Source organism: Rhea americana, unplaced genomic scaffold (assembly GCF_003343005.1).
Source record: "Rhea americana isolate MKP2758 unplaced genomic scaffold, rheAme1 scaffold_157, whole genome shotgun sequence".
NCBI classification, from domain to species: Eukaryota; Metazoa; Chordata; class Aves; order Rheiformes; family Rheidae; genus Rhea; species Rhea americana.
Genome location: NW_028185672.1, coordinates 311,604 through 455,782, shown reverse-complemented (window position 1 = coordinate 455,782; position 144,179 = coordinate 311,604). Strand labels below are relative to the sequence as shown.

The window sequence follows — 144,179 nt, the reverse complement described above, 5'->3', positions numbered from 1 at the left end:
CTGTCGAGGAACTGACCATGAACAAAAGTGAAATTGAGAAATCTGTTTTCCATACTGAATGGAATTTAAAAAATGGACAGTCTCTGAAAAGTGCATTTGACTTGAAATATAGTGTAGTAGGTGAAACATGTTATGGGATATGTTTTTAGCCCTGATAACAGCTGACTTGTTGACATGGCAGTATCAGGTGTGGGGAGTTAGAGTGTTTGGATTGTGAGGTTTTTTGCAGGATTCAGGGTCTTGACACTTTGTCCTGCCTGTTTCAAAATACAAATTCTACTGTCATCATTCATTTCCTTTTTTTGTATGTACAGCGCTGGAACCTTGGACTGTGAATGGCCTTTTTGTCCCATCCAAATTTTTATTTACTGTTGTGAGCAATTGCATGTCCTGCCCTGTCCTGCAACATTCATTAACAATTTCCACTTATCTAGCATTTCACCATTTTAGTATTAAAAAACTATCTTGTTTCRTACCAGATCAGCTCTTTCAGACCTTATTTCACAGAGCCCTCAAAATAATCAGAATTTCTCACAGATAGAATTTATATTTTGAAAAGATATCCATTAGTCTGGTTTCAGAATCATACAGTAAAACACATTTGAAAACCCAAACAAATTACTTTTTAAAAGGTCTTAAATCCAAGGTTTTACTTCTGGAATATAAATTTATTTTTCATCATCTAATTGCTTCAGAGTTCAAATTTTGTTAAACTCGTCCTGTTCTGGTTTACTGACACTATTTCKCAGGTGCCATTCAGTGGTACATGTTTTCACTGTTTTGTTACTCTACAGAAAAAGAGATTTCAATATGGATTGCAATATGGCAGAAATACTGACAACATCAGAAAAAAATCCCATCCCAATTCCAGGGGTGAATGTCACTCCTCTATTAATCACTGTTTATWGTGTTGTTTTGGGCAGCTTCTCTTTTCTTATTTAGCTTCATCAAATGGTTAAATTGCCTTGCCAGTTGCTTTGTACCTGGTTTGCCACTTACTCATGCAGAGCTGCATTTTTGCTCTGTCACTGATTGATTTCTTTGGGGCTCTTGAACAAAAAGAATCTGAGCAAAAGTCCATGAAATTCAAGGTGATTTTTCCCAGACCCTCCAGCAGACTTTTCTTCATCACCTATGGTGTTACTTACCAGAGGTGTAATACAGAATACATGCTTTYGTATTTAGCACTAGAAAAATTATCTTCTGAGTCCCTTGCATTTTTTAGTTAGCAACAMAAATAATGCCTTTAGAAAACATATGGGGACACCTTGCTGCTGTTCTTTTCTTTGCCACATTTATTCTAGGATTTGGAGTGTCAGTTTTCTAAAGTGTTAATTATATTCAGATTTGTGAGAATCCATATTCTGTGTGCAAATCTGAGCAGATGTTTCTGGTGTACCCTAAAGAAAATGCTGCAAATAGTTTAATGTTTGCAGTGGCCGAGAACTAAATCCTAACACTGTGTCCAGTTTGTTACTGTAATCCTAATCTATGCAATGGATGGAGAGMCGTTAACAAGAAAAGAAAACAGTCTGTTCTTAATCCTCGCTGCACCAACAAAGAGCAAGAGCAAAGATAAGCATAATAGTACTGCAGAAGTTAGTGTAATGAGAAGAATGAAAACCTTTATTATTTTCATTACAATTTTGTGGACTTAGAAAGGAAATTGTCATCATAGTGGTGCCTTACCTAAATCTGATCAGAGGAAAAGTAAATAATCAAACTGTGAAGAAGCTAGGAGGAAAGGTGCTGGAAGACTGGTAAGTACCTTGCTAGCATGTCAGAAGTGGTGTGGATGGAGATGTGTTCCTGCTTTTTTTTCCCCCTAGTGCTCTGTTTCCTGTGCTATTGGAAACAGTCTGTAATGACTCTGCAGAGCCATCATTGCTGAAAGGTTGAGTCTCAGAAAGCCAGGGCTTTGGATTTTGTTGTTTTCTGAWTTTTTTGTTTGGTTTTAGATACTATTATTATTTTCACCTGCATTTCGAAATTGTATGGGTATCTTTTTASCATTCTCTCCCTGAAAGATAAAAGATCCTAAGAATTGCTCTGWGACGCTGTGCAAGCTGTGTATGCCATCTCCTGCAGCGATTCCTTCAAAACTAGGTACCSGGATCATTTGTAATATGAACAGCATGTTGGAGCAAGTAGACCCTTAGTTCATTCTGTGCATGGGACATGAGTAGTGGGAAAGATTTCCCCAATGCCTATTAGGACTGATACAAATGAAACCTCTGTAAATAATACTGACYATATGCAGCTGTTGCCCCATACAAATATTGCTGTTCAGTGTGCTGTAGTACCTAATCTGTACAATGCAGCCTGGTTCTTTTGCTAGTTGATACCTGCGCTCTTAGTAGCCCATTAACTGTTTTACATTTGTGCTCTGCAGAAAAAGAGCTCCAATCTTTAAATATGTCCCTTAAAATTCTCTTTGGACACTTCAATCTTTTTATCACACTGCATACATCATTATAAAACTACACAGTTATGTCTTTTGCCCTTTTCATTCTGTAGATGAAGTATCAATAAAAATAGTGGGTACCAGTACCTAGCTGAATGATTTGCTTTGGTCTTTAGGACTGTCGTGGGAGTAACACTGTGTTTAGCTTATGTTCAGCACATTAAATTATGGGCTAGTAGCCAAACTTCAGAAGTACTTTCAAGAACCTGACACTGTTGGAAAAGAGGGAATCGTTGCACATGGTTGGAATACATTATTGGGAAGGCAAAACAAACTGCTTGTCAAAATTCTTCTGACACATAGCTACCAAAGCAATGTAGGTACTAGTATAACAGGTTCTTCCTTCCAGGTTCTAGTGAATATACCTAGTATGGAAGAAACCTATGCCATGCATCACTTTTATTTATTCTAAATACACAGCAATGCAAAATCTTCAGAAGTCCATTCAATAATTGTTCTCTYTGCTCCATTAAAAAGTGACATGATCAAAAGAGACTGTGAATCTGGAATTAATCAGGCAGTTAAATCAGGTTTCTCTGTCTTGTGCATTTGAACTATCTCCTGAGCTTAGCCATTGATTTTATTTTAACTATACATTAGAAATTCTACCAAGCTGATAAGGGCAGAAGCAATTTCCAAGGAGTAATCCAGAGGCCTGGTCATGAGAATGAAATATTTCAGCACTCACACAGCATGTTACAGCAAAGCAAATCTGTCCCTGGTGCTGAGATTATTAAATCCTTATGTACTTAATAAATAGTATCACCTCACCATTACCCAAGGTAATGGCAGGGGAAGTCCAGGAAGACCTTCAATGGATTCATGATAACCGGAAAATTTGGAATATGCTCATACTAARAGAGTAATGCTGAGCTATCCAATAATGTGGAGATTGTGTGGTTAATTTATAGCCTAAATAAATGCCTCATGGATTCAGGAAGTGCCTTGAATAGTAATTAATGAAATGGGGTTCAGAATGAAAGAATAAGTGTACCAGTCTCAGGACTTAGCCTCAGACTTGCTCCATAGTCCTACTGTTATTTAAGCTGCTTTATATGGTAAAATACTGCAATAGTTTTTTCTCTATAGATTGAAAAAATTGCTTATCTCACATTAAGTCGATTGAAAAGGATGTAGCATCAGTTTTCTTCTTAGATACCAAAGTGTACCACATCTAAATTTACTAAACTTTGAAAAAACTCAAGTCATGCTCTATCCCTGCTGCTGAGCCGCAGCTCTATTTTTCCAGCATTRCTCTAGCTCACACCTGCAAGCCCTTTGACAGAAACACCCTCTGGTTTAAAAGGCTAAACCTGTAAACCTGACTCTTACCCTCCAGGTGTAGTCAAGTAGTCAGCCATTATAGTGTAGTAGGATGGGGAAGCTTTTTTTTTTTTTTTTTTAGGAGTTGATATATTTAGATTTCTCAGAAGTAATGTATTTCCTTCTAAGGTCTACAAAAAATGAACCCAAATGGAAAATAACAAAAAAATCAAGCAGTACTCTAACTCACTCCTGCCTCAGGCTTCTCTGTAGATCTCTTATTCTGTTGGACATTCAGAAATTGGAAAGTAAGTACTATAAAGGAATAATTTTTCTATACACATAGTGAAACTTACTGTTCCAGGACTTTCTTTGGGGATTTAAAAAAATGTGATAAGGTATGAATCTAGGATATTGATATAGATAGCATGAAAATTTGGAGATGACAAACTAGAAATACTTTTTTTTTAAAAAAAAATGTAGATTTGTTTGTAGAAACATAATCCTTGTGTTTCAGAGCTCATCAGAATCATTACTGGCAGTGAAGAAAAGAGTTTTCTTCAGCTTGGGCCATCCCAGATTTCCTTACTATGAAACTTCCTATCCTTCTGAAGCCTTGGCTGCAGGCCCTCCCAGAAGAAGGGATACCTGACCAGAGAGATCACTCTTCTGAGATGGTTTGATAGTGTGTATGTTATGTTGCTGACAAATGAACATTAAAATGAATGTCTCACTTAAAGAATCTCTAAGTTAGGTACCTATTTGAATGTTAACTATAAAGCTCTTCTAACTTACTTAGAGAGCACTATGGCTCTCTCCTTCTGTTGCCCCTGCCCCCCCCCCCCCCCAAAAAAAAAAAAAAAAAAAGTCTCCTAGAACCTGAAAAGCCAACCTGAGTCAAGGTTTTAAAATACAGGCTTAATCTTTTGCAAAATTGGTTCTGTTTCACTAGGGAAAAAAAAAAACATCAATTTCTTCTGACAATTCCAATACTCAGCCTGTTTCTTCAGTATCAGTGAAGCGAAACAGAAAATTGTGAGGGCCCTGAGTGCAGTAATGGGCACTGACSTGCCTTCCCAGCTGGAACCTGGCCCTGCCCCATCACCACAGAGGCTCCTGGTCTTTTGGGGTCTGAGCTGCTGCTAGCCTGCCCTCCTCCCTCACTGGTGTTGGTGGGACGGACCCTGGCTGGTGCGGTAGTGCCCTGCCAGCACAGGGAGCCCCAACTCACCCCCAGCGCTCTATCCCTTAGAGAGCAGCCAGCCCTTGCTCTGCTCTGAAAAGATTGTTTAAAACCTCCAATTCAGTGTTTTAATTTCTTTTCTACCATAAGATAATGGGTAATTTTCCTTATCACTATATTTGAAAACTTGCTCTTCAATTCTGTGTGTTTTTAATTCAGTTTTTATACTGGTCTATAGCTTTGGAGCAGAGCCTCTTTCTAAGTAAAATTATTGCTAACAGTGAGTGAATGCAAATGACTTTAAAAAGTTAGAAAAAATATTTTTAAAATGAATATTTTTCAGATAGATTCTCTATTTATATTTCCAAATCACATTCTTATGATATCTTCTCATAAATTTTGCCAAAAAAGAATGAATTTTAGAAGGAGAACCAGAAGAACTTTTTTTAATCTAGTCCTAGTGTCCATGTGATATGTATATATAATATTGTCCTCAGATAATCTAGGATAGAGCTAAGTGAGGGAATTCTCATAGTAATTAAGCTAGCAAGGCACACAACCTATCTCAGGAGGAGGATATTTGGGTAATTAAGCTTGTACATCGGACACATATTTTACCTTGTGGGTTATTTGATAGCCCTGGAGACTGAGTTATTCTCTCCATCAAAGTACGTGTATTACTTTTTTWAAAATATATTTAAAAAGAAAAAAGAGCACATGCTTTCCTTTCTCTCCCTCTCATCTGTCCCTGAACTCTCTCTATTGTTCCTTCTATATGGAACCTTTTGATATCAGCATCTCTGCACATATGGTGGCACAATGGGTTGCTGTAAAGAATTAGAGTCATGCCATTCCTACAAGGTCACCAGAAAATTCAGGTTAAAATGCAGATTATAACCAAATGATTGTCTCAGTTCAAAGTAAAACCAAAAAGCAAATTGTGCTTCCAAATTTCCTCAGAAGTAGTATACTTCACAGCAACGAAATCTGCTATTGACTCATTCATACTAGCGTTTTCAGGCATTAAGTGAGTAAAGCTCAAAGAAAGCCATGTGTCTTTATGGGAAGTTTTACAGCATCTTTATTTGCAATAAAGATGCAAAATTAAAAACACCATGGAAATGGATTTAGTGTGTTGGCAATAACACTTGCACATAAATAAAACCACATGTGCTTTTATGCACAGTTTCTTGGCAGTAACTCTCCAGGTGTGTTGCAGTAGTGATCAATAACTTTAAGCACACTAGATGTGGCATTTTTTTCATGACTTTGCTGAAAAAGAATCACGTGAAACTTTATTACTCATCCAGGTCTAGTTCATAGAGAAAGGGAGACAGAACAGCAAAGTGACTTACTTGAGTTAGTCTAGGTCAATGGCAAAAGTGGAAGAACAGCTCAAGTCACCTTACATGACTTCAAAAGTACTTGTAAGCAGTAGGAAGACTAGAGCTGTAATGCACAAGAACTGCAGAAACTTGCGAGAGAGACGCTGTGCAGCCTAGCAGTTTGAGAAACAGTGTGGGGATTCAGTATTGCTTTATACTAGGGTTGCATGCTGCTATACATAACTAACTTCAGTATCTAATCCTAGCTTTATTTCTAACTTGCTACATGAACTTAAGCAAAATAYGACACTTAGGCATGTTGCATAGCAGGTTATTCCTTAACACTCATGAAACAAGGTGCTAAACAATACAAAATTATTTTGCTTCTCTGCAATCACAACTAAATCCTCCTGCAATAAGTAAAATTGCAATATTTATTCACTGAAGAAGTAGTCAGTGAATATTCACTGAAGACTATTTTTTCCCCCACTGTCTATATTTGTATCATATGTTCAAGGTAAAAACAATAYTTGCCAATTCATAGTTGTTCTGAAGACTAATTTCGCTAGAATACTCTCCATAGCAAAAGCTGAGAAAGCTGAAGACTCTAGGGTTAGACTTTCATTTAAATAGAGATGCAGTTGTAAAATCTCACAAATAAAGATAATCCATTTAATTTAAGTTACCTCAGATATCCAGCCAAACACTATGGCAAGGTGTTGTCAGAAATAACATTCATTTCCAAGTATTCCAGGAAACCTGTCTAAGTAAAGACAACTGCTTACTCTGTGGTATGTCTTTTATGCTGAGGCAAAAGACTTCTCTGTGGTGTCACTTTAAGCATGACTCAAAACACATTCGTTTCAAGGGGTATCTTTTCTTTGACTTGAAGGAGAATTAGTTAATACCCARACACAGCAACATAATTGTAGGAATATTTCTAGGGGAGGGTTTATTTGTGTGTGTGTGTGTGAGTGAATTGAAGAGGGGAAAAGAAAAAGAGTTTTCTTTAATTTTTGGGTGCTAGCATTTGGACAATTTGTATCAAAACAAGAAATCTACATTCTGAAAGCCCCCTAACTGTAAATATTATGGAAAAATACCAAAGCCTTGGGTCTTCCATTTTATATCAGTATCCAAATAGATGTCAATTAAGTGAACTTTGCAACATCTCCATGGTGAGTAAGTATTCACATCTCCACTTAAAGGTGAAGAYGTGGAAGCACAAAGAGGATAACTGACTATTCTAGAGCTGTAAAACTAGATAGGACAACTTGGTATTCCCTGTTAAGCACAGCTATTAAGTATCAAGTTATATAATTCTGAATGCACACCATCCTACAATGCCCCTTTTGATGATAATAGCATTTCTAATTGTCAGATATTGACATACTTTCTATTTAATAGGAATTTTACAAACACAATCATTTTTAATAGGTTCCAAATGAAATTGTGCATTTGCAGTTTCTTTTACCCACAAGAAAGAAAATAAAAGTTTACTGGGCATAAAACAGGAGGTATCTCTTCTAGTCCTTTCCTACTTACATGTGGTAATGACTCTCCCATTGACATTGAAATAACTACTGCGAGGAATTAAATATTTCAGCCTTTATTCTGTTACAGCTGTATAGTTTTGACTGAGTAAATACTGCAGGTTTGGTCCTTTGCTTGGTTTTTTTTTTGATGGTCTTTCTTAAGCGCAGAAACCAGTTTTACTGAAATTACTAGGAATTTTGCCAATTACGTAACTGGGACAAGAAAATTACCAATAGCCTTCCTATGCAGCATGTAAGAGATGAGAAAAAAATATGTAACTTTGCTTACTTTCCTCTGGTAGTTTCAAAGCCAGATGCTTTGAAGCTGGCATCCTGCTGGGTGCTGGTGTTATCAGTGCTGTGGGCTGACTGCTTGAGAGATCTGTTCCCTGTAGTTGAATCCTGGCTTTTAGTGACCTCTTGCAAGAGAGGGGCCTTACTAGGATTGCTCTGTAGAGATGTTCCATTCCTGCTAGATGAGATTCCGATCTTATCCTTGTCAGGGTCACTGTGTCCGTTTGACTGGCTTGTAGGAGTAGAGGTTTTCTTCCCTGCTTTCTGTCCCAGAGTCTTGTCCAAAGGTGCAAAAGTGGCTCCCTGTAATATACTTCCTTTGGCAGCTTGGATCTCAGGATGGGGAGACTCCACAATCGCCACTGGGTTTACAGAGCCATATATTGCAGTAGGAGATGGAGTCAAGTCTGAGGGACTTGTCTGGGTTTCACCACCCAGAGCTGTGGTCCAGAGCTTGTGTGGAATATCAGCTCCACCACTGCCGCTCTGTAAGTGTAATAGAAGCAGTACAATTACCTCCTTCATTCTGCTGGTTTGTAAAGGCTAAGATATCTCACATGTATTCCCTGAGCAAGGACCCTGCTGCTTCTTCCTTCTCCTGAGCTGCTGCTCATACAGTAAGTCTTCCCAGAGAATGCCCTGCCGGTTTTTATTTTTGTAGAAAGGAAACAGGKTTTGGTGTTTCAAAACTGAATGAGGAAGCCGGGTTTCCTGTTTCTGTGGATTTCTCTGCAACCTGTGACCCCTTGGAGAGCAGGAGCCTGGCAGCCTTCGTGGGAGGAAAAAAAGAGTTTTTGCAGAAGTCACAGGATAAAGATTAATAGCACAATAGAAATGTGGGAAAAATATGTAGAGTGGAGTAATCCTGAGGGATCAAAACTGAAATTACTAGGTAATTTTCCTTTCATATGTATATGCACAGGGAACAGAAGCGACTTGTCACGTGGCCTTTGGACAGTTCATGCTTATGACCTTGTTATTGAAAAAAGGACCTGACAGATCTAGTGTGCTACATAAAGTTCAAGATYTGCTGTGTCTCCTATTTCACTTTGACTTCTTAAGCACACTGCTGCCACAAGTGGGGAAATGTTGAGGAAGAGATTCTCGTATTCATCAGTATACTTCATGCTTTTTAACGTATTCAGTTATGTATATATTTTTATCTGTTTTTTATGCTGCAGCTYACACCTATAGCATTGCTCTGAAAGTTCATAACATTTTTAATGCTATTCCTTGAGAAATATTGGAATCAAGTCCTGAGCTAATTCTACATTCCAGTAGCATGTTCAGATCCTTCACTTCCTATTCAGCTAGTAATTTTACTCTCTTTTCACTGGAAGAGATAATTTCCTATTGTACAGTTAAAAAAAAAAAAAAAAAAATGTCTTTGGCAGAGGAAGTGTTTTACATGCAACTATCTATTTTTGATTGATAATCCTGTCAAAGAATCATGTGACATTGATTGTATTGCTAGCAGAACAAGGACCTTTACCACAAGGAAGGATAGTCCTGTGCTCAGCTGTCAGCATCTGTGTTGGCCCTAGACTTGCTGCAGATGCCTTTGGTAATTTTGCTGGATTGCTCTACAGCATGTGCACCCCATCCACACGTTATAATACTTGCTGTATTTATTGACTCTTCTGCCTAGATGAATTAGGTTGAGAAACCTTCACAGGTTGAGAAACTGTCATTTGCATGTCCATATGTAGGTGTATATATTTATAGTAGGTGTCTAAGCAACCCTAYATTCAACACAAACATGTTCAAGGGAGTCGGAGGGCTAGTCAGATGACTAAATGGAGATATCTGTTTTAGCATTATCCTAACAGCTCTTTAGACTCACTGGCTTATTGACTATCTTGACTAGGGGCTCAGTTCACTTGTGTCTAGTATCATCTGAGATCTCCAAGATATGAGATACATCTATATGGGCCTAGCAGAGATGGCATATGATTTATGAGAAACATGTGCCCTTGTGGAGGGACTGCTGGCAGGATGCTTGAGGGCATTTCAAGTGGTATTAGAAGCTTCTATAGCAGCAACTGAATCCCATCCTTGATTCTCATTTTCTGAAATGGGAGTTTAGACATCTAGATCACATGCAGACCTCTAAATCCAGATGTCTGAATCTGCTATCTGAATTCCATKTGTAGACAAGCATGGGAGGAATATCCTGAATCACTGAGTCCATCACTTCCCTTTTATTGCATACTCTAAACTCCTGCAATATCCTACATAAACCTTTCAAGCTTGATCTTAAAATTAAGGTTGTTTTGGGATTTTTTTTTCCTACTTCTGAGTTGTTTCAGTACCTCATAGGGCATGAAATTCTTTTCTCAAGAGGCTAGGTAATATAAGGTGCTGTTCTAAGATAGTATTAATTGCGGTCTAAACATTATATTGTGAGCTTTACATGCAAAAATGATTTAGGGGGGATGTATACTCAATGGAGGGAGTAAAGATAATATTTTTTCACCACAAGGGTAAACAAACATTATAGTAGGTTGGTCAGAGAGGCTGTGGGACCTCCATGCTTGGAGATATTYAAAAGTCACCTTGCAAGGCCCTGAGGAATATGATTTAAACTGGCCCTGCTTTGAGTGGAGAATTGGACTAAATGACTTTGGGATGTCCCTTCCAAATTTTATTTTCTAGGAAATTATGCTTAGCAGCTGCAAAGATAAATGGTGCAGTCAGGAAAGAGAAAAGGAATCTTTTCTCCTCTACTCACATCCCCCAGCTTTGTGAGATTAAGGAGAGCTAGTTTCTTGTAAGGGAAAGAGGAAAAAGGCCATTGCCCCAGGAATTGCATAGAGAAATGTAACATGAAGTTTTAAAGTGGTGACAAATCAGTGCCCTATATGTTACAGAACAGACCTGTCAGGAACTTCTGATCTGACAGAGTATTGTTGATCTCTTCAGAATGTCTCTAGCCACTGACACACGGGCTGCATTTAGGACTATGGACAATGCATGTATGAAAGCAAATATATGCACTTAGGAACTGAACAGCATCTCCTCGGCATGCTATGTGTTATTTGGGAAGCAACAAGGGAAGCAAAATCCTCATTCCAGGGAAGTCTGATAAATAACAGTGACACTATGGAAAAGCTGGTAAATGACTTGCCAAATAAGTGTTCCTGAGAAGATATTTTCAAGAAAAACAGTGAGGATAAAACATTGGTTCTTCTTGCAGTCAAGTAAATCAGTGTGATAGCTGTTCCTGTTTTGAGATGGTGGGATGATAGTATCTGCCTTTCAGTTCCCAGATGATAGTCTGGCCTTTTAGATGTGCTAGTGGGCTGGGTTTTCCATTTGTTACTACTTTATTTTTTCTGTTTTATTGTCTCTGTAATTTGTAGGATTTTTCTGTGTAAGTAAAACAGCTGCCATTTTGTGATATAACAGGATAGAGAAGAAATACAGCTGTATTTCCTTTAGGACACTTTATATCCCCTCTTCTCATTCATTCTGAAAATCTGTAAATGCACTTTATGTAGAAGGACATAGGGACAGTCTGATGAGCAATCTCATTTAAAGGCTAACATAAGCTATTTCATGAGAGTGCCTTCCTTTTTGGTCTCTATATTTGAGATTTTGAATTAATACTATTACCCGAATTAGCATTTGTCACCTAATGTTTTTAGAAATGTCAAGATAAAATGAGAGGTAAATTAGTTTTGACCATTTTTGTATATTAAATGTAAGATGGCTTTAAAACAAATTGCAATAGCTGCACTCTGAGCTTATTCATACAATGAGAGCACCTAATAACAAAAAAAGTTATATCCTCCTACTTTTTGCCAGTAGTGAAGCAGTTCCCAGTCATAAGCATAGTAGTTTGGATCTATCTGGAAGCCACAGGGGCCATGGAGCCTGGAACTATCCAGGCCGAGGACTGCGCAGCCATATCATTCTTTCTGGCTATACTGGCAGCTGAAACAACAGCTGTAAAAGCCGCTCAAACCATTAGGATAATAGGTAAGGTTGGAAGGGACCTCTGAGAGATCATCTAKTTCAACCCTCAGCGCAGCCCATATGAGGACTGAAACCACAAGCTTGGCATTAGCAGCACCGTGCTCTGACCAACTGAGCTAAACCTGCCATATGCCTGCCAAGCACCTAGTGTGGCAAGTATGGGTAAAAAATGCGAGTTTCTTCCCCTCATAACATATCCCCTGTAGTCTCTCAAAGTATACCCAAGGCTTCTGAGAAATTTTGAATCCCCATATTTAGCTTTATTTTTTGAATTTAACAGTCCATATCCAATGCATATGGCTGGTAAGTATGAATTAAAGGGGCTCGACAGAAGAGTCATGCTCATGCTGTCTTGTTCAAAGTGGCTGCATTTTACTGATTATAACTGCTGTGTAGTCAGACAATAATACTTCTTCATAAAAATTAATGTAATAAATTCAAATTGTACATCTAGAATAGGATTTGATGAATTAAATAATGTTTTCTTTGATTTTCATTGTTTTCTTTGTTTTCATTGAGTAAACACAGACCAGAACATCCCTCTCAAAAAATAATGCCTTTGAATCTTTACTTAGTAGTAAAAGCAAAAATCAGTACCTTGTGTATAGAGGACACTGTAGCATAAGGATTTTCTAATTAAAGGTCAGTGTGTTGTTTACATGACTACAGCATGAATTCTTAGCGCTCTTGACTCAGCTAAAATCTGGATCCAGCTAAAGCACAATCATATTCTATCTTCAGTATCACTCCTTGATCAAACTAAGCAAGAAAAATACCCTATAGAATTTGGGTATATCTTTACTATAGTATCATGTATTAGCTGTGATTTTAAAGTGTATGCCAATACATCCTTTTATTTATTTATTTATTTATTTTTGCTTTTGAGCAAGTTTTGTCTTTGAAGATATATTTATATAATGGGAACACGTATTTTGTGGGAAATCTGTCAGGAAATGAGGGAGACTTCTGTCTGCTTTGCTCTAACTTCAGTCAATTCTTAGGTAAAGCTGACATCAGGGAACTGGGCATGGTCTGTGGTCCGGGATGCTTTAAATAGGGATATGACCTGTTTCTAACATTTCCCTTCCTAGTGGTATTTAATTTATCAACATATATGAACCACTTCTGGATTTCCCTAGAACAAACGACTGGCAACACTAGTTGACGTTAAGCTCTAACCTTGACCATTACCCTCTGTGTACCACCTCCTAAATRTGATAGAGGTAGTGATCTTTGACCATCTTAACCTCTACTAGGAGATGTTGCTAAAAGACTTAGAGAATGCTTAATTAGGCTGGAGACCAAAAYATTCCCAAATGCCTTGAAACCAACAAAGACATAGGGAAGCAGTAGCAATTTATAAATCTTTTAAATCCAGCACTAAAAAGGCTTGGCAACACTCTACCTTACTTGCATTTAATTCAGGAGAGTGTGGCAAGCTGGGGAYTAACTAATCATTTCTGAAGGACAGAAACTTCCTGGATGGACTTTTCATCTGTCTGATAGCATGAATTTCCATGCATCCCTGCTAGTGACAAAGCTTTGTTTAGCAATGCTGTGGAAAACAAACAGGTGCTGCTAGAGATAAGCAAAGAAAAGCTGCCATGCTAACTCATTTCCTCATGTATTGATCAATAATACACTGTGGAAAGTAGAAGGAAGCAGAGCTGACAAAAGAAATATTCCTTCTTTGGTAGCATACATTCAAATCTGTGCTGAAGATGGCTCTGCAAGAGRGTAATCACTATGAACCCTCCTGAACAGCAGTGCTACAAATGGCTAGAAGAATGGCATTTATCTAACACTGGAAGCAGCCAAACCTCATAGCATATTTATTATAGGCAGGACATCAAATGCTGCTAATTTCTCCAGATTGTGAATCATCTCTGTTTTGCAGAGTCTGGTGCATTCAGCATGTGTTTGTCTTTCCTTTGGCAAAAATGGTTGCTTGATTTTGCTGTATTTTCACTCACATCAATAGGGAGAAGGGAGAGCAGGAAGCTGCCACTACAGCTTTGGTAGCAAAAAGAAGGGAATAATGAAGTGAGAGGGAGGTGACTGAAGAGGAGCAAGGCAAAGGAAATAGAAAGAGGCAAAGATCAGACAGATGATAATGATGAAGGGAGTAGTAACAGTTCTGGAAAGGGAACTCTGTGCTAAAATTTGGATTTGCAACCTGGATTAAGCTTCCTTAAAACCTAGAGGTGCTGTTGGTTTCAAGCTTTTCTTGACAGAGATGAAACAAAAACCTTCAAAAAGTAGAACACCAGAATAAGACCTACACTGCTTTGTCTCCTGGGAGTCTCCAAGGAATTCCTCTCTTTCTTCATAACGTATGCCTGTTTCAGGTTGGAAAGAAACAGGAAGATGAAGCTAGATAAATGAAACTATTCCTGGCCTTGCAAAAATGAGRTAGGTGAGAGGCCAGCATTAGGTGATAGCCTTTCTACCTTTGCCTTCTCCTTTTAATTTCATTCCTTATAGTTCCTTAATATAATGAAGTAAAGAATACCTACGACATTTCAAAAGTAACAGCAAGAAGCAACCCATAATTACCAAGCTAATAAAATTAGCTAGTCTATCAAACTACATAAGGAACAACCTACGGTTGGCTATGTCTGCGCGGTGGAATAATCAGACTGAAGAGAGAGTTGATATYCTTTCCATCACTGTTTCTTATAACTGCTGTTTCCATAGCAAATATGCAGACTTGGTGTTCTACAACCACCTCCCTTTATCACTTTTCATGTAGAAATATATTTCATGGAAAAATAGATTTATTTTTTCTCTCCCTGAGCAGCTTAGTCTAGTCCCAATTTCTTAAAGAGACTAGGAGAGGCCAAACCAAAGTTCTAAACAGTCAAATAAGGTTAAGCTGTGTGACTAGAGCTTTGTAAAGGAACATGAACTTAATGCTTTTATAAAAAAAATCATTCTCCAAATTTACTTTTTTAAGCAGAGGGAACATTGTGCAAGAGATGCGAAAAGCAAGTCTTAATGGATGTGATCAGATAAAAATTTGCTATAAAAAGCCTGCACATGATTTCCTAAGGCTGTAAGAGTTCTGATCTTTGTTTTGTTCATTTCTCTGCATTTAGCTCATCTGGGGCATCYTTGGGTCAATTTAGTTTTCTTTAGTTTATACACAGAATTGCTTTGTTTCAGTTTTTCAGCACTGAGGTCACAATAYTGCAATTGGAAGCACACAGACAAGTATTAAGGTCTTTCATTATATATTGGGATATGGCATAATGTCAAACACTGCTYGAGGCATTTGAAATGGCTTAGTGGGATGGAGGTCTAAAAGAGAAGATGGTAATACAGCTGTGGGCATTTCAATATACATAAATTTAAATTTATCCATAATTCTGTCTCCTTATTTTCACTGTTCTTGAAACTTATCCAAGTTTAACTGTATACATGACTAAAGCTTGTTACTATTTATAGGGTAGGCAGACGAATTGCACAGGAATAAATGTGTCGCCCTCTAGCTTTTGTAATGAGCTTCGATTTGATAATGACATTCCATTTCCCTAGGGAAAGAAACTTGATTTGACTGGTGTATCCCAACTGGAATCTCTGTGACTGGAAGTAAAAYTGGTCAAGGTATAGTACTATCTAAATTTCATTTAGATGTGACTTGGGGGCAAGCTGAGTATCACAGAACTGAACCAGCTAGCTGCATGTTGCAGTGGGATCTGTAAGAGCAGTCCTCTAGACTGGAGCAGATCTGTAGCAGAGAGATGTTTTGTCTGGCTATATCTGAAAAAAAGATTTTATACAAGTAGGGTTGGTAGAAGAACTGAGGGTTCTGAATGCCAACATGAGAGACTAATATCATTTGGAATGACTGGCTGGAGCCAACTTCCAGCACAGACTGATTTAGACTACTCAGTTTCTTTTATAGAATTTATCTTGTTGTTCTCTCTCCTTCTCTACTTACAAAGATACTTGGAGATCTATGTTCCTTAAAGATTCAGTGTTTGAAGATAGGGCAAATCACAGCCAGATGTGTCCTATAAGATCTGATTTTAATTTTCCACAGTCAGGAAAAAAGGTGCATAGCCATGGGGAAAGCCTAAAGTCACAGATTTTTTTGTCATAAAATAATTCTAAACAAGCTGAAACTGACTCTTCATTGTAGCTTGTGGCTTTTGACGGTGTTTCAAAAATATTCTTTGAAGCCTCTGAACTTGAAGATTTAAAACCTCATATTCTATCACTGAGTGAATTGCTAGGAGTACACAGGGTTGTGCTCTGTTTACCCAGAAACCTTGATAATATGTGAAGCTTTTGCAGAGTCTCATAGTCCTCTGCTCTTGCAGGGAGAAGGATGTAATTTCAAGCCCTGAGAGTGAACCTTCTGCTGTTTAGATTAGCTTTTCCAAACATAAGGAAAATAGATCTAAAAGACTTTTCTCTGGCCCATGCCATTAATTCTGTTCCTAGAAAATTATTTAGTGGTCTTGACGTGTCCTGGGAGAAAAAACAAAGGATCGCGAAAGGAATCTCTGTGTGTCATCCCAATTTGAACAATTGTAGATTTGTTGTAGTGACTAATTTTTTTTTCTTGAAATGAAAAAGAAAAGCAGGGTTGGCTAATGCACTGTGCAGTGATTGATGCAGCTGGGAGTTTAGAGTTGGATTGGAGCCTGAAGGAGCCTAATTTAGAAAATAATGAGCTCTGGGAGTGAGCACTATATCTAAATTTATGTAGCTCATATGTATTAGCCATGACACAAAGTGTCACATGAGTGTTTGGATTTGAAAGGTGTCTCTCCCCTAGTTGTATCAATAAGAGGAAAACTGGAGGTTAATACAGGGTCAAAGGAAGCATCAGCAAGCAGCAATGGCCACCAGCAACTGATTTCAGATGTATGAGCTGGAAAACCTTGTACCAAGGCTATAAACATGATCTCTTACTTCTCAACATGGGTTCTGTTTTGTTCACACATCACAGTGAATTCTAATAGCATACCAATAAATCTACAAAATAGGCTTATTTCTATTTAAAAAGGTAAAAATTGTAAGACCTATTTCATCAAAATGTTTGGAGRTTTCTTTTTTTAAAAAATAATTCTCACAATGTTTCTTTTTCAAATCTCCATGCCATTTACTAATGCTAAAAAGATGTAATAGGAAGAAAATGAAGAAAAACAAATTGAATAACTGAGAAAAATCTTTCAACTCCCTCCCCCACTAAACAAACAAAGCCCCCCAGTGAATATAAATTTGCTCTATCTAGTAAGCCAGGAATTTAAGTGTCAAAGCTTCTTGTGAAGCCCTTTTCCYCTCTTCTATCAGCTCTACTAGAGAAAGACTGGAGACAAACTGAACCTGATATGTTTTATTATGCATAGCTACAAGGTCATACCTGCAATCCTTTGTTTTAGCACTCAAATAATGTAAGACCGTATAATGACACCTAGCACAGTGTTTGTKCAGGAGGTTCAGCAATATGGGGAAAGAAGCACCTGTCTGATCTGTTTTCTAGGAATGCCCTTAAATGACTACAAAAAGATCAGGCAGCTGCCCAGATTTTTGCAGGAAGACAGTGTGATTTATTCAAGGCTGTTACATAACATTCAGACAATGATAAAGAAAAGAGAGAGACATTTTCCAAGCATTGAGCAACTGCCTTACTCAAACTTGGTGCAGGTATAGCAAAGGGGCTTTGGAAACACAGTCTGTTGGAGTGCCTAAGGTGAAGCAATTTTGGGCTGGATCACAGGAAGATTTAGAATGAAAAAGGCCTCACTTTCTCTTCCAGATTAAAGCTTAATCCATTTCCCTTTCCAGAGGGAACAGGGAGCCTCTCTTACAGAAGACTCTAGGGTTTCATTGAAAGTCATATTCTTTAGTCATAAGCAGCAGGATCTCTCAGACTCAGAAAAAACAAAGCAGCCACTATTTGACCACTCGCTTTTTGGCCTGGGAGGAGGATGCCCTGGGGCTTCATATACTGTGTCATAGTGAATATCACTTGTGAGAAAGGCCCTGTAACTCTTCTACATGATCTTAAGCTCTTCCCATCTGATTTTAATAGAGAGATATATCCTGTTCTTTCAAAATTTGCAGAATTTCTTTCTCCAGGTGATCCTACYGCATGTGCGAGAATGTCTTTGCTCCCGGGGAATACCAAAGCTCTCTGGGGACTGGTTATTTCTATTTCCCCTAGCTTTTTTCTATTCAGGAGGAGGAGGTTGGGGGGGGGGCAGACTAGGTTTTTCACTTCCTCTGTGTACCAAAAAACATTTCTTAAAGAGGGTTAGAGCTGGCTGAGATATTTTCTCTGTGCATAATGGTGCACATAGCTGTATCCTTGTAGCCCAGTAGATATGATTTTGCTATTGCTTGCAACTGCCTATAGGCCTTCAGCTAACACAGGCCTTGGGACTTGTCAGATTTTGAACTTGTCTTGGCCTCCCTAAATCTTTCTTTTGACTTGGTTGTAGCAGCAATTATATAATGATCAGGTAAAGATTTACTGACCTTGTTTTAGTTTTTGCTTAGCTTTGTACAAAGTTATTTGATGTAACACCTATTGTTATCTGTAACTAACCCATAGCAATAGCAAGCAGTTACTATGTGCAGAATGAATTATCTACAACCTTCAAATAAAAGACAAAGCACAAAAGAGCACAGGCATAGGATAAGAGCAGGGGCTTTGAAAGCAAAGGCACAGGATAATATCAGAGGCCAGAGGTCTAAGAACAAGACAGGAATGATCAATTACTGGTCATGAAAAGAAAGCAACCTTGGGAGTTGAGTAAAAACATTTCTACTGGTAAGGGAAGAGAACAAAATTAGTATGCAACATATGTGAAACAAACATAATTACAACATGACCCTCTTAGCAAACAGTAAATTGACCCCAACCGGATCCCAGAGTGAGAAGGAAGAATAAACATCATCCTCCTCCCAGAGGAGATATTGAGCATGCTGTAACTCCCTGCCTGCCAGTCTGAACCATCAACTTTCAGACCCAGAGGGGCAGTGCAAGGACCAGAGAAAGGGGCAGATATTAGGAAGTTTGTGTATACATCATTTTAACTGTATACAATTTGAATTGTATAAGCATCATTGTGACTGGGCTAAAAATAATTCTTTGATTAGACTGCTTAGACTTTAGTTAGACTGAAAACATTTTTTCTGCTATGCACATAAAGTGTGTTTCCCTTTTTCCTCATGAAAACATTCTGAGTATAACAAACTGATGGAGAATTCAGGCAATCTAGTCTGCAACTTGGATGCAACAAATTGGTAACATAGTGCAGAGCAGAGCCTGTACCCAGAATAGCAGACTGGAAATAGAGAAAAAAATCAGTTTTGTTCCAGCCCAGCACAAGCCTTGCTCATAACTGCAACCTTTTAAGGGTGTATCTAGCTCCTGGAAGGGAGTATTCAGTAGGCTCTTTCCTTGTAAAAGGACTCACTTTTAATGACATGCAGTGACAATGAAAATTCAAACAAAATGTAACAGAACAGAACATGCTACACTGTGCCTGGCTTCCCAAGAAGCTCTAGGGTTCTATAAAATGCATAGTCTGCTGGGAAACATGGGCTTGACAAATTAAGAGCCACAGTAAAATGAAATGATGAGGACTTATTAACTTTTCAATCTGCTTGAACTGAGCAGCACATTTTACAGTCATATGGCAGGCAGGACCTAAAATATTTACTTACAATTTTGCATGAATCCTGCAATAATAAAATTTTCCCTATGAGCCCAATTTTAATTTCTACATGTTCTGCTTCACTGTGGTTTCACCATTGCCAGCTACATTTGCTCCATCAGTCCTAACAGTGATAAATTTGTGAGACAGAGGAATATAAATAGATGGCTATACTTTGAGATGATTGCTGTTGCTGTGCAACAAAATATACATGTCTAAAGCGGCAGGCTATTGCCTTCCTAAAGCCATGTAGGTAGTCATTGTAGGGTACACAAGAGAATATAGGAACACCTAACTGAAGGGTCCACCTGCATTATCATGTTGAATCACCCACAGTGGCAGGCATGTAATAAATTTAGTTAATGCACAGGATCTGTGTAAACTGCCTGTGGCATGCCCAAGCATTCAATCTCATTGTTGTCTCAGCAAACTACATGGAAAAGCATATCCATGCTGTGAAGGAGAGGTCGGGAGATAGGTAAGGACCCCTAATTCAACCAGGTTACATTTCACCAGTTTCCCTCCTTTTGTACTGTGAACTCTATGTTAGCAGAAGGGGAATAAACTCTCTCTTTACCCAAACAGAGGTAAGGAGAGCCTCAGAAGTAGGAGCCACACCATTTTAGTAGCACATTTACATGGGGTTTTTGAACTTTGACATGCTTTGCCTTCCCTAACATGTAGAACACTATTAAGGCATAGGAGTGTCCTAGCAGATCTGGATGGAAAACAGAGGTACTGTAGACATGGGCATAAGGGAAGTATTCATTAAATATATTAAATACATTTTTATATTACATAAATTACAGTGATTGGCAGACTTATGTTACCATTATTTTCATTACTCATTCAATTTCATCACCAGAAAATCTGTTCAAAATTGCTTGTGTTTCCAGGATGTCCAGATCATGACTGCTCCCTCTTAATGCTAGCTTGCTCAAGCTGGCTCATGGCCAGTCTCCTATATGCACAACAAATGGGACATTTGGTTCAGGACAGYGATAATGTTAGTGACATAGTATCACTGACTCAAATGTAATTTTACTGTAAAGAAAGCCCCACGCTCCCTCTAACATGCAAGCGCTTCCTTTCTTTTCAGTCCTCTTATAAAAGGGACATCTTTTCACTACATTCACAGACTCCCGCCCCCCCCCAAAATTATCAAGTATACACACTGTATCATTACATTACAATGTCTTAAGTTCAAGGTCTATACCTCCCCGTTTGAATTTCAGTTGCCTTCAGTGGCATCAAGACAAGCTATGAAGCTGGATACAGTTTTAAACACACATAAAAGGGTGATGCTAAAAATCAAACTTTAGAAAAGTGTTTCTAATAATTGGTTAGTTGCTCTTGAGCTCTTTTTTCCCCACTGTGATTAGATCAGAAGGAAACAGCAATCTCTGACACTCATCACRAAGATAAAGTGTGTTCTGCACGTGATTTTTAGACAGCAGTAGTTAGTTGGAGAAATCTCCAGCTGAGCCCTTCTATTTACCAAGGTGCTAAGGGCACCAATGGCCTTCCCCAGCCTAAGCAGCCTTACCGGGCTCATATCAGGCACCAGCTGCTTGAGGATGCCAGAGGTCCTTTCCGTCCAGGCTGTGGCCAGGCCTTGCCTGAGCAGTGCCACTGGCTGTGCTCAGTCCCGGTCCTGACAGGCTGACCCAAGCCTGCCTCATCCCCTCGCCTTGCTCAGGTGGTCACCAGGCCAGGGGGAGCCAGGCTGCCAACAGCCTTGTCCTGCTCAGGATGGGGCCTGCCAGCAAGGTCCCTGCCCTGCCTGTGCTAGGGCCACCCTGGACCCTGGCTCAGCCCTACCATGCGGGGCAACCCCACATCTGCTGCTTCCTCACCGAGGACTGAGCTTAAATACGGCTTCTGGGCCCTTGCACAGAGGGCAGGGGTGATGGGCCCAGATGACAAGGCTAAAGGCAGTTTAGGCTATTTTTACCCTTAGGGCCCTGACACTATTTTCATCAGCCATGTAAATATTCATACAGACTCCTTAGGCTAGTCTGAGATTCAAAATATTTGATCATTTAAATACCACCCCCTTCAACTGATCAGACAGCACTTTATTCCAGAGAAGCACTGTGCCATGTGCATCCTTGAAATATTACAGAGCTCATGCACAAAACAGAAATCACACACTGAAGATGGTGAACAGCCTGAGCATACACAAAGAAAATTACATGTTATAGCATGGAACATCGAACCAAATGCAAATTGTGATGTCTATCTAAGCTGGTTTCCACTTTTTTTTTCATCTGCTATTGTGTTTATAGATTTTACAGACAGCCTGTTAATGACAGAGGCAACAAACAGAGCCATGGCTTCTTGAGAGAACAAGGCTGCTTGAGAGAGCAATGAATTTAGTACTCGTACTAGAAACAACAAAATAACATTACGTAACAGAAAAGCAGTATCCTGTTGCAGTATTCCATTGTAAGGACAGAGGTTTTTTTGTTTGTTTGTTTTTGTTTTTTTTTCCAATAAATTCCTATCAGTATAAGTCCACAAAGACAAGCTTAAGAGTAGCTGAGCATCTGCTGATCAAGTGTGTTTTTCTCAACAACATGTCTGCATCAGCATATGCAGAAAGACCTGCATCTGCTGGAGAGAGCAAGTTCAGTCTGGGAGGCTGTATAGCTGAACTGATACAGAACTCAGCCYTGCTCTGAGGCTCAGTGTGACGTACAGCTTCCAGATCTGAGCAAGCGTGCATACAAACAAATGGCCTGCTCTATCCAAAGGTATTCTACATTTGCAGGCTTAGCTAGGAGAAGACTGAGCTTCCCTGTATTGATGTAGCCTGTATGAGACTCTCACTGAATTTCAGTTATACCAGATTAGGTCAAGACTTCAGCTTGCTTGCTCCTGCACATTACTTTCTTCAGGCTTTGCCCTATTTATGGTAGAATCATCTTTCAGTCCAGTTTGTGACCTTCTAGGCTTCCTTCCAAACATGTGAACTGCGGTTAACATTAGAAGCTTGACTCTGCATCTGTTTCCCAGGGTTCAAGGTCCAAGCTGCTGTGCTGTGTCACTGCATCTCCTATCTTCTTGTTACACTTTGTCAGCACAATCTTCCTTCCCTCTTTTTAAAGCTAGCACAAGACTCTCATAATGGGACATGAAGAATATGTCATTATATTTCTAACTGTGGTAGTAAAATTGATTCAATAACTTGAGCAGACTCATCAAATTTTTTTCCAGTGAGTTAACACTTCTCTGTATTTGACCTATTAATATCTTCTTTCCGGTTTTTAGATACTGAACTCTCTAAGTCAGGCAGAATGCATCAAGATCAATGAGAATTTGGCTTAGATGAGAATTTCTACTGGTGCCACCTTCTGTTACCTTAACAACCAGTATGTTCCACAATCATTTCCACTCTTMATATTCACTGAAAAATGATACTGGAAATCAAATATTACATGAACACTTGCAGGTGCCTGTTTTCCAATAGGAATTCAAAATGTCAGATATCAAGCTGTTTTCCTCCAAGTTGTTTATTTCAATTTATCCAGGTCTAAAGAGAAAACCTCTCATTTAAGCAATTCTATATCAAAGATCAGATCACAAAACAGATGAAATCAATGGGAGCTTTTCTCCAGCAATGTTTGTATCAGGATAGACAAGTATTTGAAAACCAATTTCCTTGGGTAGCAACCAGTAATCAAAGCAGAATTAATTACTGATCCTAAATTCCTCCATAAGAAAAAATTTCTGCCATAATCTATATCATTAGTTCTAAGTTTGGAAGCTTTTGGTGGATGACTGCAGAGAGTAGATACTAATAATGATTTTTTTCAAACAGGGAATTTTCTAGGTTTTTTTAAAAAATGATTTACTCAAAAATCAGTCTAAACTATAAGATWCTCAACAATTATAGATGTGGAAGTGCCATCAAATATATATTAGCCTGTAAAGGRTAGTTCATAATATCCTGCAATATGGCAAGGGTTAAAAAATGTTACATTCCAAGAAATTTTGTCTGGTAATCTACCTATACAAGACAACCAGTAGTTCAGATTCCTCAATTCAACAGTGCACATCAGCATGTTCTTAAATTTAAAATACATACAGGAGCAACTCAGACTTCACATATGATTAATGCTTTGTTTATTGACATCAGTCTTGATACATGACCATTTTCTATTTTCTGTAGATGGATTCTCTAGGACTCCTAAACTGTTCTCAGTACTAAATTTCTTTAAATCCTATCATGAATAGATTTTGAGAATATAACTGTCTCACATTATTCTTGTGATTTTTTTCTTCTTCAAAATGGTGTGCAGCTTTTCAGTGCTACTAATCCTTTTCTGACAAATCAAAGACTCTTAAGTCACTACACTAAAATGTCTTCCAATTTCATTACATTTTAAAATTCTAGGTCAAACTTGTTAAGGCCTCGATCCAAAAAAGGACTTAACCTACACTCTATCAAGCCACAGAATAATGGATATATAATCTATTCTAAATGTGTCAGCAAGATTTAAAGTGGAGGGAAAAAACCTCAAATTAAAACACTTACTATTCCATTTATTCTGAAATGGTTATTATTCCATTTGATTTGATCATCAGCATAAATTATTCTCCTTAAAATCCATGGAAATTTTACTTGGGAAGTGCTTAGTGACAGCTAGATGCTGCTGGAAAACCCTTGGCTAAATGTACAATGCTTATTATAAAAATAGATGATTGCACTTGTAGCTCTTGCCCCGATTAGCTATTCTGTTGAAAGCAGGCAAGTAGGAAAGACAAGTTTCTTGCTTTCCCCTCTCCCTATTTCCCTTTATCTTGTTAAGTTTTGGATATGCTAATCATCTGGAATTTCTTTTTTCATCTCCAGAGTTGATCAAACTCTCTTTAGTTATCATACCAGAGGAGACAAAATTGAGAAACAGGTCAAAGCACTTATAGCTCTTCCATGTCTGTTTCCCAGCCTATCACATCCTACTCTGCTCCTAGTTCACCTCTAACTTCTTTTCTTCCCCCCCCCTTTTTAGCATTTCAAGTCTATGCTAGCATGACAGTAGACTAAAACTTTGTCTTCCATTTCTTTTCATAAATTTGTACTGGGATTACATTTGGTTCAGGAACTGTATCTAAAGATTACACAGTTCAAGTATGCACCTTTACCCATTGTTGCTCATTCAGCATAACTCCTTGCAGTTTTTTGAGCATCTTGCAGTAAGAAAAAGAGAAACACGTGAGAAAGGAAAAACAGAAAAAAAAGACCTCAATCTCCTCATTTGCCAAATAACTGAAATTACACTAGGATCACCAGATTTCCTACAACATCAGTGAAAGGTTCCGTTTTACAGGTTTTGGATTAACTGGTATGTGTTTTACACAATACCTGAAGCTATCAGTACCAATTATCTTTAAAACTAACCTCTCTTTCCTCTCTTAATAGTAATAACCTAGAGTAAGACATAGAAGAATAGGTTGTATTGGTGTATAACTGAAATACAACAGTTGCGTTTTCTGAAAATATTACAAATTCCACAATAAACATCTACCAAATTTATCACACAGTATCAGGACATAATCTTGTACAATCCCAATTCCAGACTTTTAACAACAAAATAGACCAAAAGTACATTCTATAACTAATATAAAAYGAATCTTTGCTCAGTTCCATGGCTATGCACATTTGTACAACTCAGAAGAAAACAGAAGCAAGTTGTACAAAATGCATTGATGGATCCATTGTTTCCTTTCTGCAGAACTGTGTTCAAAATTGGGTTAGGCCATAAGATAATATATTTTTTCTTTATTCACAGCTGTATTAGATGAGATTTGCATCAGTGAATCTACATAACTATTTTTTATTGGATTAGGGAGCACTTTTGAAGCAAACCTCCCACTCAGGCTGAGTTAGTGGTTTGCATCACAGAGCAGTCAGAGCATGCAAACTTTTCTTTTTGAAAGAAACTAAGCTGAAAGACACGTTCATTCCACCCACAAGTATTCTGTCCACAGGACCAAATTAGAGCTACCCTAGAACACCTTTGTTTCCTCCCAAATACATATATTTCAGACACTACACCCTTAGCACTGATTGCTTCTCTCTACAGATCTTTTCCTACTGTACCACAGTACTTGCAAGTGTGTACAGCCCAAAAGGAGCAGGTCAGGAGGACCTTCCAGGAGGAGGAGGAAGACTGCAACCTCTCTTGTGGAGCTACCAACTGTGCTCAGGCAGAAAAGATCCTACAGATGGTAGGGTCATGGAGCACTGCCTGGAGCTGGAAGCCAGCAGCTTATGCAGAGACAGCACTGAAGATGAGGGCCATGCAGGCCTCAGCTGGGGCTGAAAGAACTTCCTAAGGACCGGAGGAAAATGGGCAGGGTTTACTGCAACTCAAAAGGACATTGAGTTAATTTGAAAGCAAGCCTGGAGGYGAGTTGCTGCAATGACATGATGATCAGGGAGAAAGTTGGGTGTAAACCACTTTCTGCTTCCTTCTTTAATTGGTTGCGTTTCACTAGCAAATTGTTTTGTTCTAGCTTTTGCTCAAATCATAACTGGCTTCTTGAATCTTTTGGCCTTCTTTAGGGAGGTTCTATAGAGAAAAGAACTAGGCAGATCCACTTCAATGCTTTGGCTGACTTAGGGTCTCATAACAGGCCATGTGTAAAGTTAGTTCTGCGGTCCCTGCAAGGAATCAGTTTCCTGTGATGCTGAACTAACTGGTAGCCCCAGTCARAGTGCTAAAGTGAAATGGAGATCACTGAACTCAAACGCAGGCAAAGAAAGTTTGGCTAACTACATGCTAGATGTACCAAAATCAAAGTTGTATCATCATGTTTGTTGAGAAAGTCCTGAATGGAAACAAGATAGCTGACTCACAGGAAAAATTGAAGACACTARAAATGCTGTTCTCAGGCTGAGATGGATTAATGAAGTCTCAAAATCTCATTTGCTTATTAATGCTATTAGTACCTTACTGCACAAAGGTACCCACACAGAGTGAATGATATATTAACCAAATACAGCAATAACTGAAACACAATCTTTTAAAATCACTAAATGATAACACTTTTCATTGCTTCGAGGTGTTCAGCACTCTAATTTTAAGCACAGAATATTAGTCAAATTTTATTCAGCTTCCTAAATGAAATTAAGAGTATGTCATCTGATACAATTCAAATTAAAACACAAGCTTGCTAATTATGGGAACGCTTTCCTTTAGCAGAGAGTTAAGGCTAGTGATGGAATAAAAAAAGCTGTATTTGGCTCATGAATAACACATGTAAATTCTTTACTTAAAGGTTCTCTTTTATGCCTTTTTCAAGTACTTCAGAGAGAGTTTAATATTTGAAGGGAGTTAGGCATAAATACCTAGTAATACAGATGGTTATAAGGATATCAGCAGAAGGTAGTATATAGTTGCAAGTAATTCACTGCTTTGTTAGACATTAACAGTAAATAATAATTAACAATAAATTCAAATATTAAAAACACATTAGCCCTTTAAAATAACGAAAGCTTAGCACAGAGCATAGCCAAACATTTAAACAACGTTACTTAGGAGAGGRCCGGGTTCAACGCTGCAGTTAGTGTCTGCTGTCCCTAACAAGGACAGTCCTGACAGCAATGAAAGGACAAAGATGTTGAGTGGGTTTCTGTATAGCACATAGAAGACCAAGTTCAATGCATCTTGCCACAGACATTTTTGTGCAACTGTGTAACCAGGAATTTTGTAAATATATGTCAAATCAGATCAGTCTTTCAGAACAGCTTGCAATGACAGCAACAAAGACAGCACCTTGTGGTTTTAGCCACAGGTTGAACATGTGTGGACCTTGACTGCCAATAGCTGAGGAGATTGCTGCAGAAGCTCTAGAGAAAAAAGTCACTGAGAAAAGGAAAAAGCTACAGTGATGCTAAATTCTCATTTCACAGGACAGTTGGTACTGAGGCAGGCAGTGAGCTATGACTATTGGTTTGCCCTTTTTCACTCTCACTGCCCTTCTCATATCCTTCATCTATGCTTTWTTTGCCTATTTGTGTCTTGTCATGAAACCAAGATAGTAAGTTCTTCTCAGCATAGAATTTTGTTTGTTAATATTGTAAAGTACCAAGCACAATATGGAATTTAGTAGCACTTTGAGTTCTATGAGTAATAGGAAGTGAATACAAAAGTATATTGATAGGAAGACAAATTTAACTTTCAAAAGATTTTAAGTATCATGAAATAGGGAACATCAAGAGCAGGTGAACTGAGACACATTGATTCTGCACRGACTCTATAGAATCATGGTTTTGTATCTGTATTTCAAAGTACAGAAGAAACCTGTATTTTGTCCCAGGAAGAAATGCAGATGTCCAACGTGAAAGCTGAATAGTCTTTGAATAGAGTGTTTTCTGGAAATATTGAGGAACTGATTACTTGCTTTGAAAAAGGAAATTCAGCTGTTTCAGGCAAGATCAGATGGATTTCTTGCACAGCGTACATGGCAGGTAGTGACTACTGATGGGTCTGAGTCACAAGGATTGGTATTGAATGTAACATCAAGATAGTGTAAAGTGAATCACATTTAAGAACCATTTCTAATTTACAATTCCTGTGTCTGYGATAGCCCTGAACAAAATCTAAGGATCTGAAAAAACTTCGAACATTTGGAAAACACTGCTACAGATTTGATTTTTGTTTTTGTTATTTTAGAACAAAAGTTCATATTCCTGGCAATGATTGATTTCTATCATTGTTACTCCTTTTTCTCCTAAAATCCATAAACAAGTGAATAATTGTCTTCATAGCAAGTCAGGAGAAGAATGTTGAGGTTTAAATCTGAATCCTAACCTGGGTTGATTAAAAACAAACATACTGCTTCTGGCAGTTAGTAATGAAATCTGGAAGGAAAGGTGAAACTTGCATAAGCAGATTTCTCTAGAGGTGTGCCATACACATTATGAAAACTGGTTTGTTCTGAGTGAAATCTGAAATTTACTAATATTTGTAAATAGTAATGAAAGTTATATAACATTTGGTTTACAAAATAAAGGAAAYAAGAACAGTAAAGCTGTAATCTCTGTCTTAAGGAGTGATCATAAAAATATGGCCAAAATTCCTAGACCTAATTATCTAAGTGAAAATGCCTATATGAATAACTAAATCAGCAGGCTTGGTTTTTGGGGACAGGTGGTCCTGGCAGTGACTCTGCTACTCTGGACACTTTTTAGATACTTTGGATGAYTGACTTCACTCATCCAAGCATTTAAACGTGAGGATCTCTGCCTGACGATGAATCACCTTATTTGAGACACTGATGTTACAAGTGGTCTGGGAAGCAAGTGATTCCACCGCCAGAACTTCTGAACAGGATTACCTTGCTGGCTTGATGCCATGTGATAGCTTGTATGTTAGGCTTTGGCAAATACAGACTTTTTCCACTCGTATCCCATTAACAAGCTTCAGCAAAATCATTTTCCCCAACGCATTGCTTCCACCATGTCACCTCTTTTTGCATATCCGCACTAGCCTTTCTTTTTTCCTWGTCAGCACACACAAAGCTCTGTAGCCTATCCTTACCAAACCTGCCACCTCCTATTTGCTGCCAGGATTTCAATTCCTGTCTCTATTCTGCCAGGTGCCTGTGCTGTCTAACTCTTGTTTGAAAATGTTTCATGCCTTCTCCTCCATCAATCTAAATGTAGGAAAGATGATTCCCTGAAAACCTCTGTTTAGTTAGCCCACTAACACCTTGCAAATCCTTTCTGTACACATTCCTTGTTAAGATGCCCAGAAAAATTTCACTTGAGTCCAACTGTCTTTCACAGTGACCATTACTGCCTCTGTTGCTGCTTTGTCTCCCTGCATTCTTGACGGCTTTGTCCTCCTTTTACCTCTTATTTAGGTGATCTTTTGGGTCCTTCATTCCTTCCTCCAGGGCTTCACTGTTAATGTGAATGCTTCAGACAAACTGCTTGTGAATTCAAACAAATCACAGAGCCTCACAGTAACTAAATGTTAAGGACCCAGGTTTTTTCAAGACTTGAGCTTAAGGCTGTACCCGGAATGGTAAATTAAATTAAATTAACAGGCACATTTATTTTGTGCACGAATACAAGGAAAAATAATGTTTTTTCTATTGATTGTGCCCAAGCCTAAGTCTATATCCTCTTGAGAAGAACTCTGAAACTATTCCCTGCAGAGTGTGTGCCCTGTTCAGTGGTGCACATAGGTAACTGTTTATACTCCAGATGTGCCTTAAAATTAAATATTTTAAATCAAGACAGACAGATATCTAAATATTTTGTTGCAATAAAAAATAGGCAAGGAGGTACAGGACTGTGAGCTGGAGACTGCACCAAGATTGGAAGACTTGAGCAATACTAATAAGCAATACTAATAAGTGATTCTATGTAATAAAAAAATGGAGCCAGAGAAAATGAGGCTGATATTTTCCTCTGTGTTCCTGTTATTCTCACTTCCCCAGAGTAAATCTCTGGATAAACATCAAAATGAATGGGAGTTGAATTGGCCCTGTAGTTACTACTGCTGGCAACTGACGACAGTGTCCTAAGGTTGAATCACTGTAGCAGGACCAGCAAACAGTATCTGAGAGATCTACTGGGCTGGGAACCCAGCCYTACAGAATGAGAGAAACACAAAGGGAATGATGGATAGTGTAGCAGTTATCACGTAATGGTTATCACATCTGCTTTACATGTTGAAAGTCCTGAGTTCAAGCCCCAGTGCAATCAGCACCAGGAAATTTTTGGGCTGTTGGAATAGATGATCTCCAGAGTTCCCTCCCAACCTTACTGATTCTGTAAAAAAATGGTAAACACGTTATAGACCATAAAGTCTGTGATGTGTTGCCTTAGTTACAGAAGAGTTCAGGTTTTAACAATGGGCTAATACAGCAAAATGTAACAAAACAAATTATGTAATCCCTACATATTCTTTTTCTATACATTTGTATAATTTTTCCAAAACTGAAYGTTCAACAAATACATCTCCTTTTTGCATGGCAAATGATGGTCAACATCAGATACACAGAACTTTTGATTATTAAATGTATTAGATAAGAGTGTTATGAAGTAATAAACCAAACTTCAGCAGAGCAGTTGTCCATAATGGCACATCAGCAACCATATTTTGTCTTCACAAGAAATATGAAAAGCAGGAATTTCTGTATTAAGATGCAGTCATGCACTTGGATTGATCATATTCTTATCAATTCCAGCTTATTAATACCTAGAAAATATCTGTAAGGACAAAACCAAATTCTAGTGGAAAACTGCTACATTTATTGTGTGATGCATACTTTCCCTTAGAGACTGTAGAAAGAAGAGTTTGATAGAATGAAGTATGCTCTTGTCTAAACAGTTGCACTTGTTTGAACAGTTTGCTGGTGACTAAATTTAGTATCTAAATTAAAGCTGTTGCTCTCCTGGTRCATCTCTTGAGAAATGCTGCCATCCAGGTAATTAATGTACTGTTCTTGTACTGGCTCAGATACCCAGATTTGCAGCAGGCTCCTTTAGAGTGTACAGACTTAACATCTACCACAGAGACATCTGGTGATGGCCTCTAGCTCAGGCACAACTATGRCCTAGACAGGTTTCAGGCCTGATCCTGCATGACAACTCCCCCTTCTTTAGCATTAAAATTAGCATTTTCAGTTATATCAGATATTGCTTTCAGGTTGCATYGTATGTGGGGGAGATTCTTTGTTTCATTTAGAATCACCTCTTTGGTGCTATGTAATGGAAAACGTGTTAATGAACAATTAACATGCATTTTGCTAGCCACCCTCTGGTCAGCCTCATCTGATGCTGTGGATGTCTGTGGGTAAAAACATGCTGCCAGATGGCCTCCTCAGCACTTGAGCTGTTTCTTTTCAGAGTACAGCTTCGTGTAAGGTCCCAGGTGCAAAAGGCAATGTTGCTTTGCACTTCCGTGCTGAATTTTTAGCCCAGATTAATTCATTAATTTATGAAATGTTGTTAATGCTTATACAAAATGTGATATCTCTAACTTCAAAACTGACTGCAAGTAAAGGAAGTACAGGTCTGGCAGCTACCGCCCGTAACAGTACTCGTATAAAGCTGTGGGACTCTCCTTTCCATTGCTCAGAATTACGCCAGGATTAGCAAAGTTGAGGTAAGATTTACAGTGTCAGAGATGTACCTCAGTCTTCTTTAAATATGTGCATGCGCACATACTTCCAACATGGTATTTTGGCATACATATCTATCTCAAAAATTTTTAAATATGTATGATTATAGATATTCTCTTTATATACAAATATATATATACAGACACATACATACAWACACACATACATATAAAAGGAATAAGAAGAAATCAGCCAAACGGCTGAGCTCTATCTGAGCAGCAGCTGGGGACAAATACTGTATTTCAGCTACGCTAAATTATTCTGGTGAATTTTTCTTTTGAGAATGTTTATATTGTTCATATTTGGGAGAAGGAGTTTGAAGCTGAGCTGTCTCATCTGAAATATACCTTTTTAAAAGGTGTTTTTGGTTACAGCCAGATTTGTTCACATGTTAAGATGTATAGAAGAACCCCTCCTTCCTCTTAGATTTATATGCCCAGTGGAGAGTTTTCTTGGTTAGATCCCTTGTGAGTCTACCTGCACTGGACRTGCTCCAGCATGGAGCTGAGCAGGACTTGGTCTGCTGTTAGCAGACATAAGATGGTACATGCTGTGCTGTGTGCAGATCTGGGCACCTGAGCAGAGAGCAGGAAGGATTAGGCTGACACAGCCTGTGGTTGCTTGATCTGAATACAACAAAGACAAGGGCTGGAACTGCAGAGAAATTAGATTTCTAAGAAAGAACCTGAGATCAGAGAGCAGGTAAATTACAAATAAATTAGATGCAACAAGAATAAAGGCTGGAGCTTGGTCTAGTAGTGGAGATGCATCTCAGTGAAGTGTTCTGTCCATACTCTACTGATGAAGATCTCTTGATCTGAGATGAAGAAGTTTTGTTAATGTACAAGGAGACAGATAACATGGATCAGAACTTGAAATAAACCTGCTTCAGCTCTGTTTGTGTCTCTTGTCAATAGTTGCATGGCATGACAGTGGACACGCAGCAGCCCAGCCCCCAGGCATATCTGGCCCCATCTTCTGAAATAGAATTTTATGAACTGTCCAGCAAATAAGCTCATGAGTAGAAATGGTTGCAACAATAGTGAATCTGAAATGCCAACTGCTGCATAATAGTGCATATGATTTTTAAATTAGTAAATAGAATATTTGCACTGGAAACTTTACTCTTTAAAATAATTACAAACTGATCCTGCAGAGACTTAATACACATGCTTAATTTTCAGTTGAGTAACATGACCGGAAACACCATGCAAATGAAGCACATGCATGTGCTAGAGTGTTAGATTATAACCAAAGCACTTACGAACATGTTAGATCTTAAGAGAGCAAATGAGAGGTCATACTCAATTTTTTGAGGTCAAACATGCTTCTGAGTTCTCAGCAATTGCTCATCCACATGGCCAATAAAGACAGAAGTGTCCCACACAGAGATCAGAACAGGAACAGAAATTCAAATAGTATAACGCAGGAATCTATAAAAGTAGTCTGAATTTTCAGTTGAGTCTAAAGTAATACACACAGTAAAGTGTTCCATAAGAAATCTAAAGATTTCTTTGCATATATTTGCATGAAAATTGCTCATAGTTTCACACAGTTAATAAATTTATGAAATTAAGACATTTTTCAGATTATCTGCAGCCAGTAAAGAAWAATTGCAGAATAATAAATGTTACCTCTGAACAGTCTGCCCATTTCCAGTCATTTTGTAGTGTCACTGTAGCCTAAGACAGCTTCTTTCATACAGCAGCTTCTCAGRTTTTCAAGATTTTCTCAGATTTTTTTTTTCTTCTGAGTAATGCATCGTAGTCCAGTTCTGTGGAAACACAGAGAGTGTGAGGCACTCTTTGAATTCATAGTGGAATGCTTTCAATTTGATATATAGCATTCAAGCGAACACCTTCTCAGTGTTTCTACATGAAGAGCTTTATATTTGAAGTTTTTAACCTAAAGACAGTAAATTTAGATCACCTTTATTTTGCAACGTTTGCCATCAGTAATTGTTTTCTTTCTTTCTTTTTTCCTTTTTTTTTCCTTTTTTTTTCACAGATTAAAGTAGATTTACTTGATCACTAACAGCTAAACCAATACAAGATTGGTTCAGGAGCTTTTATTACTATTTAATTGATTTTTGCTCTAGCTGCTCATGCAAAGTAAACAGTGCTATTAAACAAAGATTTAAGATTTGTTTTAAACGTGATCAAGGGACAATCTGCTTGCTACTATCATTTCTTCAGACAGGAAAGGCTTCAGGGGAAACTTAGAGTTATACAAATAGCGCTGTGGAGACAACCCAAAAAACAACTGTAGATAATGTTGTTTAAACAGGAATAATCTTAGAGATAYAGTTCTAATTCCCTACTATATTTAATTTGTTTTTTCTGCCAAGTCCCATCCCTTTACAGAATGAAGAATTTATTGTATCACATTCATTCTTCTGCTCTTTTTTATTTTGTTTCTTATTCTCTGATCTAGAATTTTTTGGAGATAGCTATTTTGAATTCTAGAGGTAAATTTTTATTTTTTATTTCTATTGTGCTAACTGATCCCTCTTGTCTTTRCCTATTTTTAACTAGCCGTTTTCATTATCCACCAAGCTATTGCTTTGTTTAGTACTAGAACAACATACTTTTTTTTTTTGATAAATACAAGACAAAGAAGAAGCCTTACAAAGACTAAAAAACAGCTGTAAACCTCCAAGATTTCCTTCATAGAGCTTTAAGAAAATAAAACCAGATTAATCTTAATTTAACAAAAATACAGTAATTTATTTTCATACTCACATGCTAGACAAAAAAAAAACTAACTTCAAACTTAGAAGATAACACTTAAATAAAGAGCTCAATACTGGCTCTTTATAAAGAGGGACTAATTTAGAGACTAAGCTTACAAGCTTGTGTAGTAGTGTTTCACACAGCTGTAAGGAATTATGAAAGAGTGGCTTTCAACGAGCCAAAGTATATAAATTGCTGGGCTAGCAAACAACAAAGTTGGTGAGTAGAGTAAGCATAAGTAAGTCTTAGGTGCTTCTCAGCTGTTTTTGTGTCTTCATGAAAGGTAACTTTCTGCCAATATGGAGTATTTGTTAAACGGTAAGATACAGCATTGTCTTTACTATAATATTTCTGAAGCTGCAAGAAATATTTTTARAGTAGTCTATTATAGTAAAGCTTTTATAATAAACAGTGAATTACTTCAATTGCAGAATAAAAGGTAGAACTTGAGTTTAAGCTTTCTATGATGTTATCAAAGAGTTTTCTGTAGAGCTTCTGTTTTTTAAAAAAACTAAATAAACAYAGAAGAAGACATTTCATCTGAATGCTACTCTACTTTTCCCATGTTTATCTTCTGTTRTAAAAGATCATAAGTAAGCTAAGAAACAATACTAAGTCTTTAGCTCTAACTGTATATTTTCACATACCTCTTTAAGTGAGGAAGGTAAGCTAACTTTAAAAGTGGTTGCAACTTGTATAAAAATATTTAAGGCTAATAACACTAAGCTTGAGCCCAAACTTTGCGCTGGTCATTTGACTTTTTTTTTTTTAAGAGGTAAACATGAGGAAAATAGTTACGGCACATAAAAAATTGTTCTGATTTCAGTCAGAACAACTTGCTTCAGTGAAAATAGCACTACTTGCCACAGAAGGCAGTGGGCAACTCTTATTACAAAACAGAGCACTCAAGTTTAATAGTTTAAAAATTTTTTTTTAACTGAATTTGTTTTGGTAACTGACTTAAGACTATTTTGTTAGTCTCAGTAATACTATGTTTTTCCCCAGAGCACCTTGGTGCTTCTTAAAGTAGCCTTAGAAATTTCCTTAGTTTACCCTCAATCTTTAAATTCAAACATCAGTTTTGAAACTAAAAACCAGTTACTACTACAGTATCTTGTGGATGGCATTTAAGGATTGACTGAATGATAGATTACAGAGTATCTAGTTGTGGAGAACAGAAGTTTTAACTGTTTCATCACCCATTTTCTGGGATGGCTTGTGTCTTCGAGCTAACTATACGGCATTTGTATATTTTCTATTCTGAAAGAAGTCCTCTGTGGAGGCAGCAATATAATGAAAATGGAATGTTTGGGGTAGCCTGTGGAAATATACACAGCAAATAAAGTGTGCACAACCTTTTGTGATATAATCTGATAGCAATTGTTAAATTTGGCTCCCATACTACAATACAATCCATATGTACAGAGGTATTTTAGGCCAACAGTGAAATTCCTACATCTCGGGCTCTGCACAGTTGCAGTGTACCAGGGAGTCTGTAAAACATATTTCTGAATTTTATCCTTTGAATTCCTTGAAAATCTTTCTTGTTTCTAGTACTATTACTACTTTTTAAGTAGCTAATATATGGTGCTCATTTAAATCTGCAACTGAAATAAAAATGCAGCTAACAATCCTGCTGTTATGCCAAAAACTTCTGATTTTCAGTGACTTTTCTGTATAACTGTCTGTTTCCCAGAATGGTTTGAAGCAGGAGTCAGTTTTTGCTGAGTTTCTACAACCTGCCTCTTGACTCAGAATGTCATAGGTTATTTTTGAGTCTTGACTTCTTTGACAGTGTCAGAAGCTGCTGTCTTAAATGAAAAAATGAAGGTTGGGTAACAATTTTTAAAACAAAYACCCTCTGTCAGTGTGTGCATCTCCTACATATTGCTGAAATTCTTCCTCCAAGACATYCAAAATAGCTTATATATAAATCTGATAAAAAGCTGATGTAAGGCTATAGTAAATGTGATGTCTCAGTCTGTGCACACTGAGTCTCAGATTGTCAACTGTATTGTGCAGAAAAGCCTTTATATTCTAGAAACTAATCKTGTAAAGTGCTTGTTGGTGGAATTATACTTTTTAAAAGGTACCTGGGAACTTTAAGAACTATTAGTAAAAGGCCTAACTCTGTAAAGATCCTAGACACTCCAATATGTAGATAGTTTACAGAAGGAATTTTCCAGATGCTCTATTCTTCTTGATTTCATGGAATTTTCCAGATGCTCTGTTCCTCTTGATTTCGAAGAGCTGTCAAATTATTTTCTGGAGTTTATGCTTCAGACACATTTAAGACAAAGAATTAGCATATATGGTCAGTGAAAAAAATGAAGCTACCAGTGCATTCCATAGATCTTCTTTCCTTTTTGTGTCAAGTATTTGAGGGGGAACCCTGAACTCCAAAGGATTAAGCTTTTTGTTGAGTATTAAGTAGAAATACTTTAATCTTGGTAATTCTGCTACTGTAAATTGTAATAACATGGCAAGAAAAATAATTCCCAATGGGTGGAAAGTGTACTCCTTTGATCTACTGTCTAATAAATTATAGCTATGTTCCTCTGCCCGGAAGTTAGTTGTCTCCCTATTTAGAATGAACRTTTCCTTAAAGGGTGAATGAGATAAGGTACCTTATGTAATGTAATTGCTGTTTTTTTTAAAAAAGATGCTTTACTGAAGGCAGAATTGTGGAGGAATGATTTATATTTTAAATCAGCATCTTGCATGATGACAATATATTACTGAACATCTAGTTGATTAAAACTAGTGGTTGAGTAAGCCAAATAGAMGTATACCATACAGTACTAAGTCTTCTAAAGGAACCTTCCAGTTGCATGTTCAGAATGAAACTAAAACCAGAGGAGCAACAATTTCTTATGCAGGCTGAGGAATGCAAGATGTTTCTTGCAAGTCAGATCCTTATATTGTGTCTGCTATGTTTTGTCTCTCCTTTTGGAGTAGAATAAATAAATAGGCRAGGAAACACAAGGGAACTCTGTAGGTTTTGCAGGATTTTAAGCTATATGTGAAACTAGTGTACTAAGGCTGGTCTATCTGTTTTAATACCTTGTCTCCTGCTGGCCTTGCCTTTTCATGCCTAAATTGTGCTGTAAAATAGATAACAAGTCTGACAGCTTTCCTAGGGGGGRAAAGCATAGTCTTTGCATCAGTTTGAGACATGAGTAGCAATGGCTAAGAGCGGCATAGGGATTGGCAGGAACTGGGAATGTAAGTATTGTGAAAACAGTGGCACTTAACTGAAGTCATTTAGGACTAAAGATATAGAAATAGAARGGAAGAAGCAAGATGCTCAGGAAAACTTTCTAAGCCTCAAAAAAGTGGGATATARGTGAAGGGCAACTGCCATCATACTTGTGCACACTTCCAGGTGTTCAAAGCCTCTATTTGGAGCAGGTGGTGGGTGGGCAGAGCCACAGGTGAGGGAGACCGCTGCTCCTCCTCTTACTCGTCTTCCTCTCTGGATCTGCCTCGACTGAAAACAAAAGGCGCCCGGTTTATCGTACCTCCAACCTGGCTTTCACTGAGGAAGCACGAGGTGGGCGCCAGGACGCGCGGTTGCGCGGCGGCGGGGCCGCTTCCCGCTCCCTCCCCCCCTCCGCAGCAAACCCTGCCACGGGGTGGGCCGGGGAGAGGGGTCGAGTGTGGTGGGAGCCTCCCTCCGCTCCTCCTTCCCTCCCTCGCGCGGTGCTTCTCTCTCCACCCCTCGCCCTGCCTCTCCCTTACACTCGCTGCCTGCCGGGGTGGCGCCAGGAGACTCGGCTCGCTCTCCCGCGCCTCAGGGATGTGCTGAGAAGGGGGACAGCTCTCCGCGCTTCGCCCTTTTCCCTGCTCCACAGCCTCCTCAGAAAGGGTCGGAGGCGGCGGCGGAGCCCGGCGGTAAGTGGCGGTGAGGCGCGGCTGGGGACGAGGGGGCGCCGCTTCGAGGGGAGGGGAGGAGGCTGGAAGAGGGCGCTGCGTGGTGTGGCAGCTGGGAACGACCCTTTCCCGCTCCTGCAATGCCTATTGCTGGGTTTTGATATTGTATATCATATTATAATGTGTGCGATTTACACATACACCTCCCGTTGAAGGTGTATTTTGAGGGAACGAGTGTTAGGCGGGAGAAGGCGGGAGGCTTTTCTACCTTGTCCTGCGTGAATCGGCGGGAGCTTGCGGGTGCCCCGCTGGTCACGTCGCCCTGCCCTCCTCCTCGCCGGGTGCCTGTGCGTCTATAGCATAGACACACGGTCACGTCGTCCTGCCCGCTCTCTCTTTCCCCCCCCCCCCCCCCCCGCAGGTGCCTGTACGTCTGGTCACGCTGCCTTCCCTCCCTCTCTGTGGCTGGCTGTCTCTATATATATGTGTGTGTATATATATATGTATGTATGAATGTGTGTGTGGTGGCGCCGCCCCTCACCTCCGTCGGTGCCCGCGCACCTGATGGCGCCGCCCCTGGCTGGGGGCGGGCGGTGACGTGCCGGCGGCCGTTGGGCGACCGTTGGGCGACCGTTGGGTCGCGGCGTTCGAAGCGGGCGGCGCTCACCCGCGAGCAGGGGCGGGGAGGTCCCGCGGGCTGCGCCGCGCTCCCCGCGCCGGGAGCTGGTGGCAGCGATTTGAACCGTGATCGCTGTGTAAAGGCACTTCTTCCCTTTCCATCCGCCCCTCGCCCCCGCGGGGCGACAGATAGTGTAGGCTGCTCCAGTGAAGCCCAAATACTACCTTTCTTCAAATGCTTATCACAAGTTAGTGGAGAGCTGCAGCAGCCCAGATGCTTTCCTAGACAGCCATTCCTCCTACTCAGCCTTCAGCACAGAAAATAACAGGCACTGGTTCTTCTTTCTGTGTGGGTGGAGAAAGGGGAAAAAAAAGCTATTGATAACTGACTTCTTGAAGGGAACTTGACTTTTTAGTTTTAACTGTTATTTTAGTTTAAATATAGTGCTGGGTTGCACATCTGTCACAGAACCTGTTTGCTAGCTTTACTATTTTAAAAATTGCATATTCTTGTTTTTTGAGTATAATCTTTTCTCATTTCTGATGCATGCAAAGAACACATAGGAAAACTCTATTTCCAGAAGAGCGACACTGAYTATGCACAAAATGTTGGATTGCAGCATGTGTGGAGGGGAACAGTATTTTCTATTTGCTCTAGTCCTCTTTGGTTGCAACAGCAATTTCTCATTACAAGAGCAAACGAGCATTTGTTGCTTTTGTTTTTTTTTTAAGTTGGCAGTGTTTCTTTATGCTGGCTTTTTCCTTTGCATGGGGAGATGTGGAGTGTCATCAAATCATGGGGCAAAATCTTGCAATCAGTACTTCCCTTTGAAGGGAAYGGTGCCTTGGTAGAGGCAATGAAACCACCTGTCATATCAATGAATGTCTGCTGTTAGAGCCTGCATTATCACCAACCTTTTTATAGGTTTCAGTGTCTGTTGAAATTTCCCAAGCCTTTATTGGCTTGTGAGAGTATTGCTCCTGCAGTGCTGTTTAATTTGCTCTATATGGCAGTGTGTGAGAAGACGTAGAGGTGGTTCACCTAACAGTACTCCTTGTGTTAGCTGTTGGACAGCTTTATCTGAAATATTAAGTGCTAGCTTAGGTAAGTGTATTACGAGAGAAAGGTGGATGGAAGGTACAAAATTACCTGTGTGTAAATTATACAAAATTTTTAAATAATTGTGATTTCAATCAATTTGAACAAAATCTTCCTTTAAAAAAAGCAAAAAAACTCTCTGATGTGAGGTATTTAACCCTTTTTTTTTTTTCCCTTCCAGATCTGTGTGAAGAAATTCTTCAACCATGGATGTGTTCATGAAAGGGCTTTCCAAGGCAAAGGAGGGAGTTGTAGCAGCAGCAGAAAAAACCAAACAGGGTGTGGCAGAAGCAGCAGGAAAGACGAAAGAGGGCGTCCTCTATGTTGGTAGGTGGGCAGTGGAGATAATGCAGCTAGTCTGGTCTTCCCTGGTGTTCATGCTCATCTGAAAGGCGTGGGGGAGGGGGGGAAGCTGGTTTCTCCAAGCTACTCCTCTATTAAGGAAAAAAAAAAGTGCTTATAGGAGAATCTTGGAAAACAAATAAGATGAGTTGAGCCCTCCTGGGTACAATTTCTCTGAAGCTGAATGTTGATTTTAAGCTGTTGCATTGTGCTGTTTCTGTGTTACTACACTGTGGAGCCATATATATAACACTAYACAGAACAAGATGTGTATCATCATAGATGGTGCTTTACAACACAGGAGACCAGCTGGTGCTCTATTCAAGAAGTCTGCTATGTTGAGGTTGAAGAGGTGACTGGTACAGTAAAAGYGATATAAAAGCTAAAATGGAAGGAGGCTTCATAGAATCCTATAGAATCTGTGGGTTTTAAGCAGTTGTTTTTTAAGAAACTAGAGAGGTTAATTCGGGATTTGATCATAAACTGTGCTGACTGCTTTGTCCTGGAATAAAATGAAGTGGAAGGGAATGCACTCATTAGGAAGGTGCCTATTCTCTCTCTTCCCAAGTTAAGATCCTTAGCAGTAACACTTTCGTGTGGCAGTATCATTTTGTCTTTTGAGATTATGCTGATGTTCAGCACAACTGTACATCCACAGTAGCTTTTCTCCATGCCTTGTTAAGGAAGAGCCACTATAACTGAGATAGTACAGGTCATAAGGTAACAATGGGGGAAATGGAGAAATAGTTGAATGGCTTATCTAGGTCACACAATAACTTTGCACAGAGCCAGAGATGATGCTCCATACAAATCCCAGATCAATACTGAAACTGCAAGATCATCGTCTTAGTAAAGGCTTTAGAGGGCTATCTTGCAAATGCTGCCATGAAAAATTCACAGGAAAAGAATCTGTCAAGATTATGAATAAATGATTTTTTAAAACTACTTATGGATCTGTCTTGCCTGTTCATCAAATGAAGTTGGGCTATAGAAGAAGAGAAAGGAAAAGATAGGGTTTTTTGGTAGTCTGTTCTTTTTGATAACTACAGCAGGTTGATTTTGTAAYGGATGCTGAGGGAGAAGTGCACAGATTTCGAAGACAAGTTAGAGTTGAAAACTGGAGGTATTACTTTCAGAAGAGGTCACTGGGGTCTCTAATTCTTTTGCGGATTCCTTCTGCCTTTGCAGGCTAAGATGAGGCTATACCAAACTATTTCTGTTCCAGATTGGTTGGACTACTTAGAATATACTTTTCTCCTGCTAAGCCATAGCAAAACTTGGTGCTCTCACCAACAGAAATGGCAACTAATTGGAAGAAATGAATCACTTTTTTAAAATGAAACTCTACTTACTTTCAGTATCAAAACAATTGTTGCTRTTTCACTGTACATCATACTTGATTAGTGTGTTTAGCTATTGGGGCAGGATTTTCCATTTTTTTTTGTTTTCTTGTAGCTCCTGACCATGCTTCTAGGCTCATGGATTTTGTTGTATTAGAAAATTATTTTGTGTGCTGAAGCAGTCTTTATGCCTGACCTACCTTCCTGACTGCAGTAAAGTTGGAACCCAGTTCTCCTCCCAAAGGCACCAGACTGTCTTCAGATATGCTTCTGCTGAAAATGACCTTTGGAGGGCAGAATTGCTATTATTTCAAGAATAAAGTACCTAGGACAGTTCAGCCCTGAGYTGTGATAAGGAATCATGTGCATGCTACTGTAGTAATGGTGACGGATCCCTTCCAAAGCAGATGATGACTTTTCAGGAGGAAAGAGCTATATATGTTGTTTCAGTAGCACAGGCAAAAAAGTCTTTGGTCAGAAGCTCTCTCCAGGAGTTCTAGCAGCTAACATGTCTGTATGTGTGCCCGCCAATCTCTGGATCAGAGAAGCCACAATTTCCCTAGCTGATCTTTCAACTTAAGTTACAACTGGCTGGATAAGGACCTCAGTGATATGCCTACAGGGTTGTTAGTTCCTTGCATTCCCTGACTGAAATTGAAAGAGCCAGAAGAAACATTAGAACAGTAGAAATCAAGAGACTCAGTGAAGTGTTGTATTGGTGTTTGGGGACCTCCATGATGGCTCAGATCTGGCAGAGGCCAGCTGTAGCTAGGTCACCATTCTGCACTCCTTGCCAAAACAGCAGTTTTAGGCTGCCCTGAATAATCCTCTGTGAAAGACAAATACCTAGCTCTTCCCATTTCCCAAGTGCACAACAGGGGAACTYTTTCCCTTGAACAGCATTAGCAAAGGCTGAGGTGAAAATCTCTTGGTTCTGTTAGCTGATAATGGCTGCAATCCAAAAGACTCAGTGTGGTAAAACCCCTTTATAAGCAAAGGGAAGGAGCAGCACGTTGTATTAGAGCTCTTAAGGGTGTTTTTTTCCTCTCCCTATCTCTCTAGTTGGATTTTCAGATATGAGTTTATCAAAGGCAGACTCTCCTATGAAAGCTACCTGATATCTTGCAAAAGATTCTCCCCAATTTGGGGCTGAGAAGAATCTGTTTATAACTTTCATTCTTGGCAGTCATCTCCATGACTTTCAACCTTCCATTGTTAGAAAAAGTCAGTGACATGCCATATTGTTGGCCTAGCTCCATAGGTCTTAGTTTCTCACTGAAATCAGTGGAATTTAAGTAAATATTGAGAGCAGCTGTTCATTTCTTGCCCAGATTATGGTTAGCTATTTGAAACTGTATAGAATTATATGTTATAAGAGTTGTAATTAATAAACTTGCTTGGTATGTAATGTTCTAATTACTTCCTTTTTCTTTGCACAAGGGGACACTCAGAAAGGCTATGGGAGAATTAGGAGGGTTTTTTCCTGTCCATGCTGAAATCTGTTCTTTTCTCCCATGGTATCTGTTCTGCTTTTTAGTATCTGTTTGATATACTTTACAGTGTTTTTAGGATTTCAGTTTTTTCCTGAATTCCCCTACTGATGTAATTTAGTGTTAGCCAGCTGAAATCAGTGGCTGTTTTGAGTAATACAAGCTGAGCATTAAGATTTTTTTCTAATATATGAAAGAATGGTGATTAGAAAAGAGGATTGAAATTCAGCAGTCCTGAATTGAATGTGCAGTTACATTTAGAACTGGGTTACCATGTCTCCTTCAAGAGCTGTGGGTGTGAAGCAGTAATGAAATGAGCTGCAATCCCTACTCCCACTCACTTTGAAACTGGGAGCTGAGAGCAACAGTGTGATGCTCTTGCATAGTATCAGCARTATATTGCTAAAGAGTCCCTTTGAGTCCTGTGAGGTTACCAGGGAGCTAAAGTTTTTGCTCAGTTGACTCGAGTGTGTTTTCAGTGGTTCAGAACAGAAGTTCCTGAGTTGATTACTCTTCCTTTCTTCTATAGTATAATACAGTTAYAGCTTATCAGGAGAAGAGTGGGTAGCAGAAGAGTAGTTTACTTCTCTCTGTGCTTTATTGGCACCTGGTCAGAACAGCACAGTCTTGAACCATTTGGCAAGATCATCTTAATTCCTCAGTTGCAGTCTCTAAGGTTTCTTTTTTTCCTTTGGGAGAAGAAAGGCCAGTGGTGTAGTTAAGGAATTCAAGGTCCATCTGGTGGAATAATGGGCTTCAGAAGTCCCTGTGGAAAATCTAAGTGGGCAGCGCTCAGTAGTGAATATATTCCTTAGATGCTGATTTCTCCTTTCCCTAATCTGGGCTTATGTTCCTTGTTTTCAATCAGCTGTTAATAAGTGCCCTGATTTTTCAAGGAGAACTTGCTTGGTATATTCTACACATCTCCTAAAGGGCCTAGAAGTGAGTGTTTGGCCAACCTACRGATGTACAGAACAGTTTTACTGAATTACAGTGGCAATAAGAATGCAATGAGGAATGTTTGTTGTATTTTTTGGTGACTGCGAAGGTGACAAAGGAARAAAAATCAGGTTTTGATGTCCCTTGCTCATGTGTATTACAGCCAGGAAAAGTAGCATTACCTTGTACTACAGTTGTTTCTGTATCACCTAAGCAGTGTCACTCAGTGTTAGGTCCCTTTGACTTTTTAATTTCTGTTGATTTCCCCACTGTTATGCAGGATACAATCAGCAAGTTTTTTGTGATGTTTTTGGGGTTACCAGAATGAAAGACAGCTCATTTCTATCATGAATTTATGGGAATAACTAGCTTTCCCTCACTGCTAGTCAGAATTTGTCCTACTAAATGCAGCTGTCTCATCTAGGCCCTGTTCTGGCTGGTGCTACTGTTGTACTTACAGATCCTATTATAGCTGCGACCACAAAGAGCTGCTGAGTGTGCCGCAGTAGAGCAAATGGTATTTAGTTCTAACATGCTGTAAGGTCCGGATCACTGCTTAGCTGATTCTTTGTCAATGGATCGATTTGGCTACGCATGTCTGTTCTGTATGGGTCTGTTAGTTATGCTCTCCTTAAAGCATATTTTTCAATAATGGAGACTAGCATTTTAAATTTATTGTGGTTATAGCAGTGTTACACCATGGTAAGCAAAGTAAGAATCGACTTGCAGGTGTTGCTCTGGAGATGCATGCAGTATGGAGTTTCTCAGGGAGTCCTGCAAGGGACTGAGTAGCTGCTATTCACAGGTTGGCATGTGAATAGATTGGATGATCTAGCCCAGGACTGAAGAGTAACTTCAAGATAAATGAGATTGAGATTAAATTCCAATCTAACAAAGCATGTGTAAGTATATGCTTAATATTAAGTGTTCAGATAAACTCACTGAACTGCTACGACGGTGTTTAGTCTGTTTCTAGAAGTGGGTAGAACTAGATATCTGTTTAAATTTCAGTGTTTATTTGAAGTGCCTTGCTTGTTCAGATCTCATGACCCTGCAAGATTGACAGCTGAAGTCCTAAGACAAGTTCTTAGATATTAAAAAGATTCTACTACCTTGGTTTAATTAAATGAATGTGTTCTTGAATGATAGATATTTTCTCTAAAAGAAAAACTTTTCTAAACAGTAAATGAGAATAAGAGGAGGGRAACTTCTCAGCTGCTTAGTATGTTCATTAGCTAGTTAGCTAATTTTCAAGCCAGGAATTTTTCAAAGTAACCACATTAAGTGGTTATGTCTGCCTCATTTTTCCAAGATAACTATAACACTGTAAGGAATGTGAATTCATTTTAGTTAAGGACATTTTTTTTTTCTGCCCTCACTCTTGAACAAAGCCTTTTTAATGTTGTAATCAATCTGTTTGCCATGAATACATGGTTTAAACTTCAAAAGTTGGCACTAGCGGCAAGTAAAACACTGGTGGATGAGCTTATACTTCATTTTCAATATTTAGTTATATTATGAAGAACAGTGGGAAGAAAAGCTTTCTTACAATGCCAAAGAACACTATTCCTTCCAGCTCTCTATCACCTTTCCTTCTTGATATAGATACTATGAAGTCTACCTTCTCAGGTTTTGACTAGCTGCTTTTTATTTTTAATGAAAACATGCATCTACCTCCACACATACCTGTAGTATTTTCAACAGTGATATACTAAAGTTATATGGATATTAAGAGTGTAATGTTAGAAACATAAAAGATGTCCCAAATATTGACTACCATCCAGACAAATTGTGTGTAACCAAGTAACTTTTTTCATAGTTAAAAAGTCACCCTGTCTCTAGCAGACCAGCAGGCAAGATAATGAAGAAAGAGGCTTAAACTATGTTTGTGAGGCTTAATTGCACATTAAGTTTCACAGTCCACAGATGAGCACAAATCTTTGAAACACAGCCAAATTATAGAGCTCTGACAAATAACTGGTAGGAAAAAAGACACAAGACTGTTTTCAAAAGCAGTATGTGTTAATTTTWTTCTCTTATCACTGAAGATGCTAGGGACTTTGACACCTTGCATGAAAGGGGAACAAAGTTTTTTTTTTACATAAGCATTCTGGAAATTGATTTGGTCTTCAGGGTGACAAAGTTGYATTAGTCTTGCAGATTGAGTGTTATGGCTTAGTCTATTACTAATTTTCAATCYGTCTGTGTAGTGTCCTTGCATAGTCTGTATGTGCCTGTGACAGGGTGCTAGGGAGACCTTRGGTTTGACCCCAGTGGCATTTTCATGTTCAAATATTATCTCCTGTTTAATGTTTCCTCTTTCAGATTATCTTCCATCTTATCCTGGCTAACACTTCTACAAGCTCTCCATGATCATAACCAATTCAGCTCTCAGTAGGTTTAGTAATATTTGCTAATCCTTGCAGACTGAGACCTGAGTAGGAGTTGTCAGATGGAGTTGAAAGAATCTTTTGGAAACTTTTGTTATCATTATCTAAAAACGCATGCTTCAGTCTCTTTAGGATGTTAACACTAACATGGCCTCCATGTGGAGTCATCTATATATAATTTGCAGAGTGGGATGCTTAATTAACATCATAATTCAAATGGCAAGGAACATAAGACAAATATTACAGAAGTGTTTCCTGTATCGTGATATTCATGTTTCAATAGTCAATAGATTTATGCAGTTGCTCTTTATTGATGGTTTTGGCCTTTCCTGTAGATTGAGTCTCTTTTGGATTAATTTTAATAGTATTAAGAAATATTGCATGTAAGTAAAATCTATCTACTGACTCCTCTTTCATCAGTCACTTAGTCTTTACCAGTATTTAGGAATATATTGGCAACCTAACATTACCTGATATCTAACACTTTTCTTTGTTTAGGTTCCAGGACCAAGGAAGGGGTTGTTCATGGTGTCACAACAGGTAAGAAATATAATACATTTCAACCACTTCCATAAGTTTGTAGTTAATTTATTTGTTAAACTATGTCCATCTTTTTGAGAGCATGCCAACTTACAAAGGATTGAAAACCYGTAGTTAGAGTCAAGAGACAGAAAGCAACACTTGTTTTGTCAATCCATACAGTTTTCTCATAAGATAAAATATTTAAATTTAATATAGTTGTTCATGTGAGGTGGGTTTTTCAGCTATGTTCCAAATCAAATCAGGGTATGCTGGCATGAGTCAGGAGACTAATCAAACCAGACTGCTGAACAGAAAGAAATAGCTTGCATTTTTGAAAGCATGTAAGTCAAGGATTTCCTTGTTTTGCTTTTTGTCAAAGGTAAAATATTCTATTCTGGAATGTCATAAACCAGTCGGCATAAGATTGAATTCTGTTTTGATGTATTCTGCTATAAAGAACTTATGCCTGTAGAAGCTGGAAGCCTGGCTCTTATACCAGTCTGTGTCACTGTGAGCTGAGGAGGAAGAACAGTGGGGAATGGAGGTAGGAGTGGAGAGAAGAAATGCCACTAAAGGASGAATGTGGAAGGCAAAGTGGGAAGGGACTTGATATATGTCGGGAGAACTCCCATCTGATGATTTAAGGYCTCAGTAGAACCAGTCAGACAAGGCTGGTGCTGGTGGAAGAGGCAGGGATTACGGCAACAAATTAAAAAAGGGGCAAAWAATGCAGAAGGAACCTCTTCATATAACAGTGATTGAGAGATAAGGAAGGTAGAAAGGAAAGATTTTTTTCTACTATCTTTGCATTTAAGGCAAAGAACAATGTCAGCAGGTGGTCTGTGCTGAGGTCTCCTAGGTTATTCACAGTGAAACTGATGTAAAATGGAGTTTCACCTTTGCGGTTCCTAATTCTAGACCTGTAAAACAGTTATTGCTGTAACTATGGCCTGTTTGGCTGTACTAAACTACCACTGAAACTGACTACCTCTAGTATGATTAAGTATAGCTGTGGCAGTAGAGAATTCAATATGAGCTTAGCACTTGCGTGTTGCATTCTTGGTGGCTGTTTTGTCCTTGCCTGAGGTCTGCTTCCAACAATGCATAAATAATGTAGTTTCAGATAATGTTTACTGCAGCCACAGGCATGCTGTGACTGAAGTATGAACTGCATCACATCCTCTGTTCCTAGAAGGTTCTTGTGACCTGTGTCTTGCTGGACCAGGTTGGGTGGCAAGATAGAGGGGAAGTAACTTTTGGAAAGAAACGGATTTCAGAGTCTTGAGTTTAAAAAGGGGGGGAGGGTTCAATTCCACTTAAAGATTTTAAAGTGATACCTTACTTCATAACTTCATAATCTTTCAATGGCAACAGCACTTTCCAGCTTTGAAGTTAATGCTGTTGTGTATGTTTTCACATTAGTACTTCAACACTGAAAAACACAGTGAACTTAAATATTAAACTGATTTGCAAGAATCACTTTTAGGAATGAACTGAAATCAGTAATCAATGTAGAGTGACTGGTAAGTGGCAAAATGGAGTTTTTTGATATCTCTATACTGCAGGAAAACCTCAACTGACCTCAAAGCATTAAATAGAATGTGTAACTTTATGCTGTAGAATATAGGGGTTGAGATATGAGAAAATACTTGATTCAARCATCTTGAATCCAAGAGATTCAAGATGTTTTTTCTAAGAAGTCAGAAAAACTGGGAGTAGAAGGGGGAAGGGTGGTAGTGTTAACGGTTTTTCTATTCCTGCTATGTATGGTATCATGCACCTGTGCTCAAGTAAGTCAAGCTGGAAAAGATAAACAACTACAGGAAGACTTGCTTGCCAGTATTTAATATCATACTCCAAATAAATGGTTGAGAAATAAACCAAGAGTATTCTTAGTAGTAAAACTGAGCAGAAAATCTGATTATCCTACCTAATTTAGTTTTAGGCTTAAGTGTTCTTGTTGTGAGGTTTGGAATCACAGCCTGTAGGATGTCAGTTAAGGAAGAAGCAAAGTGTTCTGTAACCAGCAGAGATTAGATCTGAAGCCTKTATATATCCAAACATCATAAATGTGTGAACAGCATTGAATGGCACTAAAAAGTCGGTAAAGGTGATGTTGACCAGCCAGGCTTTGTCTTAGAATGAAAGTCAAGGATACTTGCATGTGTATGAAGTTTTTTGAAGCACTGGGATCTGTCTGTAGCAGGTTAGGAGGAAGGAAGGTAGTTTCCCATAAAGCTGAGAGAATTTTCTGGAATCATGTGAGTGTCTATCAATTGTCATCTTCATAGCAAGACAGAACTTGAACTATATGAATGGAACTTTTGACAGGTTTGAAAAGATGCTGACTTTTTTTCTAATACGTGAAATAGACTATAATGCGAAACAAAGATCTCCTCTGTAATGTTGCTTCTATAAAYAAAATCTTCATAAAAGAGTTGAGTTTTTCAGGCAAAACAGTGGTAGCTCATCACCCACTTCAGGAAATGAGTGACAAAATGAAACAGATGAATCTAATGCAAGTTGTGCTGTAGTTTGCGTATTTCTGGGCTATTAAACTCAGAAGGCAGTGGCTGAATGACAATGGGTAGAATATATGCAAGTTGTAATGTGGCAGTGAGAAAAGGGAAATTGATAAATACAGAGCATGGTTTCCAAAATAAAACAGGATGGGTCAAATAGTATAAGAATAGAGAAACAGCTCTACTACATATCTAAAAAGATGATGCAAGCCTATGAAGACTTTCTGAAAAGCAGAGATGGTAGGTCAAAATTTGGATTGACTGTAATGATGCTATGAAATACAATGTGAGAATCCTCTAAGAAATGTTAGTGAAGTTGTCTTAGAAATCAAATCTATTTATTTAAATGTCCTTAAGTTTGTAAGATAACTGCCTTTTGAAGACTCAAAGGCCTACTTGTCTCTTCTCATAGGACAGAAGTGAGTTAATTCTGTTTTTTTATTAATGCCCTAGGGTATTAATTTTATGCGAAACCTGAGACAAAATTGAATAGTTCATGTGAAGAAAGACAATTTGAGGGATTGGAGATGGTCAAATACAAATCAGGATAGTAGAACAAAATGTGTTTCTGATTGTGTGTGCCTGTGGTATGCATGCTTTACAGGATTGGCCTATGTAAGCATCTCTGTTTGCTAGCTTTTAGATGATGCTTAGAGAGATCATCCTCTTGGAGGCCAGTGAGGAGAGGGAATGATGGCCACTTACTCTTCTTGAGGGAAACGAGTTTATAGTGAGATCCTCCTTTTGTTGGGGAGAAATAGTAAGTTTTGTTATCACTGAAAGCTCTGGATGCTGTTTGCAGATACTGACCTGGACAGGAAGACTGGGGTGCTCTAAGAGTGACATGAGAGATTAATATTAAAACTGAGCATGACAGCAGTGTGTTTTGGGGAAACATTCGTCACTAGGCTTTACAGTCTAGCCTTTCACCTTGTCAAAATGTGAAAGCGAAATTATGAGCATCTATCTGCAGTTCAGAAATCTTTCCTGACAAGGTTGAATGAGTGTATGACCACTCCTTTCTACCCTATTTAAATTCCRAGGTCTTACTAGCTTTCCTGTTTTTTTGAATAGCTTCTGGTTTAAAACTCCTTTGCTGGTGAATGGACTCAGGAGCTGACATGCCTCTAAGTGCTTAGAAACTAAATATGCTTTTTAGTTGGCTTTCCAAATCCAGAAAGATTAGATTGAGGAGTTTCTTTAAAGTATGACCTGATTGTACCAGGTTTAACAGCATCAAGACACTGTAAAATGAAGATGCCTCATTGTAATTCACAGGAATGTAGTGAACAAGAATTTCTCAGGTCACTATCTTTAGCTCTGAGAAAAGAGGAAGTCTTGCTTACTGGTCTTATGGCATTAGCTTGTGTGTTTGATTTGCTTGGCATCGTAATAAACATGCTTGACCTTTGACTACAAGTGTGTAATTCATCCCTCTTGTTAGTCTCCCATGGATAAGTGTCCAGAAATGTACAGTATTTATGATTCAGTGYTTACTATTTCCTAGTAACCAGATGAAGTAAAAAACTAATTTACATWAAAGATCAGAGCACAAAAGCCCTCTGCAYCAATATTTCAACCACGYGCTARTTTCCTGAAGCTGAACAAAAACAGTTTCAACAGTCAGGAACCATAGTCAGCTTTTTTCTGCATTTCTTATTTAATCATTTTTGCTTTTCTTAAATATTTTTAATCTCCTTGTGTTGATATTCCTGCTTTTGTCTTTACTCCATCAGATAGCTTCTAGAGGACAGGTAAATACAAGAACCCTCAGCGTATTAGTAGCTTTTTGTAAATACATACAATATTTTGTCTCAAATACATATACAAGGCATATACTTAATGAATTACCATTTTGTTCTGGATAATTTCATTATCCAAAGATCATATGTTTACTTCCAATATTCATACAGTAACTCTGGATGAAAAGTTGTCATTTTAAATTGTTCCAGAAGTTTTCATGTTAATGCATTATATTAAACTATATTCCCTAGTAAGCAGGGAAAAGAAAGCTTGAAGAGCAGAATGACTAGCGGAATGCTATAGTCAGTATTAGAATTGCAGTTTCAAAGTTAGCATTAGCGTGATCACTGTGTGCTGTTCTAAGATCACTCACTTGGCTGGGARATCTCTCCATGGATTGGCAGAAGTCATCTAGCTATAGCACTGTAGAGCTCTAGAAGTTGGTTTTACTCTGTCCTATGATGCAAAGCAGACATGAGCTTAAAGACTTACTGATTTAAGACCACTTATACAATGTGATACGCAGATTGATTTTAACTAKTTATCAACCAACTGCATTCTGAACTGATTTGTTTGTTTGCACTTAATGCTTTTTCCCTTATTACTACATAGTGTAAGCAGTAAAATATGCAAGATTGGAAACCTACATTTTCTTTTCCTCGATCACTAGGGTTCCATAGCGGAAAGATTAGAGTTACAGCTTATTTATAGAACCAATCTGGTAACAACTTAGTGTTTATGTATTCCTTACAAATAGGATAGAGGACTTTACGCTTCTAGTGGTAGGAGACACTTAAATTTAAACTGTGTAGTTTGCTGGATTTGTCCTTCGGAAGATTTGAGCTGTGAAGGTGTCTTACTGGAAAACTAACTTACTGGTTTGATATCAAGAGATAAGTTGCTATGAAATATTTAACATGCTAGGCTTTTAGTTTTCAGCATCTTTAGATATCTAGAAATGCCCCAATATTTTAAGTAGATACAGGTGTACTTGTAAACTGGGCCCTAAATCTCATTTAAGGCCATCAACTTCTGTGTGTTTGAAGTTTTCACTCAAGAAAAAATACCTCAATTCATGTCTGACAGAGCCAATGTAGTGTGTAAGAACTACGTTTCAGATGGGAGATGCTGCTTGGATGCCATGCTTTGCATGACATGCTTTATGTTCTGTAGAGAACAGCTTGCTTTGTTCTTTTAAGGTGAAGACACTTTAAGACTTGTCTCTTGAACACAGCTTTCCTTAAGAAGGTAGATTTCTATTGACTGAGTGGCATATGATTATGACTGTTGAGGTCGGTGATTACTACCAGCTTGCCTGGAGTAATGATTTGGCGGTTCTCTCTGCAGTGACTAGAGACARTGTCAGATGGTACATTTATATGCCTTTACTTGTACACACAGAAGCAAGCTCACACTTGAGGAAATGTTCAACATCTGCAATTTTTGTGCACTTCTGTTTGTTTGACTTATTTCCTTATGGACCACAGTTAGARATATAATTTGGTACTTTGGCTTACCACAACTTCCTGAGGACCATGAAAATAACTGGTGGCACTATGTGATACGGTAAATGAGTTCTTCAGTGGTACCTCTTGTCWGTTTTCTTATGCGAAGAAGCTGAAGAACATCTAAATATACTACTTCTGTTTTATCAGGTATTTTGTTTTTGTGTCAATAAGTGTTAGCAGCCTGAKTCTTTGTCCAAAGTATTTTCTCCTTCCAGATACAGATTACTCTAGAAAAGTCTTAGTACATGTAAACAAACAAAAAAAAAGGCAATTTCCCAAAACATCCTCATAGGGGAAACTRCAGTCATTGGACAGATGCTTTAGATAGGTGGTCATACTTGCCACAATGACAATCTGAGTGTGGTTATAATAGTGACATCAGGAATTAGGCATTCTATGTTGCAGCTGATCTAAGGCATCCACAGTGCACCAAATTTGACTATTTCTTCGTGTTTTGTTACTGATATTGTTTGAGGAAGATTTTTGATAAGAAAATCAACCGTGATTTACAATGAACACAATGCAGCTGTACCTTATCCCTTTATCAAAGGGAAGAGGATCAGTCTRCTTAGAGCAGCTGAGCATATGATCCCTTGACAATATCAAGCCTGCTAAATTTGTCTGTTAAATATTCTGTTGTTCAGTGTATTTTGGGAAAGGAAGAAGTTTTCAAAAAATAGTGTATGACATGTCTATACCTAAAAACTAAAACTTAACACAGAAGAAAATGTTAGCAAAGATCCCTTTTCATATCTTCTGTTAGTTTAGTCTTTCCTTTCCTGCAGAAGGAATGAGACCAGAAAAAGGGAAAGAGCAAAACTGAAACCTACTGAGGTGTGTGTTGTCCTGCTTTATAATTAAAGCTCCTSGTTTTGGTCATAATATAAATAATACTCATAATTCATTACTAACTTTTCATTGAAAGTCAGAATGAGACAGTTAAGTGATTTGCCTCCATTTCCAGCCAGCAGATACTTATTATTCAGGTCTTTATTAAAACCTCATAACAAGCACATTGCTTACTTCTCAAGCTGCTGCCTAATTGATATTATTTAATGCTAATTATAGCAATCTCTMCAGTGTACCCTGTGATATGGACAGCTGATGCTCTTTATGTGAGGAATTAATCTAATCTATAGAAATCTGTGTATTCAAAAACATTTTGAGAAAGTAGTCTATTTGCTTAGCAGAGTCCAGTCTGCATACATCAAGATTGTGTCTAGGGTTATGAATGTTTTATGGACCAGGTAGTGTTTTAGCTAGGAAAAAGCATAGAATTAGTTAGCATTACAATGGTTGATGTTGGATGCTTTTGAAGAACAGTCCCTTGTTTAAATAACTAAGTGGGTGCTCAGGTTTTCTGCAAATCTGGTCSTGTAACTTTAAGGCATGAAGTCATCTGATATTTCTTCTTAATGACTCCACTACAGGGCAAGCTGCTTGCAGGAGAGAGCCCATGGGAATGAGTGTGCAGAAAGAGTCATGTAATACTCTGAAAGGCAGAACAGCAACCACTAATGTATATGCAGGCTAAATGAGTTGTAGTCTCCCTGGGGCTTTGAAGTCAGTTATTAATCTAGTTTGTTTTGGCATCTTTTGCTCATTCAGTCTTTTTGTGGATTAGTACATTATGGATAAAAACAGCAGCAGTGGGGCAAAAATTAGATAAAAGGTTGTGTTAACCTCTGGTTGAGCAACAGTTGCTCAGCTTAATAATCAGGTATGTTTTAAAYAAAAGAATAATTAGTGGCTTTTGGGTCTAACATAAGAAATGTTATCTTCCACTCCCTATAACATATAGCAAGTGTGTTCTGTGGGCTAAATGGAATGCACTTCCAAGTTGTACTATTGTACTACATTGAATGCAAGTGTTGTATGTTATATAGTGATGTGGGCATAATAAGGGCTTTTAAGCAATGACTTTTCTTCCCCATGGTACAACTATGTGAATAGAAATGGCAAATGTCTTTTTTCAAGCAAAAGAAACTGAGCCACAAATACACCTTATTTCTGCCTTTATTACTGCTCCAGTATTACCAGATTGATAGTCTCATTTCTTATSATCCACTTGGGGTATAAGAAGTATAATGGCCCCACAGCTTTTCATGATGGCTTGCTGTCAGTAAAACTTGGAAATTGAATGTGTCAGTAGCTTACGGCTCCCAGAGCTGTAATGTATTCGTACATAATATATATGTGTGTGTATATTTTTCTCCTCAGTGGCTGAGAAGACTAAAGAGCAAGTATCTAATGTTGGGGGTGCTGTGGTGACAGGAGTGACAGCAGTGGCCCAGAAGACAGTGGAAGGAGCTGGGAACATTGCAGCAGCTACTGGCTTGGTGAAGAAGGATCAGTTGGCTAAACAGGTTTGTTTATGATTTTTTTCTGGCTGAAGCAAATGGGATTTGAGTGGCCTCCTTAGACTGAGTGAGAGATGAAGTATGTCTTTTGGATTGTCAGTGGTATTTATGCAGGATGGCTTGTTAGGCTAAGCAAATGAATAACAAAGCCTCCTGCTGTTTATTGTCTAGTTTGAGCAGCCTGCAGGATTTAGGARCTTTAATAGGACTGGGTATCTAACTTCTGGCTCTTCTGAGAAGTCTAATATTAAACATCATTTAGTGTACTCCAGTGATGATTCTGACCTTTGCTGCCTGTAGTGAGAGCCAGCACCTGTAAGACTGCTAAACTATTGAATGTGAAACTGTTTTGCAAATAGTCAGGACTGAATTGGAATTCTCTAGAACAGACAGACTAAGCAGCTGGATCATGAAGTTTGAGACGATTTGTATCCTCCTCAGATGAGAAGCAGAAAGGATCATGTACCGATACACTCACTATTGGATGCTTGTTTCTTTAGACTTTGAAAATGTATGAATCTAAAATAAGACTTAAATGGAGACTTCCTGTCTTCAATAAATAAAATGTGAATTCAAAAATGCCTCTGAACTACTTCGAGCTCTACAGATTAATTTCTGTTCTGACACATCATGTACAAACAAATGTAGATCTCTTCAGAGGTGAAGTTTTAGTRTGCAGTATGCATTTACTGCATTTTTATTCTAGGTATACAGCAATCATTCTTCCAGTTACATTGGGGGAAGGTAGGATTCCTGATAGCTGATGGGAATGATGTGTTCTAAAGCATGTATGCCAGTGTTTGGAGACAAAAGACAATCATCTCCTTTTGTACTGTTTTGTGTGTGGATGCTTATGTGTTAGGAAAAAATAAGGGTATTGGGAATATTAATATTAACCCACACATGAAYTAAGCAGTTCAATGGTGTATTTTTTTGTTTAATATCTAGATAAGCTGTTAAAACTGAATCCTTTTAAAAAAGCTCTTTATCCTTATCTGCAATTGAAGCATATTTCTCTCTGACCTAAAAATCCTACTGGTRCTTTAGAGAAGGAAGGTAAAAGTGGAGTTATGTTGTGAACAGGCATTTGTCCCACTGCAGTTGGCTGGTCTTGAAAACATTTTACAAATTGTTTTGTTCTTTTTCAAAGCAGCTTTTCTTGAGGTGGGGGGGAAGGAGAGAAGGGGAGGTGGTACTATTTTCCTTAAATTCAATTGCTACGGGAAAAGCAGTATTTTCTTTATATCTGATTTCTTTTTTTTATAAACTGTACTGAAGACTTTCAGAATTGAGAATCTAAGGAATTGCCAGGGGATATATGAGTAYAGAATGACCCCAGTAGTCTGTCCTTACTTTTTGCTGAAGTTTACAGATCTCTTCAGTAGCTTTACACAGGGAATTACGTTCTTTTCTGGTAACTCTTGAAACCMTTTACTCAGTCTTACAAGTATCACTGCTGTAATATGCAGTTACTAACTTCAGTGTTGAGCACACATAGCATTTCTTCATCTTAATATAACATTAATATGCACTTAATGGAAAATTCTATACTGATTTTTGTTCTATACACTAGAAATCTTAAATGTGATTTCCCATCGTGCTTCATATTTGGAAATCATGTCTGTGAAATTAAAGAAGGTCCATAATGTGCTTGCCTATTGTTCCTTAGCCTTGTAAATAACATCATTATTTTGAACCGGGGCTTTGTTATTTAAATATGTAAAACCATTCATTTGATTCCTGATGCAGACTTTGTTTAGATTGATATTCTCAGTTATCTATGGGGTGTGCTCATCTAGCTGGTTAATACCTGCAGTTCCTGGAATATTTTGAGACTGCCCTACTAGTTTTGCAAGGGATGAAAAGCCACTTGAAAATGTTAAGGTCAGACATCAGACATTTTAAAACCTAGTATTTTTACTTGTGTACAATTCAGGCATGTACATGAGACTTGTATTTTCCTGGTAAACTGATGTTTGGATGGGGTCCAGGTATGGCTATTCAGAATACAGACCATGGGTATGGGGCAGCTTTGTCCCAGTGAACACTTCTAGCCTGGAAGTTGGATATATGTCCCTTGTAAGAAATGGTAGGTCTTTCTGAAATAAGAGAAAGTAAGAACACATACAATTGAAATACCTATTTGACTTTGTCAAATTACATCTGTCTGTCGCATCCTTAATCTAGTCTCCTCTGGACATAAGAGGCCACTATTAGCAAATTCATTCCTTGAGCTTGAGTATATCTAGCCAGTGCCTTTGGAGAGATTGTTCTTGCTATGGACATCCATTTTTGGCTGTGCTCAAGCAAATGACAGTGTGTCCCACATGCAAGATGGAAGCTTATGTTGCTTGCACAGTAAGTTGCGTACGTGTTATAACAGAAATGAACACAGGCAACATTGCAGGATGACTTTTTTTCCACAGAAGACTATAAGGCATTGACTAATGACCTGTTAGTTTGATTGGCCCCTGAACTTCTGATAGATTCTCTTTCAGTTCACGTGCACCCACGTGGTTTATCTTGCAACTGAATACAGCAACTAGATAGTAATTCAGGTTGGAAGGGGTCTCTGGAGGCTATGTGGACTGTTGTTAACTTCATCAGGCTTCCAGGCAACTGCAGAGGTCTGTTTATGTGCCATCAGTGATAGTATTGGGGACTGATACAAATATCAGATCTTGCAAAACGTGCCTAGAAGTTGGTCTAAACTGGCCATTGCTAGGGTTTCTTATTTGTGATCTGCTTGCGTGTATGAAAGCCTGTAATCCAGTGTTGATTGGCATTTTTCTTGTGGCTTAACAGCTGTCTGGGTTTTGACTTTCAACCATCTCATTAAAGAGCAAGGTGAGGTCAGATGGCACGTGTGTGTTTACCTGCTGATACAGGAATGTTTGTGCAAAGGAAATGGTTGGCAGATTTTTGGTAAAATGCTTTCTAGAGAAACTTATGTCTGTTCAAGGCTGCCTAGTGTAGTCTTTAATAATACTGGCTGTGTGCCATTCTGCACAGTGCTTTGGCCTATGAAAAACAATCATCCAACTGGAGACCAGACTGGAGGGCTGCTTGCATACTGAACTGTCTGGCCCTCATCCTAACACCACTGTAACCAATGTAAGTAGGCAGTGCAAAGTGACAGGTGAGACTGACAGAGCTGACTAAATAGTGGCATGCTGAGAGCTCCCTAAAGGATTGAATCTTTGGAAGATACTCGCTTGTTGTATACAATAAGGATAGCTACTGCTCTTAGGTTTGTATTAGTTATTCTGTTAGAATACTACAAGTAATGTTTTAATAAATAGCAAGCCAATTCTTAAGATTTGAGTCCAAAGTYTTTTTTTTGGATTGCATTTACTCATGAATCATTTTTAATATGTACTTGTAGTTAGCATAAACCTATTAAAAATGGGTTAACTCTTTATAAACAAGTTGTAAATTGAGCCTAATCTGAAATGCTGCCAGCAAGAATACTGTTACTTGTAATGACTGTGGCTCTTGGGAGTGGAAAAGCTTTCTCTTTTTGTTAAGAGAAGAAAAGTGAAATGCTGAACTATATAAATAATACATCTACTTTCAGCATGTTCTGTGCCTGTACCTATTTCATTTATGTGCACAAAGTCATGCTTCTAAATTAATGATGTAAAAAATGAAGGAAGAAGATTGAACCAAACTACTTTTCCTGGAGCAATGAACTTGTCTTTCTAAGTTGAGGAAAGCTATGAGATTCTTTGAATATTCTGTTTTTCAGTCCAGTAAACATGTGTAGTAGACCCACTTAGTATTAGGGGATCATRGGTAGTGATTATCCAGTATATAGTGCACTACTTAACAGATTAAAGATTATAAGGCTTGCCATTTTTACTTTGAGTCACTTTAAAGTTCTTATTCTGACTAAATTCATGTTATTCCATGTTTTTGGTTCCCTAGCATCTCAAGAAGAACTCCTCTGCTACATTCTTATTTCTGTGATGAATAACAGGTACTTGTACTGTTCTAGCACCAAAAAAATCCTCAAGTAAGCTCAAGCCTAAAGGTGCTTGAGTATGATGCAAAGATAGTTAGATGGACTTCCTGCACTGATGAGCCTGCTGTTATGCAGTAGCAGGCCTTCTTAAGAGTATGATTGGTATCTATCTGTTAAATGCCTTTGCTTTTCATAGTGRCTCTGAATTTAGCACAGTACAGTCTGGATAGCACTTAAGAAYATAGAATTACAGTAGCAGACACTGGATAGTATAACTCATTGACTTAAGTCTTTCAAAGAAAAAGATGACCATAAATTTGATTGCAAGCTTAAACATTAGGCAATTTTTTTCAATGGGAAATGCTATTTAACTAAAAGCCCTTGCTAGTTGCTTTTATTGTGAAAATGAATACAGAAGAATGAATAATGGTAACTCTGCTATATTTTCTTTCYTTCTTCCCATCCTGTATTTCTTGGGACTCTGTATAATTCAGTGTCCTATCAAGAATATTCAATGAAGTACACAAGTGGAGAGGATTGCTTAATTTGGCTGGAATAATTAGTCTCATGATCAATCAAACTTTTCTACTGACCCATAATGTATTACTAAGGGCTGGGGTGAATCCCTTCTGGGGAATCACTGTCATCAAATATGCCAATATGTAGAAGCCTTTTTCTTCCTTTTTACAGGGAAGCTCCATGAGATGTTGTACACTGCTGAGAATAAAAGCATGATGAAATACACCCTAATTTTGAGATGTGAGCAACTTGGTTTTAATTAAGATACCAAGCATCAGTGTTCTCCAATCAGCTGTTATTTGTTCAGCTGAGCAGTCTTAATGGGAGAAGGGATGCAAATCCTGTAAGTGCTTTTGAAAATCTGTTTTTCAGTGGCAGTGGAGGTTTCCTATCTATTTTATTAAAATTTGAAATATGGATAATACTGCATCTTCTAAAGATTTGTTTTATCATTTCTTAATGGAACCTAGGCTTCCTGAGTGTTCCCCAAAAGGTATTAATTACCATTTGTAGATAAAATAAAAAATGGAGAGGTAACTTACACAATTTAACTGTTTAAAGAATGCAGAAATCTGTTTAGAAATCCTTCTATATATAGTTTATGCTGAAATATCCAGAAACTTGTGATCAATACTTGATTGATAGTGTGGTGCTGATAACGCCAAAGTCGCAGGTTTGATCCCTGTATGGGCCACTCACTCGAGGGTTGGATTAGACAATCTCCAGAGGTCCCTTCCAACCTTACCAGTTCTATGATTCTGTGATTCTGTCTTGGATAGTAGTCACCTTTACATGCCTAACACTAAAGTGTTCTCATTATTTTAGTAGGCTCCTGCATACAGTATAAAGGTCTTATGTCTTACATTTTTCAGGTGCTAAGCATTTTATTTTGTTTGTTTCTTTTCCACTGAGATGAATGTTCTGCAGTTTTCTCTGCTATAATACTGAAATGCCACACTGAAATTTTTTATTATCTTGTTAATTTTATTTTTATACCCTTTGTAAATACTCCAAATAGGTCTTACTGTGGCAGAAATCATTTTAGATGAAACCATGAGWTTTGATAGAATGATTTTTCACCTAGTTTCTTTATGCTTTACAGAATGAATGCTCAGCTTTTTGAAGGATCATAGCTCCCTGTCTTTCCAGTTCATAGGCAAGATGAGTGATCTTAAACTTTAACCCAGAAATACAAAGGAAAAGCTATTGAACAGAGATAGGATAGGCATTGTCTGAGGAGATGCCTTGTTTCCCCCTTCAGAAGGGGAATTAAGGAGTCCTTCACCTTTTTTTTTATGCTGTTAGCTAGTTGGTGTCCCAAGAGGCTAACAGATTCCAACACAAAGCAGGACAGTAAGTGTGAATGAATTGCAATGAGACTTGAACTGTTATTTCTTGRTGAAATAAGCAGGTTGACTCAGCTCCCCAGTTTGAAGTAGAGCTTTTGTGAGAAAGGCAAGCCTTGAATAAGGGAAGGAAACTTTATTAAGACTTAAGTGTGGCAGCTAAAGAAAAACTTTTACCTTACTAGCTTCTGGACTTGATGCTTTTCAGTAGACTCAGTAGTGCAAGCAGGCTGAGGAGAGGCAGCAGTATGTTCTCCTTCATTACTTTGTTACTTCTTACCATCTACRGCCCTGAAATAAGATTACAGTAGAGAATGGGTAAGCCCATGATTTAACGTATGCAAATGATATTTCTAGTGAGCCTGCCAAGCAGCCAAGCATCTAACCCTCTGTGCTTGCACAGTGAGCGGTGCCAGTTCTGCCTTGTGGTGCTAGGCAGAAGGTAGGCTTTTTTGGATATTCAGCACGGGCCTGACTGGTTCTGATAGTGACACCCATGTTCAATGTGTGGGGGTGACTACAGAAGTGCTCTGTGCTCTTGGAAAACTTGTATGCTGTGGTTTCCTGTAGGATAGCTGGCAGAAAACATGTCTTTGGGGAAGCCATATTGAGGTGTTAGAAGAAACCTGGTAGTAGGGCTGCTTGTGTAGTAGCATCTGAGTATCCTTTATGCTACTTGCTCTYAGCTTCTCTTAAAGCAAAGTATATGAAGTACACAACTTAATAGGGTTACTTTTTTCCTATCCCATTTTATCTCTAGCTTTATATATAGCATGTGRATGACTGCTGCAAAACAAAGGATACCTACCAGGAAATACTGATTCATGCTTGCTTTTTTTTTTTTAATATCTGTAGATGGATTCAGAATGGGCTAATGAAGGGAAAGATTCCACATTAGGGAATCCACATGGTCACCAGTTGAATTATGGAAGACTTCTAAAGAGAAAGCATTTGTAAGCTGTTTCTTAGAATTTGTGAAGGAAGCAGGACTAGCAGTGAATTGACTTGTTTCTTTTGATTACAGTATATCTGGACTAATGTATTTTGGTTGGGCTATTCTTATTGGGGATTGAACATTTCCAAGTCTTAAAATGTCAGTGTGTTGCATTAAAATATCTATATTGGAACAACTGAAAAGCTAATCCTTATTATTGAAACAAGTAGCAAAAAAACCCGATTTATTGGCAATAGTAAGGCATATATAAGTAAAAGATACTGAAGATCTGAATCTGCTTTCCCTGCACAGTCAATGTCCTCACTGAGGGCAGTGGATTTTTCTGGATGGAAATGCTGAGGAAATTGAGGTTATATAGATGTGTAAATTTTGAGTAGATTTGTGGGACTATGTTAAGCTCTTATATGGACATGCTGTTTTGGAATAAAATTGGCTTTGATTTCTTGATTTGTAACTTGTTCTAAAATTTAATAGTTGGATTTGAGGCCCCTTAATTTGGTTTCACTGTTGAATTTTGGTGTTTGTCTGTATGTAGGAAAGCCCAGGTACTTGATTTAGATGCAGTAGTATATGCTGATATTATAGTATTGTTAAAAAGCATATAATTTTTACTGTAGTGGTCTTAAACTTGCACACAATTTTATTTGGTGAAATATGCTAATTATGCTTACAGAAGATAGGCTAGTAAATAGGAAGGTCATGRAAGTGACCTAACATGGAACAAAAAATACAAAACCAACCAGGAAATTCCATGCTTGTCTCTTATTTTGCTTTATCATAGAATCTTTACTGTYGCTTTCCTCTCAGATAAGTAAGTACATCTTCTGATAGCACTTTAGACATAAGTTATATCATATTATGTCCTTCAAATGCCATTACTTGAAATATCTTAAGCTARGCTGAGCAATATAGAAATAAGTATGCATAGCAAGTAATACTATTTAGAAAGGGGGAGAGATTGGAAAGACGGATGATCCCAGATAGGACTGCTGGAGTTCCAGTTTTTACTGGTCAGTATTAAAGAYTTTTGAATTACAGTCTGTGCTTAGCATCTCCGGTTAGCAGAACAAGTGCCTTTCCAGTAAGGTGCATACTGTCAATATTTTTTTTTTAGAGGGCAAAATAGTATTTAAAGGAAGGCCATATTCTGAATACAATGCCTAAGCATGCATTTCAATGCATTGACATCTGACTAAACCAGAAGTTACTTGACAAGACAGCTTGTGTGTTGTTATCTAAATGTCTTGGAATTTATTGCCCTTCATTAATGAAGGAACAAATAAGTTTAATCTAAAGGTCTCATGAGATTTCTGGATATCCTGCTGATTTTCCTGCTGTTGGTTAACATTTGACTAGTGATGTTTCAAGTCTACCTGCTGCCTTCAGTATTTCTGAACATAAAGTATTACTAATTAGCAAAAGTATTACTAATTAGTTCAGGTAGCTATTCTGGCTTCATGTTGCTCTTTCCTTTCTAGTAATTACAGTCGTGGCTTGACCCTGGACAAATAATGTAGCTCACATCCTTAAACTGTATGTGTTTGTTCTTTGATCCCCCAAAATAAGGGTTTTATTAGCTGATAAAAGGTTGAATGTGCTCTGGGCTATGAAGTGTTCATGTATTTCACAGCACAGATGGTTGAGGTTGGAAAGGACCTCTGGAGATGTAGTTCAGTGCCCTTACATGATGAGAGTTAAAATATACAGATACAGGAGAGCAGTGCTTCATTTTTCTCCAAGTCGGGGAGGCAGAGAACACCCCCCTTATCCTTTTATCAGGAGACTGACTTTTGCATATATGCTAGGGGGGTTGCTTCTTTGTACACTTAGCTTTTTTCTTGTTTTCCCCCTCTTATTCATTCCTGAGGTCTCCTTTCCACCTTCATCTGATTTTCTTTCTAACTTAATATGCCCCTGTAGTATTGTTTGTGATGCTATTCACTGTGTGCAGAAGGATATTTTGTTATATAAGTCTGTCAAGCTAACGTAACACCAGTTCTGTTCGAGTGTTGCATTCTTTCCTAGGGATCAGTCTATGTGATTTCATGCAATGTTCATAGTAGTGTACTTTTTCCTGCTCTAAATAGAGTTGCCAAATGCAAGTTAAATATTCAGGAAGATGCTGCCTGCTGAGAAGAATATGTTTTAAGTTCATCTGGGGATGATTCATATTCACACCAACTATTTCTGTTCTTGCCCACTGTTGCATGAAGAAGTCTGTTTTGGGAGGCAAAGTTTCATGTAACCTGCAGTAGCTGTGCAGACTTGTGTGTGAAAACACCACTTCTATAATCTTCGAAGACTTTTATAAGTTTACAAACATCACTGCATTACAATAGTGGACTYGTTAGTGTCCTCTGCCATAATGTTAGTGTTCCTTTCCTCCACTGACCAAGATCAGCTGTTAAAGCCATGTTCAGGTATTCAAGATGGCAGGGAYCTTAAATGTGATTCATTGTCCATCTGGAAGTTATTTTCAGAGGATTTGTCAAGACAGCTAGTATTTGCTGATATGGTAGAAAGCAAGCACGGTAGCTGACAGGTTTTTTAGATGGCTATGAGTTTGGCAGGTGCTGAAATGACATTTCAGCAAAGCACTGCAACATGTATTTGTCTGCCAGTCTATTCAACAGAGCACTGCAATGGGATGTAGCTTCTCATAGGTATGGGTGGTGAACTGAAGTCCTGGGTTGCTGTGGTGATGATGGTAGCATAAACTTGGAAATGGTTCAGGACTAAAATATGAAGGCAGTATTTCTCTGTGGATAAATATTTATTGCTTTCAGAATTTCAGTCCAGTGTCATCCCTTAGAAATTAACTGTAGGTTAAAATAGGAAACRGAGGAGGAAAGAAGGCACGATGCTTTTATTAAGATTTCCTAATTATAAGCAATGTTGTAGTTATTACTATTAATAGTAAAACAGTTTGAGGTATATGTATACAGCATGGTTACTTGGAACTTTATAAAAAAACCCCTTTTTTTATTAATAGATCAAATCCTATGCTTAGCCTGGTGGCAGTGCAGATTTCTCTAAAGCTACTAGCACCTAAATAAGAGAAATGATCTCTCTTTCTATAGCAAACTATCATTAAACTGTGTGGGCTTCATTTGTGTTCAGTTGTATTAACCTTCTCTAATGATTAGATTTAAGTGGCCTGTGTAAGGTTTACTGATAATCACTTTTCAATTTTTAAATACTTACTTCAAAGTGTTTGTTTCAAAGGTTCTGTGACAGATGTAGAGATTGCTGTTTGTTACTGGAGAAAGCTGCACCGAATATCTCATACATCTGTAAATGTAGATTTCAAACTTTTTTTTTGTAGCAAATGCGGAATTTTCTCTGAAGAAATGTAGGAGTTACAGTGCTAGTGTTCTCAGATTGAATTTTTCTTGTATGAGTGAAACAAAGGTATAAAACCTGATTCTGAAATGTACTGGATATTTTCATTGCCCTCCAAGCTTTTGGTGTTAGCTTTCACAGAATGGTTTGCTCATGCTTAGCACATACTTGGGAGACTTGCCAGGTTTGGATTAGAACTGTCAAACTGTCAGCCTAAGATAAGGAGATACAGCTAATAAAGAACTYTTCTTGCCCTCCTTAGTAGGCTAGCTACAAAAAAGAACTCTCTAGACTACCTTCAGAAATGCATAAAATGGAGTTTACACTTTTAAGAGGACTGCTCAGTCTGTCTTTGCCACCTTCTTCTCCATTTTGTATGAAAGGGATGTCACCTAGGGCAGCTGATAACTGCTAATATAACCTCAACTCTGTGGGTTTCCCTTCTGGGGCTGTGGGACAGACTAAAGGCCTGAGGCTTTTAGCTGGTTCTTTCTGTACCTCTGTACTGTAACCCTTTACTCACGTGTTTTATATAAAGAAGACAATGGCAGAGACTTTACTTCTGATTGCCTGTGATGGGTTTATGGCCCAAAGGAGCCATTCTGGTCTACATGGAAGTACACAGCAGTAGAGCGGTGGGAGGAAGTCAATTAGTGTGTCAGGTGAGTATTGCATATGAYGATTGTACTGTTATCCACAGAGATGGTACCTCTAACAGTAATTGTCTATTCATGTCAAAGAAGGACAAGTGACAATGGTTGAAGGAAGCCATCACCTCTAAGGAAGATGACTTTTACAGCTGGAAATGCAAAACCTTAGGAAAGAAATACAAGAGCTGGAGGCTGCATTAATTTCTTTTTCTGGAGAAAATTACTCTTAACAGGTCGAGAGAAGTCACTGGGAAGGTGATGTACATGTGTGTTTCATGCTGATCCTTAAACTGAAGAAAGATTTCCCCCTTCTTTCCCCTTACCATGTTTTTAAACTTATCTGAACTGCATTTACTGTGTTTGAAGGTGCTGGACCAATGTGTTTAGTTGCTAGATGCTCTTCCTTGTCCACAGCATGGCGAGAGGCTAYGTACTGCCCCATTACAAGCATGAGTGTATGTAACTGAAAGCAAAAGGCAGAGGATGGTTTAATTCCTATAYGCAGAGAGAGAGGGGATTAGCGATTATTCCGAAGTGTAGCACAGGGCTGTCAACTGACAGGTGTAGACTTCTGCTAGAAGTTTCACTTATGTCAGTTGCTGTTTCCTCTTGTCTGTTAAGAACTCAAATTAACCCTTTCAAATGAGGATAAAGTGTTTTCAAACATGGTACTTCAAATAAACTTGTGTTTGCTTTTAAATATAGCTATTTCAGTAGCTTTGAAGGAGGGAATACATTCAAATATAGTGCATGGTCATGGCATGATGTTTCCTTAATAGTCTGTTTCTGGAAGGGATGATGTGCTGGTCCTTCRCAGGAAGGGGAACACTTACCAGTACTACTTTCCACCTTCTACATACCATATGCATTTGAGATGACTTTTAGGTCACTTGGTTCTCTCTGCAAATTTTTCTCAGGGCTTTCTTACRGGTGTGTGCTTTGTACTATGGTTGGGATGAATTCTGTAAATGCCTGCTGTTGTCTAAGGTGAAAAATAAGGGAAATTAGTGTGAAAAGCAAAGTAAACTTAAATTTTGCTTTGGAATCTATTAAGTGGTTAAAAAAAAAAAAACTTGACAACAGTTAAGATATGAGGGTAGCGGAAGGCTTGTTTCATCTTTTCCTGGGTTCTCTGATCTTCAAATCAGTTTAATTTCCTCTAGATTTTATGCATGGTACATAAGTGATGCAACTAAACTGAATCTTTCACTGGACTCCTGAAGGAGAAACAAACTTTGTAGTTGCAGACTGAGATGGGAACAGGGAGGACTATAGGTCATACTGGAAATAAACATGAGATAATGTAGCTGGTTAAGACAGCTGTAGTGATGATGGCCTCCACAGGTTACTCTGTGCTAGCCCTGTGAAGGACTGTGAAGGACATAATTACTTAAAGCTTTATCTGTACTAAAGAACACCTTCATTTCTAAAAATCGTTCACAAAAACTGTTGATCAGGATAAGTAGTTCTAAATCCACCTTGACGGTGTCCATTGACAAAATGCTCTGGAAAGCTGCTGATGCACCTTATTTCAATTAGTTAAGTCTTGTTACAGCAGTAGTGTGCTCTATGATAATGGTGCCACAGAGCTAAGTATAACTAACTAGTGATGTTTTAGGTTACAGCAGTGTCAGTGAAAGGTAAAACAAGGTTAGTTAGCAAGTGATGTTATGTTTATAACACTGCCATTGCTTCTCCCTATGGCTCTGGAATTTGTGCTACCAGTATGTTAAACACCTTGATGGGTTCCACTGTGCTCTTTGGCAATTGTTTTAACTCAGAGGGCAGGATAAAGTAACAAAAGTTGCAGATTTTGGAGCTGGAGATCTCTGAGGTCATTGAAGTTGTATCTGTTTGTAGGTCTGAGGTGGTCTTAGAGCCAACTCTTACTGGAAAGCTCCAAACAGATGAAGGCAGCTGATGGTTTTGCAAATAGGATCTGAAGGCTAGCCCTCTGACTCTTATTACAATAGCAGAGTACTTAACACTAAGATAGCATTGAAGGTAGCAGCTTAGCCTCTTGGCACTGAAACTTTGCACATACATGTATTAAAGCTGCTTAGTGTATATCCTGTCCAGGGAGAAATTGGAAGGGAGATGTCCCTTCTGTCAGGTGAYACATTTGCTGTAATATGCACCCCATGTCAGAACCTGATTCTGTTTTACAATTCATGTGTGAATTTATCAMGATGTTAATTATAGCAATGGATGCTATCAAAGGTTTTCTTGACTTCAGGAGGAAGATGCACAGAGGATAGAGGATACAGTTGTCTGTAGAATGACAATGCTTCAAATTTTTTTTTAAGCTGATTTGCTTCTAACTTTTTTTGAGAGTTTTTTCCTTTCTTTGTTTTGAAAGTACTTGAGTCAGGTGAACATGAGCAGAGGGCAAATGAAGTGTTAAAACTAGAAGTATGCATTGTAGGACATGCAACAACAGGTTTCTCTCACCTTGTACTGGTATCTCCTCAGAAATGCTCAGAAATTAAGGTTTTCTCTGCATCTTTTTGGTAGCAAAAGTCAATGTGGAGACAAAAGCAGATGAGAACAATTTAGRTTCAGGAAGGATAGAAAGGTGGAGGTGGGAGTGATCAGTGAGTGAAGGAAAGTGGCTGTGTGTGAAGGAGAGTAGCTTTCTTCCCCTGACATTGAGGCCCTGTGTGGCAACTTCTTATTCATGTTCCTTGGAGTATGGGATGCTGCCACAGAGCTGCCCCTCTAGAAATCTGTTTCTGTTTCCAGGCTCCATGGGAATGTCAGCCTCTATTACTGTCTGCAACACATCTACCTTTCTGTTATACTTACCTGCTTATCTTCTACCAGCAAAATAGTAGCTCTGAATAGGTGCCAGARGTCTAGCTGTCCTGGAATTTGAATGTTTCAGCCCAATTCTTGCTGAAACAACCTCCAGCTTGTGGCTTTGTGAACATCATCATTCTCTTTAATCTCATAGAGGAAGAGGTTGCATTTCAGAATTCTATTTGTTTAAACACTCTGCATCAGTCCTAATGCTGATCTCATTGGTAACTGCTGGAGACTTATTTGAGGCAGAATTTTATCAGTGCTGACTGCTTTTGAATATCATTACCCTAATGCTTAAAACTAGAGCTTTGCATGTTCTGGCTTTGTTCAGGAAAGCAGGGTTTAATAGTGGCTTTCTAGGGATTCAAATTCAGCTAAGATTTTGATTTATCTGAAAGGACTTGGACAGTATCCATTATGTTGTATCCTCTTTCTCCTATAGCTCAAAATCTGCTTTGAGGGAAATATCACATCAGCCTGAATGTTGCTGGATTTTGTGTAGCTGACATTTCAGTAGCTCACATAACTAGTATGCCTTACCTCAGGGAGAAGAAAAATTTTATTTGGGTTCTGAGGRCCTGGTAGGTAAGTAGAGTTGCATGCATGAAAGAGTCATTTTCAGAGTTTCTGGATTTAAGAAAAATCTATAGCATTATGGTATGTTTGTTTTGCTTTCATTAAACCTAAATGTTTTCTGAATTTTTTTATGATAAAATCTGTTCTTACTGGGCCTCAAGTCAGTCCCTTTGCCAAGATTATAGTGACTTTTGTCTTCATCTGCCTGTCGTGCATTGCATGCTGTTTGACCAGCTAATCCCCTGATCTAAAGCAATAGCGTAGGTGTTATCTGCCCTGCTAAATTACTATGACTTCTCTAGCCATCCTGAGGTAGCAAAGGTGGCCTCCTTAGATGCTAATCTGCCTCTGAACAGGATGGTAAGGGGAGTATCTATCACTGGACATGATAGTGCCACCTGAAGTGCCAAGAATTTCAAGAAAACATAAGGAATCTTAAGTAGTGCCTCTGCTCTCAATGGAGTTTACTGTTTCAGGAGTGTTTGTTTCTATTTACCAATTTGTAACCTATTGCTTAACCTTAAACTGTCATCTATCCTTGCTTTTTAGTATCTCCAAGTTGTGTTTTATACTATGCTTGACAGTATTGCAGAAAGTTACTTTCCTCTGAATAAAGAATAAATCATAGTAAAATCAGAGTCTAACTGCGTACAGACTACATGTCAGAATTGATCAGTTTAAGATCAGTCTGACTAACTGTGAGCCAAGACAACTTAGTATAAGAATGGAGCTGGTTTGCCTTCTTGCTTTTCTTCCAAATCAAACCTAAAAAGTCAAATTAGGCTCTTTATTACACTAGTACTCAATTTCAGTTACTTAAATCCATCAAAATTTGCTTGCATAAATGTAAACAGGTGCATTATTTCAAGCCAATGCTTACGTAAGAGAAACTGAAGATATAATTTTGCTAGAAATATCTTTATTGATGATGATCCATGGAGAAGTAAATTTCAGGTTGACTTATGTGCTTTTGTCAGGCATGCTTAGCTACAAGTAAACATTCAATGAGGAAAATCACCTAGGATAGCCTTTTAATAAGAACTGTTTAGGAAGGAAGACAATTTGAAATTTCTGTTTAGGAAGGAAGACAATTTGGAATTTCTATTTTGATGTGAACTGTTCTCTGCTTGTAAAAATAACTTGAATGTTGCTTTAAAAAGTCATGGTTGAATTTAAAGCTACTGTATGCAGTACATCAAAGAAGGATGAAACTATCATCAATTCCAGATTATGGTAGTTGAGACACTTTGGGTTCTCTTGTTCTTCAAACCTCTTCCGGAGGAGAGGAAGTAATTTGGTTGGTTCAGCCCCAGACAGTATTTTGTAAGACATGCCGCAAGTACTGGTTGATCACTGGYTCCCTTGTTAAAAGAACACACTGCACTCTGACAAAATGTCATTCTGCATGTGCCATGGTTTATGGAGACTTGAGAAATGGRGTTTACAGTGTGAAATTGCAGTGTGAAATGACAGCATCACAGAATGGTTGAGGTTGGAAGGGGACCTGTGGAGATCATCTAACCACCCTGCTCAAGCAGGATCACCTGGAGCATGTTGCACAGGATCACATCCAAGAGTTTTGAATATATCCAGACAAGAAGATTCCAGCCTCTGTGGGCAACCTGTGCCAGTGCTCTGCCATCCTCAGAGGGAAAGTTCTTCCTCATGTTCAGACAACTTCCTGTGTTTCAGTTTGTGCTCACTGCCTCTTGTCCTRTCACCTGGCACCACTGAAAAGAGTCTGGCTGCCTCCTCTTGACACTTTTCCTTAAGGTATTTGTAGACAGTGGTACCATTCCCTCTGTCTTCTCCTCTTCAGGCTAAACAGGCCTAGCTCTCAGCCTTTGCTCGCAAGAGGCTCCAGTCCCCCAGTCATTTTTGTAGCCCTACAGTGGACCCTCTCCAGTAGTGGCATGTCTCTCYTGTACTGGGGAGCCCAGAACTGGACACAGTATTTGAGATGAGGCCTCCCCAGGGCTGAGTAGAGGGTCAGGATCACCTCCCTTGACCTGCTGGCAATGCTCTTCCTAACGCACCCCAGGAGACCATTGGCCTTCTTGGCAACGAGGGCAYATTGCTGGCTCATGGCTGACTTGTGGTTGTCCACCAGCACTCCCAGGTCCTTCTCTGCAGAGCTGAGCAGGTCAGGAGTTTCCAGCAGGTCAGCTCCCAGCTTGTACTGGTGCAGGGGTGTTATTTCTCCCTAGGTGCAGCACCCTACACATGCCTTTGAAATTCATGAGGTTCCTCTCCATCCAACTGTCCATCCTGTCCAGGTCTCTCTGAATGGCAGCACAGCCTTATGGTGTTACCAGTAACTCCTCCCAGCTTGGTATCATCAGCAGACTTGCTGAGGAGGCACTCTGTGCCTTCATCCAGGTCACTGATGAGTAAGCTGAACAAGACAGGACCCAGTACTGACCCCTGTGGGACAGTACTAGCTACACAGAGGCTCATTTCCTCTGAGTGAGGCATTTACATGAAGGTTTCCTCGTCCATTTCAGGATGGGTAATGAACAAGAGAAGTTTGGAGGGCCTGCTATAAGGATCCAAGTTTGAGCTTAGAAGTTAAGGAGAGTGACTGGTAGTTGCTCCTGACTTGATGCTGGGAGTGTTCAGCTGTGACCTCAGACCCAGCCTGCTTCAGTTCGTTATCAAAGCGCTGAAGACAGTCCAACAGTTCATGAATTTGTGTACTCCATGGAGTAGCCTGCAGGGATCTTGGGACATGTGTTGGCTGGTTGGTTATACATGAGAAAACAGTGCTCACTTAAAAAAGCATGCTGATGCTTATGTATACTTACTAGCTTTGTCCATGAATGCTAGACAGGGTTAATTGCTTTAATACCTTGCTATTAAACTAGAAGTGCATCAAAGAACTCTTCAGTTTCCTTGCTGACAGAAGCACTGCTGAGGCACTGAAGAACAGAGCKACTGTCAGCGGTGCTGCTTATACAGTAAGGTAGAGCTTCAGCATTTAATTGGTGTTTGCAGGAAAAACAACAAAAATGAAGAGGCATGTTGATAACAATCTAGATTATATACACAGGTGTGCCATGGTCTAATTGATCAAATGGAAGTGCAGAATTATCAGTGATACGGCTCTGTCTTTTGTAATAATTATCTTTAATGGTATGCTTTTAAGCAGGTCTCTAAATAGAGTGGCTACACTTGAGTGTATTATTCTGTTATACAAAGTCTGTTGTTAGAGGGATGCTTCCCTGTGGAATTGTTGCTGGTTTGGACTCCATTCAGAATAGTTGTAAAATATTTCTGCCAAGCTCTTACTCTTGGGGCAAKTCATGCTGCAGATCTCTAGTACTCAAGCTTCTGTTAATAATCTCAACCATTATTTGCGAAAGTGCATGAGGAAAAATAGTAGTAGTTGTCCTTGACAAACCAAAAGTTTGGTTTACATACTTGAATAATGATTATAAATAAGTCTCTAGAGGCTATAAACAAACAGGATATTTTTTCCCTGTCATTAAAATGTGACATGAAAATACTTAGGTTTGTATTTTTTGTGATGTCTTGTGTCTTCCTTTTTACTTACTGGGGGAGTTCAGCATGGGCAGGTGCTACATTTGAGAGATCAAGCAATAGATGGAGAACACCCGAGGAGTGCAAAGCAGCAAGTAATGTCCTGTTCTCAGCACATGAGTAATGAACAAGATGTGTTAAATTTGTTACTGAATCCCATTTTATTGAGACTTGGKCTACATGGAGGAGGAATGTTCTGAGCCTATGGACTGTCATTCCAGAAGATACTGTTATTTCTTTGATCAACTCTGTCTTGAAAGCCAGTAAGATTTTAAATTATAGAAATCCATTTTTAGGACCAGGAGGCTAGCTAAGACTGTGGTATGGTGGCAGCAGGGTGAAGGTGGTARTTTAATTTTCTTCACATAATTCAACAATAAATTTTATTTCAGTGCTTTCTAAGCTGCCTCCATGTGGACTGGCRTTCAGGGTGAGAGACAGTATGTTCTATGCTGCATGTTATTTAGGCAGGAATGACCTAATTCCTGCACATACATGTCTAGAGTTACTTGAAACAGGAGATGGGAAACAACAGTGAGTGCTTTAGTGCCAGTTAGTGGTGTGTTTTATTTTTATTTTATTTTTTAAAAAAAAAACAGCCTGAAGTGGCAACTGTAGGCTCATGTGACTTGAGTCTAGACAGTTATGATGTTGCAGAAACAACTGGATTTTCATGGTCCAACCCTGTTCTAGAAGGAAAGACAAAAGAATAATACTGTCAAACTTGAGCAGAAAAGCCTGAGTCTTATTTACTTGGTGTATGGCAAGTTCTGCTTTATTCAGGGTTGCTTGGGCTTTTGAGTACTTAATTATGCCATATAAACACATTTGTTTTTCTAGATTGTTCAGAGATTAAACATCTGAGAACCTGGCAATTTAATGCATGGCCAGATTTCTAACCTGATATTTTACTGCACTTGATTAGCAGTACTGATTTAATTGTGATACTAATGTTAAAATAAGTATGAAAACAGGGAATAGGATGTTCCTCTTGGAGTGGAATGATTTGTCTTTTTAGCTGTGAATATATGAAATGTTCAGTCAAGTACTGCAAAGAAGTACTTGTCAATAAAAATAGCACAAGTGTGAATAGTGCTATTGTTCAAATCATCCAAGAGATAACTATGTTTCCTTTAAGTAACATTTTATCAGTGTGCATTTAGTCTACTGTATATGCTGTGGTCAGCAGTGGTGTCAGCCACCCTTTAACTTTCTCCCTTAYGAAAGACCAGTGCATTTCCTGCTCTGTACACATTTGAACTTTGTAATAAGCAATAATTTAGAACTATTGTGTCTCATGTCTGCTTTCCCCTCCTCCTTCCTCTTTTCCCAACCTTAGCAGCGTGTGTTTTCTGTACCATGTTCTCTGAAGTACAATGTGACTTGCTAAAGTTTCTTCAGATTGTCAAAGCACAGTCTGCTTACCATGTGACAAGGGAGGCATTGTATAGATCATGGGGACACTAGACAACTGTCAAACTGGTCGCCCTTGGGTTCTCTAACAGTTGTTTTGAGAGCGCAGAATGGGAGAACACCAGCTGCTCTAGCCATGTGGTGTTCAAWGCAAATCCACCCCTGGAAGGAAAAGGAGTTAGACTGAAAGGGAATGGGGGAAGTTTTGGCTTTTGTGGGGTCTGGCTGCTTTGAAAATTATTCAGTATTACTAGTACTAATCAAGGACAGAACCAAGTTTACAACAGAGAAGGATTTTGGAAGAACAGAGCTGCAGCTATGAAAGTTTCAGCAAGACGTGTGMAACCTTGCACTGAAGCGCTTACCCTGTAATTTTCACAGGAATTTTGCCTTRCTTATTTTTCACATACCAGCTAGTGCACTTGGACTGTATTTGAAGTGTTTGTTTACAGAACACATTCATTAGAATAAAGTATGATAGCAGTACCGTACTATGTATGTTTGTCTTGACAGTATCTTCTATGCTTTGTATTATTTAGGCAGGAATGGCTTAATGCCTGCACATACATGTCTAGTGTTRTTTGAAACAGGAGATGGGAAACTGCATCAAGTGCTTTAGTGCCAGTTAGTGTTTGTTTTTTTTTAAAAAAAAAAAAAAGCCTGAAATGGCAGCTGTAGGTTCGTGTGACTTYGATCAGTCTGGACAGATATGATGGTTTAAAAACAACTGGACTTTTGTGGTCCAACCCTGTTCTAGAAGATGCTGAGCACCGTGAGGTCTCTGTCACTCTTCCTGCATTGACTGTATTAGCTTCAAGACCAGTCCATGTGGGGAATGAATCACTTTACCTCTTGTATGTCTGGGGAAGCGGATGCCTAATAGCACCTTAACAAGTCATATTTTGGGGGGCATGAGCTAGTGTTAGGGAAGCTGGTCATTGTCAATGCTTTTCTCTTTCCACACTTACAGTCATGGGCCAAATCCACCAAAACCACCTCCCACATAGCAAGAGGCTGTGTGCTAAGTGGTCAGTGCTTCCCTCAAGCATAAGATAAACTGAAATGAAAGCTTGTAAGTAGAACATGACTTTTTTCCAGTAATCTTCAGTGAGGAACTCTATGGTCTGTTGGAAGTTACGTAGAACTTGGTCTAAAGTTACTCTATCCTGAAGACTGTAATTTGAATGGAGGGAGAAATGCAGTAGTCCAGACTTTGTAGGTGTATTTGCATTTTGTAATCTATGCAGAGGAAATGTGGTAGAAGTATAATTCATTAGACTAGCAGACTTGTGCATTTAAGCTGACAAACATCATCAGTTCTTATCTCCTCTGAAGAAAGTGCAGATTATTTCTAAGAATTTAGAAACCAAATGTCACTTCTAATATTTAGAACAGATGCTTTTAGTCTGTTGGAAATGTGAGGCAGGAAGCTAGGATTTCAGTCACTTGGGAAGAACACAGTCTATGTTAATCAGTCCTCTTAGTAACATTGATGCTAAAGGTGGAAACCTGAACTGGCTAATGGTCTGCAAAATGTAGACAGGTATGTAAGTATAGATTTACTACATCAGTATTGATTTAAGCACCTACAGGTAGTGTATAGATGTCTTATTAGAATATCTTGTGGGGCTTTACAACATGTCCAAGGGCCAAAAAACCTTCTTCATGCTAAAACCTTTCTTTCTGCATGGGAGTACAGAATAATCTAGGAATGTTGCTGTAATATACTCAAGTGTGAGGTGAAAATATGCAAGGTCATAGGTCTGTTCCAGATGGAGACTTAACAGTTTTTTGAAGAGGCCACAGTTGGGCAATCAGTGGCATGTTCCTTCACAGCAACTTTTACCRTTATTCCAGCACTCCTAAAGCATTTTTAAAACAGTGTTGTCAACAGTTTGCAAATGCTGGAAGAAATCTTGATGCCAGCTGTCTATTCACGCACAGCCCATGAGTTGCTCATCCTCCTGAAATTAAACTCACTAAGTCTTATTTGAGTGATGGCTGTTTGCTTTGGGCTTTTGCAAGATTAAGTTGATTACAGTAACAGGAAAACAAAGCCTAGTAGCATTCTTTTTGTTTCTATTTAGACTTTCCTAAGACTAAAGCAATGGAGTCTCCCAGACCACCTTGAAATACCTATGACACATTTAGACTCAAAACTGCATCTTTTGATACTGCTGCTTCTGTGTTTAGAGCTGGGCTAGATCCACAAATGACTTGATATTTTTTGTGTGCTTCTTGAAATTATAACCAAATCGCTCGAACAGTTTCTCACAGCATTAATGTCTTAATGGATTTTGGAAGGAGAAATGTTTTTAGCCTTGTATACTGTCTGCAGAACAAAAAGGAAATCACTTTATTAGGATCTATTTAGACTAGACTCAAATGGCTGGAACTTCAGCTAACTTGTTTCCGTAGCTTTGTGTCTTGGACCTGAAATGTCTAAATAAATGCTTAAGACTGCAAGTTGTAGTTTGTCTGTCTAGAGATGACTTTATATAGCTGCTGCTACTATTGTTTTTGGTTGTGATTAACTAGGTCAGAGTAAAAGTACATTTKCATTTGGGATTTGATAGCAGGCTCAACTAATCCTTCCCTCAGGCRTGATGGCTCATATCACGAGGCATCTCATCCTGAACAGGTGACACAGTTCTATTGCTGTAGATTTTACTCCTAACTACACATTCAAATAGTTCTTGGGAACGACAGCAGTGAGCATTCAGTATTGAGGGCAGGAATCATCTCTCTTCCCAGAGGGAGGAGGGAAGGATTTTCAAAACAGACAAAGCACATAACAAGGTTTTCTGTCCCTTTTCTTTCTCKAAGGGACTTGCCTAGCACTATATTTCATACTTGCAAGTGGTAGTAGTTGTAGTTTCAGTTGCCATTAGTTGCAAACTTCCTTGATGAGAGTTTAAGACACTAGGTAAAAGATAAATGGCTGATCAGACTTCAGCAGACTACTGTGAACTGAGGCCACAGTTGTAAGTCAGAAAAGCGAGGATTCACCCTGCCTGCCATGAAGCTTTAGTAGACATTGGTTCTGCAGTCAAGAATTAAAAAGCACTTAAGGACACATCGTATGTATAAGTACAGCATAATAGATGTCATTAGTGGATTACTTGGATGTGTAATTTAACTGACATGCTTGTCTACCGCACCAGGGTGTTATGACTTGTTTCCTCAAGTGAATGTTTCTCATATTAAAAAGTGAAAGGGCCTTAGTTTTATCTCATGTCTACAGCGATATTCTTCAGGGAAATATGAGTATCAGTTTTTTTAAAAAGTAATGTTTTTGTCTCACGCTGTCCTACAGCAAGGAGTTCCACAGTGTAACTACATGCCATGTAAGAGAAGAACTTCTGTCTGTTTTGAACATGGTACTGGTGATTTTTTTGATGTTTGTTAGTTTGCCTCTGTGATGGCTGAGCTGACCTTCCCTACTGTCTGCTGCTTAGCATATCAAGTTCAACTTGATGATTGGAAAAGTAAGAGCTGAGCTCTTTGTCACTCTTTATGCTGATATTTTTTGATATTGGTTGGCTTTCTGTTTTTATTTGCATCTACCAAAAAAATCACAATGTAGTAAAATGAGACAGAAATCCTACATTTTACTGTAATTACCTGGTATTAATAACTGCAACTAGTGTTGTGCTATTGGTGTCATAGAGAGCCTTTGATCATAAAAATGAAAGGATAATCCATTCATCTTGTTCCTAATAGAGGTCTTTTCCTGTAGCACGTTTTCTAGAGGTTAGTTCAGAAGTACTGTGTGACTGAAAATGCTGTTTTGTGTCCAGAAGTGATGCGTGAACAGATCTTAATTACCATGAATTTACCCATTGCTCAAAAATTATTTGGCTGTTGCAGTCTATTGATTGCTCTGAGTTTATTTGCAGTTTGCTATTTGTACTGTGCATTTGGTCATTAGTTGCATGGCARTGTTCCTGCTCTTGGGTTGGATATTTTCCAAGCTCACAAAGCCTTTCTAAAGGGACTGTGCAAATAYGCTGGCAAATACATAACTGTACTACATTTGCAGTGGTTTTTCATATGTATGATAATAGAATGTAAATAAAAGGAATAGTGAATGCAATTAAAATGGTTATAAGAATTGTGTTTACACACGTATTCTGGAATATTTTCTGATGGGTTAGTGTTATCATTCCTTCTCCTGGACACTTTTCAAGACAGAYGCAAAGTCTGAGTTTCTTTCTGAGGCATCTTTGAGATTGAAATTTTGTTAGTGGTTTGTATGTGATAAGCYTTCCTTAGTTTCATATACAGTTTTTTTTAAGGCATTAAAAAAAACACTATCTCATAGTCCCAAGCAAGTTGCACACAACTTTGACTGTCATAAGAATGCTTTGGTGCAATAATTTGGAAGGCTGCTCCATTCTCTTCTAAGAGTAAACAATGTCTAAATGTAAAGAATCACCAAAGCTGATGCTGAAAATCTGACAAGTAAGGGGGATATTTCACTATGGGTGAATGTTAACTAGAATTAGTATGCTGTTTTTTCTCAGATCATTAAGGAAGGTGTTAAAACAAAAAAACCCTAACTCATCGGACATCTGTTAAAAACTATCATTTTTCTTTTCAGTCTTGTATTTTTCAGCTGACAACACCTTGTTTGAGTTCAAATCACTTTGAATTATTTTTTCAGTTAAGATTGTAAGGTACAACATCAGCTGCTTCATTAAATCTAAATATATTAATTCCACAATACCCCCTTAATCCACTAATTTTGCAGTCCTGTCCAAAAGAATCTTGTCAGGCAAGATTTGTTCTTACAGGGCAATGTGTGTTACTGTTCATGATTCTGTTTCCCTCTAGGCCTGGGATTTTCAGATGTGTATAATGTTGGCCTAAATCTTTTCCTTGTGCAATCAATGGGAGATTGCTGATGGCTTCTGTCAGAGTGGCTCTARGCCTATGTGGGATGGTTCTCAAACGCCCACTGTACATGTTTAATTATTTGTTCTTAAAGTGCCAAAGTACCATCCAATTTAGTGGTGGTCTGTTGATTCTCACTGATGGTTTTTTTTAGCCCACTGGCTAAAATACTCATCAAGTATTTGCTAATTTTGCTAGGTTTTCAAGAAAAGCATGGCATTCACTTCTGTGTTTTTCTGTTTTCAGAACCCTTTTCCCCCCATTGTTTGTAGTGTGTATGTTTCTGATCTTTGAAGGGAAAATGATTAGAACAGGTTTGCATACCTCATCTTGCAATAAAACAAATCTGGCTTCCTAAAGCTCCGTAAAGATAACATGAGCAGGAAGGAAAAACTTTTCTATTGACAAACACGACACGTTTTTTCGGAGTTGTTTTTCCTTCTCATAAATAATGAGAAATGGAAACCAGAAAACCAAATGAAAATAAAACTCCCCAGACACTTGCATATGCAGGTTTGTCTTGATTATTCTACTCCCTTCCTTGTAGTGACTGGAGAGAAGATTGCTTTCAAATGTGATGTTCTTACTCTGTCTCTAACTGTGAAAGAGAATAAGCAGTGTCTGCTTGAGAAAGTGGAATAACAACCCATTTTAGCTATTCTGATGTAATTCTCTTCTATTATCTGCAGGTGTTCTACTTGATGCAGTAGGAGCCTATCCTTTGCAGTCTAGGTTTATTGAAGGTTTATTTGCACATAATACAATTTTCAGTAATTTCAGGAAATGGATGCTTAAATTGATAGTTATTCTGCTATGTTTTACAACTGATTACTCTTGTTTCATTCTCAGCAGTGATAAAATAAGTGATGTCACTTTAGTGTTAGAAAATAGACACTGACCAAGATAACTATAGATTGATCAGTAATTAGAACTTCAGCTTCAAGTTGTCTAACTCAAGATTAATTAGGAGTGCCCTAACATAAATCTTTCTGAAAAGCCTCCAGTTGAGCTTTTCAGTGTGTTACAATAAACTACTTTTAAATGAACACAGACTTGGCCAGAAAGTCCGGCAACAAGAATTCTTCAAGCCAGCGTTTGAAACCCCCACATTCCACCCAAGTGCATACTATAAATAAGTGACATACTCCTACCATGACAAAACTAGTTGAGGCGAAAAAAGGCTTGTGATAAAACTCATAAATGTCATCTTTGTTAGCATGGAATGTGTAGGAGCCTTTTCWGAAATGGAGGATTCAGTACAATGTGAATAGAGGAGTACAGTATGTTAAGACTCCTGAAAAAGATAGTAAATCTCTGAATCCTGCATTATGAAGTATGTTGTTGGGAATGTTATTTCCTGCTATTTAATTTGTACAACATACTGTTCCATGAACTACAGTGCAGCCCTGAAATTGACCTTTTTTTTTTTTTTTCCTTAAGAGAGAATGAAATAAGATCACTGGCTTTATTTCTTAGAGCCTTTGAGAAATTTACAGTTCTGTTGCTGTTTTTGAAACAAATATGCTAAAGCATAATTGAGAGAAACCGGAGAAAATGTAAACATAAGATTTCTCTAAATGTTTTAGCTACGGTCACATAAAAGACAATTTCTGTTTGGGAAGATCTTCAGATAGGCTGTACACTGTAAGCTGGCTTATTAATTTTTCTGTATCTTTACTGAAAGTTAGGTATCTCTTATGTTTCATTTTTTCCCCATTAGAAATACACTTCAATTCATAATTTGGTGAGGAAGTGGTTTTATTATGGTTCTTAGTGATTTACTTGAACAATAGAGGGAATATTAAAGATTCTGACTATGAAAAAGAATCAAGAGAAACAGGTGGAATGGGGATAGATGAAAAATAATGAGCTATGTGTCAGCATTTCTCTCTAAACGTCCTAATGAAGTATGACTCCTGCTAGAAACTGGCCAAGAATTCATTGCACCACCAGAATCTGGGACTGCACTTTCTACCAACGTAATACTAGTAATGATCCAAACGTGACATCAGCTACCTGGAGAAGCCCTGTCCTATATGGCATGCCTACAAAATCTTTAGAGATGGAGCTCAGAGATTACTGGGTGGTGCTCTTAGCTGCACTTTGAGGAGTCTGCTTCATAATCTCCGCTAGGAAGAGAGAAAATCCTACTTGGTCATTCAAGCAGTAGAGAATCTAAACAGTACTGTTGTACTCTCTCCTTATTTTTAAGAGCAATGAACAGAGGTGAGAAGAGTATGCAGATGGTATACTTCCTGCAGTGAGAGACAAAACTAAGTAATTGGTAGGCTGTATCTGTGTTTGAAAAAAATCTGTGTGTGTGGAGGGTGGGGGGCTAAATGAACACTGGAGGCTGTAACCTACACTATATAATGAGGGGATGGTGCTGAAACAGCTGTAGAGAAGCTGTGGCTAAGATAATGATGGGAGCTACATACAACAGGGAAGTAATCTATGTTATCCTAAAGGAGGACAGCACGTGGAAGTGCCTGGCAATGTACGAGTTGCAACAGGCAAAAGCAGGGACAGCAAATGAAGTGATCAGCAAAAATTCAATGAGGCATCTGGTGTGGAGAACATGGCTGAAAAATAGTTTAAGGGCTCTTTTTTTTCCCAGTGATAATTGAGAGCTTTTTGGGGCCAAAAACATCTCAAGAATATTTTGATCCCAAACCTAAAAATATGCTTCTAGGAAAGCTCCTGAGAATTATTTTGGTGATGGAGAAATCTTCATATGGCTCCCAACGAAAACCTGATTGAATGGGGAAACTTGTGAAGTTAGTGACCACTCAGTAAAGTCTATGTGCTTTTTTGCAGGATACCCTGACAGAAAAGTCAGAAAAGGATATATTGTATTGTAAAGAAACATTGAACAATTTCCAGGAATTGTTGTTCTTGTGGAAATGAGGACAGTGATTTTTCAGTTAAGGATTAGTTTAGGAAACAAAGAAGAGAATTCAGGGCTGGATGGTGAAGTGAAGCTTTTTGCAGGTCCTTCCAGCACTAGTTTGAAATGGCTGGTACTGAATACTGGCTCTTTCTGTACTGAAAATATCAGTARAACAATTTCCATGAAAAGAAGTTATCTTAAAGGTGCACACTCCTAGGTGAAAAAAATTTTTCTTTGGCTTAAAATGCATGAGGTGCATTTTGAGCTGTTCTGGAATTTGAATCATTGGACAGAGACCACTCCAGAAGGAGGAGGAATTGCCCTGCTCTATCACAACTGCATTAAATTGCTTAAGAGTGGTTTTTTTTTTAACCGAGTTTCACTGCCTACAGAGCTTTTAGTAATGTTTCTACCTTGCCTATACAGAATACAAGTACTTGATGTGCTGTTGTTACAAGCAAGTTCAAGATTGATTTAGAGGTTCAAAGCTAAGTACTACATCAGTACAATGTAGAGAGTATTCAGAACACAAAAGTTTTGGGATACTGTTGATGGTGGTGTATAGACTGTTTTGATGTTTAACCTTACTGCAAACCTGGAATAACTCTTTCTAAAATACTTCGTGTGCAATATGGATCAGTGCTGCATCTTTTGTGCTGTGTGATCTATTTGCCAGATGACTGAATGAAGATGGAGTCCTTGAAAATTATCTCTCACGGTAACTGTGGGGCACATAGGCAGCATAACTGTTAACATAATGGTAATATAATAAAGATATATTGAAGCATTATATGCTGGTAATAGGAGGTGGTGCTGAATGTAGGAATGTGTCTAAAGATGTCTTTGCTTTGGTTTTTTTACTCAGTTTCCGTATTGATTCTGAGTGCTTAGGAGATATGTTTCCTCATTTAGTTTAAGTATTTCCTATCAGAAACCCTACAGGAACAGAGCAATCAAAAAAAAAAGGACTTAATAGTTTCACCAATAGTTTCTACCGTGAGACATTTCCTTTCATTACACCACGGAAGTTGGATTAGTAATGATAGGTTTTACCAGTTTATTCCTTTTTCTTATTGATTTTATATAGTAGGATCTTAAGATTGTTTCCTTCAATACCTGTGCATTTTGTTTAATTGTGTTATGTTGCTCTGTATCTTATACCAAATTGTTAGGTGCTGAACAACAAAAATAGGTAACATAAATGATTTTCTGTTTTTAAATAATCACTTAAAAGTATTTTATCTGTAGGAAATAAAAATAAATTTGCACTTCTAACTTGAACAGTATTACAGAAATGCCAGGATAAAGGTGTGTGGTGTGTGTTTTGTTTTTCTAATGGTATTTTCATTTTTGGTGGTGTTGGGTTTTTTGGGGGTTTTAGTGGTTTTTTCCCCACTTTTTTTTTTAGAGGCCAGAGGAATAGGAGAGAAGATGGATACTTCTGTGTTTAGTATAGGTGTTGCTGGGAAATGGCTTTATAATATCCCTAATTGCTTCCAGTTCACAGGCAGGAAGAGCAGGACAGCTGGTTTGCTGTTTGCCTCCAGAAAATGTTACTGCTGAGAGATGAGACCCATAATTTTGTGGTAGAGATTCATTCTTTTATTTATTTATTTTGTAGTTCTTCTCTAGTATTTATTTGCTTGCAGTCTCTGGTTACATGGTTACTTTGAACTCCTTACTGTCCACCCAACCTTTTCTCCTTGATGGAACCAAAGGTAAAACTTCCCCACTGTAATTCAAAGCTTGGGGACAAGGAATAGATGCTGCTAYTTTTTTCCTTTTTATTCCTAGCTTTGCCTACAGCTGGTATAGTACTGTTTTCTGGAGTGATGCTTTCTAGAATCACTGCTGTTTGCTAAATACTTTCCTGTGTGTTTTTTGTGGCAATGGAAGTTAAGAATTTTGGTAATACTAAAGGGGGGCTCATGATGCAGACTAGATTCGATGAGGCCGACAGGATCGTATTTTGATTATAATTTCTACTTGGAAACTCAGAAAGGCCTGATCCAAAAGCGGCTGGATTTGTGGAAATGACACCACTAACTTTAGGTCTGGGCCTTTTGCTTAATTTTATCTACTTTCTCCTTAAGTTGTTTTAATCTAGTAAAACTTGAAAAATACTAAATAATATAATAGGCTCTTTTGTTTTAGAAAAGTAGTGCAATATGGGAGTTCACTGTCAGTTCAAAGACACCTTCTAATTATCTCTTAGTTACCACTTCTAGTAGCTATCGAATGCTGCTTAGGTGATTAGTTGATCTGATTTGTAATAGCTCAAGATGATGGATTTCTCCTGCATGTCAGATGTGTATCTATTTTACCCCTGAAGTCTGTACTGGCAGCTGCTAGAGGCCAACAAACCTGATCATGGCGTGGTTTGTTCTTTTTCTTTTAGTTCTTAAAATGAACTGTAAGAAACTAAGCACAATTTAAAAGATTAGGTGAGGCCATAAAGATTATTTGATTTAGAGCCTCTGTAATAACATCTGAGATGGCCTGATTTTCAGGTAGGGCTAAGTTTTTATTCTTTAAGAGGTCCCTAAAAACTGTTTTGTTTTGACTAAGTACACTTAACCTGGCCAGAAGTATTTCTTAAAACCAATTCATAACTGGCTGGATGATGAGGGGAGAGCAGTGAATGTATGCTGATCAGCAGTTTGCTCATGATACCAGTTGCATATTGTAAACAACTCTGAAAATTGACTCTTACAAGTCACATGAAAAGAAACCYATGGCTCAGTTTCTGCAAAGGATAAGGATAACGGATGCGCTTGATCAYGTTCGTTACGTGCTTACATAAACTTGTGTGCATATGTAGAATTCTAAGCAGGATCAGGGTTTCAGGGTGCAGATTTTTTTGTTTATGAGCTTGTGGATGTTGCTAGTTTGCTAGTTGAAACTCCAGGTTTCTGTTTAACTACTGTTTAAGGTAGTAAGAAACAATAGATTTAAGCACCTAAATACCCTTGAGTGTCTGAGAATTTTCTTATTCCTCAGTCTGCGACGTGGACATGATGCTCATAGGCGTGTTGTTGAAATAGGCACRCCGAAGATCGTTAGCTGCTTCGGATACTGTATCAAGGTAAAGAAAGACGACTTGCTGGTTGTCTCTTTCTTTCCTTTTGTCTGCAGCCCAGCAAGGAATTTAAACACCACCAAGAAACTCTAAAATTACTTCAACAAAGTCTAAATCATCTGATGAGAGGGGAGCTTCCTAGTTCTCAGGCCTCTGAGGTCAGTGTCCTGGCTCCATCTTAGCCTGTGGCCTGAAGTATGCTTTAGCCCTCACTGTGCCCTGGCTTCTGTGCAAAAAAATCTAAAATGCTTGGGCTGTAGGAAGGCCATGGAATTTGTATTCAAATTTTGGCAAGGGAGAGTAAATTTTTTTAATAGCAATTCCCACAGGTAAAACTTAGTGAGGTGCATTAGTTGAGGTAAGATAAAGTTCACTATGTACAGTTGGGTACTGTACTGTATGGGTGACTTATCAGTGTTCTAGGTGAATACAATGTATGCTTATTTTCTTTTTTTCCCCCTTAAAATAGTGACTATTACTTTTTACCTCCCAAATAACACTCTGCAGAATGGAAGCAGAAGCTTCCATATCATCTTTGTAGGTTAGCAAAACAGTAAAATTTTGAAAACTGGAGAAACATTGTTTGAATATGAAGATAAGGCCTATTTATGTTGTTCAACTTCTATAAGAAAGGTAGAAATATTCCAGTTGTAATACAGAATATCTCTTTGGAAGGAACAGGAGAATTAAAYGCCATTTCATCTAAGCTACCACATAGGTGACAGTATAATTGTTTCAAAGAATGCTTTTTCCATAGGCTACTTCAATTAGTTCTTTTTTTCCTTATGATACTCTTATTTTTAGTGTTCTTGCAAGACTGTTTGCACTAGATATCTTAGCACATATGGCATCAAAATGTCTTTGAAATTGAGGGAAAGTACTTTGATTTCTGATTATGATAGATAGTGATGCAGGCCTTATGCGAGTCAGACATTAGTCACAGCATTTTACACTTCCGAAGCTGCAGGCTGTAGTTTAGTTTGGCAAGAACTAACTGATTTCATACACAGCATACGCTTTGAAGTCCAAAGAAASGAGGAGAGTTACAGCGTTAAGGACGTCGATCCTGTTACAGGCCTGGGCTAGGGCTGAGGTTTTGGCCGGACCCTGTCACAGGGAATGATGCAGAGTGCAGTGTTACATGCCTTTCCCGAGTGCCAGGACAATTCCTAGCTCATGGTGCCAGCTGCACCTAAGGGAATCCAAGGGACACAGGGCCCAGYTCAGCTGTGCGGACTGGTGCAGATGTGAAGCACTTGTGAGCAGTGCTGGTGGTGCTCCCTCCTCTGCCTGCCAAACCTCGGATGTGTTGGCACCTCTAAAGCACAGTGCTTATAGCACTTTCCATGAACTGCATTGGGGCATTAGCAGACAGCCACTGTGACATACTTCTTGTTTAAGAATAGCAACACTCTTCTTTGTTTCACTTAAAAATTGTGCAAAGCAGCTGAATAGCACTTAATCCTGATAATGTGAAGTTTGCAGGAAAGGCAGAACTTTCACTCCTTTCTTTCAGATGCTAATGCAGTCYGAGCTTGGATAAGCAGGAAATAAGATGTGATAGATTTGTGCTTTAGTGTTTAAGCATTGTCTAGCTTCCAAAGGCAGAGAGTAGAATTGAATTCTGTCAAGAGCTATAACAATATAAAAATGGGACTGGATTTTTTCAAATATTCTGTGGTCATAGTTAAGGCTGGATTTTCAAGACTCAAAACACGTTACTCTGGATCTTAAGTTATTCCTTTGGTACTCTAAGTTGAGTTATTTGGAAAATAGTCCCTGGAGTATAGTTAGTATCATAGCCCACCCTGTCTAAAATCTTTTATGCTCGGRAATAATAAAAAGATTGTCTGAGATCATAAAAAGTAATAAAAATACAGATTTGAGTTACTTTTCTGAGCTTTTGACTGTTTTGCGCTCGTTTTCTCTCACATGATGTGGGTTGGAAATTTTTCTTTGAAGTAAAGCACAACTGTGTAATTTTGATTGTAGGAGCTGAAATAAGAAAAACACCCAATATCATGAGGAGGGTGACTAATGTTGGCAATATTGGCAATGCTGATMTATTTTAGATAGAGGAGAGCAGATGGTGCTTCACTTTTTCTTTCCTTCTCCCAGTGCTTCCCTTAGCTTGTATCTTTAATGTGGCCTTTTGAAGAACAAGACTACCTGAATTTTAGAGTTTTTTTTTTTCTTTTGAAAAAGGTAAAAATGATAATAGAATTTTCAAAGCAGAGATCATTATGGCCACATTTGGTCAAATCACAGTACAGTACCTGAAGTGTCTCTTCATGCATATGAAGATTTGTTTGCACTTGGAAGGCACTGCTTTATATCAGAAGTGAGTATCTTATTTCAACTTCTCCCTGCAAGCTTTCCAGAAGAAATAAAAATTGTGAGTAAACAAGGCATGCTCTTGACTTCAAAACTATGGCAGCTTCTGGGATTATTTGTCTGTGTAATACAGCTCAGTTCATCACACTTCAAATGGCCCTTAAGAAGCAATCTGCAAAATTGAAAGGTTGTACGTGGAGGGGAGGGACTGGGAGCTGTTTCCTGCTGTGCAGTTTTTCAAGAGCAAGAGTCAAAGCACAATTTGTTTGTGAATTTTGCAGGCTTCAAAACAGGCTCTTTCGTAACAGTCATGTTGCCTTGGGAGAAAACAGCAACCCTCGCAGTCGAAGAAATAAGGGAAAAGAACRTTATGGAGGAAGTGCTGGCAGACCTGCACAGTCCCAGTCCTGGCAAAAGCAGGGTTAATTTTTTCACTGAATGTATGGAAAGCTTAACAGATTCTGTGTATATGTGAAGAGTTTGTGATTAGATATCTGTGGAGCTGATTATACTTAAAAGGTTGGGATATACTGGAAAATCTGAGTAACTGCATCCCAAAATTCGTCATAGTTTTTAAGAGTAAAAAATAGCGTGTGTTTGAAACAACTTTTTCAGAGCAGGCCACGCTGGTGAAAGAGCTGTGTTGTAAGAGTTGTTGCTGGYTTAAACATCAGTAAAGATTGACTGGTGTCATAATCCCAATGTATATATCTGCTATTGCAACAAAACTTCTCAGGCTGAGTTTCCACTGGGATTTCTGTATGGTGTGTTCACTCAGAAGTTTAGCAAACTCAGCATCCAAATTTAATTACTTTGTTAAACTCTTATGCTGGAAAAACAACTTTTACTTTGCCATTAGTTAATATGGGCTATTGAGCAGTGTCAGATTACCATATCCACAAGAAATGTATTGTGGAAAGGAGTGAAGAGTTATCTTGAAACTTGAAAGTTCTTTTAGCATTTTGATAATTAATCTAGCATCACAAAAGCACTTAAACACCTAATGGACAGTTTACTAACCAGATTTCAAATCTTATGGTCAATTAAAATATAGAGTCTGAGTGTTTGGAACAGAAGCAAGATACACCCCCTGAATTGGTGGGATTCTGAGGAGTGTGAACAATACTGCATTTTGGCAGTCTTCAGCTACTGGGCCAGTGTGGTGAAGCTGCTGCATGAAAAGACAAGTGGCAAYAGCCTTGGATACTGTGCTGTCTGGACTCAGATATTTGCCAGTGTAAATCGCCACAGGACCGTTCATTGCAACAGGGTTGTGCTGGCTGACATGCTAGTGGGGCTGGTGTTTGGGGACCACTTCCCCAGACTGCGAAGTAGCTCAGTAAGGCCATGACTGTGAGGTCCTTCCAGAAGGACCACACACCAGATCAGCTGTGACTTTGAGGGCAGACAACAAATGGCTGCTGGGTTTGGAAACTGTGATCCTGAAAAGCCTAACACACCCAAAAAAGAAGGGGAAAATATATTTTGGGCAGAAAGTAAAGCCTTGTAAGGCATGAGCGGAGCTAGGTTGGAGTCTTGGCAGCTGTGGGCTGCTTCCCCCTCCCCCCAATGTTTCAGATCTGAGGTTGTCTAACAGCAAAACCTATCACTGCATGTAGCATGAATGAAGCGGGTTATTTTCTGTGCCCAGCCACTTCTATGCCAGCAGAGTGTATACACGGGCAAGCAGAGGAATGAATGCTTTATTTTGGCTAGCTGTAGAATACAATTGTGAGAAATGAAGATCCAGGGCACAGATGCTAAGAAATTACCCACTAAGCCATCCTGTCTTACTTGCCCTGTAGGATTTTGTGGGTTGACTGGCAGCCAGACTCAGGAAAGAAGCTTTCCCCTTCCTGTGTGGAGTGAGCCATGCATCAGAATTTATGCCTTTGACTTGACTGAAGCAAACTTGTCTGGATCTGAATTTAACCAACTCTGTGGGAGGTGGTGTTTGGTTCATAAATATGCAAATGAACCTTCTCACTTGACATCCAGGTTACTTCGATTTTATGATTTTTTTGACTCAGGGTCACTTATTTCCATCTTGCATGTCACACCACGGAGATTCTTCAGTTTAAGCCTTCCTAGTTACTTATTGCAAGGTGACAACTAAGTTGTCAAATCATTTGGTACTGTAAAGCTATCAGATAAAGCTGCAAATATTCTGACTTGACTGTGTAATGCAAGCAAACCCACAGTTTTGTGAGTATTATACTTGAGCAAATCTTTGTAGACTCAAGGAAAATTTTCTGCAATTAAACTCAATGTTCTGGGGCAGATGCTCAATGACACCTTATCTGAGGTCCTGGCCTATTCTTATACGAACTGTTCATCCTTCCTGAACAAGCTTCTATTGCTATAATTGCTATGATCTTTCTTCTGAATTTATAGTCTGGAACTTTAAAGGCAATTGTTAAGACTGTAAAAGTTCATTTATATATATATATATATATATATGTATGTATGTATATATATAATTGGAAGTGGAAACTGCTTGTCACATTCAAAGAAAGAGGAGGGGAGGGAAAAAATAATCACTTTAAATGAGATTTAAAACTGTCATTTAAAAGCAATTATGAGGGAGCAACACCAGAGCATAAAAGTAAGGAATGATTACTATGCCAGATGAACCCAAATGACTGTTTTAGCCTTGATTATTGTGAAAGGAGAGCCTAGGTTGCCATGCTATTATTTTCAGAGTAAAGCTCAGGAAATGATTAACAGCAGCAGTGTAAGCCCTCACCAAGTGACAGAATGAGCATACTTCCTTGTTTAGGATCATTCACATAATTAAAGTTCTATTACTTGATGCAAGTTATTTTTCTTCAACATGGCAGAGAACAGCTATATAATACACAAGAAAATTACTATTTCTCATGAAATTTTATGCATATATTTATTAGTATGAACCTTGGTTTTGTTAGTAGTGTTCCTGAGATTTGTGTCCTTTTCCACAGAATGTTCTCTATAAAAACTAGCTTATAAATGTAGATTTGTATACAGCTGAAACTCTATCAGCTACTATGGAGCAGCTTGTTTTTTAACAGAACAAGTGAGATCTGGTAGGCACTTTCTGAATGAATGATCTGTCTTCACACAATGCAGTAAAAGTATTTATGCCTAATTAGGACCATTTTCATCTCAGGTCTTTATTTTGTGTATGCTGAGATTTGTTTCTCACTGGCTTCTCTGTCTTTGGAAATTTGGTGTTCTCCCCCTTCCCCCCCTTCTCTCTTTTACTGAAATTGTATCAGTATTATGTACCGGTTAATTAAATCTTATATTGAAGTGTTCAATTAGAACTGTACAAAAACCTCTGTAAAGAGATTTGTAACCTTAGTGAGCTTTACATTTAGGGTTGTAATAACTTGAGGTAAATTATAATCTTGGTAGATAAGCAGTGATCAATCATGGGATCCATTAGTGGAACTGCTGTGGTATTCACAACCACACCTGTTAAGCATGTGGTCCTGAATACTTAGAAAATATGTATTTTCTAAGGAAGTGATATGTCAAGGAGCTGTGCAGCCCTGATGTATCATTTACATATCTTTCTAATTTCTTGTGCTGCTGTGTCTGAGCTYTGATTAGCTATCTCAAATGATACACTGGTGGTAAAAAGTTAGAAAGGAAAGTTTGCTATTAGTCTGCGTGATAAAGGCTGTTGGGTGCTCAGCATGACTCACAATTTTGAAGTCTTAGCAGAAAACAAATTGATAAAAATTTTCATAAGTTGCAGTTCATTTGTTTATGCTAACAGTGTACTTTGCCCTGTGTGAAACTAGTTTTAATGTATAGTGTTAGGCCAAATTACTTGTGGTTAAAGTTAATAAAAGGAAGTGGGTTGCCAAATGGGGGGGGAGTTGCGGAAATAGCTAAGAGTTAATTGAAATTAAAATGTATATGAGGAAGGAGCTGTGAATCATATAATATGGTTCGCCTATCTGATGTGAAGAGAGATCAGTTAAGATGAAAGAGACGCGTGGTAGGGGTAATAGAGTTAATATTTCTCTTTAACAGATGATACCAGCACTAGGCCGAATTGTGGAGGCTTATAGCCAGGGCAGGCAAAGGAGTAATGGAGGGATTGGCATGGCGTCACAGATTGACCAGGGAGATAGGGCTTAGGAGCGGCAGCGCTTGCCTCTGTAGCCTGTGACACCTATTCCCTGTGCTGTCTCCATGTGCATCCTGTAGCTGCAGTTGCTGCAGGCTGTCTGGGCTGGCCTCCTTCCTTGCTGGTGCCAGCAACCTGAAAACAAATATAGTCTGCCTGCTGCAAGAGAGAGACTTCATCCTGGTTCCTAGAAAAACTTGAGTCTATGTAAACCTTGTTTTTAACCTATTTAAGGTGGTGATGCTTGTTTTCTTGGCTCATCCTACTCTTTAACAGAAAGGAGAAAATCCCTCCAAGGCAGTGGTCTCATGCACAGTTGTGGTAATGAGATAGAGGTAGATGTGATATGGACGGAAGTAGCAATGGGTTATTGGAATCAGCCCTCCCTCCAACCTGCGGTTCCTTATGGTGGTCTTTTAATTCACAAAGAATACATAATACCTTTTAGAGAATTTTTTGAGAAAATTTCTGCTCCCAAGTAGAAATCAATTTGTAGTATGGTGCATTCATTGTTTATCATARAATCAGTAAGGCTGGAAGGGACCTGTGGAGATCATCTAGTCCAACCTCCCTGCTCAGCAGGGTCACCTAGAGCATGGTAGACAGGGTTGCATCCAGGCGGGCCTTGAAGATCTCCAGAGAAGGAGACTCCACAGCCTCTCTGGGCAACCTGGTCCAGTGCTCCGTCACTCTCACAGGGAARAAATTCCCCCTCACGGTCAGGCAGAACTTCCTGTGCTTCAGTTTCTGCCCATTGCCTCTTGTCCTGTCGCACGGGACAACTGAAAAGAGTTTGTCCCYGTCCCCTTGACACCCTCCCTTCGGGTACTTATGCACATGGATAAGATCCCCCCTCAGACTTCTCTTCCCCAGGCTGAAGAGGCCCAGCTCTCGCAGCTGTTCCTCATAGGGCAGGTGCTCCAGCCCTCTGATCATCCTCATAGCCCTATGCTGGCCTCTCTCCAGTAGCTCCATGTCTCTCTTKKACTGGGGAGCCCAGAACTGGACACAGTACTCGAGATGAGGCCTCCCCAGGGCTGAGGAGAGGGGCAGGATCACCTCCCTCCACCTGCTGGCAACACTCTTCCYAATGCACCCCAGGAGACCGTTGGCCTTCCTGGCCACAAGGGCACAGTGAGCAAGTGCTCATGGTCAACTTGTCATCCACCAGCACTCCCAGGTCCTTCTCTGCAGAGCTGCTCTCCAGCAGGTCAGCCCCCWSCTTGTACTGGTGCCTAGGGTTATTTCTCCCTAGGTGCAGGACTCTGCACTTGCCCTCGTTGAACCTCAGGAGGTTCCTCTCCGCCCAGCTCTCCAGCCTGTCCAGGTCTCTCTGAATGGCAGCACAGCCCTCAGGTGTGTCAGCCACTCCTCCCAGCTTGGTCCCATCAGCACACTTGCTGAGGAGGCACTCTGTCCCCTCATCCAGGTCACTGATGAAGAAGCTGAACAGGATGGGATCCAGCACTGACCCCTGGGGGACGCCACTAGCCACAGGCCTCCAACTGGGCTCCAGACCACTGATGACGACCCTCTGAGCTCTGCCTTTCAGCCAGTTCTCAATCCACCTCACTGTCCACTTGTCTAACCCACACTTCCTGAGCTTCCCTAGGAGGATGTTACGGGAGACATTATCCAAAGCCTTGCTGAAGACAAGGTAGACAACGTCCACTGCTCTCCCCTCATCTACCCAGCCAGTCATTCCATCACAGAAGGCTATCAGGTTGGTTAAGCAGGATTTCCCCTTGGGGAATCCATGCTGGCTACTCCTGATCACCTTCTTTTCCTCCACATGTCTGGAGATGACATCCAGAATGAGCTGTTCCATCACCTTTCCAGGGATGGAGGTGAGGCTGACCAGCCTGTAGTTGCCTGGGTCCTCCTTCTTGCCCTTCTTGAAGACTGGAGGGACACTGGCTTTCTTCCAGTCCTCAGACACCTCTCCAGTCCTCCAGGACTTTTCAAAGCTGATGGAGAGCAGCCTGGCAACAACATCCGCCAGTTCCCTCAGTACCYGTGGGTGCATCCCATCCTGGCCCATGGATTTGTGGATGTCCAGCCTGCYCAGATCTCTAATCCTATCMTCCTCARCCAAAGGRAAGTCTTCGCTTCTCCAGACTTTCTCCCTCGTGTCCAGGCTATGGGACTCCTGGGGGCTGCCCTTAGCAGTGGAGACTGAAGCAAAGRAGGCATTCAGTAATTCTGCCTTCTCTGTATCCCTTGTCACCAGGGCCACTGCCCCATTCAGTAGCGGGCCCACATTTTCCCTAGTCGTCCTTCTTGCTGCTTATTTTTTTGTGCAGTTGAACAAGATAGTTATGGCAATGCTTTTTTCTAGGACGCTTAGGTTAGGCTCGGACACACTACTAATTCTTTAAGTGACTGTAAATGAACTTAAGTGTACACTGGTAGTGATGGTCTTGGCATTCATGCAGTTTAGCAATTCAAACGTAATGTTTTGGCTGATAACAAATGCTCGGAAGATGCTCAATATAGGGTAGGGGATTATGACAAAAGGTATTTCCTGTGAAGTTACAAAGTCACTGTTAAAGTATTAGGCCTGCTCTGAGATCCATGAATTCCCTTCCTGTGTTTGTAAGGCTGAAACCTAAATTATTCAGAGTAGGGACTCTGAGGCTTTGAGCACAGCTGAGTGTGCCAGGGTGATCAGCGAAGAGCCTAAACCGGTGTTTTATAGTGTAGATGAGGCATTAAGGTAACAGACCAGCTAACAAGGGTCAGTGTGGGAGGGTGAGGGAGCTGTCTCTCCTGAAGTTGCTAACAAAGGAGACACTGACCAACAGGACTGTTACATCGGAGTGCTCTTAGGGTCTTAATTTCAGCCTGTTGGTTAAAAAGCCAAATATCCTAATGGTACRTGATTAAGTTTATGATGAAATACAATCGCACATACTTCAATGGAATTAACATGCTGAAGTGCTCTCATGCATCCTGTGCCTTTGAAGAGGGCAGTGATACTAACTCAGTGAGTTGAGCATATCTCTAGCGAGGCACTTAACAAGGAAAGGGGTCACAGTAATGAAAATTTGTTTTATGGAGGCCCCGGAGATATATGCATTCTGTGCATACAGGTGGTGTAGCTTTATCTTCTGCCTATGCTAATTCTGCCTTCTTTTTTTCATTCAGGTTCAGGAAAAATGTATTTTTTTAATTTGAGCATCACTTTTGGATAAATTGGCAAATGATGATAAATGGTATTGACATGAAGGAACTGATATCAGATTTGAAACCAGTTAAGCAATCATGGGAAGTAATATTTTTAAAACACTCTTTTCCTAACTGCCAAATATTTAACAGGCTGTTAAATGATCCAAGTCCCCTATATGATTTTAAAAATAGCAAGATAAAAATGAGTTTAAAGTCTGTAATATTTGCATTTGTGACAGCAGGAGTATGAGAAGCAATATCAAATGCTTAAGATCTTCCCACTTGCTCAGTGAGCACTGAGTCATTGTAGTGATACAAGCTAATTTAGAATACTTTATCTACAGCTGCTATTCAATTGGGAAATGGGAGCATCACCCACACAATACAAAACCCTGGAGTGTTTTTCTTTTGCACAAGATAATCAGCAGCCCTGTATATAAAGTAACTTCAGTGCTGTAGGGGTTCTGTTTATGAAGTGAATCATTAGATTGCAAGAACATTGTCTTGTATCTGTATTCTGAAATTTTTCTTCGACTGCATAAATCTTTGTTTCTGTGTGGGTCTTGGAACATGACATAGGAACCCTCTTTGCTTGAATGTTGTTCCTTTATGTGAACCCTACTGTTTCTCTTGCATAGAGGGTGCAGTAGAACAGCTCTCATCAGTAATTTAATTTGTATAATTACAGATAGATAAATGCTGAGTTTGTCTATCTCATTGGATCAAAAATAGTTTGTATTAGATCTCAAAGAACTTGTACCTTATCCTAAGTGATATTTTTTGGCTCCTGAAACATTGTTTCTGAAGTTAGTTCTTGATTCACTACTGTGAGTATTAAGCCTATAAAAGCTTAAAAGCTTTGCTTTCCATGGAACTAACTATTTAAGCGCATGCTTTCAATTGTTTGGTGAATAGGTTTTAAGTTTTAGTTTTTTAAGTTTCTGTTATCAGACTACTTGTGTTCACTTTTGTCATTTTTGTTCTCACAAAGAATCTGTTGAATTTCTTCGGGAATCCCTTTGGAAAAATTCTTCTGTAGCTATTCTGTGATTAGGTTTTGAGGCTGCTGGATGATTTAATGCACATCTTGGCAGAAGAGCCTCCTGTTGAACCAAACGTGCACCACTGAGCATCCACACTACGTATCACAGAATGGGTAAGGTTGGAAGGGACCTCTGGAGATCATCTAGTCCAACCTCACTGCTCAAGCAGGGTCACCTAGAGCATGTTAGACAGGATCACATCCGGGTGGATCCAGAGAAGGAGATCTGACAGTCTCTCTAGGCAACTTGTTCCAGTGCTATATATATGCTTGGGCTATTACAATTACTTAAGGGATTGAAAATATTGTTTCCAATGATACTGCCTTTTCTTAGATAATTCTTGGCAGATGGGCAACTAAACGAAAGAATAAAAAATAAACTGTGGTTGTTGCCTGCTCTTTTACAAAGATGATGCAAATACATAACTGGAACCACTATTATTTTCAGTTGTGTGCTTTCTCGTTGAATCTGCTTGTTGAATATTACTTATTAGAAAATAATCATTAACTGCCCTTACGTTAAATCGCTGCAAAAGCTACCATACTTTAACAGCAGCCATTGAAGCACTCTTGTGATAGGAATGCACTAGTATTTATCACTGGATAACTGGAACAAAATGGAGATGAATGATTCAGAAATCACAACTAAAGATGACATAACTTACTCTTGAGTACTATTTAGTTTGTTTATACGTGGTTAACTACATTTACTTTTAGCCTTATATTCCACATAAATACTCTGTAGCTTGGCTCATTACCAAAATGGCATTTGCACATTAAATTGATTAGCTTGGCACCTAACTGATGATGTTGCTTGAGCATGTGCAGACACTTGGGCTGTGGTAATGATGCAATGGAGTTATTTGTGTTCAATTCTGCGTGAGTGGTTTTCAAGATCTAGCTCTCATCTATCTTAGCTCTCGTCTTTATCTGAATGATCACCAAGTAACGCATGTAGAAAAACATCTTTGTGGATGGTAGCAGATAGTTTTTTGTGGTATTTTCAAGCTGGAGGGACTCTTGTCAGAAATGCATCATTTTCTGAAGCACAGAATGGTCTTGCTGATCTCTTTGCATCTTCCTCAGGACTGAAAAAATCTCTAAACTTGTAAAATACAAACAGGCTTTGACAGTCAGTGAGAACCTAAATGCTGAAGATGGTATATAGCACTGGACAGCCTATCACTGATTACATCAACTGTAAATATGACTTGTAGGGGAAAGAGGTGTAGTGACCATAAATAGTTTGCTATATGTGAACTGCATGCTCTCTCTATTCCTATTTGGCATTTTAACTGAGGACACTTATCTCCACTGAATGAATTTTTATAATCATTCTCATATTCATGACATACATGCAATTATTCTTCCTCAACTTCAACTGAACCTCATTAAATCATGTTTATGCAAGTATTATGCCATGAATTTGAAGAAAAGTGATTTTTTGATTTTATATTTATATCCTGTATAGAGAGTGTAATGAATGCAATTGCTATGCTAGTAGTATTGCACTAAAACCCTCCTGACTTAAATGTGGTTTTGTCTATAGTTCTGGATGTAGTGAACAGAATGAATGTTTTGTCTCAGCCTTCCTGCACACTACCTCTATGGCTAACGTGGATCACTTTCTTGCATATACTTAAATGTTACTGGGAGAGTGAATGGTCAGAGTCCTCTCTTTTGAGCCACAAAAGCAGATGCAGAAGAGGATATTTCCCTTTCCTTATACCCTTTGTAGGAGGGCGACCAACAAATACTTGAAGTGGAGCTGTATCACAACACTGTGACTCCAGTTCATTCTTGGGTGCAGAAAATAGACTTCTGCCTGTTGTTTAAATTTTGGGGAACTACTATGGTTAATAAGAAAGGAGCAGAAATGGAAAATGTCATTCCAATAATAAACTTGTATTTGATCCTTTAAAATTTTAATTTCAAATGTGTTGATGGAGTTTATGAATAGAAGATTCTCTCTGGTAAAAATGGTGCAATAACAATTCACCTTTTGAAGCTCCGTCTATGGACAAATAGATCATCAAACGTTACTGTTGAGGTGGTTTTCCTATTTTAGATTGGTACTTGGCCACCTTTTCCTCTGACAGCTTCCAAAGCAATGTATTTGACCTATTTGACTCTGTTTCAGACCTTTAGTGATATTGATATCTTGTGTATAGATTTCATAAGCACCTGAAATACAAGGTAGTGAATGCTCAACAGGTTAGAGAACTGTATTGTATCATTAGCTTCCAAAACAGAAGAATTATGTAGCCTTTCTGTTGCAGTCTGATATTAGACCATTTATAAGGTTAATTATGTGGCTCACTGAACCTTGTTGGACAAGGTGGTAATGCAAAATTATAAATTATCAACCTGGAGAAATGGTCAGAAATAGAGACCAATTAAAGTATTGTACCTTTTCCTTAGGCTTAGACAGTGTAGTTAGCTGTCCAAAATTCAGGATGTGAAAGCATGAACTAGACTGATCCTTGCTCTGCAAAGGAGAATCTATGAATTGCAGTGGCTTGAAAGCAAAATGAATCACTATATTGTCACAGTGATGTGGAAAAAAAATGAATCCTGTTTATAAACAGTAATGTATCAGGTGTGTGAAAGAATCCTTCTGTTCTACTTTGCACCAAAAATGTATTAGCAGAAGTACCGAATCTTGTAATCACGATCAAGGAAGATCAGGAAAAGGTGGAGAGGAGTAGGAGATAGTTGGAGGTCTTGGCTGTAACTTATAGGAAAAGGTGAACAGAATGAGGCGTTTTAGTCCAGAGAAGAAAAGAGTGAAATGAGCCAGAGTAACAGTTGTTCAGTACCTAAACAGTTGCTGTGAAGAGAAAGGGAGTTGAGTCCACTGAGAGTAGGACTAGGCATACTGGTGCTAAATTGCAATGAGGGAGATTTGTGTTAGACATCAGAGAGAAACTCTAACAGTATTTAAGCGCTGGAATATATTGCAGGGGGATGCTGTAGAATCTTTGTCGCTGGCTGGGTTTGGGATGGCTTTCAACAAAGATCTGTTGAGAATGATTTGATAAAGATGAACCTGCTTAGGGTGGAGTTTGGACTAGGGTTACTCCTCCAGGCTCTTCCAAACTTGYGCTCTGTTGTTTTTCTATATATGGAGAAATTGTAAAAATCTTTACAATAATATGTATCACTTTGAGAACAGCCGGAGAAACAAGATCATAAAGACAGATTGCGTTCTCAATGGTACAGGCATGAATACTAAAATGGCTTAGTGACGTGAAGGCTTATATAGACGTACATTGGAGCAGACTCTGGCCTGGGAAAGGCTATATTGTTTTGAACTCCACTCCTGCGTGGTGTAGAGGACAAGAGACTTCAGTCTGTTTCCTTTCATCCAAGCTGGAAGGAAAAGCATAAGGTAACAGTACCAAAGTGGGGGAAGACGAAGAAACCAGAGATGCTGAAGTACTGTGTATTTAGCTACAAACCCTTTAAGAGTCTCCTTGTCTTCTGCAGCTTACTAGGTAAATTAAATAATTCTTTCCATATACTCCCGCCCTTCTACAGGAGCAGAATAATYTTTTGTGGAGTTTAGGGCAACCATATGATATGTTTCATACTAGTAGACTGAAAAATAATTTTTCCCAATACAGATGTAAGTACTGAGTAGTTGAATTCTTGCTTCCAGAAGAGGAGGAATACTCCAAGAATACAAATTTTAAAATGCAGGCTGACTAGTCATTCATAGTGTTTGATCTGCTGCTGGTGTTTGATTACAGTTGCATGAAATATTCCTGAAACCTTTAGAGCTCAAATAAACATTGCAAATGTCTTCCAGAGCAAGGGCTGGTTTCTTAAAAGAAGCATTTTAAGCTTCCCAGCTAGGTAAAGTTCTGTAACATGTTGGAATTGAGGGAGCACCTCAAAGGAAGAYGCTCATTGGTAAGTGAAAGGCAACTACTTCACTTACAGCACATCTTGTCAATGAATTAGAGCATCAGTGCTGCTGCTTGCTCTCCTCTTGGTTATTGCCCACCGCTCCAAGAGCTGAAGAGAGAAAGCAAAAGAGTTGATGCTTATTGTCTTAGCTTATTCACTCCTGCACTAGAGGAAAAGCAAAGGGGAGAAAACTGTCCCTGCAGAGCTCTCCTCTCCAAAGAGGCACAGAGATGTCTTATTTCAGCACAGGTCCCCCACTAAATTAGAGGTGTTCCTTCCAGGGTGTCAGGCTTAGGAGACCTTCCCCTTCCCAGGAGCTTAGGCAACCAGACGCTCAGCAGGCATCTGAGGTTCAGCAGTCAACCTGTGGAGGCTGAGCTACCTGGGCTCCCCATACTGTCAGTGGAGCTCTAGCCCATGGCACTTGATCTGCAATTCATCTCTCAGGTGATTTGTGCCCTGGTAGAGTGTATTTCTCTCACCTGACTGTAGAGATTCTGGCATGACTAGTTTTTATACAGGTAGTGTGTACTTCTAAAGCTAGCCAAGATTAATCTAAGCCAGAAGGAGAAGTTTCACTCACAGGTTTGTGATAAACCAGATGTATTTGACAGTTTTTTATTTCATGAAACACTTTTCCACTTCAGAAAGGCTTAGCCTAGAGTAAGGTACTGTATGTGCTTAAAGATATCAGAATWTGACTGAGTTACAATATTTTGCTGAGAAAATTTTATAACTGAGTAGTTATAATATTTTACTGCTCAGTAAAGAGTTGATTCTATTAAAACCAAGGCAGATTTTATCAGACTTCRTGTGTACACATACAGGCTTATATGTACATATGTGTATATGTGTGTATGTATACATGTATATTTATTATTTTTGTTTGGCATTTTTCCATGGACAGATTATAAATGAGTGAAGCTACTTCATCACTTTGTGAGTACACTACACACAAGATGTATTACAGAACTGAAAAGATGTGTGCTGTCTCTGGGACTGCGTAACAGAGTGGGAAGCTAATGCTGTTGATGGTGCTAGAGGGTGACTGGTTCTGTAACTCTGTATGTGGGACTTTTTCTAAGAATAGAAGAACTAATTATGCTTTAGAAATTGCTCATTTAAATGGTAAAGTATTGAACAAACAATTTACCTGAGGGGAATAATTTTATAGAGGGAACTTTTTTTCCCTTTAATTTCTTCTTTTAGTAACAGAATATATTCTCATGCAGCCTACACAGTACCCTCTTCTGCAATTTATCTGCACTAAAAACTTATGTAATGTTGGAATATGATTATGATACTCAAGCAGCAGTTAGTAAAGTATGGTAAAATAACTACAGCACTGTTTGGGACCAAGCTATTTAAAGTCATTTTTACTGACTGTAAAATAAATCCTAATGGAGCCAACTCTGAACGCTGCTCATTGCTATGCTCTCTACAAAGCTAACTTTTTCTATTGGTTTAGTTCATATGACCAATCAAGATATACTATTATATCCTATTTTTATTTAAAGAAGATAAAACTTAGATACCATACTTGGAGGCTGTTCTTGATGATAGATTCATAGGGATCAGAATCTCCCTCCTGAAAGGAGAGGAGAGCTGGGTTTAACTAGACCCCTACAACTCCTGACAGACATAGGGTCAACCTGTTCTTGAAGAATTCTAATTCAGGTGGGTTTTTTAGGTTTATATAACCCATTCACTCATACTTGCCTCTTATAAATACTTGTTTTCATCTTTCCTCAAATGTTCTAGGCACCTGATCATTCCTGTTATTCTGCTTTGGGCTCTCTCAACAAAAACATTGTGTAGACTGAATTCTGTATTCAAGAGGAGGCATCCCTGGGCTGGATTAGACCAAATAGCTCGCCTCACGTGTGTGGGKTTTTTTAAGACATATGAGAGAATTGCCCCAGCCTTTTTTTTGCAGTAACATGACATGACTGCCTCATGTTATTCTTTGCTGTTTTGGTAATTCTTTTTTGTGYACCAGTTGCTCCTCTTCTATTTGGTCAATGCCTAAGTGCAATATCTTAACATTTTTTCCTATTGAGCTGCATCTTATTTCAGTCACTCAGGTTTGTCAGAGCAACTGTGAGTGGCAGTAAGAACAACAAAAATAAATTCAGGTATTTATTTACCTTCCATAATATTAAAGTCTGAAAATACAGTAAGTGCACTCTTTGGTCCTTCTTCAAAAAATCTTAATGAAAATATTGAGTCATATTGGACTCAAGATCTCTGTGAAACTGCAGTTGATAGACTTCCAGTTTGAGAAAGAACTGTCTGAACATGACCACTATTAACATGGTCTTTTATCCGTAACTAGTAACTATTGTTACTATTAAAATTCTTACTGGACTGTGCTGCTTCAGCTTGTGCAGCAGAATGTCAAGCGAGACTTGTCAAAACCTTTAGCAAAATAAAGATATCTGACATCCACAAGGAGAGTCACACTGACACAGGAGAAATGGTGTGTTTTGACATGATTTGTTTTTGATTTTGGCTTGGACTCATTTCCCTGTTTTCTCTCATTAGTTTCAAACAGAAACTAACGAGTTACCTGGGTCTTTTCCTAGCAATTGCACTTAGCTGGCTAGTCTGTCATGTGCCAACTCCACGCTTCTTTCCTTTCCTAGTAAAGATAAGCACAAGTTGGCCCTCTTCTAAAATACCCATTCCTCATTTATCTTTCATAAATTCTCAGGTATAACTGTCCCCTAACACCCTCCTTTGTGTGAGCCGGAAGAGTCTCCTGCAGTGATAGGAAATAGTCTGTCCTACAGAGTTCAAAACAGTTCAGGCACCTCTGGCTGAATCTTCCTTATGATAGCATATGGTGTTTCCAATAAGGAAACAGTTTATATTATATATACAGTGGGATGGAAAGCAAGGAGGACTGTCCTCGCTGACTGACAGCCTCCAAACTCTGCGCAGCTTTTACAAGCTAAGAATGACCTGGATCCTATTTACAAATCTATTACAGCCTTTTCCCTAGGCAGCTGAAAAGGTTTGGGACTTTGCTGCAGCTCTGAACAATGCCCCCTGATTTGACTGTTAGTTAGCAGGTATCATTCTTGCTCCTTTGCAATTAAAAATTACTTCAGTCTTTCTAAATGGTGAACTCTAGCTTTTTCTTCCACCAGCTATGGCGTTTTCAGTGTCACCATAGATTTGGAAACTGAAAGTGATGAAGCTGAGACAGCTCTGTGGGCTGGATCTGTTCACAAAGATTGCGGACTGTACATTGACTCAACCCCTAGGCAAGCTGTTATTTTAGGTCATTTGCAAATAATGCATGTCTGTCWCTTCAGAACTCATCTGACTGCCTGACCTGGGAGAGAGGGAAGTTCTTGCTATAAACTGTAAGCATTTATCAGTAAATAACAAAATATCAGCAGCTCTAACTGGATAATTGTACTGGCAAGTCTAACTAGGTAATTTTACCAGCCTAGTTAATGCAAAACATATCTGATTTTGAGGATTATTGATTGCTCAAACATTCCATTTTACTCTGAATGGAGTTCAGTTTCATCACCTTTAAGTAGTACTACTTACTACAAGGGGAATGTTAAAGGATGGAAATAGAAGTAATATATGCATTCTACATTAAAATCTTGTTTTTTCTAGGAATTTACAACAGTTTGTAAACCCTTGTAAACAGCAAGTGCTTAATGCAYCGGCTTCTGAAAACCAGGATATGCCTGTTGCTACAGACACTTAGGCAGTCTCCACACTTACTCCCTTTCTGAACTGGCCTCAGTCTTTATCCTCCCCACTCTTTTTGTCGTTGCCAAATGAAGGGCATAAAACTGACTCAAAATGCAGCCTGCAGCACTTGCAGACACTSTGCAAGCCTTTCACTGGTATTGATGTGGCATTTGTTTTAATTAAATGTCTCTTCTGCTTCACTTATATTTTGTTTAAAGAGAAGAGGAGTAGTAGTCCCACTTTCTTATGTGCTGTGCACAGGAAATGCTGGTTTTCTCCACACTGAGGCTGTATGCAAGTGTGATGCTTTCTCRTGATTTTCTTCACTTATGTTTAGCTTAGGGATAATTACTACTTTCTAGCTAGTACACAGATAAGGTTCTTGCCTATATCTCACTGTATCATGAGGATAAAATCAGTAGGCTGCTGCTATGTATTTGCATTCCCAGCAGAGGCTTCCAGCTGTGTGCTGGTGGGGAGGCACTGACTGCTGTAGTGAGTGAGCAGGACCTTTAGCGTTCTAAACTGACCTGGCAACCTGAAGCTATAACCAGTCAGCTCCTCGTATTGAATACATCAGGACTAAAGCAAATGAATCAAGGCAGCTTTGGCACATCTTTGTTTTGCACATTGTTTGACATTTGCTGTTTTGTTTGAGGAATTTTGCCCCAACCAGGAATGTTGGGCTTTGTGGTCAAAGACTTGTAAATGATAAGTTACCAATAGAAAAAAYTAGTTTAGTTCAAGTGCCCAGTCCCTAGAGTATTCTGAGATCTGGAGAAGAAGAAAGAGAATACAAATTTTCTTCTGAAAAGGAAATTTTAATCCTACTGCCACAGCAAACTGTAGTTCAGCATGTTGCAAGCAATGAATTTGGACAATGGGCAAAACGGCTTCACTGGAGATGCACAAAAGGTCATCTTTCCAGAATCTCAGTATATTTCTTTTAAGTGGTGCCTTTTTAGGACTATTTTTTTTAGGAAGTTTTTACAGAATATGTAATACCAAAACGGAATGGGCTTAAACTGGGGAGATAGTCATCAGTCCACCAGTACGTGGTAACCATGCTCCTGGATGTGATTTCTTATGTCCTTATTTCTACTTCAGGCCCACCAGGCGTCAGCCTGTATGTGTGCACGACTAACTGGGCTAGGTTAACAACATTCTGCATGGAATATTTTGTTAGGGATATCAAAGATCTTTATAAAAGGGACTTGAGAGGTCCTTGCAAATGAAATAGTTTAAATTATCTTGCAAACTGGTTGCTTCTCTTTTTGTTTACTGCTTTCTCCATAGTGYGTTTTCTCATGGTTCACAACTGCTCAGTGACTACAACACTTGATAACAATTAGRCTGTGATGTGACCAACACTCGGCTTTAAATCATCTGCTTTGTTGAAACAAGCAATAGCTTCTCATCTAACACTGTTAGATGTTTGAGGCAGCCTCCATGTTGTTTTTATGTATGTAATTAATAACTATGGACAGTAGATGTTTCTGCAAGAGAAACACTATTCCCAAAATATTTGAACTGGAAATTTCAGATTTATCAAGAATAATAATAAAAAAAATCATCAAGTGTTAGCTATACTGATACAAAAGCATGTATGTGGGGGGGAGGAGAATCTTACCAATATGTATAAATACCTGACTGGGGAAGGGTAAGGAAAACAGTCAAACTCCTCTCAGTGGCAACCATTGAAAGGACAAGAGGCAATGSACACAAACTGAAATATAKGGAATTTTGTTTAACACTAAGTTTTCTTCACTGAGAGTAGTCAAGCGCAGGAACAGATTGCCTAGAGAGCTTTTGGAGTCTCCATCCTGGGAGATACTAAAAACCTGACTGGACGCAGCCCTGGGCAACCTGCCCAGCTGACCCYGCTCTGTGTGGGTAGGGGGGTTGCACAAGATGGTCTGCAGAACTGCCTTCCAACCTCAGCCATTCTGTGAGTCTCTGATTGTGATTTTCAAGGTGATCCCCTCTTGCCAGCATAAAATTCTAAAGGTCAGCTATTTCAGTACTCTGGTTTTAACTCAGAATGTGAAGCTACCCCAGCAGGAATTAGTCATCAGCAATCATGAGAATATACATGATTGCATTCATGAAGAAAAAATGTGATACTAGCCAGAGAGAGAGAAAATTATAATGCTTAGATCAGCTACTAAATTACAGTYACAACTTTTCAGTTGCTTTGGTCTGACTTGAGATGCAGTGATTTATTTTTGATGAAAATAGCTTGTCATTCAAAGCCAATTCACTGCAAAGACTGAATGCCCTCTCTTTAAGATGACCAGCTGGCTACATGGTGAGCAGATCACTTGGTCTGTTTTCCATCTGTGGTGGATCTTCAACAATCTCTTCCCTTCTACCATGAGCGTTCTGAACTTGGGAAGAAGGTGAACAAAAGAGGCAGGATGTGTTTTATCACATAAAAAATAACAAAGTAGGAGAAAATCGTTTGTTTACTTTTTCCTTGTGGAAGGTATAGCCTGCAATTTAGGCAAGTATTCATATAATTTAAAGAGGGTCAAACCTTCAGATGGACTTTTTTATTAACTGATTAATGCTTTACTGCAAATGAGGAACACTTAACACTGTCACACATACTGCCTAGTAAGATTAAACCCCACACTAAAGGAGGAGGAATTGGAGGAGGAAGTTTTGGAGCTGTTACAAGAAATAAGGTGTAAAATAAAACCCTATTTTATTTTCATTTCTCTTGCAGTATGGTTATTTTGTAACTGTTTGCTGATTGAAAATAGTGTCTAAAGTTGTGCAAATACACCGTTTCATACTGATAGCTTAAGAATACTATCTCCCATTCATTTGTAAACTGGCAGAAGTTGCTTTTTGAAGTGAGAACGCAGTATGTTTTGCTGGAAGAGCAGGCTTGCACAGTAGCAGCTAGTTCCCAGGGAACGTATGGGAGGGCTGGGTAGGCAGCCTGAYGAAGCATTGGCCTGGGACTATGCAACTCTGATAATTACTGAGCTGCAGGAGTACAAGTACCAYCCTAAGTGAGCCTGTTTCTCTGAAGATATGGACAGGCGTTGCTTGGAGTTGTTTGTTTTCAGAAGAATCAGAGGGCAAGGGGAAGTTTTCATCGTTCTGACCCTGTAACAATTTATTACATGATTTGGAAATATATTTGAGGGGGTGGGGAGGAGCATGTTCTCACTGTAAAAGAACTAATACTCTCCAGGCAAAATCCTGTTTCATCTCCCAGCTTTATATATGACTTTTCAGATTTTCTAATATAAAGCTTTCCCTCTGGATTTGCCCTTCCGTATCATTTAAAAATAGAGGTGGGAGCTTCAAGAGAATTTTGTTCCAGAAAAAAWTTTGTCTTTCATAATACAACAAGAATTGCTCTATTGGTGGTATTTTTCTTCCCTAACTGAATTGGAATATGGAATTATTGATCATGGGAAAGCAAAATCGCATTTCTTTGTTTTAAATGAAGTAAATGATGATATAAGGCATACCTTTGCTAGCTCTGTATTATTGGAGATGATTGTTCACTTTTGTGATGCCCTAACTTTGGAGGAACAGTATATCTGAGGCGGAAAACTACCGTTAAATATGATGTGGTCATATGTGCTACATGTTTAAATGTAACAAATGTGACTTCGAGTAATGTCATTCTCATATGAACTTCAATGATATCAAAATGGGAGGTAATGTTGGGTTACTGTTTGCCACTGGATAAGGGTGATAAGCCATTCCCAGGCAAAGAGTTCCCTTGGTGGTTTGATACGGCTTATGATTTGCTTCACAAAAAARCTAGTGTTGTGATCACTGTCTTTCATTATGCGGTTGATTCTTTTATTTGAAGATGTAAAGGAATCTCCATCCTAAACTTGTGGTTGGAACTTGCTAAGGGAATTTAGGATGATAATTTCAGCCTTTTCAAGGCATCGTGTCTCCATAATCCTGATGGACAGTTCAGATCTGTGATGGAGCTTCCTAGCAAACAAACAGTGGACGCGCTTTGAAGCTTCTCTTTGAAATTCTGCTGGTAAATCATTTGTTTCATCTTTACTAATAGTCCTGGCAGTTTCATTTGCCTTCTGTTCTCCCGTTACAGATAACATTAAGCTGCATGCTTTCTTCYATGTGCAACCTCAAGCTGGATTTTGGGCACAGTTTTACTTGACATAATGATTGCTAGCCAAATCCTTTTTTTTTTTTTTAGTGGTGGAGGAAGCAGAAATGAAATATTGACTTGGAATAAAATAACAAGTCCTAGGCAGGACACAGGTCCTTAGAACAGAGGTGTTAGATGAGGTGCACGTAATGATTTTAAAATTCACATCAGAGCATCAGGCACTCTATTTAGCTATTTTAGTCAAATTTGAGAGAGATTGATTCTCCTTTTTCAAAAACAGGTACACACAAACATTTCTAAAAATTTGTTCATAAGGTAGAATAAATCATATTGCATATGAAATAATCTTAAGAGCTTGACTATTTTGGTAAGCCAGGGTAGGAGTGTTATGGGGACCAGCTTTTCTGATAGTTTCATGCTTGGAAAGTTAAGGCTAAACACCGGGCTAAATAAAGATATTAGCAGCTTTGTTCATGACTGTCCCTTGGCTTTTGGGAATTCTCCGAGTTATCTGTGCCATTTAGCAGCACAGAACATTAATTTATAGCAGGCACGTGTGTAGAGGGCATTAATAGATCTTGACCAAAAGACTGTATCCTTCTCTCCAAAGAGACAGCCACAGCTGATTGAGGTTTTAGTCTTGATAGGGGGGAAAAAAAAGTGCTAGGAGAGCTACTGACTGATACTCTGTCACTTTGGATTACAGTACTAGTTTGAAGTAACAGCAAGAGAGAATTCACATTATGGAAATAAATTCTGCACATCATAGGATTAGAGTACACAAGTGCCAAAAAGAAGAGATTACAGAACCAAGGAAAAAGGGGATTCGTATCTGGCAGATGAAGACACAATCTGTGCATGGAGAGATGGAGCGCAGGAGCAAGTAAGGACAGGATGTAACAAAGGGTAACCTGGTTAGGACAGAGTCGATACCTGGCAAAGGTTGAACAGCAGAAGAATGAGACTAGAAAGAAACAATGAAAAAGATGAAACAGCAGAAGGAAAGAAAGGAGTATCTGAATGAAGATGAAATGCAGTGCTAGAAGCTATTCTTTTTTTATAAGGGATAAGAGAAGGGTAGAGGAAGTGAAAGAGAATTAATCATTCAGAATCGTGTCTGAGGTAGGACAATGTGAGGGATAAAAAGTATTTGAAAATGAGCACCCGAAACTGAGATAAGCAAGGCCTATCTCTCTTTTCTTGCGTTTGTAATGCTGACATCATAGGTTCTTGGTATTGCTGAATACATATTGTGTCCATGATGTAAAAATGACTATATGAAGAAGATAATAAAAGGAGGAAAAGTCAAAGGATAAAGAGGAGGAATTAAAAAGAACAGCCTGAGGGACTGAACGCAGTTACAGTGAAGAATTTTTGGTCAATGTGTTTTAAACAAGTGTTCAGTTTAAGACTGAAACTTCATTTTTAGTTGCATGAATCTCAATRTATCTCAGAAGTAGCTTGTAGCATTTTAAGTGCATCCTGTTATTTCAAAGAGCTTACAGAAATGTGTAAAGATAGTTAATACACTCTAACTGGCTGCACAGCATTCCTGAGCGTTCTGGAAAGTCGTATTATCTGGAGATTTTCCATGTATTTCCACTCAGCCTCCACCCTTGTTCAGGAGCACTGGGATACAGTTTTCTGTGTTAAGTCACCTCTCATGACACTGAAGATTAATGTGCCCATCTTTCCTTTTCATTTCCCCTGGTGTTCATTCCGGATAGCTGTTTGTCAAAGGAGAGGTAAATTCTTGCCTCTAGTTCACACAGTGGAAACATTACTTGTTCAGAAGCTGATGCCAAGCTCATGTACTTAATCTATTGTAAAGTTAAGACAGTCATCAGGAATCATTGAAGGGGGATGGTAAATAAAATTTGAAGGTAGGGAGGGTTTGATGCCACTTGTTTTGTGTATTAATTTCTACTTTACATTAAACTAGCAGAGGTGAGTTTCAAATTTAACTGCCCCTTTTCCCATTTTATCTAATACCCTAAAATTACTTTAACATGACTATCCTATAAATCCCAGGTTTTAAAGAATTACCTCAGTCTGGCTTATTTGTGGCTTATTTAATTTTTTGTTTCTTACTACACATCTAGCATGCAGGTTTAGATGAAGTTCTTCCTGAGTCCTTGTAATTGTTTTTTTAGTATATATCTCTCAACTGTCAGTTGGTGTAAATCAGCATAGCCACAATAGTTGCACTGAGCTAATCACGCTCTCTTCACATTAATTTGCTTACAATTTAGGACTAATTTCAAGAGTCTCTGCTCAGGCAAAGCTTATACTTCTCTGAATTTCTTAGTAACAACAGCTACAAGAATTGGTCCATTTGGCATGTTCTTTCCTTCATAATTTAAGCGTGTTTAAATTTTAGATGGTAAATAGTATCTCTAGTTTTTGAGGATGACATCTCCATAAACTTACTAAGTGAATTATTCCTTGTACCATTGCAATCACATTAATTCTAGTAGCTCTTACRAAAATTGCCGTATAAAATAAAAGCACTTCTATAGTGGTCAAAAGCAGATTTCCAGAGAGGAGTGTAAGAAGGTAAGCAGTGATGTGTCATGGATCATATATTAATGCTGCAAATAGTAAGATGCGATTTGAGATAAGAAAATATTGAAAAGTATAACCTATTGGGGAAAAAAACTTTTTTTTTTTCTAATATAGTTGTATTCTCCAATTAAAGAAAAAGGCAGCATGCAGTAGTCTCAATTCTAGTAGTTCTTCCTCTTCTGGCTACTTTGTTTGAAACGTACTCTGTGAAAAGGGTAAAGCTCTAAAATAAGTGATGACAACTATGGCATAACAAAATACATAATAGAACTGGTATTGCATTTCTGTATCCTGATACTGCCCAGTTCTTTTGATCTGCTCTTACAAACGCTTCTGCATTCATACAACTGTATTTCCCTGTCTAGTTAAAAAGAAACTAGCAGAGCAACCTTTCTGAGCAGTTTATTTGGAACTGTATTTTCCAGATCAACATCTTACAGAGCTTTTTTTTTTTTTTTTTTTTTTTAAAAGTTTTATTTTATGACTTGACCAGAGCATTTGCTATGGGATTAAAATGTTTGTCAAAGATATTCAGCAAGTTGGTAGTAGTATCACACTTTGTTTAGATTGATTTCTTGGCCTGTTCATGCCAGGAGAGAAATAGGATAGCTCTATGGAAACAGAATTGGAGTCATTCCCAGGGATACTCCTATGGAAACCTGATAACTCTCTGGAAGGGACACGCTCTAGCCCTTCACAGCCCCTGGCAATGTGTTACAACTGCAGTAGCCCCACTGACTGAATTATATGGAAATCATGATGGCACTTAAGCAGTCAAATGCTTAAGAGCTAGAGCATCCAAGACACTGGAGGAGAGGAATCAGGTTGGGTCCTGTTATTGTGAGATTTCCTGGAGCTTTTATCCCTTCATCAGAGGGAACTAAAAGTTCCTTTGCAATGAGTAGCTGCTTGAGGGAAAAGAATTCTATTAAAAAAAAAAAAAAAAAAAAAAGTAAATGATCAGGCAAATAGTCTGTCACTTCTCTCTCCCTCCTTTAAATACAGAATGAAGATGGTATTCTGCAGGAAGGCATGGTGAATAACACAGGTGTTCCTATGGATCCTGAGAATGAGGCTTACGAAATGCCTCCAGAGGTAAATCTGTTGTGGTATTTTCTGTGAATAAACACAGGTGCCTGAGAGCAACTGCATGCCTGAGTGATGCTAATATGTGGAAGAGGTCACTGGTGGGAGACAGGAAGGCGATTCTGTGCCCTGTGCTTCAGAGCACAGTGGGGCACAGACAGGACGGATGTTGTAAGCTTCAAGGAAATAGCAGAAATGCGATCTCTTTGACCAGGGTCTCCCAGGAGCATAGTGCTGGGAAATGGAAAATCTGTTGTGATACTTTCTTTGTAATGAGGATATTTAGCAGGAGAATATTGTGTGCATTTTGGAAACACTTGTGCCTCAATTTCTGAAAAACCCCCAGGAAGTACCTTTTTTTCATTCGATAGGGAATATAGGGAAAAGACAGATCTGTGCAGATTCTTTTAATAGCTGGCCATTTAACATATTTCATGTTTTGTAAAGTGTGGTAATTCATGATTATGCCCTTGGGGTAATGTAATTATGGGAATAAATTATTTGGTTGTTTTTCATGAACCAATACTGATCCTACTGTGTAAAATATTACTATAGTGTCTCGAACTGCAATGCATGAGTAATTGAAGTGGCAGGTTTACAGAAGTACAGATAATTAGGCTGAAAATAAGAGGCATAAAAGACTAAGCCATAACCCAGTAAAAGACTTGAATGTATGCTTGACTATTAATACGTTGAATATCACTGAAATTAATGGGGCTGCTCGTGTGCATACAGTTAAATACACATTTAAATGATTTATTGACTTGTATGTGGAGCACCTTGGAATACTGTTCAGCTCAAAGGTGGCACTCCTTCTGCAAATGAATTGCTGTGGGTGGTGCCACTGAGTTCCTGACAGTCTCAGTGGGACCAGAAGAGGTCTGTGTGCAACTGAATGAGTTGGATCCAGTTCTGTAGTGAAACAAATAATATACCTGAAATTCATTTGTTAGCAATTGACATGGAAATAATGTTTACCTGCCTCTGGTGACTAAATAAACCATTTGAGGTACGGAGTTTCACTGTGGACCCTTGTAAGAGTTTTTGCTCCTGATTCTTCAAGAGCATGTTCATGTAATTCATTGTAAACAGACCTAATGTCCTCGTTATATATATTCAGATATTCATGATCCTTAGAGTTGAAGCACATGGCTAAGGATTTTACTGGATCCAGGACTATGTGTAACAGCTTGCTTCCGCCAAACTGAACAAGATTTGGTGGGGGGGAAGCTAAAGGACTGCTTGTGTGTGTTACACATACAGCAAGCTGATTTCCACCCGCCCCCTTCCCTGGACCCTTATTCTTGCCGGGGAATTATCCACGAATTCATTGCTGAGAGTCATTTTGGTAACCGACACGAACTGAATGGCCCGCTAACCACTGTAGAAGCCTAATTCTTCTGTAAATACCAAAGCTTCAAAGATGCATTTTCTGGAAAATGTGAGAAAACAATAAATGGCAAGTTTCTGATCGCATGAAAATCAGCAGTATTTTGGTATTGAATCCACTATGAATAGAACAAGAACAAAAATAGGATGCATTTATCTACAGTATTATTAGCACTGATTTCTTCTCTCCTTATTAGGAAGAGTATCAAGATTATGAACCTGAGGCATGAGAATGCTTTCCTCCTTTATATCTCCTGAAATCTACTAACAGAGACGTCCCATCCTGTACAAGTGCTGAGTTCCAATGTGCCCAGTCGTAAAATTTTTTTACAGTTTTTACAGTGTATTTTGAAGTCTTCCATCAGCAATGATTGGAGTATCTGTGACTGCATCTGCCTTGTTTTCAGCATTTCCCTCCTGCTGAAATGAAAGCTGGTTGGCAGGGTCATTGTTGTGCTGTGGATATTGTGGCTTCAAGTTTAAAAGTTAAGAAAATATTAAATAAAAACACCTAAGTGTCTACTGCTTATTTCTAACTCTGTATATGTTTTGTTGATAGATTGTCAGTAATTTGGTATTGTTTATGATACAAGATTTTTGTTTCCTTGATCATTCTTTCTGTGCAGAAATGATTTATCGTGAGAGCTTTATATATGCGTATGTATTATATATATATAAATATATAAGTAATTGAGCATGAACTATGCACCTATAAATATTAACTGTTGAAATTTATTGTTTTGTGATGTGTTTTATTAACTTGTGTCTGTAAATAATGGTGTTCAACTGAAGCGAATAAAAAATAACCTATTAAAAATGAACTTATAAATTAGTGATAATTTATAATACCTTATTTCCTTTCCAAGAGCACAGGTTAAATAATTCAGGCTATGTTGCTTCTTGTAAGGAAACAGAGCAACAAAACAAACACAAGCCTAGTTTACACCAAAAGCAGCATGAAGGATTAGAATATCAGCACTAGTCCCTCAGCTCGAGTAAACTGTTGATAAATCAGATGTGTTTGTAGAGCTAATAAACTTTCAGTTTTAAAGAGAACCTAAGAAATAATGAAGTCGTTAATGATAGATGCAACAGATTATCAGGAAATTGTGAGGTTCTTTGAAGAATTATTATTTCAAAGTGGTTAAAATACTGGGATATGGGGATACCAGAAAAGTGATGGATTACTTGCAATGAATGTCTGATATACAGTTTTTTTTCAGAAAAAGTAAGTCTACTGCCTGTTTTTAAAGACAGTAATTTTAGTTGTTATGCTTCCTGGATGTTTTCCCATACAGTGAAAGGACTTAAACATAAGAAGGAATTTTTACTTTTCTCATGTTTTATTATCTGCTGTTCATTTTGGATCAAATGTTGCCTCTAACTTGAATGACATAGTGTTTTTTTTAATTTACCATTTTCTAGTCATAGGTAGGATTCTGAAGCTGCCTGAGAGCTTCCAGTATTCTGGGGCATGGATCTTAAAACAGGTAAATACCATTTTTTTTTCATTTTACAGATAGGGAAACTTAGGCACAAACAAATAGCATATTTTGCCCCTAGTTTCACTGCATGTCACTGGCATGTACAACAACACACAACTTTCCTGAGGCTGAAGTCTCCAACCTGTTCTCATACTGAGTTCCTTTACGACTTCCTGCAGTCTTTCTGGTATTAACATGTCCAGATCTTTCCAGGTATGCACCCATTCCAACTGAGTATGGTGAGAGCTAATGTGATAGTACTATGATTCATAATCGCATGAGCATACTGGTTTCACTGTGCAATGCAAACTGATGTTTCAGTTTCGTGTGCTTGTCATCCTSCAGGTTATTTTAGCAGCCTTGTATTTCTAAGGAAATACATTCATTTCAGAAGTGTTGTTGTCAAGCTCTTTTTAAAACAATAAATCCTCTTGGTCATTTCAAACCATTCATGAAAAGTTTCATCAATAATTAAATTGCTTAATGAAGCTTAGATTCCTATGCTTTTCTGCCGAGTTCTTCTGTGATAATATGCAAGAGCCCATTATTGATTGCTCTCCTTCTCCTTCATAGACCACACGTGTCAAAAAAAAAAAAAAAATCTTGAACTGGACATCTCTTTAATCTTGAAATTTGTTTTGATGTCTCAGCAGCAAGTGTATTGATTATTTCCATGGCAAATTGATGGCAGGACAGGGAATAATGTAAGATTCCAGTTTTATAATTATTAATGTTGTATATAATATATATAAGGGTCTTTCTCCTTTAGCAAAAGGAATGGGGAAGAAAAGCAAAAAACCCACTGCTGTAGTATGATTTCCCAGCATGCTAGCAGAAACTTTGGGCCTCCAAAGGCAACAGTGAGTCTAATGAGACTAGCCAGGTGCCTGCTATGTCAAGAAACTTTGGAAATAGCAGATATAATATAATTATATATTTCTCTGTCTTCCCTGGTGCACAGGTCTGGACTGCTTTATTGTTTCTATATTAAGGAATCAAACCATTTTGTTGCTCAGGTGCTGCAAAGAAGTCATACACTTGAATAAGCTGTGGGGAGCGGTATGTTATATATAAAATGTATATATAAATTGACCTCTGAGACAGGCTTCTTGTCTCAGATTTTAATAGCTGATTATTTTCTAAGTTAACATCAGCAAATCATTTATAGTTTTCAGGTCATTTAAGATGTACCATAGGTGAGAGGTTTAGTTCTCATTCCTCTTGCAAACATGGCCTCAAATGGCCCTGAGAATCCATGAGACCCGGTGGTTACTATGGCAGCAGCATGATGCAGCGCTGTGGTAACGAGCTGCATTTTAATTAGAGTCCTTAAGGGCTGTGTAACCATTCTCTTCAGGTAAACCAGAGGCTATTTTGTCTTATTTCCTGCAGTGTGATGAACACTGAAATTTGAACTGCAAATGTCAGAACTGCTGGATGCTATTGCTGAACTAAACAGAAATTGTTGTATTCGGATATAAAAAGTGTCTGCCCTGGGTATTAAAAATACTGTTTTGGTAATGTTTGCTTAAGCAATTCCTGCCAGAAAGGAATACACCTAGATTCCTTAGGAATCCAGATTCAGTTCAAACTGAAAATGATCTTCTGTCCTCAAATTATGAATTATGAGTCTCACTACATCCCAGTCCTCCAGGCAGAATCAGCTGTTGCTTTCTTCTATTTTGACAGTTTTAATTGGTCCTATAACTGTTCATAATTAGACATACTGTAATAATGTTTTTATTATTGTAAATCATAGTATTAATGCTTGTTACATGCCTTTGGTATAATGAGTTCGAAGTGACTGTATGTGTCAAAGTGATATGGTGAGAAAATGCCCTCCTTTCCTCACTAAGAACTTCCCTTCATTCCCTCAGGACAATAATAGGCAGTTAAGGTAAATTATGTTGTCCTAAAACTCAAGGAAAAACCTGCATAGCTATCTTTAAGAAGCACCTATTTTTCTTTTTGGGTGATGTGCCTGCTTTTGTAGTTGAAGTTCCTTGTCCATTAAAACATCTCCACACTCCTAGTTAGGGAGAAAACTCTTCTGGCCTGCTTCATCTTGCTTTTTATTGTTTTGGATACTCTAGGCCCAGTGGTTCTTATACAAAAGCATCTCATGTGAACAGTAGGTCAATAAGCTACATCAAATTCAGAGTAGAGACTGCCGTCTTCAAGACCTGGGAGACGGGAAAATTCAGAGCTGGGCATTTAATGGCTGAAACTCTTCCAAGAGCACAACAGTAGTCAGGTACAGAACAGCTACCTACAGATATTCATAAAATATTAATATACCACACAACTATTTAATTGCCTCTAGGTTCAAGCCAAAGCTCACTGAAACCAATGTAAAGATTCCTACCAACTTCAAATGAATGTTAATTCCTATAGCTCCAATATACATTTGCACCTCTTTTTGTACAAATTACACCTTGCAGCCTGTACTGATTTGTTGAGTTTTGAGTTCTTTTCTTTGCAATTGTTGAGGGGAGAATAACTGTTGAAATTTTTGTTTTCTAGGGTTTTCTGAACCACTGGCTCTGCAGCACCTTTTGTCAGGTAGGTAGTGCACAGTGTAGGCAATATTACAGGGTGCTTGTCCTTAACGCAGTGAAAAATAAATTGAGTCTTTTTTTTGTTGACTTACATGATTTTGGATGGTTCCTGGTACTTGACTTCAGTTTGCGGAAAATTTAGAGTTGGCAGAGATGAGAACATTGTCTCTGAACAGAGTTTGTAACAGTTGTAAGAGTAGCAGTAAATCAAACCTTAAAATCCTATGTCTGAGTCCTCATCCAACTTTCAGCAGTGCTATAGTCTTACACACTGGCAGAATACCGTACTGTAGATGATGCACTGTAAAATGCTGTACCCTGGATGCTGGGCTTRAATAGTTTCCTTAAGTATTGCAACCCTGGAGGTTGTAACCATAGTCTCGCAAATTGATACTTAATTACATATTTATGCAAACTAAATCTTTGTCTTCTACATTAGGATAGCTTGGAAGGTAAGTGGGAGAGGTCTGATGGTTCTCTGATTATACAACTGGATTTGGGTTTGATTTCAATCCCCACAAGGCTCCCAGTGACTTTGACTAAATTATCTGATATTCTTTGGCCCCCAGTTTGTGGCTTTCAGTATTACTGGAAATGATGGTAGTAATGGTCTTTATAGCATATCATTCTGCTTGAATATTCAAAGGTCTGAACCAATAGCATCTGTTTTCATATAACCAGTCTTATTTTTGAATTAGAGTAACAAAAAAAACAAATGAAATCTTAACCTTTAGTGTTCTATGCTGCATTTTAATGGAAAATATCATCTATTTAAAAGCAGACATACACAACCTTTCTCAGCCTGCTTGACATTTAGTGTGTAACTTGGGAGGCTTCTCTGATCTAAAAAAGCCTAGCAGATGGAGAAACAGCAGGTGAGACCTCAGATGAGACAGCTAGAGGGTAGCAAACAAGATGGGAAACTAGGTCAGGAGAGACTTCTTCTGTGTTGGAAGAAATGCTTTGGAAATGTTTTTTCTAGTGGAGACAACAGGAGATCTGTTTATGAGAGACTAGAGCACCCATGTGTTTCTGATTAACTTAAAAAATTTAACAAGGAGAATGTGTGACCGGGGAGCTGCTGGGATGTATGGATCCTTGCACTTTACCTTGACTTTTTTTCTCTTCCTCTCTACTCAACATTCATTTTTTTCCATTTGTTTCTTTATCTCAGTTAAGCTACATTTTCAGACAGGGTTATGTTTTACCCTGTCCCCACTGCCAGGTGTCATTTTTACTGGGAAATCTTATTCCCAGTGTTGTTAATGTATTTTGATGAGGCTGTAAGTGTGCCTAGAGCACCAGGGTTTAATCTTTGACCCTCTCTCTGATTTGAGGAAAGACTACAGCTCATGTCCTCCTCCAAGATGCTCCCACGATTATTGTATCCTGAGACATGACACGATACAGGAACTATGCATGAAGTGAAGCATGGAGACTTTTTTTTTTTTTTTTTTAGGAAAGACACTGTGTCTGTTTTAAGGAAGGCAGAGTAGGAAATCAGAGAAGCAAAAATAGATGTGAAACCCTAGCTAAGAAATCTGRCTGTCATTCTGCTCTGCCCTGCCTCCCTCCCCTAGACTCCACTTCTTGTTTCAGGGACTAAAGATAAAAAATAGCGTGGTTTTATAATGCTCCAAGGAGTATCTCAAGTAAATTCCAAATAGGGCTGCTTTGCTTTCTACAAAGCAAAATTCTCTTGCTGTCTGGGGAGACCTTGCTTTTTTATATCAAATTCCCTTTCCTGTTTTTCTGCCACCTGAAGTCCTCAGCACAAAGTAAAAGCAATTGACCAAGGGACTGTTCTAGACTAATAAATATAATACAAAGTATGAAAGCTGATTTTATCAATCTAATGCATAGAAAAGGGAATTCTGCAATGCCAAAGAAAAGGAAATTGTGCAGTGCTGATTGCTATGCTCTGTTATTTGATTCTTGGTTTACTCACGGATTTCAATTGTATGAAAATGAAGCCTTGCAAAAATAACAAGGATGGTCATCTAATATTAGCAGTTGGTAAGATAGCCTTGTGCTGATTTAGTTACATTGCCCGTTTTCCAAAGCGGAAAAAATTCTTACAAGGAGCAATGATGGGAGGAAGACAAGACTCTGCTGTTGAGTGGAACAGACCAAACCTGTTAATGGTGAAAACATAAMGGCCAGTAATTTACAAATGCCACATTATATGGCCAAAAATAAATGGAATCCGTTATCTCAGTTCACTACGTGACAACAGTAATTGGCAAGGAAATGTGATGGCAGCCCCCAGGAAACGCTTTGCGTAGAGGGTAACTAATCACATTGTACTGGGATTTTGTAACAAAAGCGATGTAAATAAAAGCCTCTCCTCCCATTTATTCAACCTCCTCACTCCAAAATCTAGTTCATTCTTGACCCAGAATTGTAACAAAGTGGTGATATATTTCATTTGAATAATTGAATACTCTTAGGTGTGAAATAAATGAAGGTGAATTCAAAGCCTTTAATTTTCTTCTCCATTCTCAGTTTTATGAAAGCTCAACAAATTCAAATGTGGTAATTCCAGTCTGTTAGTCTGTGAGAAAGAGTTGCTGTGCACTAAAAGGACAGATCTCCTATATTAATGCGTTTCATGGACAGATGGTTTTTTCTTCTCATTAAATAGGAGTTTTTCAATGCCTGCAYGTTTATAATCTGGTCTATTGTTGACTGTACCTGATGGAGAGCTGCAGGGAGCTCTGTTTGAAAAAYGTTTGAAGAAACGAACGGAGTCTCTGGAAGCCAGATCATCATCTCATTTTTTTCAGGTTTCCTACATTTTAGAATGTGCCTAAAATCAGATTTTACATATCCATATGGGAACTGTCATGGATAATGTTGTAGATACTTTTTTTTTCCTGTTTGCGGGGTTGCTTTGAAAAAGCATCCTCCCTTAGAAAAGTGTCCATCTTGGTGGACATCATGGTGTTTTTACATATATAAATATATACGGATACATATATTTCTTATTAATGGAGGGATACTGTGTGTGCATACATACATGTGTATGTATGGGCATTACTATTAAGTTCAATAGTGTTGGAATTGTAATGATGGTCTTCCTTAGAGGTGAGGAGATTATCTCAAATTTAAGGAGCGCATTTTTAAGGACATTTAATACAAGCACTGGGTTATGTATTTAAAAGCTTCCATGTTCAAGCCTCACAATTAACAGGCCAAGTCTTCATCAGGTTATCAGCCAAACTGAACTACATAACTCAGGAGTGGGTTGTCCTCACAATAGTGCAGGGTTACCAATGTAGTTTGGTCCACATAACCACTACAGTGAAATTTGCTATCTTAATAAAAATGCATTGTTGCCATTATGCTTCTGGACTTGGTGCTCTTGATACAGCTGTACCAGTCAAGAACCACATTTATTCACGTCCCCGTTGTGTTTATTGCTTTTTCAGGGCCTAAAAATGCTTGTTGCAACGCCAGTTTCACTTGRCTGCACATGATAATAAAAGCACCCTGCCTGGAAACTCTGGCTTTTCCTAGCTACATGATAGCCTTCTTGGCAAGATTTTATTAYGTAGACATGGCCTTCTGCTCTAAGGAGACTTTTTTCTTCTTTTTTCCTGTTTTTAACCACTGACTGTCAGTGGGATGTTGGCTTCTGTGCAACCATGAACAAGTTACTYGTGTCAACTGCTCAAACTCTCGTGTTAAATACAGTGTAGTTACTCTCTCTTTCATGAAGAGATAAGCTATGGTGCTTAAATAGGGGAAATTATTTTGAAGTCGAATATATACYTGAGTAGACGAGTATTAGCAGAGCAGCTGTGTCCCAGCTGTGTCAGCTTTTCTCACAACTCATGCAGAATCTACAATGGAAATTCTGCCTGCGGTGCCTGCATGGCACCTATGAAAGTATTAGCTTGATTGCAAGGCAGCTTTTAGGGGGTGTTAGCTGGCTGAAACAAGTCAATTTTCATGGAATCAGATCAAAAGTGCAAGTTGGCAGAGGAGGGTGGGTAGATCCGAAAAATGTCTGGACACTGAAGGGAATTGGCAGAGGGAGGAAGTGAGAAAGAATTGGCTGTGAGAGAATTGYACCTTGGGGAGAAACTGCCTCTAACTTGTTGATAAATGACCTGTATATTTTCTCTCTTTAATCACTTTATCTTCTCTTATGTTAGAAGATTGTTGGAGGAAAGGTCACTGTCTGTTCTATGACCGTTTGCTGCCCAACAAAACGGGGCCTTAGGTATTACTGAAACATAACTAAAATATAAGGATAATACTACTAAATTGAAGGTTCATGAGCCAAGTATGTTGCCTCTAGAGACCCTTTTGAAAACTCTATGTGGATGCTGTGGGTGGTGTTTGTTCAGAGTTCAGCTCTCTCAACCCCTGTAGGCCACTTAAACTCTTCATAAATTGTTGTCTGGCTTCCTGCTACCTTTCTAATTACTGCTGCTGAATGCAAAACACAGGTACTGCCATGTAAAATAAAGTTTGTGTTTAGTTAATTGTAAAGAATGCTGGTATTGTTTAAGGTGAATTGCTTGTGCTTGCCCAGCTTCCATTGCTGAGTACCTAAAGGCAGCTCTTTCTCCACCTAACTGACAGGAACATAATTTTTAGAAAAGATGCTGACTGAAAGTGATATTTACGTCATCTCATCAGGGAGACACGGAAGGAAAGCAGGCATGGAGAAGAGCATGCAGCTGCACTATTGCAAAAAGTGGATGTGCTTTCTAAAGACATGCAGGGGGCCTGCCAGCTTTCCTGTTTCTTCAGTACCCGCAGAAGCAGTACATCCAACATAGGGCTTGCCTTATGTTCGTGTCTGCGATGGGGATGAGGGATTGTCATTAGAAAATTAAAATCACTGGGCAAATGCAGGTCAAGCAACATGGTAACTGTAATCAGAGGATACAAAGCAAGGGCATCCTTAGCAATTGAAGATATAGAGGTAGCCTTTAATTCACTATCTGCTAATTGCTTATGCTGTCACTGTAGGAAAGTCACTCCAGCTATTTGTTCCCCCATCTGTAAAACAAATAGTCATACTTGAAAGTATGACTATGTGAACTATATATTCACTATGTGAAAATACTTCACAGATCTGGGAGGTGTTATTACTGCTAATTCTGAAACTAAGCTGATGCCTTTGAGTATGGACATAATAAAGTACAGAGAAATGCAGAACTAGAAATTAATTTTAGCYAATTTCTACTGTTGGATATTTCTTTTTCTCTGCCTCCTAATGCTTGTCACGTCTTTGTCTTTTACCAGAACTGAATGGTTATCCTGACTTGAAGGAAAACACAAAAGCATGGAGTTAAATCAGAGCATGAGATCAAGACAACCGAGCCTGAAAATGCAAAAGAATGAGACAGCAGACTCTTTTGTGTCAKGCAGGTATTACTGGTAAGTTATCCTAACCATATTGCTGAATTAAAAACTACAGGTTTTCTTGAATATAACAATTRTCATTCTACTAGTGGCAAAGAACAAGAGATCTTTTTCTTCAACTTCTTAATTTAAGCTGGAAACAATGGGTTCAGTTGAATCTAAAATGGGGAACTTCCCAAGTTTTCTCAGTAAACAAATTGAAGCATGGGTGTTTAATTTGCTCTTATCAATTTGCACAACATCAACTTGCAGGTGAAAATGGTTCCTGAAGATTAACGTAAATTGGGCTTTGGCTTAGTGCGTCCAGCATCCCAGATCTGTGGACATGCCATGTTCTGACCCTCCATATTAGGCTGAGACCTGGATCCCCACTGCAAAGGCCCTTAGACTCCTGAGCTAGAGAAGAGCTATGATTTGTTCTGATCAGGTCTGAGCTGAGTGACTGGGTCAGTGAGACTAATCTGTGCTCTAGTACTACTGTCTGAGCGCTAGGAATACTGTGCATCTGTTCAAGCCTTTTTGGTTTCTCTTCCACAGTGGATTATTTTATAGATCATCTAATTCTCCAGGGTATGGAAAGAATTCCACTCACAGATGTGAGTGGTTTGTTCTAACACTGTTCCCAAAGCATTCCTGCCACAGGAGTAATGTCTTTTTATCTTTTAACTTCTGTCCTTACCTTTCTGCTGATCTTTTAGTCCTCAGTTACAAAGTCAAAAATGTGTTGACTAKTCTAGGGTCATAACCTTGCACATCCCTCATTCCTATTTGAATCTCTTTAGAGACCTGACATACAAAAAGCACAGGGTCAGGACAGTTGAAGATGCATTGATGAAAAAAAATAAATAAAAATAAGGTTTGGGTTTGTTTTTTTCGCTTCAGCTATTATTTCCAGAGTAAATGGTTATGAAGGTGTTGATTTTGTGGGTATATTTCTGGTTCATGAGCTTGGACATTTAAAGAGAAATAGAACAGAAAGGATGCTGTGGGCATCTTACTGTTTTAAAATCCTGCTCTGTGCACTATTTGCATATACAAAAATCCTAAAAGTAGTAATTTTCTTTATCACTGAGAACATCCTGGCTTCAGACTTCTGCCTTCCTCTTTGCTGGCGTGCATCAGAGTAACTTTCTTTCAAAGTAAATTGCTGCAAAGTTCATGCATGCAAGGCTTTATCTATCACTTGAGAAAAGATTACTGAAGAACAGAGAATGCTATCAGTTTCTCATCGGCATTCGCCCAGGTTCACACAGTAGTATACCCTCACTACCATTTTTAATGGTACTGATTGTAAGAAAATCAGTATTTGTGACTGTAGTGTACAATTTCTTGGCTAACTCAYTGGTATCATATTTCTGTTTTCTGATGAGATTGTAAATTCTCTAGACAGGAGCACAGCTTGTTTCAGGTCTTGTTTTCACAGCAGTCATATCTATGAAATCCCAGGTGTTCCTGTTATTATTTATTGTCTGTGTTAGGAGAGCATCCCCAGGCCTCAGATATGATTCGGGCAGGAGCTTTAAAATATCACATTGAAAAAACAGATCTGACAAAATRTAAATGGATTTGCTGGTATTTACAAAGCTGAAAGGGAGATGAGACTTTTTTAACGTTTTAGAACATCTGGCACACACCCACTGTCAAGCAAATAAGCAACCACATTGCACAGAAAAGCTGTGAAATAATTTTGCTTTAAATACCATCAGTCCACCATTCACCTCAAATTACCTAGGCCCGAGGATGAGGGAGATTGTTTTTCAAATCAAYTGGAAAAATAGCTAGATTATAAATTGACCTGCTGAAGACTGAGTACTGACCCCAGCACACACTGTTTTTGTAACCCTAAACTCCTCACACATATTTGCCTGCATTGTATTTTGTGTGATTAAAGGTTATTGAAGTGTAGGTAAACTTGAGAGTACGTTTGGTGATATGAACACGAAATAGCAGGGTAAGTCTGCAATCAGTGTGCTCATCTTTTTTTTTTCTTTTTTTTCTTAGGATGTCACAGCAAGGTCACGGCCAAACGTTCCCTATTTCTATTTTAAATGATGAACACACCTTTACCTCTTGAACGCAGGAACTGGAGCCCTCTGAAAGGCCGCCTGCGACTCACTGCTGAAGCAGTGCTGTTAAAAATAAATAAATAGATCTCACCCCACTGTGCAGACAACAAGCAAAGATTCAGAACAGGAGGTYGCCAGTGGCACAGACACATTGTTTGAGAACCAATAATCTAATCTCCCTATCAGCCCATGCCTTTGAATGCCAGGAGTATGAGTGTTAATCAGTTGTGTTCAACAATAACCTGCCTGAATAATCAGCCTTCAAAGACCTGCCTACTGCTTTTTACAGCTAATGAAAAGTTTGTTATGCTCCCCATAGTGCCTTGAGCTTAGGGCAGAAAACTGCGCACACGCCATGTTCTTTATGAGCAAATTACTAAAAATAAGCGCGACTCTACTAGTCCTGAATAAACAGTGTCAGCCCTTTGAAACTCGAGCTGTAGTTTATAATACATTTTAAGTTTATAAACTGGAAGGTTTCAAAACGGAAAGGAAATCTGTGTTTATGTTTCCAAAAATACTTAAGAACTTCAGCATTTTCTGCTAAATGAGTTTTTGGCAAAATTCACTCTACTCCATTAAGGACTTAAGTTTGGATGGAAATTTGTAAACATTTCTCATGATAACTTGGAGCATCACATGCTCCACTAAGATCTTTCCAGTATTTTCACTGTCTGTGTTAGTAACTGGACAGAAATATCTTAGGCCCATCTTCCACCTGCAGGAAATTCTGGTTCTGTAGATATATTGTTACTATTATTTTTAGATGAGTGATCCTCCAGCTTCTGAGACTAACAGCACCACCCCTGTTGCAGAGTATCTTTCAAACCATCCTCACCTTTTGGGCTTTACTTCTGAATATACTTTAATAATTCTAGCACCAATGGACATTCATACACAGCCATTCACCTACTGCAAAAACACAGTTTTTGAACACATTCTTCTAAGAAGAACACTTAAAAATGAAGAACTGATTTGTAGCAACAATATTCCTAATTTTTTCCCCCTTTCTCTTTTTTTAAACACTGTTTGTCATTCAGGACATCAAAAGAGGATCTGAGAAGCAGAGAATCAGATTAGATGTAAGACTTTTTTGAAGTAATGATTCACCAAATTATAGTGTTCTGTTTATACTTCAGTTAATCTAGTGATAAAATGGTACTAAATTAATTCTAAGCAAATCAGGCTYTCAGTGGAAACAAAGCATCACATCTGAGTTCTGCTTACTCATCACTGCCTCACTGCAGCTTCTCCTGCTTCATGTTTCCTGCTTTCTCTGAGACATATGCTTACCCAGCCTGAAATGTCACAGGAAGTTGAAGAACTCAATCTGTATCGAACAACTTGAGGTCTGGCGAATGTCCAGGTTAAGTCCCTAGATCATTTGCTGGTGGACACAGAAATACAAATACCAGGCTTACAGACAGCCTTTTGTCTGAGCATGTTTCTGGGAAGCCGGGTTTACCCTGTTACCACCTAACACACCTTACCTGGGTATTTAAATAGGAACCTATTTGAGGATACTAAGCACTTTTAAAAATCTGATGTCAGATTTTTATGGGGGATGTCAGGACAGAAGCCTGTGTGATGGAGACCACTGGAAAAGTTTTGTTGTTTTGCCTTTTTTTGTGAGAGGAGGTTACTGTCTTTGAAGACTGCACAGTGTTTCTGGCAAAAGCTCACACTAAAGAAACTGCTCTTGATTTCTCTAAATTCCTATTGATTAGAAGTTGTGATCCTTTTGTTGCATGGAGTTTGTAACTCAGATGAAAAACAACATCTGCTCAAATGGAAGAAAGCAGGCTTGCTCTATTTAAGTGTCTCTACAATCACCCATTTAACTCTGCATTAAACATGTCAAAAGCTTTTATTAGTGAATTCATATTTCTTGAATTGGCTCTTGTCTTTCACCAAGTCTCGTCCACCACATCACACTCACATTGGCCTATCTAGCTCTCAAATACTAGGGTGTGAAATTTTGGGAGGCTGATATTGAATCTCAGTTTTGAATTTCTTTTTTCAAAGGGGGGGGGGGGAAGTAACAAATCCCTAAGAAAAGTGGAAAAAAGCCAATTCTTTCATCCCCAACACGAGGAAAAAACCTACCATAGAAACATCCAACAAGGAAGTCTACCGGTCTGTCCTTTTCACAACAGAAGCCTCTTTTCTTTTTTCATCCCTTTCCTCCTAACAGCTTTGACTTTCTCRTCTTACCCACTGCAGAGCACAAGGTGATCTCAGGTGTTTGGGGAACTTCCAGAATTCAGTGAYGCTTGGCAGCATCCAGCTCTGGCTTCTAGGAAACAGCTGGCCAGATTTTGCACTGACTAGGACAAAGGAGACGTAGTGAGGATGGAGCGAAGCTGAATAAGCAGAACAGAAATGGAGGAAAAAAATCTATTTGCAAAAAAGGGAAGAATGCAGACAGATGGACGTTTCACTTTTTTTTCCTACCCTCAGTTACTGGTGAGTATGCTCTGCACGGTTGAAAATCTGGCCCTTTCACTGCAGAAGGACTGTGGCTACTACCATAGCTGGCTATTTTCAAGCCATAGCATTAACAAAATCAGAATGGACTAAAATTGATGACTCAGTGTAAGAAAGTATATAGCAACTGTGCCATGCTGTTCATTTCTAATCCATCTGCTGCTTTGTTTTTTTATTTAATATTTGTACATTTTACCTTGCTCTTCTGTCCTTTGCCCAAATTATACCGCTAATGATTAGCGGTATGTGGCACTCCTGCAGTGTGATCAACAGCAKATTATTTCATGCAGTGCCACAGTGAAACAGCAAGTAAGAAAATTCAAGCCTAAGAAAGTAATGATTTATTATACTAGATATGAGTGCTGAGTGATTCACACTACTGACAGATTCTGACATGTAACTGCTCTAATAGGTGGTTTTTTCTTTTCAGGTTTTGTCTTCCTCTCTGCTCCAAAYGTACTGCTCTTAAAGGTTGCATGGACAAATATTCCCCTGGTTTGAATTTTTTGTTTATTCTTATCAACAAAAGCTCTTGATAAAGGACCCAAAACCTGAAAACTAGCAAATGTGTGAAGGTGTAGCAGGGCTGGGGTGTTTTTGTTTTTGTTTTTTTGGGGTTTTTTCCCCTATCATGTGATCCTTGATACTGTTAGTAGATGATGAATGTTAACAGCAGGTGTTCTGGGACTGTAAAATATATTCTGGATATATATAACTACCTGATAAGTGAAAAAATATTTATACCAGCCAAGTTTTTTCAAAAAAAGATCCATGTCATTGTCAGTCTCCCTGGGCTTTAGGGTATTTGCGCAGTGCTAAGATATGAAAACTTAGGTTAAGGCAATCCTATGAGGTGCAGCTGAGTACTATAAACACTRTATTTCGTATTTTTCAGAAGACAAGCGTCATATACACATTCCCTAAGCAAAGGAATAAGCACAGTGCCTAGGAAGCTGATGCCTGCACCAAGGCAGACTGTGGACCTTCCAGTTGCTACCAGGACTTGTTTGACAGTGAGATCATGGAGGAAGCAAGGGAAATGGGAAGAGGCAAAGGTGAAGCCTGGTAAAAATCCTACAGGAAGTGGATTTGGGGCAGATGGAAGAACTACAGTGAAATGAGTAGCAACAGAAACAAGCATGGTAGAAAAAAGCTAAGGAACAGCACAGTAGATGCTTTGAGAGCTTCTTCAACAGAATGAAGAGGGCAGAAAAATGACTGAAGAGGGTCCTTGGCTGGAAGAAGAAGGGGAACTCTGAGCATCTGCTGTGCGCTGCGCATCAGGTAAGCTCCAAGAAGACAGGGAGCTGGGGCATAGCTGTAGAGATGGGTCTGGCACAAAGTCCCACATGTGGGAGATCTCAGCAAGGAGGAGGAGAATTGAGATGCTTAGCTGTAAAGCTCTACCTTTTGAAAGTGCTCAGCCTTTTAATTGAAAAGGGATATGTGAGAATTATCACTTCTACAGAGCTGTTAATGGCCTGATTTCCTTTGCTTGCTTGCTTGCTTTTTTTTTCCCCCCAACATGTTCCAAGAAGATTTGTCCTGTTGCCAACATCACCTTAATTGTCTTGAGAGGGAGTTATTTAAGGTAACCCTCACTCTAGCAGACAGGGCCGGTGGTTCAGATGATGCTTACAGAAAAGGAAACTGTTGGCTAGTTAAAATGATTTATCCGCAAAGACTTCGCTTCTCACTAGAGACCTTGTATGCAACATTTAAATCTCAAGTGCATTATTAATATAAAAGAAAAGCAAGCAACCTTTAAATATACCCTGGCATGCATAGCTACAACACACTTATCCTCTTAAATTGCCCTGTAGTGCTTAGTCACCTCTTAGGAAGCCACCTACTCCTTCGGCACTGAACCATATGGTGGGGAGGTCACCTGTGCCGCATGTGAGCCTGATCCCTGAAAATAAGCAGGCTGTGTCATCCCTTTACCTACTTTGGGTAGCCAGCCATAAGGTGTTTGCTTCTTAGCTGACCAAATGCTTGTATCTGATCTTGGTGTTATAAAAGACATTATCCTTTCTGCARAAGGACCGGTTCTGTAAAAACATGTGCAAATCTCCACCATTTTTGGCTCCTTCCTGAAGATGGATTCTATTTATGGGTATACTATTGTTTTCCTCACCCTCTCTATATTTTTATTACTATTCCCAATTTTGACTAATGAATTTATTTCTATTTAGAGAGGAGAGGGCTGGAGGATTGCAATAAAATTTTGGCTTTTAATGCTAACACAATTACAACAATGCTGATGGAGTACTTGGTGTCTCAGGAGATCTGTAATGGCATCTATAATGGCATTTTTTTCTACAGGTTTGAATGTGTTGCAAGTCAGGAAAAGAAACKATTGGCTTGTCAGTATAGTACAGATCCCTCACTGTGATCTAATTCCTAGCAGCACCTTTGCTGAAATTCAGAAATCATGGAAGCAAATGGCTTCTATCTCCTCAGCTCAGGTTTACACCCYTCTCACAAGCTCCTGGTTTGCTGTATTACATTTGGTAACCAATTCACATTTGGTTACCAAAGCAGAGGATTTTCCTCCATACCTAGTGTAAGTCCAGTTCTTTTCAAGTACACGAATGTAGTTCTACTGACATTTGCAGCCTTCCTAGAGTAAGGAGTTAAAAATAAGCCTGTGCCTGATCTGGTCCTCAGGCAGCTGCCAATCCAGCTTCTCAATCACACAGGCTCACTGCACGGTTTGCGTGCACACGGATGTATTGGGTATTTGGCCAAAGGAGTATTCGAGCTTCTTAAGATTCCTCCATCACTGTGTGTAGGCGATAGAGAAACTGCTGCCGGTTCAGGTCCCAGCTGCTTTACTGACCCAGTTAAATGGATGGCTGTGATTCTTGGGTAGTGAAAGAATTTAGAAAATATGAAGATGAAGCAACTGTGACAGGGTACTGTACGTGGGTTTTCAGTTGAGTACCTGACATACTGCCTGAAATCTYAACATCCTGAAAATATTAGAAACATAGTTACATGATTGACCCAGCTACCCAAAAAACTGCCTGTCAAGTATAAACAGTGAATTCACTTTCCAGACAAGGCCTGAATGRTGTACACCCTGCTGCTCAAAACACTGGCATGACACCGGCTTCTCTCTCTATCTGAGATATCCTGTCTTCATTGCTGATATTTCTTCTTTCTAAATCGGTTTTTCTCCAGTGATGTTTTCCAAGAAACAATCAAAGATTTCAGCTGATGGCTGGAACAGTGGCACTGTCAAGCTCATCATCATTTTCCAATCACATTCTTTCTCAAARAAGATATATTTCTTCTTTTTTAAATACATTTTTATCAAGGTTCAGTGATTTATCAGGAGTTTGTTTATAAATTCTAAGTTTCAATTAATCAGAAGTCCATGAGATTTTCTAGTAAAGAGGTGCATAACAACCGTAATAGACTGTATCACATTACATCAAGGCCCTTATACACTGATTTGATAGTTTAATGATGGCTCAGATTACACTTGAGTTTAAGCCTTCCCCACCCACATACACAATTACACTTACATGACTATTGATCAGAATTCTAGTTTGAAAGAAATTTTGGGGGGAATATGCACATTACAAACAGCCTATCTCATAGGCTGCAACTCTATTACTGTATAAAACTGTGGGGAATATATACAGCCTTAGGAAGAGTAATGCTTTAGAGAAAATAGTGTTCACTGCAGTACTCATGCTGTTGAGAAAAAGCTGCAAACTGCAGTCTGCAAATATATTTATATTCAGTCAGTCTGGTTTTAATACACTCACACTGCTTGTTAACTTAATATTCAGTGTATTCTCATTACAAAGGATGATATTTTGCTGTGCATTCAGTAATCACCACTAAGATGTGGTAGATTAGTAGATCCTAGGTGAAAAATACCCCTAGTTAATGACCTTAACACACAACRGTTAAAATTCAGAGCAACAGAATGAAAAGCAGGCTTGCCTGCCACTGCTCTAATATAGCAGGATTTTTTTCAAAGGCGCCTCTAGGACTTAAATATGTGCCAATTTTCATACATACAGTAAACTCTAAATAAACTGGTCTGTTGGAATAATTCTTCTATCTTCTCTTGGTATTTTTTTGCCAGAACTCTAAGACCAAGGCAAAACGATGGAGTCTTCCTATAGGGGAACTTACAGGCAGGGCAAAGAGCTGATATTTTTGGTGGTGGTGTTTTAAATGAAAAATGAAATGCTGCTTTTAATCCATTTTTTCCTRTTTGTAAAAACTAGTGAAGTTTTCCTGCTATCAAGCTCTACTTTAGTGAAACAGTTCTCATAACCTCTAGAATTTAAATTAATGTATTGCCATGTACTGTCTACAAGCAAGGAAGAGTACCAAATATTACTGGGATGTGAATGGGGAGATATCTAATTCATTAGGCATTTGTTTATAAAGTCAAGCTGCTCAGCTGAGGACCAGCATAGCTCTTGGCTGTGTGCACTGGGCTTGCACACAGAATAAGACTGAGAGTTAGTAGATAGTTTGTTTATACATATATTTTCTTGTTCTCTACTCTTTATTGCTTAAATCTCCATGTGAGCAAACTGCACTTTGATCTGGACATRTTCTGTATCCATGAGTGCCGAGTGAGGCAATCCATGGATAAAGAAACTGGGGAAACGAGCAGAACTTCTGTATCATCTTATGCAAATGTCTAGGCAGAGTGTGGGCCACTGTTGTGGATGTGTGTGTGCTTGAGGACAGGAATATCTTCACTACCTCCCCATGTTTAGAAGGGGGATGCGTCTTTAAGAAAYAATTTTGAAAGGTAGAGTATTGCCCAAGACGTAGATATCGTAGTGATGACTCGGGTGAAAAGATGTGACGTACTGGAACAGAAAAATGACAAAATAATATCCTCAACCATAATACTGAGGGAAGATCAACACAAGAGCATGCTAGCACAGAAAATTAATGTTCTATTCTGGTGAATATTCTGGTGTTTTAGAAGGCGCTAATCACTTCTGCTGGTGGATAACTCCCAGTACACGTGATGAAATTTCCAGTAGCTGTGAGAATAGTACAGAAACAAATCAACAAAGACTTCTTAGGTACAAGTGCACCTGAAGGGACTCTAGGGAAGGCAATCCCATGAGAAACTGTAGGATGCCAGTTTCCCTCCACAGATGAAAGCAAGCTTCCTCCCAGGAGGTGGACGGCTTTGCGGAGAAAGGAAAACAAACACATTTCTGTTCACTTTAGCTCATTTCCTTTCTGACATAACACTGTTATTTCCTGGGCCTCTCTACAGCCTTTCTATGAATTTCATCTGCAAATTAWTTAATTCTGCTTTTTCTCTGATCCATGGGGACAGGCAGTCTGTGACTACTTTTAATTACSCTGTCAACTCAAGTGGCAAAAGATTCCGCAATTAATAAAAAGGTTGAACCTATAGTGAAGTCCCACAGAATCTCAGGTGTTGCTGAGGGAGGTGATGGTAGCAACTCCTGAAGAGAKGAAAACTAATGGGATTTATAAACTTTGTTTGTTTCTATGTTAACAAAATAAATATATAGGAGTGTATACCAACATGTATTTAAAGATTTCAAAATCAAATACTCAAAAAAAGTAGTAGTACTGGAAGTTGTCTTCATCCCRTGTATGAATTCGTGATGACTGTAACTCCATGTGCGTGCCATGTTCTGCATGGGCTCTGTCTCATTCAGACAGACTGTTCCTAAGGCGTTCTCCTGCCTTACAGCCCTATATAATGTTTGTCCCACTCTGACAGTACCTTGAGGATCAAGCACCCCTAGCAAATACTCAGCACCAGAAGGAAGGAGGACTGCCTAGCATTTCTAGCGTTAGACTTTGAACATCTCCTCTACCAYGGCTCACCTACTCCCTCCATCTTTGGCTGCTGTCGGTGAGGTGGGGATAACGGTACCTTTCTGCTCTGCTCAGGGTGTGGGACTGTAATTTGGTATGTGATCTGCATCTACAGCAGCTGCATCCTGGCATCATCTGATGCTTCTAGATGCTGCCGGAAGAGCTGCAAGCAGCTGCCGGTGTCTGCTGCTCATGGTAGGCTGGGAGAAAACATGGGTGCCTGAGAGACTGTATGCTGGAGTGATTCACCCAGGAAATCTGTCCCACTCCTGTGCTCTTGACAAATGGGAATAATGAGCAGCAGAGAACTGGGTAGATGTGATATTTTAATGCCTGTCTTCCCCGCTTGACAAGAAAGATTAAAACATTMAAGGGCTTTCTAGCTGACATACTTTTGTTAAAATTCCAGACACTATATACTGTTAAAATGAATCATGCTCTCTTTCACYCTTTTTAAACAGAGGTTTTAAAGAAATGCTTGAAAATATAATTGCAAGACAGCTGTTCTCTCACACACAGCATTTTGTTTCAGTTCTCCAAGGGTAAAATCCTACTGTGAACTCCATCCTACTGTCTCGCACAAAATAGTATTTCCTTTTCACCTTATTCTGCCATGTTTTTCTGGAATGTAACTGAGGCCTGAAAGCAACTTAGCTGCTGCAGTCTTTTTTGTTAAATACAGGAGGAAAAAAAAAAAAGCTAAAAGCTGTCTGATCGATGTCTTAGACTGCCTGAGAAATAATGTGAGTGTGTACCTTCTGATTTCTTCTAACCCTAACAGATACGGTCAGTGAGTTAGCCTGGATCCTTTCACCAAACAAATAAATAATTAAATAAAAACCTTCAGGAGTAAGGCAACTTTAATTTTTAAGTATTTTGGGGTTTGCTCCACTGAAATCAGAGGTAAGGCTCCCCCCYTGGCTTTCAGCTGGGTTTGAGACAGCCAGTGTCCCGGTAAGCTGGAGTYGGCCAAAGAGCTCTGCAGGAACTGTGACCTGATAGATGCTGCCACCTCCCTTGAGTAACAGCAAAGCACAGGCAGACTCGGGAGTGGTGCTGCGCTGTCTGCTCGGAAGTTACCGCATGAATGAGGGGAAGTCTGTAGATCATCTTGCTACTTCAGATGTGGCTCTGTCCTGCCTGGTACATAAATTTTSAGTGAAGGGTGGCCCTTTTTTATTCTTGTGGACCTTGAATTGTTTATCTTGATGTATTATATCTTTTTTTTTTCAAACTACAAATGGAAGGGATATGGTTTATGTCAAGACAGCATGTTTGTTCTTTTGAAAGATTTGAAATTAATAACCACATTTACCTCCCTTACATTTGTTGGCTTTTTCTTCTATCCTGTTCAGTTATACAATGGGAAATGTTATTAGTTGAAATAAAGATCAGTGCAAATATTCATGTAGCTATACTTCCTGCTGTGAGAGAGAGCTAGGCTTTTTCTTTCCTTTTTGAAATAAAACTATTTATTTTTGTAATTAATTTTACACTCATTTCCTTTCTGTCATTCCCAGTTATTGGCTGCTATTCACAAGGGTGTATGCATGTGTCCTGAGGGCAGCTCCCCACATTTCAGGAGCTCAAATACTCTCTTAAACATGTGCAAATGCATGGGAGAAACCCTTAAGCTAAGGCAGATGCCTGACAGGGCTGGTAGGAATTCTCTGGGGGAAAAGGTAAAGAGCCCATTTAATTTAGGGTCAATTCAACATTAAAATGCCTGCCTGTGCTGCATCCTGAAAGCTACGGTTTGAAGGCTTCCTATTCTGCTTTTTCTACTGTGCGCTCATTTTTTCACTAGATTACCTGCTTTGAAATGTATCATGGCCTATCCTCTGATGTGCCCCCAAAGGGCTGTGAAAGCTGCAGTCCTGCAGTCGTGCTATGGGACTTACAGCCTTAATCCAAGAAGAGAACACGGAAAAAGCCTTAAGGATGTTCCAGAGCTGGTGCCATTGCCAGTGTGAGGCAGTCCTGTAYGCCAGGACTGTAGTTACTAATGCAACAGTAGGGGTTGGAAATGATACTAAACTTTAGGCCTTAGGCCAGTCTTGAGTTGACTGGGTTCAGGATGGAGTAAACAATATTCTTTTCACTTTGCATTTGGGTTTTGATCTCTCTGCACTGAGGCAGAGGGGTGGACACTGGCTACGGCATGTCTGATCAGCAGACAGCAATTTCCATAGCAGAATTTTCCATTTCGTGATGAGCTTTTGTATTAATTCTTTACATCAATGTTGTTATTAATTGCAGGGTGGCAGTACTTACAGGTTTCAGCCTAATCAGAGTTCAGATCTCATGTGTGCTACATGTTATACAATCGTAAGAGCATATTTCATGCTCCAGACGCTTTCTAATGGCTCCTTTGGGGCATTGTATTGATAAGCAACACTTATTTAATTACTGCTTTTGTTTCATCTTGTATGGATTTTTTTGAGAAGCCAGGTGCTATGCACTTATCAGAAGTCAGGGAATGCAGATACCTACTTTTCATATAATTTTAAAGTGAATATGTGTTACCAAATGCTGTTATATCATAATGATGGGAAAAGGAAGGAATATGTTGTACTAATCAGCATGCATAGTAAAGGACAGTGTTTAATAAGTTTATGATGAYCCAGTTTTATTTATTGGAGCTAAAAGGGTTTTCATGCAATATAATAAATGTCGTATGTAAGGAGAGCTTTTCTTCAGGAATTCAGGGTTTTACCTCCATCCAGTGAAGCTGGATGCTCAGCATGTCTCTGGGGAAAAGGAAGTGTTACAGAGCTTGGTGACACCTCCTGTGGAAGCGTGTGCCGCTTACCTGCTGATAAACATTGACGCTGTCTGCTTACAGAACCGTTGCTGACACTGGGTGTTTGGATAACTGCAACCTGGTTAAGATTTTTCATACTTCAGATTATGAAAAATGTTGTAATGTGATGTTTATGTAAAGGCCTCAAATCAACTTGAAATACCAGTTCTGTCAGAGACCTGGTTTGGTGCTGGTGCACCTGGCTCATTTTGACGAAGGGGAAAAATCAAACATCCATATTAACATCCTTATCTGCTTGCAAGTTCAGGAATTATGAGACATAAATGAATATCTATATCATTGTTCTGTAACRTGCCACATTTGGGGCTCTTTGAATCAAATATAATCTGTGGAGTAGGGACTTTCCCCTGCAGAGGCCTGGAAGCAATGAGCTTAGTTGCCTCCAATAGGACGCTGTGTGCTTGCACATCCTGCATCTTGGACCAGGAGTGAGTGTGGAAGAGACTGTGCTTGGCCCTGAGTCACAGGGCCCTGAGGCCCTTGCTCCCCGTCACAGATGGGGAGAGATGCTGCAAGGTATCTTCAAGTGTTGTTCTACGCAAACTTGATGCAACACTGCTCCTGCTAACTTCATTACTATAGATGAGGGCTACAGCTAGGTGTTTAAGAGACCTTATGTAGCATCCCTTTTACATTATAGCAGCTGTTTTTTTGCTGTCAGCAGAATTTCTTTTATGGTTTTGTGCCTGAAGTCAGTAATATGCTGTGCTTTTGTGAAACAAAAGAATATGTTAGAAAACTTTAGAGATAAAAATTAAAAATTAATTTACTAACATCCAGACTTCTTAGGATAAAGAGCTGGTTCTCCCAATATTTTTCACTGTCTTTTTCAGCAGTATAAGATGGTAAGAATTTGTTTTTTCTGTTTTTTTTTCCCTCATATTCCAGCTCATGTGTAGAGGCTACAAACTCCCAGTATTATGCGTGGTATGATAGCAAGAACTGCTGTTTTAGTAAGATACAGCTGACCAAAGATTGAATTTGTAAAAGCGAAATGTCTGTTACATGTGTCGGAGATGGCAGCTTTCCCAATCTCTTCCTGTGCTGCAGGCAAATTTTAGCAACTCAATCTGTCTACAGAAAAGGAAAGAGGCCATTGCTGTCTTCCACCATTGAGGCAGAATTTATAAAAAAGCCGAATGCATTCACATTTAATTCCTCTGTGCTCTACAGAGGCACCCTGGTATTAGTTTTAGTCACCAGTTATCCCAGGTGTCTCCCCAGCCTTAGAAATGTCAAAAGGAAGTGACAGTCTAGGCTCGTTCTTCTGCARTCTGGTGGTTCTGAGCTGTCTGTGCAGAGAAAGACTGTGGCGATGGCCACCTAGAGTAAGTAAGAGAAGCCCTCAGAGGACCATCAGCTACCTAATAGTGCAGGTCTCCAAGGAGAAGGCATGTTGTTGGAAGGATGAATGACAGTGGGATAGGGAAGATATAGATGCCAAATTTCTACAGGTTAGTGGTCCTTTAGTAGTCCTAACTGGTTATCAGATGTAGGTCTAGTTTGCTCTGACTTATTGCTAGGGATAGGATTGGAGCTGCTGTGGCTGAAAGCTGACCCCTGAGACTCTCACTTTGCCTCCTGCTGAAACAGCCTTTATTCAGGATCAGATCCTAGCCCCTGGAATCCCCCTGGAGAGCAATGCAGGGAAACCTTGTTAAAAAAGTATTAGCCAAGGAAGGAGGGTAGGGCAGTAGAAACGTGAAACAGTACAGGTTAATTTAAGTGCATTAAGCCCTTGAACCTCCCYTCAGCATTAATCGTTTCCATCTGTAGCATGTACTGCCGGTGCTGTTGCTGTTAGGGTTGATCTGTGTCCTGCTGGCTGCTGCAGCTGTTGTACAAGATGTCAGATCTCCCCAGAAGCCAGGATCATTAACGCCGCAAACCACATAGCCTCGCTTGGCTCAGCTGCACRGCTTGGTTTCGGAGACCTTTGTGTCCAGGCAGTTTCTCTTTCCTTGCTCACCTTGAGAAATACAGTAAGGTTTATGCTATCATGCCTACTCTTTTTCACATGGGATGTTTATTCTTAAGTTCTGACACATTTAATTTGGTAGCTGATGTGCTGTTTTAATTGGCATCTAAAGCAAATCCACATGAATAGTGTGGAAATACAGGAATTATCATTTCCAGTTGTTGGTAACTTTGCTTCTATTGTGTTCATGCTGTGTTTGATTTCCAAGTGTAGCAATACTATTTTTTCTTCTGTGTTTGTGAAGCATTAGAGTGATAGGAAGCCCTAGTATGAAATGGCAACTCCAAGTTCTTCTTGGCCCTGCGCCACCAGAGTAGGAGAGATGCTCCCAGGAGGAGCTGTGCCCAGCTGAGCTCACCATGTGAGCAGCCAGCCACATTTCCTGCTCCTTTTTTCACATTAGAGAGTTGGAGAGCTGCCAGGCAGCCAGAGCTCGCACGGCCGTAGTCTATGTGGGAYGGCAACCCTTCTCTCCAAAGCTCTTCCCCAGAGTGAGTACTGCTGGCAGGGAACTGTGGGCAGAGCCTGGGCCAGCGGGGATCAAACTGGGCGACTGACCCCAACCGTGGCCTCCTYCAAGCAAATCTGTGCCCTAGTCTGTCCACTAGCAGGCATCCGAATGGCACCTACTCCTTGAGCTGCAACTGGTCTCAGCTTGGCTCTCCTTCCAGAGCTCAGAGAGTGGTGAGAACCCTTCTCCTACTACCCTGCCCACAGCTCAGTTTATCTYGCTAAGCTAGCCCTAGTTTGAGGTAACACCGCTGCATTCCTGTGTGCTCCAGAAGAGCACCATGTCTTGATTAAGATATCCAAAGCTGGAGAAGAACCCATTGCTCTCCTTCATAATTTGCTTCAGTGGTTAGTCACTCCCATAATTAAAAACTGTCCTTTTCTCACAGTTTGAATTTCTCTGGCTTCAACTTCAATAATTGTTTCAAGTTATGCCTTTCCTTCCTAGATTAAAAAGCACTTCAGGACTGGCTCGTTCCCCTCCAGTATGATGCACTCATACACTGTAGTCATATCACCTCTCAATCCTCGTTTTGATACTAGCTAAACAGATTGGCCTTTTTAATGCTTTTAAGTTTAAGGCGTATTCTRCCTCACTCGGATCATTAGGGAAACTCTTTTCTGCAACTTTTCCAAACCTTTGCAGATGGATTTTAAATACCTAGATCAATCTAGGTTCTATACACACATACATATGTCACTATCATRGACAACTCTTTCTGTTGCAGGATTTTTTATTTTTATTTTTTAATAATATGAAGTTAGAAGCCCATGGTGAGTGTTCAGGGTACTGACTTGCAGATCCTTCTCTGAGCTGCTCCAGGATGCAGACTGCCATTCTGTAAGCTTCTTCTGTTGTCCATGTGTCTAGATACGATGCTTTAGCCACAGATCTGTCAAAATGAAAATTTTGTGCCCAGGCCCAGCTTCTCAGATTCTCTCTGTTKCTCTGTATGACGGCTTGTCCATCTCAGTATTTTCATTCTGCCAGTCTTTGTCATCTATAAATTTGATCGTCAAAGTTCTGGAAAATATTTTAGGTCTTTTGTGAAAACATTGAGTGGTATCAGACCTAATATACTTCCATATAAAAACTCATTAGAAACCATGTGATTTCTATGAATTGTTCCTTAATAAGGTAGTGTTCTTGAAATCTGCAGGTCAAATCCACTTGTATGAGCTAGTTTTTATCAGAATGTACTGCAAAGCTAAGCTGGGCACATGAATGAGGCCTACATACACTACACATACGAAGGTCTCTCCAGCAAGCCAATCATAGATCCTCAAGGAATAAAATGAAATTATCAGTATGACCTATTTTTTATAAAGCTGTCTTGATGGCATTAATTACATCCTTTAATTGTCTATCAGTTGAATCTTGTATTAGTTTCTCCATGATTTTACTTGCTGCCGATGTTAACTTGATTGAGCTGTTCTTTCCTGGGTCATCTTCCTTCCTTTTGAATGTTGCARTTGCAAAATTTGTTATGTAAGTCAAAATCAGTAGTGTGTACTACATCTTTTGAATTTCTGTCCTGTGCTGTAGTACRCACTTCCTTCACTGTTCATGTGGCTGTTACAGCCAGATGACTGCTTGCTCACTTCTGAAAATGGACACAAGTAACTAGTGTTGCTTGATTAAAACTTAAGTATTTGGATATTATTATTTTTTAATACTACATCCACTTGATGGAGTTCACTCCACTCTATTTAGACTGTATCACCACCAGCTAAAGACCCAGTTCTGGCAATTTTTCGTATGTTTGYATTGCTTTATTCAGTAATTCTTTGGCAGCAGTCGGCAGAAAGTAGGCACTCTGTAGGTTTAGCAGATCTGGTGTTAGTCTCTCACTTTAAAAAAAGAATATTTTGAAACAAATGGAGAAAATAAAGTTTATTTTAGCAATTTCCTCTGGATTTTGGTAATTAAATTTTTTTTAAAAGACCCTTTTTAATTCACTTTTAGGAATGTTTAACATAAAGGTATACATAGTTTTGCATCACCTCCTGATTTAGTAGCCATCAAAAGTTTCTGACCTTTATTTTTTTTTGGACCACTTCTGATTTTAGCCCATATAATATGCCAGAAGACACAGGGTAATTGGAACCTTGTTCACTGGAGACTGAACTGAGGTTACAAAGGTCCTTTCCCTCAAGGCTTCCTTTTCATTTTAAACTGTGAAAAAGTATTAGTACTTAAACCATTTGAKTTGCTTTGCTTGARCTCTTCAGCTTTGAGTTGCAATTCCATTTGAGAATGAAGTTGCTCATGTTTGTGTTGCAGTGTTTTCTCATTTTAGTCTCTTATTCCCAGCAACCTAGTACATGCAAAAAAGAAACTAGGAAAGGCTACGTAGGTCACAGTGTTAGCATACTCTGAAATTTACAGGAAGAGGATGCTGTAATTTGCAAATAATCTAAATCTTTACTCCCTAATATTAGCTATAAAACTTGGATACCACAAACATACAGACTGCTGTATCACTGGCATTTAAGTGCACYAGTGAGGGAAATGAAAAAGGTACTACATGAGGGAATAGGAATTTGACAGATTGTATACTCTTCAAATTTCTTGGGCAATTTACCATTAAAATATGCTGGAGGTGCACACTTGGGTTCTGGAATTCAATCCCTGTATTTCTTTTCCTAATCTGAATGATTCTGGGTTCAAATATATGCTGAACAGTTATGTTCCTCKTATTCTGAGCCAAAGCCTACCAAARTGGATCCTCACAGCTATCAAAGATCCTCCACAGAGCTTTAAAGGTCTTTAGGAGTCTTGGATGTACAGTGTGGAAGTTCATTTCCCTCACTTCACCCTGTAGTTCAGCAGCAGATTCAGTGTACCTCTTGTCTGCAAGAGCTTTATTTGGTCCCCCGTCTGCATTCTCCCCCCATTGCCCCCCCCCAAAAAAAAAAAACAGAGAGTAAGTTTACAATATGCTAAAAAGATTAATGGGAATTTGGATTAATAGCACTCCAAAAGTCCTTGAAGTCCAACATATCTTGATATTTCAAGACTGTCTTTACTGCAACTCTATGTTCTCTAGATTTTATCTGCTATTGTTTTACAGTTCTTAATTGACTGACCAAATTTATACAAATCTGAGAAAGTATGTAGTGCTGCTTATTGCTTAGAAATAAAAAACTCAGGCAATAAAAAAAAGAGACAAAAAAGCTGTTGCCTTGGCTTGTACTTTATCACACTGCTACCAGCTCTTTTTATACTGCAATTAGGAAAGCAGCAYGTTGGCACAGACCAGACTGCATGTTCCCACATGAAAAGGCAGTGTTTTTAATTACACATGCTCTTCTCTTTTTCTACAGTGACAACTCAGTTGTAATTTGCTATTCATTCTCTTCTAAACTGAATTTCTTATCTCTTTTCCCAGCACAGAGCTTCCCTCAAATTCATCATTTTCTGTATCTCCAGTATTTTTTTCTGTTGTTCTGGTTGACAAGATCAGTGTTTCATTAGGGTTTCTTGGTTTTCTTTACAAACAGTGCATTTGGTTAGGCCTCGTGTCAATACCCTGCTCATTTTTCATTTTCATTACCTCAACAAGGAGTAGGATCAAGGTGGGACTCAACTGCAGCCCAATAGCACTGATGTGTGTAAAACATTTCTGGTAGTAGTGGGTTCTTCTCAAAGAAAAGTAAAATAACATCCATCATTACTGGATGTCAATAACTGGAAGCCAAAGCTAAAAAAGTCATATTACAGTTTAATCTGAGCTAGTTAGAAGGATTTCACTGAATTTTTTTTTCTTTTAATGGAGAAACAGACTTCTAATAGATTTATTGCAGAAAGATTTTGCTTACTGTGCTAGATTTGTTTTTTTTCCTCTCTCTAAACCCACTCACGACTAAGTCCTATGCTCCTAGGGCCTTTATAGGAATTGCCATATACATTTACATAATCCTTTATGCAGGTACACCTGTTCAGATGCCTAAGTATTCCTAGGAGTTCCCCCCTCTTCTCTAAATTAGATCATGATCCAGCACGGAAGACAGGGTCTGATGAGTGGATTWTGCCTACAGAGAAGAATGAGAGTGGAAGTACCTAAAGCACTGCTGTGTTGGGTTATCAAATGGCATTTWCAAGGGGAAATATTTAGGGAACCGGTCCTTTAAAAATACAACACAAACACTGTGCTGTGAACAGAACATGGACTTCTTTCCAAACTGATTATACATTTCAGTTAAAAAATTTAATGTAAAAAGATCTATCCACTGATACTGTGGGTTCTCTAATACTTTAATGAGGATGTACTTTTAAAGGTGTAATATAGCACATCCGGGGGTCATGGAACTAACATAGGAAATGTTTAATTGCACTGTTTAAGCCATTTAAGCTTTATTTTTCAGTGCTTACAATCTACTAATCTTTTCCCTCTGCCTTCTGTTTCACAACTCCCTTCATCTGATATCATCCAAGTTTTATTACAAAAATCATAATTTTTCTTTTCACCTCACAATGCTCCCCACTCTTAAGAAACCACTTTTCTAGCTTCCTAAATGGTGAGTTTCTTACATACAGGGCTTTGCAAATTCTGCTTCTCTGCAAGTAAGACCTGCATGTGCCCTCACACATACCAGTTACTGCACCTCTGCCTCAAGCATCATGTCTCCTCCTCTCCTTTTCTCATGCTCTGTGGCCTCTTCTATACTGCCATTGTATGGAAACCGGAATCTGTTCCTTCCTGGGAGAGATTATATTGCTGTAGCTTTACTCTTGGCTGTTTAGTTTCTAAATGTTATTTAAAAAAAAATCTTTGTACTGTTGATGCTCAGTAAGTGATAAAATAATAGTGTATTTCATGGTATGAGTTATAGTGTAGCATTTTTACATTTGTTTATTTTCCTATTACAGATGAACGGTTTCACAGTAGTCAGATAGAAAGGTGTGTGATTTTTATGGCTGTATGAAGTGATATCCTCAGTAAACCCTCTTCCTAATTCCACTGCTTAAACAGTTTAAAAGAAGAAATTCATCATGAGTACCATTCTTATTCTCCTGCTTTCATTCTCCTTCCTGAACAACCAGGTTACTTCTTTCCTCTGTTAAGTACCATGTACTTTATATTTGGTCTTGGTTCACTCTAAACTTCTTTCTACTTCCAGAAGCCCCCTTTACCAAATAGTGTGACATTTCTGATGACATTAGTTACTCCAGACTCTTCAGATGTGTAGGTGAGATCAGACTTCTGATAACACCGGATTACAGAATTAATTCTGCCCTAGTTATGCTCAAGGAYTTTTTCCACAATTAACTAACTGAAAACAGTCTCTGTATATCACTTCACCTAATAGTCCCTTCTGCCTGGGCTTGCTGATTGGCAATATTTTTAAGTGAAAACACAGGCTTTTTTTGCTAATCAAAAAAGGCAGTAAGCARTAAGTTTATTAACTGCAAAGCAAAATTTATTTGCTCACATTTTTGCTTATGTTCTTCAGGAATGACTTTCAGCCCAGGGTAGGGAATCTCTACTGAACATCTCTCTGCGTGTAGCCATGAGGGCACAACTCTTAGGCTGTCCCAAAGCACTCTGGCAGTTTTAATCAGTCTGCACACCTTCTTGTGAATTCATTTAATGGCTGGAGTATTTTCCACAAAGACAAATTTCAAGTAATTTTTTGATAAATAATATGGAAAGTCAGTTCTGAAAATATATATTAGAACGAAAACGGACAACAGAAATTCGATTCTGAAATCTCTGAGGAAGAATGTGATTACTTGAAGTGAACTACTTAGAAAGAAGCTACAGAGAATTTCTGCAGATAGTATTTATTGAATAATTCCCAATTAAAACCTGTGCAGGAAATGAGCAATATGCTCTTCCCCTACTCATAAACTGAAATAGAGTTAGAATTTGTCATTCTGAGTTATTCCTTGAGCTCAGCACGCAGCCTTCACACCTGTTAAGCCTATAACAAAATTCCTACCTGTTTCAGTGGTGAAACACCAAGTCTGTACTAAGGATGGTGTGAGGAGACCATTTTATTAAACATGCTGAAAATTACTGCCAAGGTAGAATAGTCTACTCAGCTGCTGTTGAACGGCTTCAGAAAGCTTAAAGTGTACTTTTGCTAGTCCTGAGTGAATATGATTATTTGGCTGCTGAGTTCAAAGGGACCAGGTCTGCTAAGCTCAAAGGTTATACTAGAAATTTGATTTGCTGAGGATCAGTGCAAGCTAAAATGCATCTAGTCTAGTCATAGAGTAGTACCGTAGGTATAAAAATGGTCCAAAATRCGAATTTGAAAAAGGTACTGTTGAT

General features: G+C 38.9%; 2 protein-coding genes across 2 annotated transcripts in view; one reads left to right on the top strand and one right to left on the bottom strand.

Moving 5' to 3' along the window:
* The window catches only part of MMRN1 (multimerin 1), a 46,509-nt gene extending 37,844 nt beyond the window's left edge, over window positions 1-8,665 (bottom strand). The window contains exon 1 of the mRNA XM_085299942.1: window positions 8,060-8,665. Coding sequence (XP_085156068.1) covers window positions 8,060-8,589 — 530 coding nt within the window. The 5' untranslated portion in view covers window positions 8,590-8,665. The remainder of the gene's footprint in view (window positions 1-8,059) is intronic.
* A 29,670-nt stretch (window positions 8,666-38,335) lies between these two features.
* On the top strand, window positions 38,336-113,279 carry SNCA (synuclein alpha). The gene is made up of 6 exons (XM_085299927.1): window positions 38,336-38,491; window positions 40,369-40,514; window positions 47,187-47,228; window positions 55,204-55,349; window positions 111,290-111,379; window positions 112,957-113,279. The coding sequence occupies exons 2-6, from the start codon at window positions 40,394-40,396 to the stop codon at window positions 112,987-112,989; spliced, it is 432 nt and encodes a 143-aa protein (XP_085156053.1). The 5' UTR covers window positions 38,336-38,491; window positions 40,369-40,393; the 3' UTR covers window positions 112,990-113,279.
* Window positions 113,280-144,179: the final 30,900 nt, after the last annotated feature.

Excerpts from the sequence above, each read along its gene's own strand:
- SNCA (XM_085299927.1), top strand. The coding sequence starts at position 40,394 with ATGGATGTGTTCATGAAAGGGCTTTCCAAGGCAAAGGAGGGAGTTGTA. Across the intron at positions 47,229-55,203 it reads TGTTCATGGTGTCACAACAG|TGGCTGAGAAGACTAAAGAG; the intron begins GTAAGAAATATA and ends TTTTCTCCTCAG. Across the intron at positions 55,350-111,289 it reads AGGATCAGTTGGCTAAACAG|AATGAAGATGGTATTCTGCA; the intron begins GTTTGTTTATGA and ends CTTTAAATACAG.